This window comes from Polyodon spathula, chromosome 9 (assembly GCF_017654505.1).
Source record: "Polyodon spathula isolate WHYD16114869_AA chromosome 9, ASM1765450v1, whole genome shotgun sequence".
NCBI lineage: Eukaryota > Metazoa > Chordata > Actinopteri > Acipenseriformes > Polyodontidae > Polyodon > Polyodon spathula.
In genome coordinates this window covers 38,219,919-38,341,814 of record NC_054542.1, presented here as the reverse complement: position 1 = coordinate 38,341,814, position 121,896 = coordinate 38,219,919, and the positions used below count along the sequence as shown (strand labels likewise).

The window sequence follows — 121,896 nt, the reverse complement described above, 5'->3', positions numbered from 1 at the left end:
TTTTTTTTTGTATTTATTTATTCATTTGTTTATTTTATAAATCCATTAATTAATCAATACATACATAAATAATTGCCCCCTAAAATGATGACCAACAGGACGCTAGAGCCCAGATACCATATGTGATGAAAATGCTGTGCTCTGTGAAAGGCTGTCTGGCACTTCGCATCACTCTTGTTGACTTAACTGTGGAAAGCGAGCAAGACCGGTAGCCCGGCGGTTACTTCTAGGTGACTGGTTGCAATGGCTCTAAAAATGTTAAGTTTGTTGACTCTATACAGCACACACAGCATGTTCTTCAGCTGCACGAGAACCACTAAATAATGCCTCGACCTTGTTTTGGATGGGCGTGAAGTATGAACCGGAACGGATCAGAACTGGATTTTATTATCGATCTGGAGAGGACCCGGACTAATCATTTATATTTAACACACGTATATGAAATTGCTGAAAACTGGGCACCGCATTACGCCCCCTCCTTTGTCTTGTTTAATTGAAACACTGTTCTAATCGTCTTATTGTATCATTTGTAATTGTATTTCCCGAACAAAAAAAAAAAAATAAACTACTAAACAAGGTCGTTATGTCATATTTTCAAAACAGAATCCAAAAGTCCACCGCAGTGTCAGCTACCACACAAAATAGTTCAAATTTACGTGCCTGAGTTGTTTCCCAATCAGTTTTAATAAAAATGAGAACACCAATACCCATATCCCCTGTTGTAAATATTCTGTCAACGTTTTAAGTACATTTTAACGCGTATCCAAATGTGTGTGTCTGAAGCGAAGCAGCCTCATGTTGAATTTAAGAGATTTGCACCCCTACGTCCTCCCCCCACCTCCTGTTCTGCGTCACAGCAACGGTGCAGCATTGGGAATACAGATAGAGTAGATGGTTGATTTGAAGCAAAGAAGCGAACAACCAACAACCATCAATAGTCTAAGCTATATAGATATATTACCGTTTTTTAAAAAAATATTATTTTAATCATCTAGCAGTGATAATCATGGTCAATGGACCATTGTACAAAAGGAAAGATATATATATATATATATATAGACCTGACATATATAAAACTGCCAAAAATATTTCTCGTCATGTATCTCAACATGTACTAAAAAGCACCGTAGCCTACTTATAAACAGAAAAAAAAAAAAAAAAACAAAAAAAAAAATACATGTACTGCGTACTCAACCATTTCATGTTTGTTAAAACCTATTCTTTCACAAGCGTGGCAAACGTTTGAGGGTAAGTGAATGTTTATAAATGTTTGCAAAATAATTCATTTCATGTCACATAACTTAGACTACAAAATGACATTTGAAGGAACGTATTGTGGTAAACTCTCTATAAAGTAAAAAGTAAACATTTATAAGTAGTGTTTTTTTTTTTTTTTTTTTTTTTTTTGCGCAATTGACTACTCCGATACCTATCCTTTCAGAATAGGCTACCTGTTAGCATTTACCGTAATGTTCAGATGAAATGTGTCTATTGTGAAGGTAAACTCGCGAATATCCTGATTCGTTTATTCATGTGTATCAATATGTGTCATTTGGTTGTAAGCAGACCTGCTACTGCATCAGGATTGAGAGATCTCATTGCTGGAGATGACGCAAATGACCCAGCTCCACCAAAAAGTGCTTTAAGACGAACATGGCGGCAACTAGCACTGGACCAAGATGATTGTGCTTTTCAAAAGGAAAAAGCCACGGCATTCTGCCCAGATACCAAGAAAAAATCGCCAAGTTAAAACAAAAAGATTTTACAAACCTTTACGATCGCTGGTTAGATGAGGGAGGCTGGTGAGAGTTGGGTTACGGAAAGGCAGAAAGCTCAGCACCTTCAGAGGAAAGAGAGAGGCATGTTGTCACAGAGAAGTACGTTTTTCTCAAGAGAGCCATGGATAACTGTGATATGACAATGCCTTGTTTAATCTCTTTGCATGCACCAATTGGGTGGAAATAGCCTATCATCTCTAAGTGAAACAAGGACCACTTTAAATTCAACGTTCAAGAGGAAAAGAAAAAATAAAATCTTCAAGTCAATGAATATTGTGGCAAAGGAGCCCTCACGGTGGAGTCGGCCAGTGCTGCGCTTTCCCAAAATATGAACAGGGGTGCTTGGATGTGTCGGCAGCAAAATGACGGCTTAAAAATCTGGTTTGCACCCCGAGAGAACGAAAAACCTTTTACTGATTCGGAAAGGGCACAGAAATGGCGACTGTCCTTAGCATCTCTCTTATTTTTCACCGTCCTGCTCTCTGATCACCTGTGGTTCTGCGCTGAGGCAAAATTGACAAGGACCAGAGACAAGGAGCTGGACAAGTTAGCATTAACAAACATAGGTGATCACTTCTCATCAGCAAGCAACCTACTTTCTTCAAAACTCCATTCACCACACAGCAGCCTAAGTAAAGACAATAATGCTATTTTTATAGGGAATGCTACCAAACCTTTGTGGCGACTAGAAACGTGCCCACCGCATAGTTTATCAAAAAACTGTTTTACTTTTGAACATGCCGAACCTGTTTGCAGGAACATTGGGGAGGAGACAGGAGAGGAAACCGCACCTTTGAATTTAAGCGATTTTTATCTTTCGTTTTGTAATTCGTATTCTCTTTTGGATTTGTTTATGGGGTTATCCAGTCCGGACAATTTAAACTGTAGCCTGGAAGTGGTTATGGGTGGGAATCTACATGGATGCAGCCAGTGCGTCCAAGCATACCAACGCTATGACCAACACGCTCAGGAGAAATATGAAGAGTTTGAGGTTATGATTCAGAAATACTTGCAATCGGATGGATATTCTGTGAAAACGTGCATGAAGGAGTGCAAGGTAGGGTGTCTTACTTTTTCAAAGCGTTATAACGGGTTGGTATATGGGTTGGGTGTCCATGTAGTCATGTGAACTGATGCTCTGCTTACAGCCTTAGATTAATACATTGCAGAAAACAAAAGTATTTGGAATAAATACTTTTGTTTTCGTCCGTCCGTCCGTCTGTCTGTTTGTCCGCCCTTCTTTTTCTTTAGAATTTCAGAAAATTGCTAGGTGAGATTTAGGATAGCTCAACAGATTGAAGGTTGTGGCACAATAAATTAATGTTGTGACAAGCAATGCCTTTCAGTGTGAGTAGTACATTACGTTGCGACTGTACATTAATAATAGTCGTAAAGGCTATATTGAAAGAGCTTGTCAGCAGAATTGTTTGGGGAGTTAATGAACTACAGCCTTTTCATTTACTATTAATTCCATTACGTGATCAAATTCTGAAGCGAGACGAAGGTTCTGCTTGTTGTTATTGTTGTTGTTGTTGTTGTTGTTGTTGTGTGTGTGTGTGTGTGTGTGTGTGTGTGTGTGTGTGTGTGTGTTTTCTTAAGGCAAACTTAATATGGCGAAGAGGATTTGGAAACGATATATATATGTATTCCGATTGTAATTAATTATTAAAAAAAAAAAAAAAAAAAAAAACGAGTGTTGTTTTAAATCCAAAACATTTGATGTACAGTATTTGCTGGTAAATATACCTGCGGTCAATACCTGACAAGAATCAAACGGATTTCGCAAGTAGTGTTCAATTGCTCCACAGATGCTGGGAAGGATTTGTGTGGCAGTGCATGATTAGACAGTGCATACATTCCCAGCTGTTATTTATTACCTTTTAAAGCAGTCTGAGCATATGTAAAATCCAAATGTATCGTCCAAATGTGTCGTGTGTATATTATATATATATATATATATATATATATATATATATATATATATATAGACACACACACACACACACACAATAATATCCGAATGCCAGTACCGTTAATGTAGTTAATGTTGTTAATTAATTTATTTATTTTTTAACCCGGGGTGTTGTAATGATAAACTCTCAAGGTGAGTGGCGACGGCTGCAGAGAGATAGGCGCTGCAGTAACCCCATTGGTTAAATGGTGATGATAGAATTTCAATAAGGTTCATCATTATTCTCAGAGAATCACTCTTCCCATTCTAAAATTGTCCAGCATTCTATCTAACATGTAGACTCCACAAAATGAACGTCTACCTTCCAGGGCGTTTTGATTGTAAATATAAGTTAGAGCTGGAGTTTACATTATAATGTTATCATTTTAGTGCGCAGTAAGCGTGACAATAACGTTTGGTCATGTAAATGTTTTTTTTTTTTAAATCACCAAACAAACGTGTGACATTAAATGAGACATTTTACTAGACTAGAATGAAAAGAATCTGTAAGATACAGCAGTTCTTCACAATGACAACTAGACTTTTACATTGCCCATATCTTGAAACATCCAACCCGATTATTTTGGGGGAAGATTCAGGTTTTGAAAGGGTAAATATGATAATGTTTCTCATCATTAACAGTGCAAAGCAACTAATTAGCTACTCGATATAGTTTGGAATTATAACAGGAACATGTGAATGGATTCAATTTCAAATGGGTTTCAATGCAATAAAACATGACACCCTATGTTCTTCTATTCGAAAGAACATGTAAGAAAATTGTGACTGCTAATACACACTTTAGCTCTATTTCTTCAAGAGTAACACACATATGGCTTTTTTGGCTTGAAAACCGATATCACAAGATAAATACGGTGAGATAAGGCCTGGGAGAAATAAAGGCTGAGCGTTTCTGTGATCAGTAAAGAGGACTGAGTTGCAGAGGGGAAAGTTATATGTTCTTACTTAAGCTTGTCATAGAAATGGGCAAATATGTACTACTACTAATACTACTGATAATAATAATGGTTATTGTTATTATTATTATTGGTACAGAGCACGCCACCCAGAGCCCACTGGTCAACAGCAGCAGTCATATCGCCAGCGGACTCTGCATGTGGCCGTGCTCTAACCGAACCAGGGCTCTGAAAATGGCTCCGCAATCTAAGAACATGTAGCAGTAGTAGTAGTTTTTTTTTTCAGATCAATATACATTTTATTTTTATTGTTGAAAACCAGGAATGCCACACGTTTTCAGACAGATCAGTTTGATCAGATTGGCCAGGTATGTCACCATTAACAAGTCATTGATATTGCTGTTCAGCATGCTTTCAAAGTCTTACACTGTTATTTTGGGAACCTTATTGATCAAATCCGTCAGGAAACGACCCACCGTGTTGTCAGGCGTGTAGCTCAGTACGCTGAACATCGCACCCACAGTGTTGCGTGCAGATGTTCATTCTGCCGCTCTTTAGGGCCGTGTCCATGGTCAGGTGAATGGGGCTCTGCGCTTCACGGCTGTAATACTCGTGAATCAGAACCGAGAGCTCTGTGATGTCATATCGTTTTGCGTACCAGCCCACAATGACTTCACTGGGAGACACTTTCTTGTGTGGTTCGTGCATGTTCTTTGCAAACTCCATATGAACAGCCACCTCATCTTCCGATTCGTTGTGTGGGACAGAGAAACAGTTGGTAACTTTGACGGTGTGTTTCTCTACGGTGCCCAGTAAAGTACCGGTGACCCTCAGCACTCCTTCCTTCCTCTCATAAGAGTCGGCGATTGAAGCGAGAATAACCAGGTCGATTTTAACAACTAGGTTGTACACCGACATCTTGGAAGGGAAAAATTAGTAGTGGTAGAATAAGAAGTAGTTGTAGTAGTCAATAACAGATTTTGTTCAGCACCCTGACCAGTAACAAGCAGATTACCCTTGTTGCTGTCCATGTTGCTGATTACTTAGTGATGGCTTATTCTATAAAACATTAGAATTTGATTATTTGAACGACCTCTACTTGCTTGTATTATTATTTTTTTCAGCTAATATTGTTTAGTATATAGACTTGTATTATAGTGAAAGAATAACAAAAGGCTACAGGTTATGCAACTTACTTCTTATAAACAGATTGCAGTATGTTTTTAATAGTTTTTTGAAGGTCCACATTGTTGCACCCTTTATGTGTTTGCAGAGCATATGCTATCTGTTTCATGGGACATGTTATATTTAATAACATCACTAAGCTATAAGAACAAATTAGACTGAGCAACACAGGATTTTGCATAATGGGTTCAATATAAAACCAAATGGTTTGTTAATTTGTTATGTGTCATTTACTTATGTCACAGTATCCCTGAATAGACAATAGCTCCATCTTTAAAAATGGCTAAATCATTTTAATCAGTGTTATATTTTTCTACCATTTACTATTAAAGCAGCAAGACTTGGTGGGATGGATGGATGGATGGATGGATGGATAGATAGATAGATAGATAGATAGATAGATAGATAGATAGATAGATAGATAGATAGATAGATAGAACAATTTTAGACTTCTAGAAGCTTTAATTACATACTACAAAAGAACATTATTTATTTGGCAGTTATAAATATGTTCGTCATGTGCCATGGGATTTTACAACTCTATAACACACAAATATTACCTTTACTTCTATAAAGGATGACGAGAAAGCAGCTTCTTCGTCGTTACCCCTGGGTAATGGGATAAAATTAATTTATTTTTACACATACCGTACTTTACCGTCCGTAAATTGAGTACAGTTAACGTTTATTCAAGACTACAAACTGAACAAATTACAGTCAAATTAATTAAGACGTGAAATTATAATTCAGAAAACTATAATAATATAGATATAATATATATATATATAATATATATATATATATATATATATATATATATATATGTGTGTGTGTGTGTGTGTGTGTGTGTATATATATATATATATATATATATATATATATATATATATATATATATATATATATATATATATATATATGATTAGATAGCTTGGTTAAAAGGATAACATTTTGTTGAAGGTGAACATTGGTGAGGAAAATGAATTGAAAAAAGAAAAAGAAACCGAAATGAATATAAGTCTATAGTTACTCGTAGTATCTCTTCCTCTTCTTTCAGGTAAGTGTCAATCTAGCACAACACCATTTTTATGGAACATAATTCATGCTACATTATGCAAGTTTATTAATAAGACCAGGCCATTGGTAAGATACACTCTAATAACATACTCTGGACATTCAGAAGGGGCGCTACTTTATTTGTTTTCTTTGATGGCACTTGGGTGGTATCTCAAAAATAATAGTACTGTAAAGCCTTTTCCAGTCAGTAAAAAAAAATAAAAAAACACATTCACATTTTTTTTGTGTTCCTTTACTAATTTAATTTCCAGAGCTACATTACTGTAAAGATACATTATTGTAAAGAAGTTCTGACTTCTGAATACTGTAGAGAACACAGAAAGGGAAATGATGTAGTAAATGATGTAGTAAATTGTCACTCAGTATCATATTTTAGTTTTAAGTCACCAAATTATCTTGTCTAAATGATATTGTGTTTTATATAAAATCCTCTATAGTGATATTGAAGGATGTTTAATTGTAATCTCAGCCTAATGGTTCAATATTTTGTGTCAGCAAAGTATACATGAATGTAAAGTAGTATTTTCTCTAAGACTAGGATGTCACCAGGTTGACATCATTGTTAAGAATCAAGAATCAATGCTGCTAATACCATATGTATTCTAACAGTTATTTGAGTCAGCTTTCAGGGTTTTGTGATGGCCCTCTGTTCTACAACTGCATGATCTGTTTGATGGTATGTTTTTTTTTAAAGCAAACAGTTAAAAATCTAGGCTACTGGGTTACAACAGTACATTAGCCAGCTGTTTTGTCCAGTTGAATGAGTTCTCCACCTCCACCTCATCAGCAGAGCGAATAAAAAACAGTCCCATCTGTACATAGTGTGCCATTTGGTTGCTGAGATGTTAATTATCCAGTGGGATATAGCTCTTTGGTGGTATGTCATTTGCTGTGGGACCCTGTTCCTGATTCTTGATTCGTACTCACACAACCAGTAATACCAAGATGATTAGGCACATTTTAATTTAGTCTGATATGTTTATCTTATCAACATTTTGTCGACTGCAGACATAAAATTGTTTTGTTGTTTATTAGATCAAATCAAATAAATAAACAGTGGGAATCGTATGCGTCTCTTTGAAGTGCAAATAGAAAGTGATCTGATCCATAGTACTCAGAGTCTTATTACCCGGCAGTTGGGAATAATAGCAGTACTTGAAGTTTTAATTACACACCTGCTAGGCAAATATATTCTGCATTTTATAAAAGTGTAAATTGTTTTTAAGTGGCCAGTGTTTTCTCCACCTGCATTTCCAATGACCTGGAAGATTGTTTCTGAATATTCAGTGAATGGACAGCAGATATTTCCCTTTTGCATGGAATGCTCTTGGTGCCTGTTTTATGTACTTTATTTACATAGCACATTTAAATAGAACATATCTGTTTCTTCACAAGAAAACGTTAAGCCAAAACATTCAAAGCCTGTCAGACTGCTATCAGTACACCCACACATTGACAAAAAAGCAACATTTAAATTCCTTCACCAACATGTTTAAAATTGGATCATACATTTTTGTTCTATAGGTAGTGAGCAAGGCGATGATATCCCTTTGTTCACCCAGTCCAGTCACTTCATTTGAATCTGGTGTCATAAATCACAACCCACATTTAATGAGCTCCTATTCAATTATAAAATAAATATCCTGTTTCAAGAGAAATTTTCATTTTTATCCACATTTTTTTTTCAAAACGTTTAATCATATATAGTATCTTGATGCATTGTAAACCATTGTAATTAAATACTACCTATGTGAACATAGTTAGATTTTTTTTTTTTTAACATAAACATGACTATAAAGTACTGAATCGGGTTGAAAAGTGTGCATGATTAAATGTAGATTTATAACCTTGTTTATGAATGAACTAAATAATGAGGATAATGAATATAACACGGGCTCCTGATAGCAATTTGAATATAATATGGCACACACGGGCTCCTCAATGATTTCCTTGTAGAAGACATAGACTACATACTCTTTACTTTAATACAAAGAGTACTTAAAAAAAAAAAAATGTGCACGACAGCTACTGTTTTCAAATGCAGCTGCCAAGCGTTATATTTCTTGCAATATGTTAGACATATTACAGCAGTAAAGAAGTAATTTTTTGGTCTGCAAATCTGCCTTGTTTGTCTGACCCATTTAATCAAAAACATATTAGAGTTCTTAGAATCAGTTTGCAGTAGGAAAGCAGAAGGCACAGTAACCGGTTTCATAATGTATCATTTTAGTTTTTTGAAAAGGAAAAAAAAAAACTTTCTGTAAGAGCAGTCTCAACATACCTAATACCTAAGTTTTCTTCCAGGACAACCTTGTACTTGGCTTTATTCATACGTCCTTCACAAAGACAAATCTGCCCGATTCCAGCCTTGCTGAGGCACCCCCAGATGAGTCCAATTTTCAGTTTTGCCCAACACCTGGTCGTCTAATGGTTAGACGGAGACCTGTAGAGGCCTACAAGCCACTGTGAAATGTAGTGGAGGATCGGTGATGATCTGGGGGTGCTTCAGCAAGGCTGGAATTGGGCAGCTTTGGCATGAATGAAGCCAAGTACAAGGTTGTCCTGGAAGAAAACTTGCTTCCTTCTGCTCTGACAATGTTCCCCAACTCTGAGGATTGGTTTTTCCAGCAGGACAATGCTCCATGCCAGGTCAAACAAGGTGTGGATGGAGGACCACCAGATCAAAACCCTGTCATGGCCAGCCCAATCTCCAGACCTGAACCCCATTGAAAACCTCTGGAATGTGATCAAGAGGAAGATGGATGGTCACAAGCCATCAAACAAAGCCGAGCTGCTTGAATTTTTGCGCCAGGAGTGGCATAAAGTCACCCAACATCAATGTGAAAGACTGGTGGAGAGCATGCCAAGACGCATGAAAGCTGTGCTTGAAAATCAGGGTTATTCCACCAAATATTGATTTCTGAACTCTTCCTAAGTTAAAACATTAGTATTGTGTTGTTTAAAAATGAATATTAACTTATTTTCTTTGCATTATTCAAGGTCTGACAACACTGCATCTTTTTTGTTATTTTGACCAGTTGCCATTTTCTGCAAATAAATACTCTAAATGACAATATTTGTATTTGGAATTTGGGAGAAATGTTGTCAGTAGTTTATAGAATAAAACAAAAATGTTCATTTTACCCAAACACATACCCATAAATAGTAAAACCAGAGAAACTGATAATTTTGCAGTGGTCTCTTAATTTTTTCCAGAGCTGTATATACTGTGTTACTTGTTATTCGGAGGTTCCAAATCTACAGTTATGGACAAATATTTTGCTTCACCTAGAATTTTAAGATTGAAACATAATTATTTAAAAAAAAAGAATATATGAACTATGAATTTAGATCTTCTGTTTAACATCATGTAATCAAAGAAACTACAAAATTATACGTATATAGAAAACCACAAAGTGGCATGTAATTTAATATGCTAACGTAACATTCAGGAGGTTTCATTCGACTTTATGAAGCAAAATTATTTATTTCTATAGGGTGATGCTAAACCTTTGGCCATAGCTATAAAGTATTGTCTGGGGCCCCCTCTTCTCATTTTTCAATATCTTAAATTATGTTATTTACAGATCTATTTTTTTTCTAATACACAATTAAACTAATTTAATATTATTGACATATACAATAGTCCATCGTGTATCCGACTGAGGTTTTACCAGAGTATACCATTATATGCAGCTGTTCACACGATTCACACGATTATTGTTTTTAGATTCAGCTTTTATTAGGGGGCTCCCCTAAATCCTTTGTTTAGAAAGATACAGGGTGTTAATGCTTGTGATAGGGTAGCTGTCTGCAGTGTGGGTGCGTGCATTCGCTGCTGGGTGACAGGCAGGAGATCGAGACAGAGGTTAAATTGATATGCCCTGCTGGTGAACAGGATTTATTTACAAACCCACACTGAACAGCACACGTAACACTACAAGCAATGCTAGCACACAGAGTACATACAACACTGTACGGAAATTGATGGGATCTACAATCTCTCAACTAATCTTTGTTCAATAATAAACAAACTCTGGCTACATGTCTGGCTGTTGGCAGTTTCAACTTGCACTCATTCATACACACACACACACACACACACACGCACACACACACACACACACACACACACACACACACACACACACACACTGTGCTGAAGAGCGTTGTCAAGGTGGATACGCGGTTAGGGTGGATATGTGATGGGCAGACACACGATGGAGTACTGTATTTAGTTTAGTATTTATTTATAATAAAATAAAATTTTAAAAAGTATGTTTCCATGGCCAGCCGAGCCTGCAAGCAACCTTGTCTTCTACAGTATGTAAAAAGCAGTCCATGTTTCAGCTTTCTTGTTTCATGGTTGTAAACAACATGATAGAGGGTTTAAGCCTAGAGGAAAGAGCATTTGAGGAATGCAGTAACCTCCACTTCATTATTTTGTAATGATAACATATATACAAACATAAGTAAGCTGTTAGTTATTTCATGACACAGCTCTACAAAAACAGTTTTCTATTCAATTCGCTGTTATTCCCCCACATCCACTTTGTCTTTAAGTGTTCTTAATGTTACCATTACGACATTGTTTCATTTGAGCCATGCCTTTTAATACCTAATTTATTTAAAATGCTTAAAAGCTTGAAAGTACATAAAAAGCATTGGGGGGTCTATTTAAATAAATCTGAATGAGAGCAAGGAGCGAGTGACCTCTCGTCATTCCATGTTTATTTGCAACAAATAATGTTGATCACATTTATAAGCATGCATTCACTGTGAGAAGTGTCACTTAATGCTTGAATGCATGTCTTAACCCATGTGATCAATATCATCTGTTTCAAAAGGTACTCGGAACAAATACGGGCAATTAAATCCACATGAATTAATAGGGCTGGCTTCAAAATGAATCACTTCAGGGCTCAGATGAAATGCATTAAGATATATAGGTGTTATTCCTGTAGTATTCCGACGGAATTCATTGTGAATTTGCTGCCATTATTTTAAGGCGTTGCCAGTAACACTTTAAAATAAGTGTTTATGATTATTTCATGTGTATTAGGGGAAATGCGTGTCATGAACTTATGCTTGTGACTTTTGAATTCAATAGGAATTTCATTTGAAACCAGTAGGAAATCGTGTGTTAGTTACATTGGAATTACAGACACATTTTAAAGTGTTACTTTGTTACTAAATTGATATTATGTATCTATATGTATAGCCTGTTGCAGCCTGTTTAAAATGAAACATTCACCTGTGTGTGAAACTTGTTTGAGCCGCTGGACAAAGCATTTAACTTTAGGAACGAATACAATGTGATGACCTGGATTCAACTGCTGTAAGAGATTCAAATGAATTATGAAAATACCGTACAACCTACATCGATGCTGCATCGACTTCACAGTGGCCTATTAGCGTCTACTCTCTAATAGACACCCTTATCCAAATAACTGCCCAGGTAAAGAGAAGATTGAGAAGATAAGTGCCGGCCGCTATTTCGAGCAAATACAGCATTATAAAAAGAAGTGTACAGTGTCATGCTCAGTGGCTTCTTTGATAAATTGCTGCAAGTTACAGGACTTCCTGTCATTGAGCCATTCACCAGGAGAAACCAATGTCATTGCCATATAGTCATTAGCAATAACTGAAAGACAGATATTTTATTGGTCACACTGAACTAAACTCAATTTAAAGGGTAGGATTGTACTTATTCATTTTTTGACACATTAAACATGGAACAGACTGCTTTTTAGACGTTTATATCAGTGCATTCCTGAATTTCTGCATAGTACAATGACAGTATATGTTGAAGAACTAAATCTGTGACTTTCAGTGATTAGAATCTATTCTTGGTCTTAGTCTTCAGCCATAACTTCAAATTCTTTAACATAAATTCTGACATAAAACTATAAGAAGCAAACTGAAGTAGATTTATGTTTTGGCTGATGGTTCCTGGTTACAGGAAGAAGCAAGAACATATTGTAATGGAGTGGTGGCAGCACCATTCTGAGCAGCACAGTCAGAGACAGCAGGTGCAGCAATAGCAGGGGGGGTGTGGCCCTTAGACTGTGGACTCAGTGTCTTTGTTCTTATTGGTTGTGTTATGTCTGTATCTGTTTGGTGTATTTTCTGTGCTCATTTACATACTTTGTTTAGTATTTTATGCCTGGTTGTCCCCAGGTCTGCCTCAGTTGTATATAGAGAGTGGTGGCCTGGTTGGGATTGTCATGTGCCATAGGTTGCTGACCTGTGTGCATTCTGAATAAAGGTGCCTATTCGTTTTTACACACTGACCCCTCATTTTTTCCTCCACTGCTGTAATCTGTTGCAATATTTACAAGTTTTTGTATAAGGATTGCACATTGGTCCAGGTGTGTTAGAACACAGATTTAAATGTTGAGGTATAACAAATTGTGTGGGTTTATATTAACAAATGATTGCGAAGGGAAATGCAAAACTGAATCAAAATCAATTTTTATTGCATTTTATTGCATGCTCTGACACATTAACAGCACTATAGAAAATGTTTCCATTATGGAACACTATTTGTTTCTAATGCCTGTGACCGGCATTTAAAAGGATTATAATCCAAGGCTTTTAGCTAAAACAGGATTAAGTAAACAGCATGCAGTTGGACTGGTTAAATTATGATGTAACAGTAAATTTACAGACAGATGTGAAACAGAAGAGGTAGTCTGGAGGTCACGTAGTTGGTTCGCTCACCCTGAATATGCACAGCCATGAAATATCTCCACAGATTTACAGCAATGAGTGATCTCTACTGATTCACAGCAGTGAGGAATCTATAGATTCACAGCAGTGAGGGATCTCTACAGATTCACAGCAGTGAGGGATCTCTACAGATTCACAGCAGTAAGGGATCTCTACAGATTCAAAGCAGTGAGGGATCTCTACAGGTTCACAGCAGTCAGGGATCTCTACAGATTCACAGCTGTGAGGGATCTCTACAGATTAACAACAGTGTGGGATCTCCACAGCTTCACAGCCATTCACCTCTGACTTGTAGAGAACAAAGAACTTGCATGTGACCAGGGAAAATTGATAATCAATACATCAATTAATGCCTGGCCACATTCCACCCTTGTCCTAATTAAGGATTCTAAGCTCCACCCCTGCCACATTTAACACACACTTACATTTCAATAACTTTATTTACAAAACCCCAAAAAACACAAAAATACACTATTTACATGTACAGGGCCTCAGACCTGGCACAAGGAATTTAATAGAAATGCAATAAAAGTAGCTGTAAATTAGTGTCCACTGTTTACTTCTGTGCTAAAGGCTCTCATGTTCAAGAACACAGATGTACTTAGACATTTGGCAGACTTGCTTTAGATGCCATGGCTACATGCTCAAATGTCTAAGAACCGTTACCTGTAATTTCCCAGGTAACTGGTAAAGGATAGTGTTATGTATATCCTCTGTAGTGCTCTTGTACAAATCACACTTTTTTTGAAGACATGATGCGCAGTTGCATTTCATAGTTGAAACATGCATTCAGTTTTGGACATGTTCAAATGTATACAAAGTAGTTGCATCATGTAATGTAGGGAGATACAGACTTACAAGGCAGAAGATATTTTGGATTTTGAATCCCACTACTTAACAGATCAAAGCAGTTGTAACAACTGCAAATCGCCTTGGATAATGACATCTGCCAAATAAAAATAAATTATTATTATTATTATAAATATTATTATTATTATTATTATTATTATTATTATTATTATTATTATTAATAATAATAATAATAATAATAATAATAATAATAATAATAATAATAATAATAATACAAGAGGTGTGGCCTTGGTGAGGTTCAGGAGGCGGAACAAGACCTTCTTACTCTTCTTACTCTTTGTTTTCCTTCTCCGATTCTCTCTGCCATCTCTGTAATGGTTCCCTCTCTTGGGGGTTCCCCCATCCTTCCCACCTTGAGTTCGAGCCTCACCTCTATCCAAAGGTGATTCCATCACAACAGAGGGGGGTTGTTTGGTAAAGCCAGCAAGCAAAGTATCCCACCCTCATTCATTTATTCTCAGCTGTTGATTGTACCACAATACCTCACTTCCATTGCACTATAGTTTTGTTTCATATGGAGTCTAACAGAGTGTCTCAGCTTGCTAGTGAATCAGGCAGAAGAGACTGCTGCCAAAAATGAACCAACTGAAACTATTTCCATTTGTTTTCCTCCAGGCTCTCACAGAGCAATAATCTTTTAGTTTTGTCTCTAGTACTCCACATCATGAGGTTTTATAAGTCCTAAACACCCACTCCTTAACATGATGAAATAGGAGATGTTATTCAAAGCAGTCAGATACGTTTGATGTGTTAGACTGCAGGGCTGCTCATCTGTTTGTATCAGAACTTTAATAGTAATAGTACAACAAATGAAACCAGGATGTTTCTTGGCAAATGCTGCCTCCAGGACAGTCAGTATTGTATTTTGCCCCAGCATGAAAGGTCGGAAGCAGTCTTTTATAAAATATAGTGGTGCAGACACATACACTACAGTATACACAGCAGGGACTTCACTCAAGTTACAGTAAGCAGTTCAGTTTTGTTGTGAAGAAATTACTGCAAATATACTTAGAGGACTGAACTTCAAGGGAAATCTACGGTATTGCCATGGCTATTCAAACTGGTGTTTGAGCATTGATCTATAACTCTAAAATCACAAAGACATTTATCATCTATACCAACTGTTGAAATATAAGCTGCCAAAGCCAAAAACTTTTTTTTTTTAAAAAAGGTCCACCTATGTTCGCTCGCTTTGGTGCCAGTGTGATCTGTTAGCACTCAGGAGAGACAAATAAAACCCTAACCATGTTAGTAAGAGAAATACAGCCTCTGGGAATCTGTAGCTAGACAGACTGTCCTTCCTCCAGGCAGCTAGCTAATGGTCTTATTGTGGTCACAGAGAGGATTATACAATATTGTTCATGTCAGCATACAGTCTACTCTTGAAGGATCCGAGTCTCTGCTTCAGCAACATTGTCTGGCCAACTGTAGGAACTCATGAGAGAATTCCAGGTCAGCAAGTGGACCATGTTGAAGCCATGCAGTGCCCCCAGTTGAGGAGAGTATGTGCACATAAAGTGGAAGTTGGGTAGGTGGAAGATGAAGTTGCACCTGGGACTGCATCAAATGTTTCCTTTGACATTTAAAAGAAATTAGGGAGGGATAAATAAGAGAAGCAAGCCCTCATGACCTCTCTTCAAATCTTAACCAATGCTTTGAATTTGGCATTAAAAGGCAAGGATTATCCTGCTTTACAACCAGATTTAACTAATAACTCATTGACCAGTTAACACAAAGCATTAACAAATACTGTATCAATAAATGCTTGTATTTTCACTGTTGCAAATAGTAGACATTGAACCAGTAGAAATGCAAAAGTACAGAAGATTTCTAATCAGATTTATATACAAATAACTTTTCACAAGAACATACAATTCTGTTTCATTAAAGGGGCTGTCAGGTTTGCAGCTTTTTGTTCCTTCGGTATGAGGTACAGTACAATATGAAATGGTATCAGTAATTCAAATATCCCTTTTTTTAGTTTCGACATGCAAGATCTTTATCACTTCCCTGAGTGCTTGGTAATATGAATAAATATGCTGGAGAGCTGCCAAAAATAAAAAAAAAATAAATAAATAACAGATTTAAACTACCAAGACTGATGTTGCTCAAATGAATAATAATAAATAAAATAGATGAAGAGAATTGAAAATATCAAAAACATGCACAACTTACCATTAAATACAGCCTCCTGTTCTGCCTTTTTTTAGTAGTATATATATATATATATATATATTATATATATATATATATATATATATATATATATATAATAATAAAACTGATTTTCAGCTGGAAGGTAGTAAATTACAGCAATGTTGTTGTTACAGAAATGTGGGACTATGATATCCTATACTGCCTACCAAATGTAGACATCTCATGCTAAGCTTAACATCTTGTATACTAAAGTGGCATTGGTTGTTTTTTGAATAGGACCGTGATTCCTTTCTGGGGAGCACATGAAAATCTCAAGCATGGTCATCTTACCGTGTGGGATTGTCTAATGATACCATTTGGGAAAATGAAGCAGGTTCAGCAAAACTGTAGAGCATACAGGAGTACAAATTGCAGGTCATTAAATAATCACATCCAACTGTCATATTCTTGCATTCGATATGTCGGCCTCGCAGGTTTGCACAGGTTTACAGACTTGAAAGAAACCCATATTATATCAAACATGCCTTTTCATAGTGAATGAAAACTACTCTAGGAAAATGGCCCCCTTCCTTAAAGCCTTTTCTTCATTATCCAAGATAACTGCTTCCTGTAATGACAAACATGTTTTGTCAAACGGGAGCTTTCTTAATGTAGTAGTTCAAAAGAGCCAACTTCCTAACATTTCGGTATGCTTAACACACCTTTGTCAAAGGAAAGTGTGTTTGAAAACAAACAATGGAGGTACGTATAGGCTTTTCATGCTATGACAACTACGCTCACACAATTCTATTCAAATCCATGAATGTGCTTGTCATGTCATTTGCGACATAGTTAGTGATGTAATAATCTACTATCCTTTAGGCATCATGGCATTGAGTCTATTTATTAATTTATTTTCCTTTATTCTTCTATATTGTACATTATCTAATTTAGGTGATTCTGTATTCTTTGATGTTGTGCCTGTCCTACATTTTTTTTTAAAATGAACACATGCTTGTGAAAAACTGCACACAGTGAATGGAAGTGCACAACAGGTAAGATTAATGCCATTATGCCATTAGCTACAACCACTGGCATTGTTGTTTTTTTTAATAAGAGGGCCATTAGACATGGTTTTCAGTTTATCAGTTTGCAGCATGCAGAGTAGTAGTGGAGGGTGAGATGTAAAATGTGTTTGGCATAGTGATGTCTCCCAGATAATGACATTAAAGCATCGACCGGTGGCTGTTATAAGACTGTCGATTAGTATCAAAATGAAAGCTCTTCAGCATCAACATTTTTCGCTATATTAACCACATGAAAGGTCCTTTTATATTGAAAGCATCACATTTTTTTATGAAAATAAATGTGTATTTATTTTTTTATAATCAGTAACAGTGTGGACACATTAAATTCTACATGCCTTTTTTTAAACTGATTTCATATGCTAAACAAAAAATAGGCACCTGCACTCTTTAATAAGATATTCCTGCTCTCTACAGAGTCTTGTCAACGTTATATTAAATACATAAATAAATAAATAATTTAAACATGAAAATGTACTAAATCTTTGATAACTGATGTATAATTTTACAATAAAGTTAATGTTAATCAATTACATTAAACTGGCTGTTGATAATCCACACAAATGTAAATATAGTATGTTGAAAATGTGTGCTATGCTGCAAGGTTTGGAGAAGGCGTTTCTCTAAAAGCTACATGTGACATCAGAAAGACAGCAGCCAAGAGCAGCCGGCACAGGAAGTTCTCGGTAACAGACCATAGCTTGAAATGTGTATTCTGTGTCGTTGACCGTTTCCTTCAAAACTATTATCAAAATACAGTATCAGTTCACAAAATGATCTTCCTCAGACAACACAGTGATGTGTTGTCCAAATGTTTGCACTGTCTGTAACACAAACACAGCTGCATATAAATTATTCAAACTTTTCAGTTGTGCAGGCCTCAGGGAACTAATGCCAGCAACTGAATGAAGCTAATTGCTTAAATGCATTTCACTATAAAAGCTAGTTAGAATATTGTTTGCATCCAAATAATATTTTAATTTGCTGCTAACCAATGCTTCCAATATTTTTGCCAAAATTGACACAGTCAGCTGTGTCCAAAATGGTTTGTGATGATAACGTTTGATCTATAACAACCAATGCGCTTACATTTCACAATAACTGTTTGGAAGCTGTAAAGTTGCTTGCAGCTCTAGTTCATTTTGTTATTACTTGTTGAAGTTTGGTGAATTTAAACACTGGTGTCCAGGCCACAATCTGTTTATGGGTAAGCAAACAGAGTCAGATTTATCAAGGGCTTTTCTCCAAAATTTAATGTATCCTATTTTGTGAAAGAAAAGTAAAACTCTTGGGGCTGCTTTCACAACCCTGATTAGCACTTTTTTTTGGATTGCGGTGGTGTTAATGCACGTTAGGTAAGACAGTCCACAATTAGTGCTAATTGGGTTCTGTGAAACCAGCAGTTACTGTAAGAAGCAACCGAGAAGGTTAATTGAAAGACTAAAAAGTGTGTCAAAGCCTTTCGTAGTTAAGTTTATTTTGTCTTTCAAAAAAAAATAGCAAATTGAGAGAATAACTCCTGATTTCAAGCGTAGGTTGGTTGACACAGTTATAATATGCATTAAACAAGTTGGAAAGTTCATACATCATGCAGATTCAGCCCTATTATAGTGTTGCCCTTGAGGACCTTAGATAAATAGGTGGCAAAACTGAACTTGAAAAAAAAATAAAAAATCTGCAGCACACAGACAAGAGTTCAATATTGAAGTGACAGACAGACATGCAAATGGAATGTTGAGAGGTAATGAAGTAACATAACTTTGGTGGTTTGTGTGGTTTTGACTATCCCAGAAGAGTCTGTAATGATGATATGTCTCATCTCTCTCTCTCCCCCCCCCCCCCCCCCCCCCCCCTCTCTCTCTCTCTCTCTCTCTCTCTCTCTCTCTCTCTCTCTCTATCTATATATATATATATATATATATATATATATATATATATATATCACACACACACACACACACACACACACACCACACACACACACACACACACACGTAACCCCATCAGTGGTGATTTACAGACTGCAGTATTTGACTTTTCAACCATTACCCTACAACACTTCTTTACAGGACACAAATTGCGGCCCCCTGATTTTTTTCTTTATAAGACATTAATCATGCAAGGTCATGGGTGTAATTTCATTGCAGCAGCAGCTAAGAAGCAGTTAGACGAAGTTTATAATGGTCTATTTCCTTCATTTAGCTTTAATGAAAAAGGGACCCCATTTCATAGAAATGCTTGCAACTCTGATATAATTGCATCCTCTGTTCATAATTGCTTTTCATCTGAAAACTGTGTAGTACATTTTGAAGCAAATTGACATCATTTTACTGCTGTTGTTATTCCTGATGTCAGAAAGACATAACATAGTACTGTAGGTCTTATTATTGGTATCTTTTCAATGTGTACTTGATCGGGGCAAGTTCACTAATTGGGGTATATGTTTTTTTTTTTTTTTCATGCAGTGAAATACAGTGAATCCAGTGGTCTGTTATTATAGTTTAGCTTTCAGTGGCTATTCCTGTCTCATTGCTTTAAGAAAGGAATTTGTGCTCAATCTAAATCAATACTATCTAGTGAACAGTGTGCAATAATAATAATTACAAAGTTAATTATTAGTGAAAATGATAATATCGTTACTATAACTATTCTATATTTTTTAAAAACAATATATACATGCTTTTGACGTTTAGTAATAAGCAGATTCAGAGAAAGGTACTCCTTCTGTCTTGGAGATCTCACCAATGACAGGTGCTGAAAATGCTTGAAACAAATATAAAAGCTTGTTCCCTGGCAGTGACCATAAACACGATGAAACATTTGCCTGTTGACAACATACAAGAGTGTGATATCTACTGTTAAACATAGCTTTTCAACACACAACAAAACATAAAATACATATGTAGTTGGTTAATAAATATCAAGTCATTAGCAGAGAGAGAGAGAGAGAGAGAGAGAGAGAGAGAGAGAGAGAGAGAGAGAGAGAGAGAGAGAGAGAGAGAGGAGAGAGAGAGAGAGAGAGAGAGAGAGAGAGAGAGAGAGAACCCAGTGTCAGTGGTTTTTACCCTATGGAACTGTTGCTGAAGGATCAGTCTCCTTTCAATTTTCTTTGCTTCCTAACATCACTGACAGGTTTCACTGACAGTCTTATATAATGGAACTGCTGTTTCTTTTAGGCTAAAAAAGCACAGCATAAGACAGCAGTGAATGACTGGAAGTTACAGCTGGGGCTATGTACATAAATGCTTGCTTGTTCTGTTTTTATGATGAAGCAATGCACAACATGGGAAGGAAATCAGGTTAAACACACATTTTTTCACTCTATAGAAATTCCTAAAGAGCAGTGAAAAGAGATCTTTGCTAACCCCATCATTCTTTAACTTCATTACATTAAAATGTGCATTGCACAGGGTCTGCATTCGTACACCATATGATGTAAATACAGAATAATGATAAATGTTCATTCTGTTGTGCACACATGCTTAATCTGTTACAGTTCACAGGTAAACGGTGCAACAATACATGTGTGTTTGATTTGGAAGAGAAACAATTTCTCTGGAAGTTGTTTTTGAAAGTACTCAGCATGTGAAAGCCTCTTGATGTAAACTGTAGCAGCAGGACTGCTGGTGTTGTGTTGTAGATTGTATGATAACCTACAGTACAAATGTGATAAAATATACACTACTGTAGGCAAAAAAAAATATGTATACCACACCCACCAAACAAAGTTTTGGGAACACATTTTTTTAAATAGTCGTTTATTTTGTTTTTATCCATGATCTGTGTTGAGTGTAATGGCTCAGAGACAAATTAAGACATCAGATGAGAAAGGAAGACATGAACCAAAATGGGGCAACGCCACATCATGTAGCCTTATTAGTGAAGTGTAGTCTACTGTACGTGGAGTCGATACCAAACAAGTGGCAGCATCAAGAGACAACATGGTGAGGGGTGCAGAAGAGTCACAACCACATCAGCGATGCCAGTTCTCCAGATTCTGTCTTGATTATACTGATAGGCCTGCCAGGGTTTTTTTGGTGCAGTAAATAGCAGAACATAATAATAGATATGGAGGAGGCTCTGTAATGCTGTGGGCTGGAATCCGTACACAGAGAATTATGGACCTCTATGTCATCCAGACCAGAAGCCTCGCGCCTGCCAGGTAGCGAGATAAGACAGTGAGACCTTGTTCTGGTGCAGTCAGGCTAAACCTCATTTTCATTAATGACAAAGCTTGCCCACATCCAGTAGGGATCATCACTACTTATCTTGAACCAGAAGCAATCGAGAGGATGAACTGGCCAGAAAGACAAAAATAACGAAATACTGGTCCTAAATATAGTTTTTAGTTATGGATGTAAAGTAGCACATTTGTAAATGTTTTGTGTTCAGAAGAGGTATAATTTACATGTCTCATGACATCGTATTTTCTGTAGTTATCCGAGAAAGTATGGTTGGCTGGCTAGCTGTGGCTCCGATAGCTCAGCTCCAGCTCCAAGCTGGCGCCAGAGCTGATGGAAACCCCCTGCTCCAGCTCCAGGCTGGCTCCAGCAGCCCCTGCTCCAGCTCCAGGCTGGTTCCAGAGCTGATGGAGTCCCCCTGCTCCAGCTCTAGGCTGGCTCCAGAGCTGATGGAGTCCCCCTGTTCCAGCTCTAGGCTGGCTCCAGAGCTGATGGAGTCCCCCTGTTCCAGCTCTAGGCTGGTTCCAGAGCTGATGGAGTCCCCCTGTTCCAGCTCCAGGCTGGTTCCAGAGCTGATGGAGTCCCCCTGTTCCAGCTCCAGGCTGGCTCCAGAGCTGATGGAGTCCCCCAGTTCCAGCTCTAGGCTGGCTCCAGAGCTGATGGAGTCCCCCTGTTCCAGCTCCAGGCTTGCTCTAGAGCTGATGGAGTCCCCCTGTTCCAGCTCCAGGCTGGCTCTAGAGCTGATGGAGACTCCCTGCTCCAGCTCCAGGCTGGCTCCAGCAGCCCTTACTCTAATCAGTAGTGTATGTTCTGACTATCGTAGTAACATTCTTTTTAAGCTTTTTATTTTTTATTGTTTAATCGGGTCTGCAGCCCACAGAGTTGAGAGTGGATACTAAAATGATGCTTTAACTTTTCACACTCCATAACTCACAAACTAAGTAGGTTTGGCGGTCATTTTCACACAGGTAGATTTAGGCATATACAAAGATTGCAGCAAACCTTTGACTTTTGATCTCTAGCTCGAGGTCATAGAATACCAGGCTCATTCTCTCTTTATGCCTTTTTCACGACAGCAGTAGAACGGATAATCGGATTTGGATACATTTTTGTTTTAAATAGTTTGAAGTAAATCTGTTATTGGCAAATAGGTAAAAATAGCCTCTGTTTTAGCCTCTCTCAAAGTATCATCAACCAAGAACCAAAACCACTAATCCAACAATGACCTGCTAATGATTCACATATATTCGGGCGCATATATATATATATATATATATATATATATATATATATAATATATATATATATATATATATATATATTATAATATTAATGTATATACACCAAATTTACTACCAAAATATAATCACTTTTTGAATATGTAGATTTGTAAGGCAACTAAAATGGCCTCCTGAAGAGCTTTTGTGGTAAATTATTAAATTATTTTCTGCTCTAACTTTTCTGTACATGTTTTCAATATTTGTTTTGCAGGTTTACATATGTTTATAAAATATGCCTAATGTAGGAGGGTTGTAACATTTTGAGACCTTCTTCTTCTTCTTCTTCTTCTTCTTCTTCTTCTTCTTCTTCTTCTTCTTCTAATTATTGTTTGTTTTTTATGATACATTGAGTGCTAGAGCTAATATCCAGAAAATGTTATTTTTTACATGTATTCGAACAGGAAAAAATGTCTGTGTCAGTCAGAAATAACACAGTTGACAGAAATGAGAAATACATATCACAACTTGTTTTGCCTTGCACCGATTTACTACCTTGCCAGAGGTTGTGTGACAGTTTCTAAATTAGCAATAGGAAAAATAGCACTGTGTGGGATATATATATATATATATATATATATATATATATATATATATATATATATATATATATATATATACACACACACACACACACACACACACACACACACACACACACACACACACAGAAGATCAACACAGACACTCTTGGTCCCCTATTTACTTCTAGCTGTCAGAAAACCAAGCCCAGATTAAATTGCACACGCAACACTAGCTGCCAAAGTGATCTCTGTACACACGTGAAGCTGAAATGGCATGGATTAGCAAAACATGTGCATTGTCTACTTTATGTTTATACTTGAAATGTACACAACGTTATTTTTGACATCCTTTGTTTTGTAATTAATTCACAAAGGTAAAGTCAGGCCTGCCTTTCTTCTGGGATATTTTTCAACTTTAACATTGTTAAGGATAATGACTTTGATAACATTTGCAAATTGACAAATATGCAAATACATGTCCGAATCCTGAACAGATATCTGAAATATGAAAATACCATGTTGGTTCCAGCAGTAGAATTAATATATGTTACATGGGTAGAATCAGTGTTCTATGAGGTACAGTAATATGATAGCCTTATGATACGTATTACTAAAATATGCATTATACATATCATTTAGTAGTCTGTCTTGTCACACACTACATAAAAGGAATACATGATTCTAATTGATAATTTTGGGCGACTCCTTATATCAACAAAAATAGTATGTACATTAAAGTACTTCTGTATTTACATTTAGACCCAGTCTACACTATGCCTTTAAACTTTATTAGTTGCCTTTAAACCGGCTTAAAAGTGCCAAATACGGTTTGCATCCACACTACGCAGCCTTTAATACCGTACTCAAGAACAGGGGTCTAATTAGATTGCATCAGGCAGTGTGGTTTATCAGAAGTGTGGACGCTGTAATAATACCGAACTACATTTTTCATGTATCTTCCAATATCCCAAAATGCTTTGTGGAATGTTTGGCGTCCGGAGGACTTGCTATCAGTGTACACTCCGCACTAGGTATTCATTTTTGTGCTTAAAAAAAAAACCTTTCAGTATATCGCTGTTAAACTAGTGGGGAAAATAACAAAAGCACAACATTAAATTAGGCAACTGCAAAAATGAAATGCGAGTTCAAAGTAGGATCGGGGATGAACAATTCACAGTTTGTCAGCTCTGTTTGAAATAAAATTAAGGGGACCAGAATTAGGCTCAGTCTAGATATGAAGGTAAAAACAAAGATTGTTTTGTAATTAACAGCTTTTTATGAGTTTAATTATGAAACAGAATCAGCTCAATGTATTTAAAGGGACTTCGTCGGATTAAAAATAAAACCTGAAAACTTCAAGCCCTACTTGTGTGTGTGTGTGTGTGTGTGTGTGTGTGTGTGTGTGTGTGTGTGTGTGTGTGTGTGTGTGTGTGTGTGTGTGTGTGTGTGTGTGTGTGTGTGTGTGTGTGTGTGTGTGTGTGTGTGTATGTGTGTGTGTGTGTGTGTGTGTGTGTGTGTGTGTGTGTGTGTGTGTGTGTGTGTGTGTGTGTGTGTGTGTGTGTGTGTGTGTGTGTGTGTGTGTTCGCATTTACTTTTTCCAAAATACTTGTTTTATTTATTTTTAGCAGTATGGACCGCTGTTAATATGGGACATAACACATTATTTATACACAAAATACAGTGCATGGTGGGATACTATCATATTAACTATTCTAACAGTGCGTGTGACACATTAAACCTGACTAAACGTGAAACGGTACTTCAGTGTGGAGGCTTTGCGCTGGATTAATTAGAACTGTTTCGAGTAGGGTTCTCGAGATCATGTATATAGTGTGGACAGAGCCTTAGTTATTTTATATACAGTGTTTGAACTGAGTAATTCAGAAGTATTGTGCAACCTCAGCTCTGGCTCCATGCTCCCCCACTCCAGCTCCGCTCCACAGCTCAGCTCAGAAAACTAAGCTCAACTCTGGCTCAAAAGCTCCAGAGCCAGAACATGGCCAGCCCGACTAGAATGTAACCCTACAATCTACTCACAAGTTCCAAAGCTTGTTGTTGAATTGAATTCATTGTTTAACATGCTTCTGTAAAATGGAGAAACAACGGGAAATTGAAGTGCAAGGTGCCTAATCTAATGTTCAGCCGAATCTGTTGTGTGCTTGCGAGTGTGTGTTACTTTCTTTTTACCCATTCCCATAAAATTGAATTATCTAGCAGACAGGAAATGCAACCAGTCATCAGCACTACAAATCAATGGTCTGCCACATGTAGGATTTAGGCTGGCTTGTGGAGGTGTAAATACAAGCAGCCTTTCATTTATTGTAATGTAAAAGGTAATCATCTGAATTATGTTTTTATTTGCCAAATCCAGAAATTGTTTAGGTTCTGTTTTCCTTTTAACGAATTTGCATTTCTGTAACGTTATGTATTTATTTTTGTTTTTGTTTTTGTTTGGTCTACTTCTCTAAAAGACATGGTTTGTTTCCCCCTTGCTGTTCTGTTTCTGTTTGTTTGGATTTGTTTGTTATCCAGCATGTAAGCAAGCTTGGTCAATGCCACGCCTTCAGACTTTTACTAGAGAATGTGTGTATGATCAAACTCTTGTTGCAGAGTAGGCACAACTTGTCAGAAGGCTTTTGTAGATCAGAGGCATATGTTATACTGTAATGAAATTAGAGATAAATATAGTATGTAGAATTTTGACAGAAAAAATAACATATCTAAAGAGAATAAGATGCATGGATAAAAATGTGTACACTAATATGTACTCTATATAATATGTACTCTAGAGGCAGTCCAAATTTGCGGATAACAGAATTCCTCTGAAAAAGTGGAATTTGCAGCTCAAGGGAATTCAGTTTTCCACAGATTCTTCTGCACCTAGTCATCACAATTATCAGAAACCTACTGTTAAAGTGACCTGGACTATAGAACTTAATTGTTCGGTTCTAGTTTAGTTAAATTAACAGATTTATGTCTTCTTCTTCAAAAAGTAGGCGTTAACTAAAAACTGGAATTAATCACAAAAAGAAGTCTCGTGTGATGTGATGTACTGGCTTTTGTTTTTGAGTGTTGCTAAATATTTTGCTGACAGAATGATTGATATATTAATTTGGAAGTAATTAACCCATATAATTTTGTATATGATTATGTTTACCCATTTTACATTTTTATAAGCCATTAATAATCCAAATACTAAACACACAAGATGTTCAGCAGATATTGTATCTACGTAAAAGTCCACAGCGTTTTGGATATTTTCACGCAGAGTTGGACTGCCTCTACACATGGATAGTTATAACTGTACATTTTCCTCTTTCTACAAGCATTCCATTTAATGCAGAAGGCCAACAGGTAACATACTACAGTGTCTATTGAAAAGACAGAAGTAGAATTTAGAGGCTTTAGGCTTCTGAACTACTGTGCTCAGAGTCAGGTCTGAATCAGAGCGGTGGACTTTTCCATTCCATAAAAAGTAAAAGTTATGCTAATTTTCCCACTAGCCTGCAAGTCCATTTTTCTTAATATAACTACTATCCAGGACACTTCTAGGTCATACAGCTGTGTATTTAGATGCATGCATGTCTCCTGAGATATGTGTTGCCATGGTGACCCTCATCAAGTTGGAAAGTGTCATGCAGTGTAGTTTTAATCATCTATTGGAACTGTACTTGCAACTGTGTTCAAACATTTTGCATTACCTAGAATTTTAGGATTGACACATAATTTTAAAAATAAAATAACTATAAGAACATAATTTAGATATGTTATTTAACATCATGTAATCAAAGAAACAGCTAAATAATATTGCAAATGTCTACCGGAAACCATAATAATTGTACAGTATTTTATGTTAGATTTTGAAATGTTTTATTTTTCAATTTGTTTTTGTTAAGTATATGGGAAACTACAAAGCGGTATGTAGTTCAATATGTTTACGTAACGTTATTCAGCAGGTGTCGACTTTATGCAGCAAAAGGAATTAATTCTATAGGGTGATGCAAAACATTTGGCTATAGCTGTAGTAGACATTGCCAGCAAGGACTGAGACTGAGTTTTTGTACAGGATGGGCAGGTTGGATTCAGAGCTCCTTCGTCTCTCATTTTCTTTTTTTTAGGATACTTTTGGAAATGTGTAGAAAAAGACAGATGTGCAATGGATTATTTGGAGAATAACACAGTATTAAAAATGTGTAATGTTAGTATCAAGGGACAGCACAAGCAGAGCAATCTGTCAGGCATGATAAGTGCAGGGTAGCTTGCATTTAGTAACTACGATTCATTTAGGGTTAATTACCAAGACGTGACAGTCTGTACATTATTGAGAATAAAGGTTGATTTCAGCTTTAATTAAACAAAGTGCAGCACATGAAATTATGTCATTAATACAAAAACTAGGTGGATCAGGGTCACCATAATTCATTTTTAGCTACTTTCTAGAGATCATTGTTCCCTTTTAATCTCTGACAGAAAAGGAGAACCAAAACAAATTGGCCTTCAGCTAGATGATGGCGCAGTGAATGCTTTTATGTTTCGCCCACCCTTAAGTGTCAAATGTTGTATATTTTAACAAAGTAGTAAAGTTGGAAGGGGAGTCCATCTCACTTTCGATACATAATATGTACGCAACTGTGATACACTTTTAAATACTATTTAATAGGTATCATTATCACACTGAGGGTTGACTGAGGGGTTAGTGAACCCATGTCTGTTTTAGTCCAGTCCTCAGTCTCATTTAGCAATGTTTTCCAGCTCTGTTCTTGGCAGCAAACCATGTCTGCATGTTTTCGTTCCAACGCAGCACTCAGTTGATGAATTGAACCCTTCATTGAACTAATAAAGTGATTAACTGGGCATTTTCCCGTTACTTTCAAGCTCTTCATTTGTTGATACGGTTCAATTAAGCAATTGAGCGCTGCGTTGGAACAAAAACCAGCAGTGTGACGCCAGAAAAAGGGTTGGGTAACACTGTCATAGAGAATTACATTTTTCATTTTTCTGGTATTATGTGTTATGGTATTATGCATCAACCCCAAATTCCTTTTATTGGATGGAAAATTACATGAAATGACTGCAGTCTAAATGCATTCTCGAATAAGAACTGCTAATCTATCACATTACTTAACTGTACTTCTCATTTAGCCACAAGTAACAAAATAATTCAGGTAAGAACTGTCGTGTCAGGGACAGGGTTAATGTCCTTGCCCTCAACCACAGGTGTGGCCACTCTCTAGTTAGTGCAGATTGGTGCTAACTGGGGAGTGGTCACCTGCATAAAGGCAGGCTGAAAGGCTGTAGATTTGAAAGAGGAGTTTGGTGATTGAATGTTTTTAAATAGTAGATGTTGTTCACTGAAGGCGAATGACCAGCCTGACATTTTGTTGGTGTTTGTAAAACCTCTATTTTGGCCTGTGTGCCTTTTTGTGTTATTTAGTGTGTTAAAAGTGCTTTAGCACTTAAACTGCAGCCTTCCTTGCCTCTGAGTCTCTGGTTTGCCACTACCCTGCAACATGTCATATTATCAAAGGCAAAGACGCGGTACAAAGAATGGTACTGATAACAGGATTCTGTTGTTTGCTGAGCTGGTTTTACTGTTTCACCTGAAATGTATATTGTTTTTATATCATTATACATGTGCATTAGTGATATAGACTTTATAAAATACTAGTTTGTAATTTTTAAAGGTGTATGTGAAGCTTGAACAAAACAATTTCAAATCCATCATGAGGAAAATATTTCAACATCACTTTGTTTGTATTTCAGTAAAACTGTTAATGATGTCTTGAATAAAATAAAGAAAATAAGTAAATAAAAGCAAGTTTAAACATTTTAGAGGGTAATACAATGTTCAGTTATGATAAAACATAAATAAAAATGAACAGTAAGACTCTTGACTTTGATGTGAAAGTATCAGCTTTTATTTGGACTCAATCTCAGATGTCCGAAAGTAAAATGTTAAACTCATTGTCATTTCTTGAGGCTTTTGAAAAATACTTCAAAGCTCAGTTATGATAAAACATAAATAAAAATGAACAGTAAGACTCTTGACTTTGATGTGAAAGTATCAGCTTTTATTTGGACTCAATCTCAGATGTCCGAAAGTAAAATGTTAAACTCATTGTCATTTCTTGAGGCTTTTGAAAAATACTTCAAAGCTTTTTACAATCAGCTGTCCCTTTGATTTCAGATGTACATGGAAGTATTGTGTTCTATCAAAAGATTCAAACACTGTTTGATGGAGAGGGAGAGGTATTGTGTACACATGTCATCTGTGCTATTTGATCGAATATACTGTAAATAAAAAATGAGTATGTTGGATGGGCTGATACTAGATCCTCAAATCTCACTTAATATTTCAGTATCAGACTAGTTCTCCCTGATTAATGAAAATCTGATAAAGGAATTACAGTAGGTCAGGTGCTCATAGTACAGCAGGTTGATAGATGAGCGTGTGGTGCTTTAACAAAGTCCAATGACAAATATTAAGTATGTGTTACAAAGTAACCAATTAATCAGTGCAATTAAAAAAAAAAAAAAAAAAAAAAAAAAAGACGCGTCATATGTAGGAGGTTTGGATTTCGGTTTCTGGCTGAGTTACCTAAAGGACTTGTTAGGACCTTTAGTTTATATATTGAACTTCAAAGAATGTATTAACTTACATGGTTCATGAAGATAGCACATAAAAGCTTTTTCTATAAATATAGTGTATATATAGATTTATTTATTTTGTAGGTAGTAGGTACCCTTAATAAAATCATCACGCCATGTATAACAGAACATTTACATGGACTCAACCAGCTGTGTAATATGGTGTGGTATTAATTACAATGTAGTGAAAAAAAGAAAATCGCTAAACGATTTTTCATTTTCTGAGGTTATGTGTAGACAGTATCAATAAAAGTAATACTGTCAGTCAAAAACATGCACACTAAGGTTATACTAGTTAGCTGTTGTTTTGTGATTGGTAGGAAAGAGTGAACATTAAATTGAACTAAATGGATTTAGTACAACACGCTTTATGTACTTTCTTTAGTTGTAATGCGCCAAAATCATGTTTGTATGCTACATTCTTTCACCACTGACCCTTTGATTACTTTCTTAAAGCAGATGTAATATGTAAGTTGTTACATTCATAGTAGGTATTTTTAGTTGTAGGGACACATTTTGTCCACCCTTGAAACCCACTTCACAGTTCCACAGTTCCACAGTGAGACAAGTGGGCATGCTCCTGGCAGAACCTGCAGCATTATAACTGTATAAATTACATTTTTTAAGTTCGGTCACATAACACAATTACAACAGTGAATTTTAAACATTCAGCAAACGAGACACCAGCTTAGATACAAAGTAGATGTAGTCATACATTACAACATTGTGACCCAGGATATCACCTCATGGCCAGCGGGAGCCACTTTCGACAGGGGTCAGAGTTCATCCAAGGCTGGGTGATGGGACCCACAGACCCCCCTAAAGTGAGACACAGCTGGTGGGGTGGAGGAGGGGAATGAAATTCCAGACATTTTGGAAAAGGTAGGCACTAAATTTAAAACGATCCAACAAGTGATAGGATAGGGAGGTACCGTCGGGTCGCCCTTAGAATCACAGCAAGCCTCACATTTTAAAATGAAACCCCTATACAGAAAACCTGTTCAAAATGGGCTTAAAAGGAATCGTGAGAAAAATAGGGTTAAGCATGGAAGCACAATATTTCATAAACTGTATGTACTGAGCAAAAAGTAACCATACCTGCTGGCTTGTTAAGCATGTCTGTCATCACTGTCACATTGAAATTCTGTCTTAGCTAACAGCAGATGCATCATGAAAACCATCTAATTCATAATATGGATGCAGGTTCACTGGCAATTTTACACTCTTTTGATTCCTGCTCATTTTGCATTTGTCAAGTCTGCCTGTGAAATTGTTATCTACTGTCAAACAGTATGGCTGTTTGTCTGCATTTGGGCTCTCTCTCTCTCTCTCTCTCTCTCTCTCTCTCTCTCTCTCTCTCTCTCTCTCTCTCTCTCTCTCTATTAGGCTGTCAAGCAATTAAAAAAACAAAAAATGTTTGGGTGCATTCACACTGGGTCCATTGAGAGGGTTTGGTCCACACTTGGTACGGTTCGGTACATTTGATGTGAAGCGTGAACAACAAAGTCTGCTTGAGGAACAAACCATACAAAGTCTACCTAAAGGGGTGGTCTTGGTCGCTTGCTAAATGTCAATGTGAACAGCTGCTGAACTTGTTTGCACACAGGAAACGAACTATGCAAGGTGACCTGACTCGGAAGAAAACATTTCATGCATAGTTTAGACCATATTCTGACGAAACAAGTAGAGCAAACTTGGTCAGACACCAAAATCCAAGCTGAACTGGACAAAACTTACATAAATAGTGAAATTTATTCTTAAATTACTTTGTTTAATGCCCAAAGCAGGATAACCGGGCAGAATTGCGTAAACTGCTATATTGTCCTACTGTAGGATTTCAATACCTATATTAATTAAATTAGCAAAGTGCTCCATTTGCTTTCTTCCACAGCAATATGTAAGAATCTAAAACATGTTATATTAAAAACTGGAGCAATGCATCAATAGCTGTCATCTTTCAATGTGCCTTGCAGGATATTGGAAACTGACCAAAGAAACCTAACTTTAGTTCACAGTGTAGGTTTACTTGGAACCGGGGAAACGAACAAAAGTTCACTTTACTTGGTCTGAAACTTTTCCTGTGTCACACTCACGTCGGAATCAATTAGAACCAAGATTAGTGGTATCAATTAACTATGTTAATGTTCTAATCAGGTATTTAAGAGTAATCAATCTCATCCAAAATAATTACTGACGACGAATAATAATAATTATTATTATTAATAATATTATATTAATAATTAAAAAACAATAGGTCATTTTTTTTTGGACAACAAAATAAAAAACCAACCGTTGTTTCTATTCTGGAAATACTGTTGGAAAAAATTTTAAGTTTTCTTTTTCCCATAGGAATTCCTTAAAAAGGGTAAAATCCTTACTGATGTTTTTCAAAATTTTATTAATAACTTAAGTGTTTTAACAAAACAAGCATTCACTGAGTAACTGTTATATTTTTACTTAACTGTAAAACAGTTTTATATATATATATATATAATATAATATATATATATATATATATATATATATATATATTATATATATATAATATATATATAAAAAAATTTTTAAAATTGTCAAAATATAACATTTTAACAGTTGTTTTACATTAGATTTTAGGCTAATATAAGGCTTTATCTGAAGAATAGTGTTAAGTCAGCAGATCTATGGGTAAACATACCACACTGCGCTTGTTTATATGGCTTTGATAGACCAGACACAAGTTCAGGTTGATACCCATTCGTCTACACGCACACAAACCAAAACATCTACAGTACCCTGTCAATTCCAGGCCAGTAGTTCAATGGCTGCAAGGAAGACTAGTATTTCCCTGCCCAGGTTTATATATTAGTTGCGGTCTGTTCTATTTTGCATTTTTGTTGGCAGTAACAAAATCTGAAAGGGTTTCCACTTCATTGAGAGGCATCTTTGCTGTCATCAGGACAAATGGAAATCGTACCCAACAGAGCTTTTTTTTGGTTGACTGTTCATAGAAATATCATGTAATTAATTCTGGCTTGAACAACATTCGTTTGGAATATACATTCCTGCAAGTAGTGGACCTTGGAACTCACATTGGTGTGTGAAGCATCTCCATCACTAAGGGACTGCTGAAAGTCATGTATTGGTGTCCTTGCCTTACCTGACCTTTAAAACCCATCAAACAAGTATAACACTATTTGAAAAAGGATACACAGAAGACATCAATGTATTTGACAGGTTTTGTTTTTGGTCATCTGATACAGAAAAAATGGGCTTTCTTGTACTATGATGAAATAGGACTGCACATGGAGGATTGCACATGACATGAGATATAGACACAGTATTAATATTAGTGAGTTAGGGATTGTAGTCAAATTAGTAGCTTGTTGTGTTGGGTAATAAAAAAATTAATGAAGCCTCAGGTTATTTTTGGTTTTCCTATGTGAATTGTTTTTAACTGTGTGCGACTGCTGATAGGTATTCGTGGTCTTTGTTTTGTGTATATTCAGCCTCTTGAAACCTGAATCAGCTTTTCTGAAAGGTCGGATGCTGCACAGTATATGATATGTCAAAGTTCACCAGCTGGAAGTAATCAAGCTTCATACTGCTAAATTACAACACAGATACCAACCAGTAAGGTAGAAACCTGTGTTTGTAGACTATTGTAATCCTGTATCCTAGTGACATTGCTTATCTGATACAATAAAAATGTTTAAGCCTTATCAGTGATGGTTAGATAATGCTTTGTGTTCTACTGGGAACATTACTTTAGCGTTCTAATAATAAAATGAACTGTGAGGATGGGCCCTCACTTGGACTGTCATCCTGTGGGCTTCTTTGTGTAACAGGCTGTTTTCCCTGAAAAGAACAATGTAAAGAACTCAAATGAACTATTGTACTTACCTGTATCACAATGTTCCACAGCCAAGAGTTGACATTGAATTGGCAGGTGCAGGTGATCAAATATGAGGTGCCAAGTGGAAAAAAAGCACAAATATTTTAACTTTAATCACGTAACTTTTCCTAGATTTAACCAAAAAAAAAAAAAATGTTCCCCCAGATAATACATCGATGTTAACAAAAACATACTATAAAGTTTTGAAATGTGTACTTTCATTTATAAATACTGAAAACGCTTATCACAAATTCAACATTTTGAATCAATAGGACAATTAAATCTGGAAAAAATGCTTTCTGAAATCATTCCAATAAGTACAAATACCCATATAATTAAGCATGCTTCTGTAGGGGAGAAATGTGTATTTAGTATGTATTAAATATTATGTATAATTTCTAAAGTTGTTCTTATAGAGCTAACTGTTTAGAAAGAATATTTTAATAAATATATTTAAGGTATACATCTTTAAGGCTAATAGGCTCACCTGTAAAAAGGCAGTGCTTAGAGAATAGAAAGTAGTCAGTCGGGTGTAGGGACTCTAACAGCAGATGGAGAGGCAGCAAGCGTGGTTGCAGAGATGGAGCTGAGAGTGCTAAGTCTAGTGTAAGCGTTAATATACTTCTGGGAAAATGAGGAACTGCAGGGGTTACCCCATTCTACTGGAAGTTTAGGAAATATGCCGTTGTTTAGTGTTTATTTTGGGTGCTGATCACTGTGTATAATTGCACTGCTTGAGTTCCAGTGGACCTGTTATGTGAATACAGACTGCACACTGCTTTTAAATTCGCCTGCTGTCTGTAACTCAGTTTTTCTTAAAGGCAACGTTGTGTCAGGGTCACGACCGCTCAGAAGGGCCCGATTGACAGTAAGTTTCAGCTTTTGTCTTCCAATCGGCTTTCATCATTTTAATTTTATTGAACAGCCAGTTATCCAAGTTTGATAAAATACACAAACACATTATAAAGAAACACCAGTTCAATAGATTGTTTAAGTTTTTACCCCTTTCAAGCATCTTTGACTCATTTAGGAATGATGAAGATGATGGCCAAAAATATAACTTGAATCACTCAATCACAAGTAGGACACACCACTGCACAGAGCGAACACTACGTGTTCTCCCCAGACTGCATATTGTTTTAAAAAGAGACTCCACAGGGGCTCGTTCATGGACTGCAGTACAGATCCCTTAGGAGTATTGGTAAATAAAAGACTACGCTTTTTATTCAGGCTGACCTTTATAACATTGCTAAGGTGTTGAACCATGCTTGTCAGTGCTTTGCCATGCATTTACTTTGATTTACTAGGCTAGGGTATGCTTGTTGCACAATAAACATTTAAAATGCAGGTGGTGGGGTTCATGTACCAGTTATAATACCTATAATTCACCTTCTTCGTGCTTCCATTAAAGGACATAGCCCGCATCTTTATAAAATTCAGATTTTCAAACAAACGAGAGAACATAAGTTTTAAGTTTAAGTCATGTTAAATATTTGAGTCCTCGTGTGCACTAGATTTGAAGAATATACTTAACATTTGAATCAGCTCTGCTCAACAGGCTCAAATTCCCTGAAGTGTGCACTGCTTATTACGCCAGGCACAGTCGGGAGCTAAAAAGCGAGAACGATAAGAAGCTTGTATTTTGTTTGATTTGCGCTAATGAAAAGTACTGCACTGTGTGCAAGTTATTAAGAAGTGTCTGAAGGTAAGTAACCTATGTTCTTCTTAGATACTCATACTCAAGCTGTGTAAAGCTGTGTCAATAAGAATAATCTTTCCCCTGTGGATTATAATGGCGTCAACGTTCTTCCTCTTAACAACAGTAAAAAAAAAAAAAAAAAAAAAAAAAGAAAGATAGATAGATAGATAGATAGATAGATAGATAGATACTGATGTAAGCATGCATTTCATAGACAAAATAACAAAACTGTGGTATTGTGCAGTTATAACAATGAAGTGTATGACAGCAGCTGAACTGAGCAAAAGAACAGGTACAGATTTCCCACAAAATTATAAAAAAAGTAATATTTTCAAAGCAATGGAAACCTGCAATAGGTTTTGTCTTGCTTTTGTTTTCTCCGGTTTAAAGACAAATATTCTTGTTCCCCAGCAAAGGGGAACACTTTCCCAAATGTGTAAGTCTTTTGCAACTGAAGTTTATTTTAGTATTACTATATATTTTTATAGTTATGGTTGCATAACATTTATATTGTTTGGTTTGTGTGTTGTTTTATACAACATGTATTATTTACAATTGTCTTCATGTTATGTGTGCAGTTGCTGTTATACAGGATGCTGATGGCCTAGACAGGGTTGTGCTGAAACCTGTATATTCCCAATGGTGTTAATGAGTGTTTATGATTTGTAGTGTTGACTCCTGACAGGGTTATTCCTTATGAATGTAATTTATCCCTCTGCTACTTATTTTAAAAACAATATTAATCTTAATTACGGCTTCTGTTTTTCTGTTTTTATTCATTTCATTTTTTGGTACTTATTTTTTTTAGCTATTTTTGAGTTTTACAGGACATTAGCTTTTTGTATACTTTATGAAATTGTTGTTTTCAGTTAGTTTTCAAAATGCTTGTCCATTTTTTTTCCCTGTCAAAATATGTACAGTAGTAACTCGACAGTATTTGCACACAAGTTTTACCTTCTTTCCTTTGCTGTCTTCCACAATGAAATCTTTATGGCCATGGGCCCATTCTTCAGTGGTTTTTGTGTGTAGCCATTTTTTTTTACATTTAGCCACAATTTGCAATTCTGTTTGAAATCCTCAGTGTCTTAACTGTAATATAGCTTTAAATCTTTTGAAGCCTACATTCCTGATTGTAATCTCGTTTTAACTCTCGCAAGCGGTCTCCAATAGAAATGTAGGAATGTGCTGCCACTCAGTAGTTGGGGTGGGTTTAAAGTATTCAGAACGAATCAATGATAGATACAAGTCAGGAAGGAGGGACATTGTTTTTTTTTTTTTTTTTTTTTTTTTTTTTTTTTTTTTATAATGGGAAAGGTGTGGTTAACATGAATTGAGTATCAATTTCTACTGTTTTTCCAGTGTTTTCTGGTGTTTGTTGGCTATACACCGATTTGATTTTATATATATATATATATATATATATATATATATATATATATATATATATATATATATATATATATATATATATATCCACCAGGTGTATTATCATTTTTTAACAGTTAAAACTGAAAATCAGAAGCTCTAATCTTAATTATGATTTGCTTGTTTATTAGAAGTTACAAGGAAAATGACTTCAGTCACATCATTTTTCATTCCCCAATATTTATATCATAGTAAATAAAATGCATACTTTTCACACATGAAACACTGCTGCAGTTGTATTCAGGAAATCAATCTGGGAGCCTTGTCCTCTTTTACAATTTTAACAATCAGCAGTGACGGGATTAAAATCTCTGCTAAATAGAATAATTTCAGTCCTCTATGATCCCAAACTGGGACATCTCATGTCTTCACATGGAACGTTAGGTACTGTAAAAGTGTGCAAAAATATCTCTACAGTAAATATGACTGTACTGGGGTCAGTATTAGTGGGTCGATACGTACAAGTAACAGTCTTACACAAATCAATTAAACATGTATTGAACTACAGCCAGCATGCAAAAAGTCAGCTTTTCATTTGGGAAACATTGTCCAAACACGCTGAAGGCTACACATCCTTTGCACTCCAGCTTGCAAGAGGTCGTTAAAGTTGATGACTGCCAGTAGGGCTGTCACATTAGAACAAGAGATCTGAATCAGCCCTGTACTATTAGTGACTCAAATCCCCTTAATCGACTCTACAGGTCTTCATGGGCTGCTGGCTGAATGCTGGGAGTTCTTCTGCCGCATGGAGCCTTCCTGCTTAGCCAAACCTGTTGGAAACTAGCACTCATATAGAGCAGGGTATATTTCTTAAGCCACCAGAAGGCTTAATTTTTCTGTTTTGTGGCATTTGGGTATTGTTTTACTGACAATTTCTGCCATAGCCTGTCAATATTCTTAAATATATTGAGCCTAGCAGTTGTCATTTCCTTATCATCCTGGGGGCTTTAGCAGCAGTTGGTTATCTACAAATGCAACCTGAATGTCTAGCGTAATACTGTTACTGAATGTCTGTTTGTAAGAATGCCTTGGATTCATTAAACCTGTATACAGTACGTTTAACATAATCAGAGCTTCTATATTTCTAAAGATGCCCATTTATTAATAATGTGTAGTGGAGTCACTCAATATGAAAAAAAAGTTATTTGATGATAGATCCCTTAATGCTTGTTACATAGATATGTAATGCAATAATATTGTTTTTCCTGTTTAAGTAAACCTACCTATTTACAGGAATTGGCAAACAACTAAAATAATTTGATGTAAATTGTAGTATGACAGTGTACTACTGTAATAGGTTTAGTTTTTCCTACAACCACATCAGAAGAAGGAAGAAAGATAGAGCCTGGAGTGAATTCCCAGGACCGAATATGGGTTTGCTTGGAGTGGAGTAATACATCCTGAATAACATGATTGTGTTTCTAACCATACTGAATCGCACACAGTCAGTACTCATTTGGCAGTAATACTTTATCCGAGTCAACCTTAGCCATACATTTAAAGCAGTGTTATTTCGAGTCATGCGGTAACTTGCTTTAATCTAAGCCTTTTGATTAGTACTGCCTGGTATTGTTGATAAAGTACAGCTAACCTGTAATACCATAGGCCAAACACACCAAGTGTAATTCTAAAATGAACAAAAAACTATTTAAAAATACCTACAAGCCCATAAATAAAATGTCTGAGTTGTTTATTACTGACTTGTTAACTTTATTGGGTGGTTGTTTCCTTTCTGAAAAAAAAAAAAAAAAAGTGTGCTAATGATGATTTTAATCCATATGTTGTATGTTTGCTATTCCAGTTGAAAATATAATGGCGGTATTAGCACGGTACAATAAAGTATAATGCAGTATTTTAGGTATAATAAATGTGTAATGCATACCACCGAAGAAATATGGGTTTCTGTTATTGGCACAGAGCATTGTTGTCCAGAATACTGTAGGTTTAATGCAGTTATTCATTCACATTCATGAACATATGTTACATTCAACTTTGGATGTGGTCTATTCTGTGTATCTTAACATTTATAATTAAAAATATTTATCTATAATATGAAGTGTCACAAAAGATTACCTTTAAAATAGATAAAGCACTTCCTGAGACAAAAAGAGACCGAAGCAGCTTTTTAAACCTTGTGAATTATTCATCCAGTCTATGATAGCCAGTTTAATACTGCTGAACCAACAAATAGTTGGAAGCCTTAAGCCATGTGTTTTTTTTTTGTAGCTGACCATGTAAAAAAAGGTAACAGCAGTAAAGTGAATAGTTATTTAAATAATTAAAACATTTAAATGTCAAACATTTGGTTTCACTGATTTACCAAAGTTAACATTAGATAATCCACAATGTGTGCTAATGAGGATATGTGAAACCAAATGTAGGCCAAACAGGTGATTCAGTGTTTTACAAAACAGTGTTACTGAATCTTTACAGACATTTGTGATTTTTTTTTTTTTAAATCAATGCATGTTAATGAATGAGGGGTTTAGAATAGTTTGCATAATGTGTTCAAGGTCTTATACAGTAGTTAAGCTATAACAACAGGGTTTTTTTCTTAACGTGATATATATATATATATATATATATATATATATATATATATATATATATATATATATATATATATATATATATATATATATAAATTAAAACAGTATTATCTGTAGCTTTTGGCTTGAATTATATATTTAATAGAATAATTACATGAAAAGAACCAAGTCTGACTTACATTTAATAGCTGGAAATATATTTCAATGCAATTGCTTTTCTATACACATTAACATGGAAGATTGCAGAATTAATATTTTTGTGATGTTAAGTGATCACTTTATAGAAACAGAATTACACAGCACTCTATTAATTGGCAGGAAAAAGGGGAAAGGTAAAGAAGCTCTTAACCACTTTATATCAGCTCAAATATAATAGATTCAAATACTTACCTTCCTTGGACCACAGAGAGCACAGCACTTCAAAGTGCCCAAGCTTGTGCTACACTTCCTCCTTCCTGACACATTAATAATGTTTGAGACTTCAGAAATCCTGTTGTCTCCTGGGCAACAAATGTTAAAAAGCACTTCTTCACTGAAGATCTTTAGAGAACTGGCTTCCTGTTGGAACATGCTGATTTTTTGATAGATTTCTGTTGCTGATGTGCAATAGCTTAATTTAGACTACTTAAATACAATCTTTTGATTGACCCACCAAATAAGTCACATATTATTTACATATTGTTAATAATAATAATAATAATAGTAATAATAATAATAATAATAATAATAATAATAATAATAATAATAATAATAATAATAATAATAAATGATATATAATAAAGATTAAGAAATGATAGAGACATTATTTTAGATAACCTGATTATCTATAGTCTAGTTTGGAAATGATCACATGGTGGTGATAATGTAAAAGTAGGCCATATACAGTACACACATGCAAGAAATAAAGTAAAACCTACAACAATACCTTTTCATTTGTCTGCATTAACAGACAGTCAGTTGTCATTTCAGCCTAAATGTCGTAAGCAGCACTGATGTAATTGAGTCTATCTTAATTAATCAAACTGCAGTGCCAGAAAGCAAAGTTGCAAACATTTTCTACTCCACTATTCAAGAAAACCAAAATAAACAAACAATTTATTGAGTTGGTGACAGAAGGTACCTAACATGATGTACAGGACTTGTACAGAATTGTAAACTTGGTTGCTTTAATGGAAGGAGAATCTGCCCATAACCAATACTTCATCAACAAGTGTATCAAAGCGCTGTGTACAATTCATTCTTGTCGCTTCTTTTTGTTTCGGCTGCTCAGCCAAGCGCTGGGAGGTCGAAACGTGAGCTGACCTCTTAGAGCCTGGAGGAAGGGCTGCCCTCAGCCATGGATTTCCTGAGATTTCCCCCTAAAAAAAAAAAGTAAAATATGTGAGTAGGGGGTTTATTCATTCATGGTTTGGCAGCCTCATCATTTCGGGTAGAGGTGGCTACAGCCACTTCTTATCTGCGGCACTGGGATGCATGTATCTGTTTGTGTATTTCCAGCCGGCCTCACGCAGGTAGCCGTCAGGCACCCATGGACGAGGCCTCTGGCCAAAAATATATTTCACTCGGGCCCTGAATGCCCTTCACAGTCATAAATCATCTGCAATTTCTATCACTATCATCATCATTCATTCACTGCCATTCATTTAAGCGGATTCTCCATGCTGAATACACTTCTTCGTTTTTAAAATACTTTCTTTCATTGTTTTATTGTTTGTTGATTTATTTTTAACTTAATTCTTTTTATATTATTTATTATATATATATATATATATATATATATATATATATATATATATATATATATATATATATTTTCTTCACTTTTTTTTTCAATCTTTTCCTGGGGTATTACTCAATGAAAAAAACGTATACCTATACTTTATAGTATTTAGTCTTGTCTCTTGAAACAATCCGGTTACCATGGCAACACCGCACAGCTCAAACTTATTGAATGCAGACGAGCTGGAGATGCAGGAAATGAGCTGTGCGGTTTATAGACTTCAGCTTCAATTTGGAATTTGAGATGGAAGCTGCATATAAGCCTTTTTTTGTTAATGAACATTGCCAAAATTTCAGAAACTTTGTACAAGCTCCAAAGGGCTTGTTGAGGCCATCCGAATCCCAGACAACTGCTTCAGCTCAACTGTGGAGTAATCTTTCAAAAGTTATTCACAGAAGATGAATACCACTGTCTTTTTCTTCCCACGATTATTTGACTGTCTGTTGAGTCTCTGTCGTTCAATATGGTGAGTGATACCCTCAGAGATTTTAGTAACAGAAACTAATTGGCCACTGAAAACCCCAAAATGTGTCCTGTTACAAATTGTTCAGGAGAATGTTCTTAATTAATCCAGTGTCTTATGTGTTTATTCAGCTAGTAAAAAAAAGTATATGTGTATATGTGCATTCAAGCTTCAAAGTAGATGTGCATTTTTTGTGGGACTTTATTGACTGTATTCAACTGCCATTTTGGGGTTAAAATATATTCTTTGAAGCTAATTTCTGCCGCCATGCATGGTCATAGTCACCGAAAATACTTCTAAATTGGTGTCATGTAAATATGAAAATTAAAAATGCTAACAAAACCCTGCTAAATTGTGGTTATTAACATTAAGCAACATCCCAATTTCATCTTAAGAGTCTGACTTTTGGGGTCAGCTGGAGTCTGTTTCAGTCCAGTAGTCCTAATTGCTGATATATAGGGCTGGATTTTGTTCGTGGTAAACATCGGCTTAATTAATGGTAAAAAAATAGGTATTTAAAAATATTTCACAATTAAACAGAATGTATCAAAGCAGTAAAAAATAGTGTTGTCACATTCAAAATGGATCATTTTCTAATCTAATTTCTAAATATTTAAATGCTTATCTGAAAAACAGTAAATGCCAAATTTTCGAATCAAATAAAAACATAACTGAATGCTAAAATAACAACAGACATGTGAAATGTTCTCTTCTTGTACCGTTCAAAGCTTTGGCAGAAATGTTTCCGATCTTTGATGCAGTTGGTGTAATTTTTGCTGAAGACATTTTAAAGAAATCTTGCAGCTTTGTCCAGTGTGTTTGATCATGTACCAGTTTTATGCCAAATAATGTCTTTGGAAGAAAAGTGCCTCATTAGTAGTCAGCATGCATGCAAATTAATTTGTGCAATCCCAGTTTATTTTTCTTCTGCCATCTTTGAATCGCATTTCAATGGTTTTGCTCCAAACGTATACAGTATGTCTTTAATTCTTATAGAACAAACCTGTTGCTTGTATCTCAACCTTGATAATCTTAACTTTAGGTCCATTATAGAATTTTTTTTTTTTTTTTCTTTTATGAAAAAAAAAAAAATTCTAAAGATGTGTCAATGAGACCTATTTTTGCATCCTGATTACACACATTAAAAGGTGACTGGACACAGTATTTTTCTCTGCTACAGTAGTAAATGCACTATTTAACTGTACAGTATTCTTTGCTCTTCAAAAACAAAGAATGTAAAAAAATGTAAATATCCAATCAATATGGTTATACAATGTATTGCCCAGTATTACTTTATTATAATTCTGCTGGAGACAGTATTTGGCATCAAGTGCCAAATATTGCTAGGAGACACTATTTGGCAGAGACACTATTTGGCATAACACCTGAGGCAAAACTGGTTGCCAATTTCCTAAGTGCTGTGTAACAGGCAGTGCGTTAATAAGGCAAACGTTTGCTGTATTTATTTTATTGATAAAAATAAGTGTATTTACACTATTCTTTCAGAAATTGATATTTCTATTTGGAACTGCATTTTACAGAGCAAAAGTTAAATTTCACAGAAATCGTGAAATCCATGATAAACTTGAAATAAATAGTCTTACTGACAGATCGGAGGTGTAGTTGATAAATATTTGAAAATATTTGTAAAAAAACTGCAGTTTCGGAGGGGACAGGAACAGCTGCAACTAAATGAAACTAAAACTAATGCCGTTTAGGTATGTGTAATAGAGCATTTAAAAAGCAAGTACAATACTTATTTTTTAATTCCATGGTTACAGAAAACAAACTGCCTTGCTACATAAGTTCATGCATACTTTTGTTGAAAGCATGTGGCATCTTCTCTAAGTAGAACAGAAGTACGCTTTAATTTGCTCCTCGGGGAATTGTTCTCTCTGGTTTGTTTAAAGGTGGTTGCGTTTGTTGCTTTATACAGCATGTTGTGCAGCTGCCTCTCGTGAAATAGTGTATTGTCATGGTCTTCTTATATACTGACCTCTCATTGTTTTTAAATGCTCTCCACAAACAAGTGTAGTAAGTTTAATATGGTAAACACCAGCAAGAATACTATAGTTACAGAGAGGCAATACAGACAAAAAGATTTCACTGCCTGTTTGTATATCCTGGGAGAACCCACCCTTCTGATAATAACTCAGCAGACTTATCTACAGGCCTTTTAAGCAAGGTCTGTACTGGTGTTTTTTGTTTTTTTGTTTTGTTACGGTAAAAATAAATTAATTATATTAAATCCCTTCTGAGACACTGATTTTGTCATAACTAAACAATGTTTTTCATCTCTCAGATCTTTTAAACATGTATATATATATATATTATATATATTATATTCTTATATATATATTATATATATATATATACTCTATATTACCTAAACCTTCAAGGGGTTCAGAATGAATTCTTCTTTTTGAATTCCCGAAGTCCTTGTGGGTAAATGATCTCTGGGAAAACTGCCACAGCTATGCAGTCTGGGGAAAAAAGAAGTGATGAAAGAAGAAGCAGTTTGGAGGGAAGGGAAAATAAGCCCTTTATGAAAGCCATCTTAATGCTTTTATCATGTCTGATCATTTGTAGGAATCTTATCTTTCAAATTAATGCATACACAGACTTAAAAACTAAAGGATTACTAAAGTCCATTATGTTTGTGTATTGTGTATTCAAACATGGCTATGTATGCACTTTCTGTGCTCCATGGTATAAAACAGGGATTACCATTTACTACAAATGCACTATTTATATCACTGCAGATCAAGAAAAGATGCTTAGTTTTAAACACTTCCAATGTGTGATTGTTTTGCATACACTTGTCTTATTGATCTCTGCATTGTAGCAGGTTCTTATTGGTATGTGCACTGTAACAGAACATTATGGCTTATATTACCGCATGTATTATTTAACATGACACAACCCTTTAACACTAACCTGCTTTGCATATGTCAGAAACAGACAGGCAACATTTCCATAATCCTTTCTGAACTGCATGCTTATACATAAATTAAAGAAAACAGGAGAAAACAGATGTGCTCAACTGAACTGGCTACCTCAGCCTGGCGAAGGAGCATACCATGGTGCATCTTGGTGATTGTTAAAGATTTACTCCATGTTCAAAGAGGGTGTATGTGTCTGACCCCTAACTTACCACTTCAAGCCTGTAATATTAGAATATATATATTAAAAAAAATGCATTTCTCTTCCTCGCTCTCTATTCTTTTCTGTTTCACTTTTACTTTTTAAATATGATTTTATTCATTATTCTACTTTTTTTTTAGTGTGTCCAATTAATTTTCCCACCAATTTTCTCCCAATTTGGAATGCCACATCGCTTTTCTCCTCACAACAGAAATTCTCACATGGCTCAGATTCAGTGGGCGTCAGAGCAATGCGGAGAAACAGACCCTGATGGTTTAACCTCCCTAACATATGGGATGCAAACCTACACTGTATGAACCACACGGCTGCGCCTCTACCAGAGGAGCCACTTGAGGACATCCCAAAAATATACTTCATTAATTAGGAGTAGGGGAAATTGTTTTAAATCTATACGCTTAGGGCTTCATTTACAAAAGGGCACCAAGTAACATTCACAACACTTGAACTACCGGAGTGGTCTTTTTGGCGCGTCATGTTTTTTAAATGCATTTTTCTCCATTGATTTGTTAGCTAGGCACCTGTGCTTTTTTGACTTTTGCTAACAAAGATATAATACGTTATACCTAGAACTATCGCCGCTGTCATTTTGACTGTCATAGTAAACACAGTGGGTTTAGCCTAGTGCTGCTAAACTTGAGAGCTTCATGCTTGTTTTGAATAGCTACAGGAGACATTTTCAGACGTGATTTATATATAAACAGTTGTAAAAATACTTGTTTTCTATTTAAAAATACTTATTTTTGAGTTAAAATGAATAGCCCAGTACAACACACGACTGCACAGCAAGTGATTATATTGAAAAAATAAATTTAAAAATTACTGAATAATAGTGTACCAAAACAGCTATTGCAAGACTGGAGAGGGAAATTACTGTTGAATAGCCAACACAGTCGAACTTGGGCAGAAAATAAAAGAGTAAACAGAAAACAGTTGTATAAAACAGTCAAACAATATTTTCTATTGCTTCACAGAATGTCGTAAGCTCCCGCTGCATGTCAAAAGTCGTCTCTGAGCTGCTAAAACGTTAGATTATTACCATAACCCTGGTTCCCTGAAAGAGAATGACAACCATTACCGAATGGGAAAGAGCCTCTCTGACCGTCAATCTCTGAGCAAATATACAAAAGCTGCCCTATCAGGGCCCTGCTGTGAGGGGAAGGCCCCCCCACCTCCTGCTAAAGAGGGACGTCCCCACAGTAGCCCATCGCCATTTTCTTTCAAAATCAGAGGTCAGCTGGGAACACGACCTCGAAGGGTAATGGTTGTCATTCTCTTTCAGCGAACCAGGGTTATGGTAATAACCTAACGTTCCCTTTCAATTCGAATGACAACCATTACCGAATTGGAAAGCTGTACCAAAGCTGTCGTGGTTCCAGATTACCGACATTACAGCCCCACGGCGATAAAAACAGAGCCCACATGATGCCTAAGGGTATGCCGTCTGCAAAACTCTAGAGTCCAGAGAGGGTCTCGTTCGGTTTGTCACATCAAGGCAGTAAAAACGAACAAATGTCCGACTACCTGTCTATGTAGCAGCATTTCATAACTCATCTAAGGAGGCGCCATGAAGGAAAGCCCACGAAGTTGCCTGGCCCCTGGTAGAATGGGCCGTAATGTCCCCCGGTAATGGGGAGTCCATCTGTTCATACGCCAAGCGTATCGCATCTGTCACCCAGTGCGCTAGACGTTGCTTTGATAGGGCCTGACCTATAGAGCGGGACCCATAGCAGACAAACAGCTGGTTGGACTGTCTCCAGGACGCCATCCTATCCAAATGACAGTGCAGAGCTCGAATTGGGCATTGTGTGTGTTGTCTACGGTCCTCCTCTGACTTGTGCGGGGGAAGTCTGAAAGTTTCCAAAACCACTGATTGATTAATATGGAATGAGGATACCACCTTTGGCAAAAAGGATGGATTTGTTCTTAATGTTACCCGCAAATCACTTCCAGTGAAAGCCATACATGTGTCATCGATGGACAGCGCATGAAGCTCACTTACTCGTCTGGCAGATGTAATGGCTATTAAAAATGCCACTTTTAATGAAAAAGGGCGCAGTTCTGCTGACGCCATGGGCTCAAATGGGGGACCCATAAGGGCCCGCAGTACCAGTTTTAGATCCCACTTAGGAACCATACTTTTCATCCGAGGACGAAGCCTCCGAGCCCCTTTTAGAAACTGCACTGCCTGGAAATGATATTGCTGATATTGCTGCCAGGTATACCTTCAAAGTGGATGCTGATTTTCCTGCGTCAAACAGGTGTTGTAAGAAGGTTAATATTGTCTTAATCGGGCAAGTCACCAGATCGTGACCTTTGGCAAGGCTCCCCTGTGTCTGCCTCCATGGCTCTGTCCTGCAGCCTCTCCGCCAACTGGCTCTGGTAGAGCACCAGTATGGCCATGGCATTTACTGCTCGCACGGACAGCGCTGCCGACGTGTATGCCTTTTTTAGCATCGCGTCCATTGTTCTGCAGGACTTTGATGGGCATGTTGGGTCCTTATCCCCCTTGGTAAAGGTGGAACCTTGTACCAGCACCGTGACCATGTCCCTGATGTTGCAGAATGCGCCTAGGCCTCCTTCTTGAGCTCCTGCGGTGTGCAGCAGAGACTCCGCTGTTCTGGAGGCTGAGGGAGCAGATGCTGGGTTGCCCTAGGAGGTGTGCACCAAATCCAGGAAGTCCTGGCATAAGAGGAGGGCGTGCTGTGGATGTCCTCTCTGCTGGAGGAAGCGGTTCCCCTTTCCCTCCTGTTCCGCCGGCCATGGGATGTCCGTGGCTGCAGCTGTCCTCTGCATTAGTGCCCTGAACTCCTCCCTCTGGGACACATGTGGCAAGGGCAGTAGGGTGCTCCCCACTGTGGCCTGCCCGACGGAGGTGGCTGGGTTCGACATGTCCGACCAGGACGCCATGAAGGACAGCTCACCTGGGCTAGGTGGTCTTGGCAGAGGGGACGGGGAACGAGACTGTGGGGGCTGGGGCTGCCCGGTGGTAGGGGGCAGCCTGCCCTGGGATTTTAATAGGGTCTCCAGTATAGTTTGCTGAGCCCTCACAGTCTCCGACAGCTCGGTGAAGCACCGCTCGGCCGAGCTTGAGCACCTCCGAGGTGACAGTGATGGAGAACGTCTGCGCCTGCGTGGGGAAGGGGAGCGGCGCCTGCGTGGCGACCTCATGTCCCCTGGGGAAGGGGAGCGGTACCTGCGCAGCGACCATCAGTCCCCTGGTGAGCATCCCCTTGAGTGGTACTGCCTCGGCGGTGACTATCTCACCTCCTCTGAGAGGTGCCTGCGCCTCTGTACCGGTGCTGGGGAAGGGGAGAGTGAGCTGGTTGTGTGGGAGAGTTCCCTGGTCACTGTAGCGGGGGGGGACACACCTGGAAGACCTCATTCTCCCCTGGCTGGAGGAGAGAGACTGCTGGGGATAGTGCTGCTCTCCGTCACTTCGTTCTCCTTGAGAACTTCCTACAGGAAGAGCAGTCCAGCTCACCTGCCAGTGCCTTGGTCACATGTTCTGGTCCGAGGCACCTGGCGCAGGATCTGTGTTCATTCTGCCTGGGCAGCTTGGCTGAGCACTGGTCACACTGGTGGAAGCCTGCTAATCCAGTTGACTGCACCGACATGTTTGCAGTTGTTATTGTTCCAAACTACTATGCTCAACGAGAAGCCTGCAGACGCATTTTTTTTTTATTTTTTAAATGATTCACTGGTACTGAATCAGTCGGTGCCAGGATCGGCGTCGAGGCGAGCGCTGTCGGCGTCGAGATGAGCGCGGAAACAGCACGGGCCGGATGGGCGCTGTTTGCGGAAACCACTGTTGGTGCCGAGGTAAGCAGCCGATTCAATCTGCGTGGTCGTCGAGGGCAAGCACAGCTGCACTAGGATAGCCCGAGGCTTGAGAGGGGTGCTAGACCTGAGCTGTTTTTTTTTTTTTTTCTCGGTTTGCTGACCGATTAAATCGGCGCAGAGGACGACACTGCGAGCCCGCGGAATCTCCTACAGCACCACAACAGCTCTCACACTGTGTATCAGCTACACAGAGCCTCGTGTAGTGAGAGTAATGGCCACTCGCTAATCCCTGAGGAGGGGTCAAAACCAGCTCTAGCCAGAAAACTGACGGGGGACTATAGCGAGAGCAGTGTTACTAACGCTCAAAAGCGTGATACCGTGGTTTAGAATTTATTTGGAGCACCAAATAAACCAGCCAAATTCGGACGCAAACTCCAAAGCAATTCACAACCTGTCTCAGAGATATGAGAGAGAAAATGACGATGAGCTACTGTGAGGACGTCCCTCTTCAGCAGGAGGTGGGCGGGACTTCCGCCTCACAGCAGGGTCCTGATAGGGCAGCTTTTGTATATTTGCTCAGAGATTGACAGTCAGAGAGGCTCTTTCACATTCGGTAATGGTTGTCATTCGAATTGAAAGGGAACAGTTTCATAGCGTACGACGCTGCACTAGTTTTTATGCATTTTAATAGAACGTAGAAAAAATCGGCTAAGTATTTATGTACACCCGGTAGAGTTCTAGTGTTAAGTAGTGAGCCTAACATGCACTATAAATCTTAAAATCTACATTTACTACCCCATTTACTAAGAGAGAACGCATCATTTACGTGTATACTATTTGGCTAATTTACATACCATAGCGTGCACAATTACCCGTGACCACAGTGATATAAAAAGCCTCAACAGTCCAGGTGTATCTTTTGGTCAGTGGCATATTGTGAAAGGTGGAGGCGGCTTACATTGACCGAAAATGAGTGATCAACAGACACAGCCCTCCAGTGACAGGCAGATGCAATACAAACTAAAACTGCACGCAGAGGAGTTAGAAATACTAGTGGAGGAGGGTGTTTTAAATTATAATACTTTGTTTGGTTCAGTGTTTTATTTAACCATTCTACACTATTATTTGTACCATTATAATGAACTGTAAAATAAAATCTAAAAATGATGACATTCATTCACATTTGTTCACGTTTAATATAACTGGCTATTTACAGGAAATTTTCACTGCTGTATATAAAAAATTAACTTTAATGCAAGTATGCCTCCATGATGTCAGAAAATTTCAGCCCAGAAAAACAGGTTTAAATAGTGCACTTATCAGTGGTTAAAGCCTGGTTTCCAAACAAACAAATTATCACTCACTTCAAGGTGCACACTACGATTATCACCCTTTAGTAAATACGGTGTGTATAAAGCTCATCTCAGTATTCAGAGCGGGGTGCTTTATTTAAATAGATTATCATGCATTACCATAAAAATCACATATTCATTCTGATTACCATAGTGTGGCAAAATAAAATCAATGTGCGTCATAATATGCCCACTATTTCATGCAATAATGAATAAAATTGCAATAGTAAATACAGAAATCATGAAAGTGCACACTAATTGCAATTATGGTGCCCCATACTGTAATGCCCTTTCTTAAATGAGGCCCTTAAAGCAGAAGGAATTTATTAAAAAAAAAAAAAAAAAAAAAATTAAAAAAACTTTATTAGCTGGATACTGCAGACATTTCCGTGCAACTTATTAGAGACGACATTATCAGATGCACTCTAGACTGCTACAAAAGCCCAGAGCAGACTGCAACTAATCTTTTTTTTTTGGTAGGGAAATAATGGAAAATTAAAAAAAAAAATGTAAAGTTGTATTTTTAATAATCTTTTTTAATATCCTGCTGTAGGGAGCTGAAGCCATTATGTGAATTAATTCAGCTGTATTCACAAAGGTTTAGACAGCTTACCTATTTCTCATTGAGGGCCATCTGCAACCCTTTGAAAATAAAGGTGATCTAAGGTTTCAGAATGAAATGTGACACTGCTGTGGGGTAGTCTAAAGCATGAGTGAAGCATGTTACCACAGAAACAAACAATTTAGAAGATGAAGAATATTTAATAAACTCACTATTTACACACTGTAATCAGCTGCAATGTTTCGCCGCCTGTCTTAGGTAGCATGGTTGAATTAAGTTTACAGTAGCTAAACAATCTGATGTTGTTCTTTCAGTTAGAAAGCTGCACAGTTAGTTAATCAGCTTCCAGCTCAAGATGGCTTCTGTCAGACTGTAGAAGCCTGCTGTGATGTCACCGCATCAGTTGTGATTCAAATCCATTTGCAAAATGTTTTTCATGTCCAGCTTCGTAAGCCTGCCAGTGTCCACCGTCAAGTTGACTTACTTGTACTGCAGATCAGAATAGGTTAGCACCTGATTTTCTGCTGCTGGTTTCAACAACAAGAAGCAGCTCAGACTCCAGAAACTGATGGTTGTGCAAGCCACTTGACTCCACTGACAATGCCCAGATACATTAAAATCAACTATGACAGCAATAACGTTTTATTTGTATGGACGTTTCCCAGCGGGGAGGGACTGCCTGACAAATCAGAGAACAATGCAGTAATTCCAGGTTTGAAATGCCATTGTTTTATTTATTTATTTATTTTTATAAAACGAAAACAAAATATATTCTTATAGTGATAGTGCACTAGTGATGGTGGTTCAACTATCTGCCTGACTGAGGCTGATTCAGCTGCATTTCACTTAGCACTCACTCACTTGGCTCCTTGCTGACTGAAACACAGAGGCAGGAGCCTTAATGGGGGAGACTCAACAGCAGGTAGATGGGTGAGGAGGAGCTAGAAAACAAGGGGGAAAGCCCTTTCTTTACAATTTCAATGTATTATATATGGAGGGACAATATTCTTCTTTTAGAAAGCGGTGAATAAATCATGCTCACAAAAAATCAGGTCAGAAGCAGGAAATATAAATCCTGTTTTTTCCTTGAAAGACCTGTGGATGTGTCCACTATTTAATTTGTACAATATTGCCAGACGCCTTTGTTTTTGTTTTTTTTTTATTTAGAGTGCCCAATTATTTGATCTCAAGTTAAGACCTTTTTTGTGGATCATGTATTTTAAAAATGTTTGAAAAATTGCTTTTATAGAGATTAGAGATATAGAGATGGTGGTGCACTAGACTTGATAAAGACACTGGCTGATCATCTCCTTAACTGCTTGTCAAATAAAAAAAAATACTAATAATACTAATAACCACCACTTAGAATGATTGAAAACATTATACAAAAGTAAAAAGACTAAAAAACAATATGAAGCTACTTACTCTTTAAGAGTCTGATTTTGTGGGATAATAGACTTAGCCATGCATCTAAATAATTATATATTAGCAAGGAAAACAAAAAAAATGTTTTTGGCAGAAACCCATATGGGTACACCAATTTGTTTCAGTTGTGCGGCTTGACTAGGTTACCACAGAAGCAAACCTGAAGCAGAACCCCTTTCAACAACCCATTTGTTAATGCTGACTGGCAGTGCCTGAATGCATTACCTGGGATTTAATACAGGACAGGATGTCAAACTAAACCTCAGCGGTATTTACTTAAAAGCGCAAGGATGCATTAGGCTTCATAAATCAAGCCCTCAGTCTTTAACACTGTATGTAGTACAGGGAGTTAAGTTTATGTGTATGTGTATATGTGTTGGATATCAGGTGCACTTTTTAAGATGGAAAAGAAGAAACTACCAGTTGACATAATTGGGTTATTAAAGGTTTTCAAGACTTTGCTGGGTTTGTAGACTAATACTACAAAGGATGTATATTGGTTGAAGGCTTACTGTATATCCAGGATTACATAGTGCAGAAAGAGAGGTTTCTGTGAGCATGTAGTTGGTTCAATCACAGGGCAGACTAACATAAAGGTAATTACAGTAAATAACAGCCAGACACCTGAACGCTATTTTTAATGTGGCATTTTCAAACTGAGTCAAAACCTGCAGCTATTATCATTTCTTTAATAAATGTGCCTACAAAGGAGCTAATCATGGTTTACAAGATTAAATATCAGAGCTATTGCCATGGAGTCTGCCAAAAGTTATTTCCAATGCCAAAATTGTATTAAATAAAAATAAACTGATGTGTTGTTTAATGGTAATGGATATTGGATAGTATTTCCTTAAACTGATACATTGCCTGTCCAAACTATTTAAGCTGCTCACAAAATGAGTGCTGCAATAACAATAAAAAAGGAACACAACCATTTTTGTTTTTTCTTTTACTTTTAAACTAATTGAGTAAGTTATTCCCTTGGTTTTCAACATTGCATTTCAGGTTGAGGTATGGAATTCATCAACTTTAGCCTATGTTTCATCTCATCAGCTGACATTGTGCCTTCCTTTGCCTATAAAAACACTCCCATTCAAGTTCTGTTTGGATGATTGCCCCATTGAATGTATTTCTGTTTGCTTCTTTTCAGGAGTTTATTACTGTGCGTGTACCGTTCCAGATAACTTACACATATGTGCATGTATATAACAAATTATATTGACAGAAAACTGATTGTGTGTTTTATAAATGTATACTTTATATTAATGCTAGGACAAATATCTGAATATTCAAATAAATATTTTTGATACATATTCAAATATAAGAAAAAGAGATGTTCGTATTCGCTACAAATGACAAAAATATCTTGCACTTATTTACCGTCTCACCAGAATTTGCGCGACAGTTTCAAAAAATGGCAAATGAAAAAGAGCTCCTTGTGATATGTGAGACGCTAATTATAATAATATATCGTGAATATAAATATAGATATATATATATATATATATATATTATAGATATATATATATTGTTGTGTATAACAACAATGTTAAACATTTGTAGACAGCAAAACTTTGTTTGGTAGTCTAGTACGTGCGCGTGGGAAGACAAATGTTAACCTTTCAGTAGGAGCATCTGTCATGGGTTAAAACTAAACAAACCAGATCATGCACGCGCACCCTTAGTAATCTCTTTGGAAAGTCATCCTCGCTTAATCAGTACCCAACTTGCAGAAAATGTTGTGTAGTGATTTTTATACAGACTGTGTAAAAAAAAATAAAAAAAATAAAATACTGTTTATTTTGGGAATAAACAAAACAACATTTAACTTGAACTGCTATTTGGCATCTTTTCTTTTGTAGTTAATTCAATGGGGTAAAGTAAGTCCTACACAACGTATTCTTTACTCCTGGGATATTTTTCTATTTTAACGTGTTACATATTGTAAGGTCTTGCTGTAAAATAAAGGCACACATAAGTATGTTTTTTTTTTTTTTTTTTTTTTTTTTAATGTATATGGTATTTTTTTAATGTAATCCACTGTGACAGAGCAGGGGCACTGCACATGCATAAATAAGTCAATGCAGTTGCCCTATCTTGCAGATTTTTAACCCCTTCCTGTTGGCTGTATCTCACAGGATTTCAGCCTCCCAACAAGATACAAATTGGACCACATGTGGCCAGATTGCACACTGTTACAACATTTATGTTTAACATTCGTTTTTGTGAATAGACCTATTGCTGAAGGAGCCAAAACAAAAAAAAAATCTGGTCAATCAATACTGAGCATTTCAATATCATTAAAAAAAAAAAAAAAAAAAGATACAGCGCCAGCCCTGTCCTGCACAGAACTGATTGCGTTCTTGCCACCACCACGTTAAAACAACGTGGTGGTGGCAGTAGAGGCACTGTCAAAATACTATTCACTTATTTGAAATTTAATATTTGAAATATATAGTGCGACTCATTGGATGTGTGTTATTTACTTTCAACTCTTACTCTATGAATAAATTTCAGTAGTTTATTTTGAAGTGGGGATATGTTGAATAAGCTCCTTTGTCAGTTTTTATGTTAATTCTCCGTTCTGTACTGTAGCAAAGCTTGGACCTTCACCGTTTGATGCTCGGCGCATGTGCCTCAGTGCTCGGTGCATATGCACTGCGCTTGACACTCGGTGCACGTGCCTCGGCTCAGTGCATGTGCTCGGCGTTTCAACATGCGGCACTCGGTACACGCGCCTCAGTGCTCAGTGTGCGCGCTCGCCGCCCAACACTCGGTGCATGCACGTCGGTGCTCTACGCGGCGCTTCAATGCTCGACGCTCGGTGCATGCGCCTCGGTGCGCGACACCCAGTGCACACGCATCGGTGCATGCCGCGTCGACACTCGGTGCATACACTCGGCGCTTCAGCGCTCGACGCTTGTAGCACACACCTCGGTGCTTGGTACACACGCTTGACGCTCGGTGCACGCACCTCAACGCACACGCCTTAGTTCGCCGTGGTGCTTTACGTTCAGTGCACGTGCTCTGCGCTTTGATGCTCGGTGCTCGGTCCACGTGTTTCAATGCTCGGTACAGGTATATTGGTGCTGCAACGTACCCGGTGCTCGCACTCATCGCATAATGTCCGGCTTCCATAGATGCCTGACTTGCAACTCTAAGTTGCCAGCGTCGGACCCACATGAGAACTGTATGGCTTGCCTGGGACCAGAGCATGCTGCGTCTGCTTTGGCAGACAAAACATACTGCCAGCTGTGTGCTAAATTTCAACCGTGCACTCTCCGCCACAGGACGAAGAAGGCAGTTGGGCGTCATTCTCCCTCATCGCAGGCTTCTCATTCCGAGTCCGCTCCGCCTTCAGGGTCAGCAACGCCTCCTCTTAAATTGCAGCTGTCACGCAGCTAAATACTAGCCGGAGATCTTCAGACACCAGGCGTGCTCGGGAACGTTTCCCCAGCCCATCTTCACAGCTACAGGGCTACTGTCCCTCTAGCAGGGAACGCCCACACTATCATTCACCTTGTAAGGAATCGGATCGCCCTAGATCTCACTCCGGGTTACCTAATCGAAGGGATTGATTTCGATCTCCTCGTAGGGACAGGCACCATAGGGACAGGCCAGGCATGTCGGAGCTCACGTCCAAGATGTCTAAATTCATGGACGTCATGATTGGCCAATAGTCTCTGCTCCTGTCTTTGGTGCCAAATATCACACCTCGACCCAGGGATTAACCAGTTGCGTCACTTGTCGCCTAGCCGGCGGTTCCTCCACAGACTCTGTCAGCTCCACCTGTACAACAGCAAGACCTAACCTTAGCGTCTTGAGATTTGGATGCTATCTCTAGGGATGCATCAGATGTGGAACCTCTCCTTTATGAAGAGGAGTTGGACACAGAGTCAATCTCGCAGCACTCTGAGAAGGAGCCTGCATTGGAGGTGTTGGAGACAGACGATCCTTTGTGGTCGGTAATCGAGCGAGCAGCTCGTCACCTAGGAGTTGAGTTCGAACTGTGGAAGAACCTAGATGGTCGCTTTTTGACTCACCATCTGTACAGGTACATCTTACCAGGATGCTTCCAGCATTCCCAGACTTTATCAAGGAGGTACAGTCCACTTGGGGGGCTCTGGCCTCTTCTGCCACATCGCGAAAAGCTTGTGCTTTTTTGGCAATGAAAGGGGTGGACGCAGTTGGGTTGCCATCTTTTCCAGGAGTAGATGTTGCTTTCTTGTGCTGGAAGCCTTTACCAAGACCCCATTTCAGCTTCTCCACAATGGGGAGTTGAAGCTCCTATCTGTAAAAAACACATTTTTACTAGCTGTGGTTTCAGCTAAGGGGTGAGTGAGTTACACGCACTATCAGTGCATCCCTCTTGTACTCGCTTTGCAGGAGACGGGTCTAGGGTCTCCATGCAACCTAATTTCTTACTGAAGATTATATCCCTGGCCCATGTGAACCAGTTGGTGGAGTTGATGGTGTTTCATCCTCCATCTTTTTCTTCCCTAGAGGAAGAATGGTTGCACACGCTCTGTCCAGTGCGGGCATTACGCTGTTATATTGATCATACACGAGGCGTGAGGCAGACACAGCAGGTGCATTCCTCTTCAGGGGAGTGCATCCGCAACCTATCGATATTTTTGGTGTTCCAGCTTTAAAAGATTAGTCAACAGTAAGTACATGCTTTTTGTTTGCCTTTTCAAATGGCGTACTTACACTAATGATGCCATAAGCGCATTATATTTTTGAGGTTAGGTTGGTGTCTGCAAAATTAACTCTGAACCATACTTTATCTTGGGATATGGACCCAGATTACTTTAGTATCTGATGAACAGACCAATGACTCAGAAAATGGTATTGGGGCAGGGTGTTAATACGTTGCAAAATATATATATATATATATATATATATATAATGGGATATATTATATATATAATATATATATATATATATGTCGAGCTCTGGAAGCCATGTACAAGGTTGTCCTGGAAGAAAACTTGTTTCCTTCTCCTCTGACAATGTTCTCCAACTCTGAGGATTGGTTTTTCCAGCAGGACAATGCTCCATGCCACACAGCCAGGTCAATCAAGGTGTGGATGGAGGACCACCAGATGAAGACCCTGTCATGGCCAGCCCAATCTCCAGACCTGAACCCCATTGAAAACCTCTGGAATGTGATCAAGAGGAAGATGGATGGTCAACTTGAATTTTTGCGCCAGGAGTGGCATAACGTCACCCAACATCAATGTGAAAAACTGGTGGAGAGCATGTCAAGATGCATGAAAGCTGTGATTGAAAATCAGGGTTATTCCACCAAATATTGATTTCTGAACTCTTCCTAAATTAAAACATTAGTATTGTGTTGTTTAAAAATGAATATGAACTTATTTTCTTTGCATTATTCGAGGTCTGACAACACTGCATCTTTTTTGTTATTTTGACCAGTTGTCATTTTCTGCAAATAAATGCTCTAAATGACAATATTTGTATTTGGAATTTGGGAGAAATGTTGTCAGTAGTTTATAGAATAAAACAAAAATGTTCATTTTACCCAAACACATACCTATAAATAGTAAAACCAGAGAAACTGATAATTTTGCAGTGATTTCTTAATTGTTTCCAGAGCTGTATATATATATTAACTGTATTTTCACACTGGATTTATGTTGGCATGAAAAATGCAATCAGAATTAGATTCAAAGACCGTTGGTTCAGAAAATGATTTTGGGGGCTTCAGGGTATATGATTGTTGTATTTCATATGTTAGTTTATTCACACCTGCCAGCTCTGTTTGGGTGCCAACTGCTGACTAATGGTGTTTATGCATCAATGGCAGAGTTCATGAATGATTTACTTTAATACAAAACTGGAAGTTCATTTTAATTATGTTCCAGCTCAAAGGCCAGACAGAGTTCTACTTGGTTAAGTGATTCTTCTAACACAAGCAGCTGGACATTGATTTCTTGGATTATTGAAGCTTTTGGAGAGCAGTTTCCTGTAAAAACTTATTTCTACGGTACAGCCAATGCTCCACTTCTGAAATGTTAAATATTTGCGTATTTTAAATAAAAATGGCACTACAAAATACACACTGCAATGTGTTTGTGTTGTCATTCAGCAGAATTATTACTGTAGGCATTAAAATAAAATAACAGAAGAATCTCACTACAAGTTTCCATTCATTTGCTTTTAAATAAATGCCTAGACTGTAGCAGCCATTGCACAAAATATGTGAAATAATAACCTAGACTGGCTAAGATTACTTCAAAATGTGTGCATTTGTTTTTATAGAATATGTTGTCCTTACAGTTTATTAAGTCACACTATCTCAATGACAGCCTTGTCTTGCTTGTTCCACATTGTGATGATAAAACAACAGGGTTAAAAAATGTAAACTCTCTTTTCAGTAGAGTTTGTCAAGATTTTTTAAGATAACCCAATCCTAATGACACATCTGCAAAAGTGGAAACGGGATACAGTGTGAGAAACAATGTGTACCGTTCGTATGTGTGTATGTATATAAAAATGTATTTTTCTTCTGTACCTTTGCTGTGTTAATCTACTTATTTAGTCTGGATTTTTATTTAATGGATGACCAGTTGGTGCTCCTGGTATTTTGGTATTTTCAGTACTACAGCTATGGCCAAATGTTTTGCATCCCCCCTAGAATTGAGGATTAGACATAATTTTGAAAAAAAAACAAAACAAACAAAAACACAACATAATTTAGATATTTTATTTGACACCATGTAATCAAAGAAGCTACAAAATTATATTACAAAAGTCTACTAGAAGTCATAATAGTAGTGCTTAGTATTTGCAGTGCATTCCATTGTGTTTTAGACTTTCTCATCCTCTCAGGCATGGACTCAGTGAGGCACTGAATGGTCGAGTTAGTCTTTAAAGACCTCCATGCAGCCTCCAGACTTCATTCCAGTTCGTTTCGGTTGCGTGGTTGACTTTTGCAGATTTCCTGTCCAATCAGACCCCAAATTTCCAGGCTAGAATTGAAGTGGTGTGATACTGTTGTCTTCTAAATGTTCTTCACTTGTTTGGGTTCCGTTATCTTGGAACTAGAAATTACCGCTGGGAAAATGTTCTGAGCTGCAGGGAGGAGGTGGTCTTGGAGTGTTTTTGGGTACCAGTTCTTGTTTTTTTTTTTTCCATTGTGAAATAAATCATTTTTAGCCTAAGTTTTTTTTTTTTCTTTTTACGAGCTATATTGTAAAAGGCAGTTTGATTGTGAAATTGATTTTTGCATTACAGTCACCAAAGATAAAGATTCAACTGTAATTACTAATCATAATATTTAATGGAGATGGAGTGGGGCTTGGCAGATTTTATTGGCTTGTTTCCACTCCCATATGCAGTTTCAATATGTTCAGTTCTGTTGGTTTCGGCTAATTTAGGTGACTTTGCTAATTGAGATATTGTTGTAGGAATCCTGCTGACTGTTGATATAAGCACACTGGATATGTCACTGTGGTTTTAACAGCTGATGCAAATTGGTAATTAGGTTGAGATTAAATTAAAATAATTGGGACTTGCCATCATTAGTACAAAAAAATATAGCTAGTCATGATTCTCGGTGCCAAGAATGTAATACTTTATAATAAAATGTGTCTCAAAAGGTCAGCTCTGATGCTGAATTGTACTCACCAGCAGCTGAGAACCTACAGGCAAATAAAGTATAGACTGTAGAATTGTAACCAAAGTATGGGGGTTGTTAAAGCCTGGATTTGACCCTGAAAATATTGATAACAATTATAATGTCAAACTAGTCAATGTAGAGATAACAAACCAAAAAAAATCTCAATTAGGTACTGTAGAGCTGTGAAAAAAGCATTACATGTGGGTACAGATGGTTTACAAGGTAGAAAAAGAAGTAGGGATCAAAAATACACTATCCTTAATCTTTATCAGCTGTACGCCTCAAGGGTTACTCTCACATTTAAACAGCATGTAAGTGCATTCTTTCATATGACATGTTCTAATGGGCATAATAATCTCATATTGAAACCTTGGTATGTTGCTGGTATGGTGTATGTGAACCTTTTCAAATATATACTCTTCAGGAATAGAGAAAGCCTATATGATCAATTTGTTATACTCTAGATAATGGGCTCAAAGAAAACACTGAAAACCGCTTTAGCTGTGTAGCTGTACAGTATATCTTTAAGTGAAGGGCAAAAAATGCTTTTCACCAAGATGTAACCATTTGCTTACTTTCGCATTCATCATATTATGAACATTGATTTAGGCTTTCTGGAATGCACTCTATGAGTGAGAGAGAGAGAGAGAGAGAGAGAGAGAGAGAGAGAGAGAGAGAGAGAGAGAGAGAGAGAGAGAGAGAGAGAGAGAGAGAGAGAGAGAGAGAGAGAGAGAGAGAGAGAGAGAGAGAGAGAGAGAGAGAGAGAGAGAGAGAGAGAGAGAGAGAGAGAGATGTTTATAGGGCCTGGGGATTAATTTCTTCTAGAGATAAAGATAATACATAGTGTGAAGTACCAGTATGTGAACATTGCAGTCACCGCATTCTGTATTTATGGTTTAATGTTGCTGTAGCAGCATTTAAAAAACAAAAACGTTGATGTATTATAATTAAGAAGTTCATACCGTTTAACAGATTAACTGTTCCCCTGAAATGTATGATCAGATCCATATTTAAAATTCTGGTTCAGTACAAGTTGATGTTGTTTGTATTGAAAATGACAGTAAATGGAGTCATTATTTGTACAGAATCTGTGTTCAGTGAAGGTTATAACTGTAGGGGTGCTGCTGCTGGCCTGAAGGACAGAGTATGATATAATGAAAAGGTGAAGGCATTTCCAATAGTCCAGTTGAAAAGAGAAGTAGCCTGTCATTTGTTACTGATAAAAGCCAGTCTCATGTTTAATACCACAAAAACAGCACTGTAGCTGAAACAGAATGATAGCAATTTCAAATGATAGATACTTTTGAGTTCTGGGTGTGCACACCGCAATATATCTCAGTATTATGTACTAAAACATTTTCTATCTTAGCATAACAAGGTTCTTGCAAATCTCTTACCATTCTTCTGTAGATCGTTTAGTCACCAGACTTTATTTTCATTTTTAACCAATGGGGTTTCGTTTAACCTGCCAGCACAGGGTAGATAAGCTGCTATTAGAAAACAATTCTGTACTGTCAGCCAATCAGCTTCCAGCTCTAGCTGGCTTCTAGCAGATTGTAGACAGCCACTGGGAAATCACAGCAGCAACTGTGACTCAAACTTAAAATTAATCCATGCTAGTGCTGGCTTTTTCATTTTCACTTACCATAAAGAAAGCAAAGTTCACATATATTGGACACAAGTACTAAACAAAGACACAATTGCTCCAAATGTATTTTATTGTCCACCAAAACCAGCCAACTAATACTTTGCAAAGTAACCAGTTTTGTACCTGCAACTGCAGAGTCAGCCAAGCACAGCCTGTCAGCTCGACTGGAGCTCAGACAGCATCTTTCAACAGCAACAAGCAGAGACAAGGACAGTTCACTAATATTGCTCCATTCAGATATCTGGCAACTCTGACAGGTAAAATGTTATTTGTTTAATGCATTTTCTTCTCTAATTATGTATGAAATCCTTTCTGAACATTTTTGGAATTATTTTCCTGAAACTTATCTCAGCGGAAGGGTACCCAACAAGTCAGTCCAAGTTCAAGGTAAATCTAATAACGACAGCGCCCTATCAGTGATGGCTGTAGTTGACCTTAAATTTTGTTAGTGCCATCGTTTTCGGCTCGGGATCGATCTACATAATAATGATAAGAGTGAGTTGGTTTTTACCCCTTTAAAATCAGAATGTATGTAATGGGTTTACCACTTACCTTATATCCTTAGTACTTATCATGTTATTTTAGATTTAAGTCTTAAGCTGTGACGGTTTTTTTTCTGGTTCAGGAAATCAATCTCTTGAGCGACATTTATACAGTTTTTCAGTCAATTTTTCAGTCTTATCATTCAGCCAACAACCTGTACGTTTATGATTTGTCAAACATCTACCAAATCTTATTAAACACGGTGGTATTTGTTTTGATATTGTTATCCACATGACCTAGCACAGTGTCATTAGGCATCCGTGTGAGAGGAGCTTATATGTTTTTCTAAATCGGTCACTGCCTCTATTTGGACTGTTAATTTTTTCAATGCTATGGAAAGCCCTTGATCAAAGTTTAAAGTTACTTTTCACTTTGACCTGTGACCTAATAGGGCTATCGTATTGTGATAATGTAACCAGAGTGAGTTCCGCTGCTAGGAGTCCTGTTAATTAAATCCACCACGACAACAATAATAAACAATGTGAATCAAGTGACATCTGTTGCAGATAAAACAATAATACAAAATCAGTTAAAACCAAGGTTATGAAACATCAAACAGGACATCTGAATCACTTTAGTTAATTTATTTAAGTTAAATATTCCAGAGAGGGTCCTATTTAGTGAAATAAAAGACTGTGGTATTTGCATCTCTCATAGTTTAGATCATCCGAATAAACAGTTGGGCAGTATCGAAACTACATGTATTTAAAATAGGTATTTTCATTACATTTGTATTTTGTAATTTGTAATGCAAATGCCAATTTAGTATTTTGTATTTTGTATCGAAAATAAATTTCCTGAGTATTTTGTAATTTCAAAATACTCCAAAAAACATTGTCAGTAATAGTTTCAATATTAGCCTGCAGCTGTATGAAATTTAATTATAGTGATCGCGTATTCGATTGGGAGTAACTTTAAATCAACAAGACAGTCTAGTGAAATCGCAGATGTTGGCAAAAGTTTGAGAGAGATGGGTTATTATTAGATAGATAGATTAGACATAGATTAGATATAGATTAGATATAGTATAGACAGATAGAGTCTCCAACATTGTCCCATCTCAGTAATTCAGTCTTGTATCAGAATCTTCTAGTGGGAGACCCCTTGAAGAGGTAGAAGATGACTTCTTTGTTTTTATGGATAGCAAAGATGTTTCCCAGATAAGTACTCCCTCAACAACAAGCAACAAAGCTGAGTTGGATATCCTTCATTTTCTTGAAGACATCAGGAAGGATGTGGCATCTTTAGATCAATACCCTTTCCTAAAGAAGATGTTTATATGATTTAATACCATTCTTCCTTCCTCTGCTCCTGTTGAGCGTCTCTTCTCTCGCTGGCTTGATTTTCAGCCCCCAAAGAAATCAACTGTTGGATGACCTCTTCCAGAAACTTGTTTTACTGAAGGAGAACTGATAGAGAACTATACAATGTCACACATCAGTCTAGTACATCAGTGTGTACTGAAAACTACACTAATGTTAGACATTAAATATATACTGTTTGAATATTCAAAGATTTTTGCTTGCTATAGAATTACACAGTGATTCTAAAGTAATTAGTATCTTGTATTTTGATTCATTGTTTTCTGAGTATTTTGTATTTTGTATTGAAAATACATTTTCTGAGTATTTTGCCCAACCCTGCAAATGAACCCCTGAATGTTTTAACTTTAGATTTCCCTACTGCATTGTATATACTTTCCCTGAATTTAAAAAGGTTAGACGGTTAGAACAGTATTAAAATAGTTAATTGTTTCAACAGAAAGTGCTGTTGTTTTAAGAAATATACATAGTAATCAAATGCTGGAAAACAATATACTAGTTTTAAGCAGCAGTTAACTAAAAGCACTTAATATTAAGATAACATTAATAAAAGAGACCCTTTGCTGGTTTAGAAGTTACATTGTCCTTGACTGTTGCCTAGGAACAGATGGCAGGGTCTGTCAGATAGGCTATTAGTGACTTGCAACCATGGATTAGATGTTGATAAATGATTGTTAGTTTTCCATTGTGAAAAGGAAAAGGTCCGTACATGGGACACTAACCTGGACCGATCATTTCTGGTAAATTACACAAATTATTTTGTGGTGAAAGAACATTTTTAATGTGCAACATAATTCATTAATGATTTGATTTTTGATTTATTTATTTTTTTTACAAATGTGCTAGTAATGACAATCTGTTTATTACAGTTGTCAGCCATGCTTTCTGTATTCAGTAGTTTATTTCAGGACTGGATCTCTCTTCCTTTGTTATGAACTAAGGGATAACAGACTTATTTCTGTCTTTTTTTGTCATTCATGTTTTGTTTTTCAGCTACTTGTGTAATTGATATTTAGTGGGGGTTTTTTGTGTAGTTTAGTTTAGGGAGTTGTTGCTTTTTGTTATACTAAATTTTGTTCTCAAAATGTTTTTTTTTTTTTTTTTTTTTTTTTAAACTAATGAAACAACCAGCTTTTGGACTATATAATACCACAGACACCCTTGAAAATTAGACGCAATGCTTGTCTGCCAAGGTCAATACCTTTTTTTTAATAGAAAAAAGTAAATAACCCCTACTCCTTTTGTTTGTGATGATAGTGTAAGGCTAGCTAGCTCACCGTGCAAAATGGAAAATGGCAATCTCACGCTGCTCCTGTGCCTCTGAACTGTCGCTCTTACTCTAGAGCTGCCTACAGGGACAGCATACCTGTGTTCTCTAGTTTATTTAGTTTCAACTTTTGAAACACCTGTAACAATTATATTACAGAAAAGTTGCCAGGTACCGGTGGTGCTGGAACCATTTTTATAGTGGAGATGCTGAAAGCAATTGAACAAAACTGTAACCCCTGTGTATGATGGAAGCCATGCAATCAGTTGCTATTCAAAGGTATGGACTGAGTCCCAGTAACACAAACTTTTATTGTCATTACGAGTGTGAAGTAGTTGCCAGCAGGTATTAAATAAATCAAAACACACCTATGTCTTAATGTGTTGATTTCAAAACAAGAAGATCTGCCCTTCCCTCGCCTCTACAATTGAGTGTTTTAAACGCCGATTGGAAGCGAGTTTTCCTGTCATCCAGGGCGCTGATATTTTTACTGCCCTACTCCTGTTCAGAGGCTGTAAACTGAGAATAAAACTGTGTTGCAAAAGCCGCAAGCGCAACTGATTTGTTACATAAATGTGACTCAAGTTACTACTGTGGAAACTGGGATATGTATCAGAGATAACACCTTGCCCAGGGCTGTAATCCCACAATTCACTATAGAGATGACAGTACAGAGATGACAGATGACTAAGGAAACACGAAACTGAAAAAAAAAAAAAAAAATCATAACCAAATAATAAGAGGAAGGTAAGACATAAAATATAAATGAGTTTTAGTTAGTTTGATGACAACAATTTCTATATTTAATAACACTGTCACATGTGTTATTGATTGCTACTCAATAATCGTATACACATTGTTTTGTCTTGAGTAATTAACATGTTTTATTCCTTTAATTAATAACTTAACAACTTCAAATGTCTTAATGGTAATTACTCAGAAATACGAGTTTCGACACATCCCTAATTGCCATCTGTACATAAACTATTGTTGGTCAAGAGTGCAGACTACTAAATAAGCCTTATAAAATACATACCTCTCTCTTAGGGCTTTATGAAGGATGCTTATGAATGACAGTTTTTGTTGTTGTGTTCTAGTAGTGCAACTAATGGAATAGTTTTAGTTGTAGCTTCTGCTTGATTGTACAGTAATGCACAATTGTATTTTAGGGAAAAGTGAATCCCATATATACCTGTATTTTTTGTTGTGATAAACTCAACATGGCTAAGTATGCTGGTTGAAAGGTTGAGAAGTGAAAACTTTATTAATGCTTTGTCTTCATTGCTCCTTTTTTTCATTATAATAACATTTGATTTGTAGTGTATACATTATTGAACAAATGGTGAGTTAATGCCTATTGCGGGAAAATAACCTAATCTGTTCATACAGAGTTATGTTAACATACTAAATTAAAATTGCACAATACATTTGTATTTGTATGCACACTGAAACATAGCTTTCATTTGGTGACTCCTAATGTTTAAGCATTATTAATCCAATGGGAAATGTATTTCATTCATTCCCGGAAAGGTTAACGTTTTATATTTTATAATAATATTTGATTTCTGCTGTTATTTGAAATATAGATAAGTAAATTAAATTAAAGCAGGAAAACATGGTTTAAAATAAAATTATGCAGCAGCTGTTGTTGATAGTAGTGAGTGATGGCACACCGTTGTTAGTGGTGGATGGCACAACTATATATAATATTAGCCAGGGTTTTTTCTTATTTTTTGTGTATTGTGAGGTCGTTGACTGTGTGGCTGAGCTCTCTGGGTTAATGTTTTCCCCTATGTATAAGTAGCATATGTCAGGATGAAAGGAAGGGACCCAAAAGCAGCATTCACAGTCTAGCCCTGAGCATATTTCTCCAGACACTTGGACTGTGAGCACAGATAGCTGACCGGAGGAAAATCAGTCCCATGACATACAGTATGCCTTGGTCTGGTTGTAATGTATTAATATAACATGAATAGCAGGCATTGAAACCCATATAAAAAGCAAAAGCCCCGAAAAAAAAACAATTGACTTAAAACTCGAGAATATCTAAAAAAAAAAAAAAAAAGTACTGAAAAAGGAAAATAATAAAAACCGAGAAACAGAAGCCCTAGTTATTGCCAATGCCAATTCATTGCCATTTTTCTGCGTTGTAAAATTATGACCAGGGATATTACTGGATCAGAATGGGTCGAAGGACGTTGAAGTTTAATTAGGTACATGCACTTAAAAAGAAAGTGGGGCAGTTTGGCTGCAAGCTTTTTGACCAGATTGTTATACTACAGGTTAGTGTTAACTGAGCCTTTTCTAAAATTGCTGTTCACAGACATTTGCATCACACTGTCTACATGTTTCAAGGTTGAGGCTTGGCATGCTTTCTTTCTTACTTACTCTCCTGTTTAAGTATTCCATTCGACACTCTCGAAGCACATTGAAATTCTAGCCTTGTACCAGCCTGATTGTGCATTCTGCTGGAGAGAGGACCTTCCCTCCACTTCACCAACAGTAACATGTTTTATTATCCCCTAGCAGAGTATGCAGAAGAAGAGAGGAGAACCGCACAAGCAGCCTATAAAACATTAGATAGCATATATGTATTCGGCAACCCTCAAAGACTGAAGAGATGCAAAATCAGTTTTAGATGTCAGAATGAAATCTTGAGTATTTCACATGTTTATAGTAAGCAAGGCTTTGTCAACTGTGAAACTACTGACGTTCCTTATGCATATCTGTATTCTCAGTACAGTGATATTGAGATGATATTTGAACCATTTGTTTCCTTGTTATAACAGTGCTCCTGATTTTTAGTTGTAGCCAGTAAAAGCTGAAAAACACCATTAAATTAAGAAATAAAAAAATAAAAAAACTGCAAAATGCTTGAGTTGTCATTACCATACTGTATGTAAGGAAGTCAAACCAAGATGTTTAAAATAAACACTGAAATGACAAACATAAATCAATAGAGAAAACCAGGAATCCTGATTATATGTTACGGTAAAGATCTGAATATTGGCAAATCTCAAAATAAACATGATAGCGCTTTACTTTGGACATTGACCAGCAAATCTCAAGAATAACCAAGTGCCTTTACCACTAAGCTTTTGGCAAATGTTTGAAAAGCAATTTATTTCTTCATAATATTGGTCATTTACCAATACGCTTCGGCAAATCATAAGATTGACTGGTAAATGTCAGAGAAGCACCTTACAAGGTAAATGTGGACAGTTAAGATTAAGGCTGACCTCATTCTGACTTGTACAGTAACACACACACACACACACACACACACACACACACACACACACACACACACACAAACATATATATCGTAAACTTTATAGTTATACATAATTACTGACTACCTGGTAAGTACTAAGGGTACAGTATACTGTATTGCAACCAACAGTGAGAAATTAGTGTGAAGGTGACATACATGACTTCAGTCTTGTAGGCTATGTTAATCTATTTCATTTTGATTGAGCATGTGATCAACAATACAGCTCTGGTATTATAAATGGATAATTGACAGCAAATAAATTCATTCAACATTTACAGTACGAGTGGTTTTTAGTCAAGTGATGCAGGTGTTGACAGAATAAAGATGAGTCATACATACTGTATATTTTTTTCTAGTTTGAATTCCTATATCAGTCAATGTTGTCCCCGAATCAGTTCTGCCTCCAAGACAGTTTTGTGTTTTTTGAACTGATCAACACCAATGTGTTGTTTGCCAATTCAAAATGAATCTCGATAATTGTGTAAACAAGGGAAACCGAGCAGCCGCATTGTTTATTGTTGAGTAACTAACACATTTTATTCATTTAATTAATACTTAACAGCTTCAAATTTCTTGAGTGTAATTACTCAGACAATACAAGTTTCGACACACCTCGATTAAACAGGTCTCACCCCTGTGTGTTGTTTTTAGTCTGTGTTCACTTTTATCAGATTTGCTAAACGTCAGTTGCCCGTAAAGGGGGAGCTTCTATTTCAGACATATGTTTTTGACCATAACATCTGACAAAATTGGGTGGTTTTAATCGTTTTAGACCCCAAAACTCTGAGATACCACGTGTATTTCGAAAACCCATACCTAGCACAAAGGTGATGTTGTGCAGGGACAAACCATAGTAAAAATATACCACCAATACTTCGTGGACCTATAGCAGTTTTATTTTCTGTTAAGACATTGTCTCATATATGTATATATATATATATATATATATATATATATATATATATATATATATATATATATATATATATATATATATTCTAATTAGGATTGTGTTAAAGCCATAAGGAATAGCAGCATTGACTGCTTTCTTGTGTATATTTAGTTAAACAGTGCAACCATAGTTGATCCAAAGTTCACACACCTTAGTCTCGTATCTTGTAAAGTGCTTTGTGATGGTGGTCCATTATGAAAGGCGCTATATAAAAATATGGATTATTATTGTTTGACCAGTTAACCAGTACTACTAAACACAGATTTGCCTCATCTAGCTATTTCCAACTCGAAGATAACATTTGTATACAAAAGCTGGTATTTTGAAACTGTTTTAATACCAAAATTAGCATCTGGGGAGTTTTGAACTCTATGGTGCACATAGGCTTTTGGGTAATGTCTTTTACAACACGTCCCTGTTTGGTGTTTTTTATTATGGTGGTAATGAAATATTTCAAAATTAAAGACAATGGAAAAGCTTTCTTGTGTATGTTTAGTTAAACAGTGCAACCATAGTTATAAAACAATCTGAATTCCTCAGTGCCATAATTTAATAAGAAATTCATAAAGCTGGGCTAGATGTAAATTATTTCTGCATACAGCAAGCAAAAAGACCACGGGGTAGTGAAAGGTATTGAACTAACATTGAAGCTGTAAAACAAATCATTCGTTGTGTGATTACCCGAGACCTTAAACATACTGGATAGACCTCAAAATATATTGGTACATTAGCTACATTCAGATACATTGTATTTACAATGTACTAATGTATCATGCAATTACTACTAGAAGAAATTCTCTCTCAGACTGTCTGGTTCAGTATGAACTAATAATTGTTGGAGGGTATTAGCATAGATATATTTGTACAGTGTTGTTTTATCAAAATCTGTATTTATTTGTTTGTTTAATGAAAGAAAACAAAACAACATGCATATTTATTTATTTACCTGCATTCCCAGAACTTGAACATCATAAAAATCCCTGTTGGGTGGTAATTATGCAAATAAAGACATGTCAAAACGTATGTTAAGTTTGAATGCACTAGCCCCAAATTATGTACTTGTTTCATAAATTATAACCCTGTGAATATAGTCGGCTGTAATACTATGTACAGACTGCACTCACACAGGGCTGCTTGGAACACTTTGGGGAAAATCAGCTCATGACAGTGTTCTGTATCTCTACTGATCTCTGCCTTTATCTTCGTCGTTGAATCACTTCTGATGTAACTTATACTTTTACAGATCCAAGGATTAAACTATATGGGAGCCAGAAGGTTAGGAAATAGATATAATATGGTTTAGCTCTGTACAATTTTGACAGTTGCATTTTGTAAAAAGGGGACTTAAATACTTCAGTTGGTAAAGAAATGGTATTGTAACCAGGAAATCCCAGCTCAACCACTAACTCATTCTGTAACCCTGAGCAAGTCACTTAACCTCCTTGTGCTCCGTCTTTCGGGTGAGATGTTGTTGTAAGTGACTCTGCATCTGATCCATAGTTCACACACCCTAGTCTCGTATCTTGTAAAGCGCTTTGTGATGGTGGTCTATTATGAAAGGCGCTATATAAAAATATGGATTATTATTGTATGACCAGTTAACCAGTACTACTAAACACTTGGTAAGTTTAAACATATCTGTAATCACAGTATTAATTATTTATGTGGGCAACAAACGAGATTTTCCAGGAACCAAGACATTATTTTTTCAGATGCAGTGTATTGCATTATATATCATCTTTTTGCCTGCAGTTCAGACAGACCTAAACTCCCAAGTAAAACTAATGGTCAAATTATTTTTATGAATCTGTGCATTTTGTTTTGCATGAATGCATGAATACAAAAGTAGAAAACATTATCACTTAAATGGCTACCAACAGGGCACATTTCTTTCTCAAGGCTGTATATTTCTTTCTCAAGGCTATATAATTAAGTGTCATTTAAAGAGACTGTTGGTATGGATAAGTAATCAGAGTTAATGTACGCTGCTTCTTGTTGTTTACATTCAAATTCATGTCATAGTCAGGTTACTTTTTAAAACTTAGAAATGTACAGCACCCCTGTACCTCAATCTAGTTCTCAGAATCATGTCTACTCTCTAAGGCCCTATCCACACTACATAACCGATCTCGAGAACCATACTCAAAAACATTTTAAATAAACCAGCTCAAAGCGTCCACACTGAAGTACCATTTTATATAGTCGGGCTTAATGCGTCCACACACTATAAGACTAGTTCGGTTACAATTCCTAGCAGCACAATGAAGAGTGGAAATGAATATGATAGTATCCCACTATGCACTGTATTTTATTTTAAAATAATGTGTTATGCTTCATAGTAATAGAGGTGCTAAAAAGAAGTAATAAGTATTTGGGAAAAAGTAAATGTGAACACACACAAGTAGAGCTTGAGGAATTCAGGTTTTATTTTTAATTAGGTGATGTCCCTTTAAAGAAATTGAGCTGATTCTGTTTTCATAATTAAACTCTGTAAATAAAAGCTGTTAATTACAAAACAATCTCTGATTTTACCTTCATATCTTGCCTGTGCCTAATTCTGGTCCCTTTAATTTTATCTCAAACAGAGCTGACAAATTACATGAATTGCTCATCCCGATAGTACTTTTAACTTGCAATTCATTTTTGCAGTCGCTAATTTAACGTTGTTTTTGTTATTTTCCGCACTAGTTTAACAGAGATGTCCTCAATACTCATTACGGAGAGTACACTGATAGCAAGTCCTTCACGCACCAATATTTTGGCCAACATACAACAAAGCATTCTGGGATATTGGAGGATACAAAAACAATGTAGTTTGGTATTACTGTGTCCACACTTCTGATAAACCACACTGCCTGATGCAATCTAATTAAAACCTGACTCGAGACTGCCCCCTGAGGTGATCTGGAGTACAGTATTAAAGGTTGCGTAGTGTGGACGCAAACCGTATTTAGCACTTTTAAGCCAGTTTAAAGGAATAGTGTGGACAGGGCCTAACTGTATCTGGTACACCAGAGTATAACAATTACCAGCATTAGCCTGTCACTCTCCCCCCTACTGGATGTAAGAAATAGGCTACCCCTTTTGTCATGTGGTATTTGTTACTGGCATATTTCTTACATTCACTAGATGAAAAGTATTCTAGGAGGTCATGCTTATGGTTGTTCTCTGGTAGGGGTGTGCAGATACTCAGAGTTGTCAACTAATTCCCTTTAGCTTATTTTAAATCTTAAGTTTGAAGCCAAATTAAATATTTTAAAGTGTGTTAATTAAACATCACAAAACAAAACTTTCCCTCATTTACTCTCATCTGCACAATTATCAGTTTTGTTACATTTAATTTAACATCCACTGATAAAAAATAAAAAAAGTACATCCGTGATATTAATTCATTTAAACACTCAGTCAATGACAAAAAAAAAAAAAAAAAAAAAAAAAAAAAAAAAAACGTACGTGGAATTTTAACAACCTTTGAAATATATGCCTTGGGAAGAAGTTGTGCCTGCGATTTAAAACAATTATGGGGTAGAAAAAAAAAAAGAAAAACAAAATTCCTAACCTTTCCTTATGCATGTCCACCTAGAAGTGTGAAATTCACATATACAATGTCTATGTGCAGTATGTATTTATGCATTGCACTGTATGTACATATTTGGCCCTTCATATTTTGATCCTATTAACGATAGAACACATGCTTGGATGGAGAGCTGTGATTTCTCAACCCTTTCTGTCACAAAAAATTTTCATGAAAAATAGGATTCAGTGATATTTTTTTCATATTTCGGTGTGTTGCCTGAGGTCTGAATGGTTCTTATCAACACTATAGGTGCTCTTAGTTTTGTCGCATCGCTGCACAGATTCACTTGTCACATTGCATCTGGTGTGTGGTGGCCTTTACAGAGTGACATTCAAATAGGGCATTTCAAATTGGGGCCCTCGAAATCTCCTATTATGGGTTAACTGTGTCATTCATGTTTGGCCGATCTATAAGTACAATATATATATATATATATATATATATATATATATATATATATATATATATATATATATATATATATATATATATATAAAGATAATACATAAGACAGTTCTGCCCAGTGATACAGACTGATCTTCATCTTTGTCACAAATGTCATCAAAAGCGGTAGCACTGGGTGAAAGTTATTTCTGAAGCTTGACATCAGTCCGTTGCAGGCTTACAGCAAGTGGGACACGTGTTACTCCAGTTACAAATCCAATAACACTTGGTGTTGGAAGTGAACAGTTTTGTTGGTCTCGACACTGAAACTCATTTATGTATACAGTTGTCTCACACTAATACCGACAACATCATGCCGTACATTCGGATATGATGAACACAACAGAACTGGAGGTTACAAATTACAGTATGGCAGGAAACTAGGCACTCACAGGAGAGAGAGAAGTCATATAGTTGAGTATTTCATTCCTGTTGTCAGTTTCAAAGGACTGCTGTGTTACTAAGGAGATCAGATTAATAGAATTGGTTCCTTGTTAACAATATCAGCAACAACAGTTCCTCAGTGACAATGAAATGATCTTCTGCTTTTATATACCACTTGAGACTATCTCTAGTTTTATTTTATTTTATATACATCTGTATATAGACTTAACCTGTGTATAAACCATAAATGAAAAGGCAAACCTTTTTAGAATTCACAGGAATTAATTTTGCTAGTCTTAAAGCTGAGCTAAATTACTTACTGGGTATTCAGATATAAATACATGCCTTTATTCCTAACAAAATCCTGAAAAATGTTCAAAGATTTTGTTTTAAAAATATATATTTCCTTTTTAGTGTTTTTTGCTGAAGCTGTGGATTAAGCAGACCATCAGAGGTGATTTACAGTTAGTGTGCTGGCTCTCAATGCTACAGAAAGGTCAAATGCATCTTACAGGTATTGCTGAACTTACAGTATATGGACGTGGCGCTAGCTCTTTAAGGCTGTGTTGATACACTTATGCAGATTCACAAGAAACGGGTTAAGACATTCAGACAGTAGATCAGCATGATTAATAATCACTGTAGTGTGAGATTGAAACTAGGGTGAAAAGCCAGTGTATTATTGATCCCCTGCACAGCCTACCACTCATTACTCTTTCCTCCTTAAAACATTGGTAAAAAGGTACTGTATATTCCCTACAGGTTGCTCAGTTGTTCTGCATTGATTTGGACCCCAAGGCTGCCAGTCCCTTGATTAATAAGTAATAAAAAGAAGAAATAAAGCACTAGGGACCTATTTTCATTGCAGTCGCATTATAAAATCGAAATATTATTTGTGCAGATAGAAAAAGAAATTGAGATGCACTGTTTAATGATCACGGAAACAGATATAAGCAAGTGGTGACAGTTCTAGCATCAAATAATATTCAGTGCTGCAGACTGATTTTTTTTTTTTTTTTTTTTAAACGGTTCTCATTTTAGAATCTTATCTTGCATTCAGTTAAGTCCAGCAGCTGAATTACTACACTACGTTTCTAAGCAGATGCAGAGCTTGATCGAAGGAAAGTAATTCTCTTAATTCAGCTTTAATAAAAGGGTTAAACACATTTTCTTTTCCATAACTTACACTTGTTATATGAAACAGTATACTCCATTAATATTCACTGGGTGTTAATTCACTCAACCTCACTTGTGGAGTAACTGCAGTACAATACTCTATTAATGTGCATCCTCTATAAATCGCTACACATATCAATGCAAACCTGTTAGAACTTTCAGCAATGCAAGTGGTTTTCCAGGCCAGACCTGGCAGTATTGCTAGTTGATTTAACCCTCTATCAAACAGCTGGATTCTTGTCATTGCTTTCCTTAGATCAATCTCTGTATCTGCTTGGCGTAATTTTCAGGAGGTCAGTTTACCCAGTCATTCTGTTGATGAATGCAAGATAGATTCTACATTGAGGTCCAGTAAAAAGAAATTAGCTCAAGAGCATTGGATACGAAAAGGCATTTGTATAACGCATGCTCATTTTATTAACAAATTATCCTTACCAGAGTATTATGCAGTCCTTTATGTTTCAATCTGTACATATACATAGAAATCTCCTTTGCATCTCCAAGTTTGACAGTGTTAATTGTATGAATAGCTTTTGTCCGTATTCCCCAGTAGCTTGAATGAATGTCAGTGGAACTGTAAATAATAGTAAGGGTTATTGCTGAGGTGACCCATGCTGACACCTCTCTCTGCCTTTCTTTTAATAATTGAAAAGCTTGTATTTCGGTTCTAACCTTTGGCAGTCTCTTGGGAGGGACATACTACTACATAGACAGAAATCCTGAATAAAGGATACAGTTCTTCCATGCATTCCAAGGTTATCTAAGATTAGGCAAATTGCCTTTTCTATAAGGTTCTCCTTGAAAGTCTGTTTCACCTCTTCTTAGAAGGCAGATTTGATTATTATTAAAATATATATTTTAAATGAAAGCTTGTTTTAGCAACACAATTGTTGTGCTGTATATAGTTTTTATGCTTTGCGTTTTTTTTCTTTTTTTTATTAGAGCTAGTTATTCTGTTTGAAAGTTCTATGGTCAACAACCATATGGTACACTGCAATGCAGCATCCTGATTGGTGGATAAAAGTTCTGAAGTTTATAATAATAACATTTGGTTTATCATATATAATTACACTACTGAAAGGATTAATGTTCCAAAAAAAAAAAAAAGTGCAATTGGCATACAATGAGGTAAATGCAATATTTATTTGGATTCAGTAAGGACTGTCAGTTTTATTTGTTAGCATATCTATGAGATGTGATGTGGCGGCTCTCTTTTTTTAATAAATGTATTTAGAGCTGTGTTTGTAATAGTGCCCTCCAGGATTCCCAAATGGAATTCAAGTAAATACATTTAAAATTGTGCCATTAAATTACAGTGGTGGTGGAAAGACCCAGGCATTCGATAGGAGCTCCATGGCTCAGAATGATTACAAACTTTTCAGACATTTCAGAATCTGGATTTTCTTAGTTGGATTTTCAACTGCGGAGATTATTATTATTATTATTATTATTATTATTATTATTATTATTATTATTATTATTATTATTTTTTTTTTTATTTTATTATTATTATATTATTATTATTATTATTATTATTATTATTATTATGTGTAAATATGAAGGTGTAGCCGTGTTATTGTTTATTTGTATTTATTAAAAAAAAATGTGATGGTGTAGCGGTATGTTTTGTTTTTGTTTTGTGTTGCAGCATGGATGGGAAGCCCCATCAACATTAATAAACTTGTGCAGATTGTGGCAGAGGGGCAATAGAATAATTACTAGCTAGTTAAACCCCTCGGCTACCATATATAAGCCAGCAGCTCTCTGCACTCAGGGTGGGTGTTCGGAGGAGCGAGTGAGAGAGGCGTGTAAGAATACAAAAAAATAAAATAATAATTACGATCAGTGAAGACTACTGCCCAGCCTGATCACAGTATTTTGTGTTCGTGATTTTGTTTTTGTATACATGTTTTATTTGGTGTGATCACAGATCACAGTGTTTTTGTTTAAATATTTGTTTTATTTTTTTTATTTAAATAAACGGCGCACGCAGTGTCATTTGCCCTGCAGTACTGCCTGTGTGTTTTCTTCCTGCTTCTGGTCCGATGTCATCACACTGCTACCCTGTCACACGTGGTGTTAGATTTGGGATCACCAGCACCTTCTGGAACAGGTACTGCTGGTTTTTGTTTTTTACTTTTTGTTTGTGAAAAAAAAAAAAAGAAATGTGAAGCAGCAGCAGTGCAGGGCTGGTTGCAAGCCTGGAAATTCAGATGTGACTTGGACCTTCCAGTCTGCAAAAGCTCTTGAGACACAGCTACATTAGTTCTGTTTACAGATCCAGACAGAAGACACAAATAATCTGTGGCAGAGCAAGTCCTGACTGTGTTTTGCATTACAAGTATCTCTAAAAAAAATGTATTAAACCCCCGTAAAGATTTATCAAATATTACAATTCTTGACCAAAGGGAATGAAAATAGAAACAGTTACTTGAAAAAGTTATATATCAGACTAGCCAGAGACGTGTCATTGGCAATTACTGGACATTTTCCCCTTGCATGGCTATTCATTTTAACAGCAGTCACTCGAGACAGCTCTGCTGCAAGCCTAAGTGTAATATATCGGTCATTGTTCTCTAATACAGCAGTGGCTATTTGAGATGCACGCACACACGCACGTACACACACATTCACTCAAAGACATCGACTGCAGAAGTATGCAGTGACAAGGAAGGAGTTAATATTCTTTCAGCTTTTTAATTTAAATGCTAATGATTAAGAATCAAAGCTTTTGGTGGACCTTCCATGACACAGCATCAAAAACCAACAATCACGACTTACTATCTTCAAGAACATCACTTTAGTTATTAAAAGCACTGGTCTTCATAGATCTTTTTGCAGCTTGCTATCCACCTGCATGTGTGAAGTAGAACCTAACTCATATAGAAACACATTACTCAATGTACCTTCCATCAGCAAAAATGTTCTTTCTCACCTATAAACCTATAAACTGCATGGGGCAATCTTGTATAGTTTAATGGTTTGCTGGTCTCTCCTCTTGGAAATTTCTGCAGAAAGGATTGCATACAGTACCTGTGTCTTTTTACTGTGATTACGAAAAGCAGTGTGTGCAATAGGTGAACACACAGGAGAGAATTAAACTAAATGACACAGTATAATGAGCAAAAAAACACACACAAAAAAAAACACATTAATCACAGAATTTATATGATAGAACTGGTTAGCTAACATGATTTATCCAACAAACAACAAAATACAAACTGATTGCAAATACTGTAGGCTTATCATTAAAACTATAACTAAGTGTTTGGCCGGAAGGCAAAAATGGCATGCCTTTCTTTTGAGTTCTGTCCATATTTTGAATAATTCATTTAAATAGTTAAAACATTCTTATTAGCTACACAGATGAAATCTGAGGAAATACCTACTTTGTTTTTGATGACATTGTATAATATAATGTCATTCATTGAAGCCTGCATACACACTTTCTAGTTTATTTCCTTGAGGGTAACTACCCAACTGTGACCCTTTTTAATTTCCCTGTCACAATGCACATAACTGCATAAATACCATGCATATAAATGGGAAATTTACTGTAGCATATTTTTACTGTTACTTTTATTTAACTAAAACTGGTTCTTATTCAAGGATGCTGTAGTCTCTTTGAACAGTAAAAAAAAAAAAAAAAAAAAAAAAAGACAAGTGTAAAATGTGATCCGATTATTATATCAAGCATTATATTGTATTTTAATTAAAACTTGATAGAAACTGTGTTGGAGATCTGAAAAGACATTAAAACATATTTTACTGCAAATTGTCATTTCCACAATTTCATTAAAAAAAAAAAATAATGTTTTCAGACCAGAAATTAAATGTAATAATTTAAGTTTCATTTTAAGTATTATTATTATTTTTTTCATTTTGGAATTGTGATTGGTGTTTTTTCTTTTCAAGAACAATTTGAATTAAAAAGCTTTGACAATTAGCAGTGGAGTTCAGTAGCAACCCCCCAGGTAGACTAGTATTGTCTTTGGTTGTATTACTACAATTTTCATTCACACATTGACCAGCTAAGTTTGATAGGATTCCACTTGTTTTGTTCGCCATGATTTTTGGTTTTCTTCTATAAATACCGATAAATAAGGTAATGTTAATGTAATAGAACAAATTGCTTCAGGATTTCTGTAGCAAAAACTGTTCTTTGCTGTAATTAGCATAGTGAACCTTCAGGGGTAATTAACAACTGTCTTAGCACACATTTTAATAGAGTCAAATAACTTTGGATGTGTCACATGGGTCATTAGTGTCAAAATGGTCAGTACAGAAGGAAGATGTTCCCCGTGGGAATATCATCAATTCATTCCCTTAACCTTGCTTGAGCAACGGCTGTTTTAATTACTAGCATGATTGTGAAATATTAGTAGAAGGCAGTGTTGCATCGACCATCTTACAATTATAGAAATATTTAACATGTTTCATTTGGAAGCTTCATAGGGTGACTGCTAGTTGAAAGCATTAATATAAAAGGCAATTATGTGAAGAAACTCTTGTCAAAAGAAAACACTAACAAATAAGCAGAGAGAGAGAGAAAGTGAGAGAATGTGAGAATATGGTAAGCAGAATGAATGCTATTTCAGATTCCAGACCTTTTAGTGAAATACATGAATGATGTGGTTAAACAATGAGGGTACAGAGCAGAGAACAGTGAGAATGAATAATGTATTTTCATATTGCCATACCCGCTTCCAAAGCTACAAACTTCAAGACCTGTGAAAACTTTTTGCAGATATCTAATCCTCAGACGGTTCGGCCAACCCATGATGCAGTGGGTGTGATTTTCAACTTGCGTCCAACATATACAGGATTAAAAACATGTTGTATTGGTCTTCATGATGCATTGGTAACATGAGCGGATGTCAAAATAACATTTTGATTTAATCAATCTTCTTTTCAAAGACTAACAGGCTTTTGGAGTCAAATTTAAGCCAAATGAAGAATCATTAAGTTAACTTATTTCACCCTTTTACCATTCTGCACCAGTATTAGTAGCAGCTATCCACTCGCTGGTGTGTTTTTGGGCTTGAGAGTTACAATTGATTACTTGTATGGTGAAAGAGACCTTGCATTTTTTATGTTGAAACTATGACACACTTTGTTGTGCTTGTCACTCAGTGGGCAAAGCAGATCTAGATTTCACATTTCCATATCTCTTTCCCTTTTTCCAAATCCCTTCAGTATTTATCAGGCACAGATTCAGTTGGGATTGCACTGGCAGTGTTTCATATCTTACCTGATTGAAATCCCAGCCTTGATATAATATTGTCATGATCCCAGGCATAGCGGATAATTAAATTATGACACAATCAGTTTTGGGTTATATTTCTGTATTTATATATTATAGTAACACACACACACACACACACACACACACACACACACACACACTGTACGCATAAAGTGTATCACACCAAGAGCTCAGTATTTAATGTTATAGCATAAACCCTAAATGATATGGCCAAATTAATACGTTGCCCTACTGTCTGTATTCATTTAGATGAGCATCAAGAAAAAATGTGGTAACACAAGCAACAGAGATTGTAAAAGGATTTGATTTTCAAAAGGTTGAGTTGCATTTCCATTTTAGAAGTTGCGTTTTCAAGTTCAGGCAAATATTACCAGAAAAAATGTTTTGCCTGCATTTGTTTTGTCTTTTTGAATGGGCCTGACCCGGCATAGTTCCATTCTGCCTCAACATGTAATGTGTATCTCAGAGGGAGAAGGGCAGCATTTGCTGTTCACCCTATACAGTTCTTTCAGTTCTGTCTTTGGCCCTACACTTATCAGTGTTGACACAAATGTAATTGTCTTTTGTTTTCTTTTGCTTTTAGTTGCAAGCAGTTTCTAAGTGCTCAAAAGTAAACACTACATAACAATATTTGTAGCTGTCAACTTAAAATCAATTTGCTCCCCTATGCCCACGGTGAAACTGATTACATCTTATTTAAATTCAAGCCTTATCATGAAGGAACAAGAGAACCAAAGCAGCATACGAATACATTCATTAGGTGTAATTTAGTCAATTATAATCTGTGGTTTCTGAATGGTTTGCTCTTACCAGTGTTGCTTTATAACACACATGTACATTCATACTCTCCTCCCTGCAGAAGCACAAGCCCCGCAAGTCCTAGAGTGCTATGTGGCCCACGTCATGGTTAGAATGTTTCAGAAGAAAGGGCTCTGTGCATTTTTGTTTTGCTGATCCACAGCGGTTTGTGGCGAGCAAGCGTTGGTGATGGCTAGCATCAATATGGGTTATGTTATGTTCCCATCCTGCAATATATTGCCACTCACTTAATCCAACATGCAAGAATCGCAAACTGAGTTTTTATTCCAAAGCAACCCGACATGAAAAATTGTGTTTTTTTTTGTTGTTGTTGTTTCTTTAATTAATTTTGCTTTGCCACATGGTTGCTGAAAAAGCCAAAAAACAGAGATATGCCTGCGTTACTGCTTTTTTCAAATGATCAATAGTTTCCATTTGTTGCAACATAAAACGATTTTCATTATAGAGGCATAGTTACACAGCAGGCACTTTTTATTAATACAAAATCAGGATGTTCACAGTGTGTGTTTATATATTTATATTATATTATATTTTAATATATTTATATTAAAAAATGTATTTTGGGTCCAGGGGCCAGGTTCATTATAATGAAGGGCATTATAGCGAGGGTGTACTGTATATGAATATAAATACAGAAACAGAACATATATTTGAACAGAACATTTCCCTTTTTTGAATACTTCTTGTCTATATATGCTTAATCTTTTTTCTGCCTCAGCTTGTATGGCTGACAAAGCCTGCCAGGAAGCCTTTTCTTCTTCGATTGCCACAATTTCACTGCCGCATTAGGGTCAAACTCCTGGATGCTTGGCCTTAGCATGACTATTTTCATCAAGTTGTCAATGCTTTCAATTTTGAGAGAGCACCTGAATTTGTTCTTCACTCTGTTTTGGACACTGAATGCCCTTGTTACAAACAGACACAAAGCAATGTTACATAGTTTGGCAACATTATGCATCAGACTAGCATGTAGAATAAGAACACGCTTGCAAACGTTTGTCGTGGTACATTGCTTATATCTTCTATTAATCAGGCCCTTTAACAGCAGCCATTTTTTAAAGAGCTTCTCCATCCAACAAAGGAGCCACTTCATTCTCATCAACATGCAGTCCCGACTGTCATACTGTACTTTAACTTTCTTAGTTTTTCCAAAAAATCCAGAAATGCCTTCCAGTGTCTCTCTAATTTCAACATCACTACTTTCCACAACAGTGGATAGCTCTAACAAATTACTCAGATAAGTTAGAATAGCATTGTTCTCCTTAAATCTGCTTTTAATGTTATATTTTAGACTGGTAACATACACTGCTGTGCACAAGTCTTAGACATGTTGCATTTTTCTACTCTGATGCAGTATGAGCATCAACAATTTACTCAAAGCTTCCACTTGTGTTGTCTACTATTTCAACAACCTTGAGTTGCATAAAGAAGGAAAAACATTGAGCAAAATAGCTCGCATCACTCGATTTTCAAGGTGTGGTATCCGAAGCATAATCAACAAGTACAGAGAAACATCATCTGTAATTGACAAACCCAGGACTGGGAGACCCAAAAAGCTCTCTAACAAGGATGAGCAATACTTGAAGATAATATCCTTAAGGAATAGAAAGAAAACAAGCATTGATTTGACAACAGAACTGGCAGAAGGCACAGGTGTCGTTGTCTATCCATCAACTGTCCAAAGCATCTTTGACAATTGTTCCACAGTCCAATTTCTGTGTTCTTGTATATATTGAGCCTTTTAGTCTTGTTCCACTTTCTTAACAGGTATTCTTACTGCAACACATCCTTTAAGTCCTGATTTCAAGAGTGATGTTTGTACTGTTGATTTGATGGACTGCACTGGCGATCTGTAAAGTTGAGGATTACTTTCAAAATTCTCCTGCTTACCTACAAGCAAACTATAAACATGTTATGAATGATTAATTATGTTATTAACAATCATAGAATATGATTTGAAATAAGACTATTTACTATTTTGCTATTGTTTAAAATATTATGGATATAGTCTGCTAGTCTTTTTTGAACAGGCAAAATGCTATCTGTTCAAAGCAAAATATTTAAAAGAAAACTTCAATAGTGAATGGGAGATCTGCCTCAGAGACAAAAATGGTATGTGCTAAATATACAGCAGGCCAGCATACAATACACACATCACTCCATTCAACTGAATTGTTTTTCAGTCAGCACTCACATATCCGACACTATAACATTTTGACTTCAGTGACGGTTAAATGTGTATGACGCTTATCTGTTTATTTCGTTGTGGCCCGCTCCAACTCTTGTTTTCGTGTTTTAAAATAAGCAGGCTTCCATTTAGATGTACTGTATTGGTTTTGTTGGTACAGTACTATGTTTTCAACAGAATAAGTATTTTAATTCAGAATGATATGACTCTGAAAATATCCCTTGCCAAAAGAGAGGACATGTTAACTGCAATACAGTACATACTTTTAAATCTGGTACATATTATAGCAATAAGTACAATTTCCCATTAACGATCCAACAGCAAAATTCAATCTAAATGTTATCCATGCACAGAACTGCATAAAATGCAAAAGGAAATGCAATTTAGCAATCTTTTGGATTAAAAAAAAAAAAAAACAGTTTCAGAATTAAAACAGTATCCAAAGTCAGTATTCAAAATTGCAGAATATAGTGCTCGATAAGGCCCTAATGTGATAGTTCGCTTACATGTGAAGATGCTCAAAAACAACTAAAGATCACAGATTTGAAAACAAAACAAAAAAACAAAAAAAAAAAACATCACAATATCTAGAACTGTTTAATGATTAATTTGTCTTGTTTTGTCTCATCTATTTTGGCTGCATTTTAGTCAGGTGAAACTGGAGGAACCGCTGTGTAACTGCACAATATAAGACAGACTGATTTGGTATTAGAGAGATTTTATTTATTTATTTATTTTTAAATGTGGGCTGTGACAGATATTCAGATAAATTGTAACATTGAAGAGGTGGGTTTTGTAGCAGAAAACTGGTGACAGAGTCAGAAATCGCATGTGATGAGTAAGTGAATTCATTTGTTTTATATATACTACCGTTCAAAAGTTTGGGGTCACTTAGAAATTTCCTTGTTTTCCATGAAAACATACATGAAATGAGTTTGAATAGGAAATATAGCAAAATTAGTAGGAAATATAGTCATTGACAAGGTTAGAAATAATGATTTTTAATTGAAATAATAATTGTGTCCTTCAAATTTTGCTTTCGTCAAAGAATCCTCCATTTGCAGCAATTACAGCCTTTCAGACCTTTGGCATTCTAGTTGTCAGTTTGTTTAGGTAATCTGAAAAGATTTCACCCCATGCTTCCTGAAGCACCTCCCACAAGTTGGATTAGCTTGATGGGCACTTCTTATGTACCATACAGTCAAGCTGCTCCCACAACAGCTCAATAGGGTTGAGATCCAGTGACTGTGCTGGCCACTCCATTATAGACAGAATACCAGCTGACTGCTTCTTCCCTAAATAGTTCTTGCATAGTTTAGAGCTGTGCTTTGGGTCATTGTCCTGTTGTAGGAGGAAATTGGCTCCAATCAAATGCCGTTCACAAGGTATGGCATGGAGTTGCAAAATGGAGTGATAGCCTTCCTTCTTCAAGATCCCTTTTACCCTGTACAAATCTCCCACTTTACCACCACCAAAGCACCCCAGACCATCACATTGCCTCCACCATGCTTGACAGATGGCATCAAGCATTCCTCCAGCATCTTTTCATTTGGTCTGCATCTCACGAATGTTCTTCTTTGTGATCTGTGAAGGGAGTAGTACTCAGCGTTGTACGAGATCTTCAGTTCCTTGACAATTTCTCGCATGGAATAGCCTTAATTTCTCAGAACAAAAATAGACTAATGAGTTTCAGAAGAAAGTTCTTTGTTTCTGGCCATTTTGAGTCTATAATTGAACCCACAATTGCTGATGCTGCAGATACTCAACTAATGTAAAGAAGGCCAGTTTTATTGCTTCTTTAATCAGCACAACAGTTTTCAGCTGTGCTAACATAATTGCAAAAGGGTTTTCTAATGATCAATTAGCCTTTTAAAATGATAAACTTGGATTAGCAAATACAACGTGCCATTGGAACACAGGACTGATGGCTGCTGATAATGGGCCTCTGTACGCCTATGTACATATTCCATTACAAATCAGCCGTTTCCAGCTACAATAGTCAATGTCTACACTGTATTTCTGATCAATTTGATGTTATTTTAATGGACAAAAAACTTGCTTTTCTTTCGAAAACAAGGACATTTCTAAGTGACCCCAAACTTTTGAACGATAGTGTGTGTGTGTGTGTGTGTGTGTGTGTGTGTGTGTTTTTTATATATATATATATATATATATATATATATATATATATATATATATATATACATACAGCTCTGGAAAAAATTAAGAGACCACTGCAAAATTATCAGTTTCTCTGGTTTTACTATTTATACGTATGTGTTTGAGTAAAATGAATCATTTTACCCAAACACATACCTATAAATAGTAAAACCAGAGAAACTGATAATTTTATATATAATAGGGATTGATTTTATTCTTAATACAAGGGTGATAAAACACGACCGACGTGTATCTGATTAACGGATAACCAAGTGTTGACTGTAATAGGATACCTGTGTTTTTTTTGTTTCATTTTGTAAGAGACCATGCTGTACCACATGGTTAACAGTAAGCTTATTTTATATTTATTTTACTGTTCCATATTTTACAAATGTATTTAAATTTTTACTTTCAGTAAACTTTTTTTAGCATAGCCCCAACACAATTAAAATACAATGACGCTACAAACAGGTTTGTTGTAAACCTTCCAAAAAATGCAGGTAAGTCTGAAATTGTATCATATTAAAAAGGTAGGTCAAGAGCTTACCAGTCCTCTTTCTTACATTGCAAGCATAACCTGTTGCAAAAAATCTGAAAATGCCTGTCATGCTTGGCAAATCTGTTTAAAAAACAAAAGTGCATTATTTATAATACCCATCATTTATTTGAAAAAACTATAATGTTAACGAAACTGTGGCTGGTAAACACACTTTTGGGAATTTACTGGAGATAATATAAAACTATAATAATAATGTGCCAATTAATTAATGTTTCTAAGTTTTGGATCCATTTTTAACCTCCAGTGAATTTGAAAAGCAACTCATTTGCTTACATTTGCTGTAAATGCAAGGAACTAGGAATGTGTTATTTCTGGTTAAGTTAATTAATGTGCATCAGGCTGGAATGACATGCTTGTATGTATATCTTTATACATAATGTTTATTTAAACAGAAAGCCCGGTATTGCACTATGTACCACTTACATAGTCTTCTGTATTGCAAAATACAAAATGGTGGCAAAAATACTATTATAGTAAATGAATGCACTCGCTTTATTAAAACAAAAAGCCGTAAATATCTGGACATGGTATTGTAATATGTAGTGTTCTCACGACACATTTATTATAATCCTTCTCATAGGAACAAAGAAAAATGAACAAGTTATGACTGGGTTTAAGGAAGTATTAAATGATTTGTGTATTGTAGTAGAAAACCACTTAAATTCCTTTAAATTAACAATAACCAAGATTGTATTTTTATAAGAAGATTAAAATTTTCAATAACAATAACCTTGTTTACTGTAGTGGTAACAAACTTGCATCCCCAAAGCAATCCAGAACATATATTCTTTGTGTGTTCCGATCTATACATTATTACACTTATACATAAAATACAAGGAATATAGTGACCAAAGATTCCAGCACCTTCTATTAATAATGTGCACTGGCTGTAGACACAGACTGTTTTGGTTGTTTTATTTGGATTTTTGTTTGCCTTGATGGATTTATTTAAAAATATATATAAACTAGGCATAGCAGGAGACTTGTGAGATACACTTAAACACACAGGCACAGTAAGCTGTTCCTCAACAGGCTATAGCATTTACAACAGAGCACATTACTAAGCTATGCTGCTTGCTGAGGTGTGCATTATATTTTGTAATCACAATTGACTTGATATTTGCATACCTATATAACTATCTGTTTTTTGTTTGGCATGAGAACATAATGTATCTTCACATGAGCACTTACTTTCACGATCGTAGCCTCCAGGTTTTTAACCCAGAAAAAGATCCATGTTTAGATCCACAGCTGTTTAAAATGAATAGCTCCTGTTTGTCAACAAAATGTGCATAAGACTTCTCACAGGAAGCCTAACATAAACGCAGCTGTGGAACCTCTGTGGGCAAGTTTCAGAAAAATGTCCATCATCCCTTTTTAAAGCCAGTGAAGGAGTGTTAAACTTGTCCATTTGGATATCTTTAAACAATTGATCTAACTTGGCTGTTTTTGTGCATGTGAAATGGTCAGATCAGACTTACAGTAGCAGATTGGCAATGCCAGTTTGGGTCTCTGGCAATGTGCAGTATTAGAAGAAACTTGTTCAAGGCTTACTTTGCGACGTCCTCTTCATACTGTGGTTTGTGCAGATGGAGAAGAGACACATGCAGAACAGTGGAAGGTCAAAAGGATGATACTGCGGTTCACAGGATTAGGAATTTGGAGATGTGAGAGCTGCTTATGTCAATGGCAGCCAGGGCATTTTCTGTTAAAGGAAGCAAATTAATAACAAGAGCTTTGATTGTGATAATTTCAAACAGCATCTAGACTTTGCTTAATAAGAGATGTACATGTGTATCTGACCTCCAAGTTGGGTTACGGTTCAGATTTTATTTAAAGAGGTCTGAGTCTAGTTTCTTTTATTATTGCTTTTAAAATATTATGTTATAGTTATTCAATATAGTAATCAAATTGCTTCTAACCATTAGGTATTCAAGCTTGCTGGTGGCATTATTTAAGCTAATGTTTTATTTTAAATGCTTCTTAATTAAACCTGTTCATTTCCATTTCACATATTTTATGAAGATATGCTTAAAAATCTATTTAGTGTTAAATAATACATTTACTTCTGTAACTCCTAATGGGCCTTAGTATGTAATGGAACTATGTAAAAGGCACCTCTTTCTGCCAGTAGAAGGATGATTTTATTGGATCAGAACTAGAGGAATAAAAATAACTTTATAAATATGATACATTCTTGGCAATTAGCAGCCACCAGTCTAGGAGGATCCGTCAAGTCAGGAATGTAACCAGACAGACCGAGCATCCAAAAACATATATAATATTGTAAAATGATGATTTTTAAAGATTTTCATGCGGTCTCAACTGTAATGGGGGGATTGTGGGGGTGTCCACATAACCTTCCTGCTTCCACTGTTGATAAGCTTATCAGTCTGTCTTTGTTAAAAGGTTTTACAGTGTCTCAACATTATAATAAAATCTGCATTGTACCTTCAGTTTCATAAACAGCACTCTCAGTGTACAAATACGTATATTACAAATAATGTAAGAATGATACTTTATAACATGTGTTATGTACTCAGAAGGGGTTTTCCTACTGTCATCAGTGTTTTCAAAAGAGTGCTAATTTAAAGGGGGTGAATATAGGCATTCATATGTTTGTCTAGGTTCTATTATTCAGATGTGACCCTTATTTATTTTAGTCTTTTGCCTTGAACTCTACTCAAATAGTTTTCCTCTAGCCATGTCCTAAAAATGTCTTCTTGCAGTAAGCACAAATCTAACTAGAAGAGGTATAACAAGAGGTCATATTACTTTCATGGCAATTACCAATTTCGTCTAATGATTTCACACTAATTAGGTCATTAATATATATTTATTAAATAATGATTTCCGTTTGGAATGTCTGTATGTCACATCTAATATATTATTAGGCAAGAAGAAAAATTGGCGTACTGCCACAATAAAAACGTTGTACTGTAAATACATTTTCAAGAAGACAGGAAGCATAGAATTTGGAAAGATGATTCTCAGGACAGTAATTCTGTAACCTTCTCTACACTGTGATTTATCTTATTTTATTTCACTTTTCCATTGGTTTCTGAATAAATACACGCTCTTACATGCACACATTCATAATGTGCAGATGCTACCATGTATTCCAAGTTTAGCTGGGAACAACATTTCAATTGTCTGCCTTGAATTTGAACAACTTTTTACAGTCAAGTCGCTTTGACTGACAGCATCAATATTAGAATTCTGGCAAGAGCTTGATGCCCTACAGCGATAAAATGGCCTTTTCATTTATATTTAAGGAGTACCATCTGCCACAGCAGGGGAATATATGGCCTCTGGACATATTTTTTTTCCCTCTTGTTATTATTTGGTTTTATTCAAAGTTATATTTTCACCGTGGGGCTAATTTGGATGCTATTATCCTCACTACAGATTTCATGACTCTTTACATTGGCATTTGATACAAATTCTACCCCCTACTGTGAGTCTAGGTCACTGTGACCAACTTTTTCATGGTACTAGTGGTCCTCGGTTACAATGTCTGCATCTAGAAGTTTTCATGTAACATGTATAATCAATTCAGTTTTGCTAAACACACCTGTAGTCCGAAATGCATGCGTCCAGAGAAACCGAACTTCAATATCAATGGTTTGTGATAATTATGTCATACATTAACTGCAACATCCGTATTTATTAATCAAAGTGTGATTACTGATGTCTGATGAAATGCAAGACTAGAGAAGACATATACATGGACGAGCAACATATAGAAACCAAGTAACTTATTGAATTTTTACTTTTAAATACAGTAGATGCTGGTTATTAACAACAATGATAAAGACAACTTTCGGTTATTAACAACATTTTCCCAGGAACCAATCCCGTCCCATAAACTTTAATGTAGTGGAATTCTTGTATTAGCAACTGCACACCACTTATTGACAACTGTATTACTAGTTGCCAGTGCCACAGAGTGCACTTGCATGATTTATGTGCATACTTCATGCAGCTTTTATAAAACACTGGCTTCACAACTGCGTATTTCTGGCAGACTGAGGCAGAATAATAGCTTTGAAACCGGCTACAAAGCTGCACACAAAATTGAGGTGGATTTACAGCAGCAGGTGGTACATTGTAAAAAGCAGACCACGTTGGACAATTTCTTATTCTAAAATTGTGTTCTTTAGAATTGATTGTAATTACGACACAATTTTATATTAGCTTTACTCATTGTAAGGACAGTTGTAGTACATTATTGTGTAGTACAATTTAAGCCTACTCTACTTTTACTTTTTTTTTTTTTGGTTTTACCCACGTGTGAAGTAAAAGTTTCTATGTTTGGGTATTTCATGTTTCTCATGTTAATTTTTTAACAATGTAACATTTAAAACGCATGTATTTCAGTGTTATATTTGTACAACTACAGTTTGTTGTTCCATATAAATACACTTGAAAACGGGCTTTTCACATATTGGCAACTTTCGGTTAATGACAACTTTTTGCTTAATAAGAGGCAGAGGTATAGGCCATTCCTGAAGTAGTTGACAACCTGTAATATGCTGACCAAATATAAAACTAAAACCAAACAAATACCAACATTTCCAGACAATTGAAATGTGTTGCAAATAGAAGCACTTTCTGGAAGGTTACAGTTTTATGACAAAGTTACGCATAGTGGTTTGTAACAGAATGCTGAGATACTAACTGAAAGACAACACTGATAAACATAAAGAAAAATGACACATTACTTCATGACTTCACTACAGTATGGTAAGCACATACAAATATGGTAAAACAGTTTTAAAAAACTAAAATGATCTGCATAGCATAGGCAATTGCAAAACAACCTTTGAAACATACCATGCGGAACATTAAAAAGATAATTGTCATTTCCTGGGACCAAAACCTTGCATTTTGCATTCCATTTCTGGTACTACAGTATAGTGTGATATATTTACAGCTGTGTATTTCAAAGATAGTTCAGAATTGATTACAAACTACCTCATGGATGAAGTCAGCAACCCAGCCATTAGTGAAGCAAAGCTGATGATCTTATAATCAAGTAAATTAGTTGTGATACTTCTACTGAACTTAAATTTGATCTAATTTCTGTTTTGATAATCTTCATTAAATTGTAATGTTCCTAATGCAATGAAACAAATCCAATCACATGTCTTATGTCAGGACCTGTTAGCAGAACCACATTATAGCCATGAGAGTCTTTTTTTTTTCCTTCTTGAGTAACATAACATATAAAGAGAATATACTTTTTATGAAGCAACCCAGTAAGGGATATTTTTTTGCTTTTTATGGGGTCTAGAAAGCTATATTTATTGATGCTCTGAAAGTGAGAATTTGTGGCAGTTACTCATTTTTATAAGTAAACGTTCAATACCACAAGGTGTTTGTTTGATACCCACACTGCATGATAAGGCTGGAGGGGGCTGATTCATCTCACTACATGTCCTCTCTCTAAAAAAGAAAGGATTGTTCAGTAACAGCACCAATAAAAAAACAAGGTCAACCGAATGTTCTAGTACAAGTTTGTGATATTTGAACACCAGAACAACAGACCTTGCAGCCGTAATTGTAAAAGTGGTTAACATGTAGAAAACAGAAAGTACTGATTAGAGGAAAAACCTCAGAATGGAGTGTGGTAACCAGCGGTGTACCACAGGGATCAGTATTAGGTCCTCTGCTATTCCTAATCTACATTAATGATTTAGATTCTGGTATAGTAAGCAAACTTGTTAAATTTGCAGACGACACAAAAGTAGGAGGAGTGGCAAACACTGTTGCAGCAGCAAAGGTCATTCAAAATGATCTAGACAAGATTCAGAACTGGGCAGATACATGGCAAATGACATTTAATAGAGAAAAGTGTAAGGTACTGCACGCAGGAAATAAAAATGTACATTATAAATATCATATGGGAGATATTGAAATTGGAGAAGGAATCTATGAAAAAGACCTAGGAGTTTTTGTTGACTTTTGTTGACTCAGAAATGTCTTCATCTAGGCAATGTGGGGAAGCTATAAAAAAGGCTAACAAGATACTCGGATACATTGTGAAAAGTGTTGAATTTAAATCAAGGGAAGTAATGTTAAAACTGTACAATGCACTTGTAAGACCTCATCTTGAATATTGTGTGCAGTTCTGGTCACCTCGCTATAAAAAAGATATTGCTGCTCTAGAAAGAGTGCAAAGAAGAGCGACCAGAATTATTCCGGGCTTAAAAGGCATGTCATATGCAGACAGGCTAAAAGAATTGAATCTGTTCAGTTTTGAACAAAGAAGACTACGTGGCGACCTAATTCAAGCATTCAAAATTCTAAAAGGTATTGACAGTGTCGACGCAAGGGACTTTTTCAGCCTGAAAAAAGAAACAAGGACCAGGGGTCACAAATGGAGTTTAGAAAAAGGGGCATTCAGAACAGAAAATAGGAGACACTTTTTTACACAGAGAATTGTGAGGGTCTGGAATCAACTCCCCAGTAATGTTGTTGAAGCTGACACCCTGGGATCCTTCAAGAAGCTGCTTGATGAGATTTTGGGATCAATAAGCTACTAACAACCAAACGAGCAAGATGGGCCGAATGGCCTCCTCTCGTTTGTAAACTTTCTTATGTTCTTATGTTCTTATGTTCTTATTAAAAGTTTTGAATTCATGCCTGTATTTGTTTTTCCTTCAAGATGTTTGTGACTGCACATTTCTCTGTTTAATGGCTGAATGACTACACTTGACATTCAGTGATTTCATTACATGACAAAGTGTTGGAACGGAGTGTCACGCAACCCATATAAAGGCACTGAATGCAAAGTTAGTGTGAAGGTAGTAGATACTTAATTAGATTTCTAGATAGCTCTTCAACAGAAATTAAATAGAAGATGTGGGTCAGACGCAAAAAAACTTAAATTACAGAGTTAGCCATTGAGTTATAACAAACAGATACATCTATCAGTATGTGTTTGCAGGAAAGGCATGTGTATAGCATGCAGCTGTATGAAGCCTATAATTTTGACAACCCATGGTGTCAGCTACTCAATCAATCATTTAGCTGTCTGAATGTACTTTTACTAGTTCATTAAATACTTAATTGACTTTAAATAACAATGGACATGTGTATATTGTCTTACTATAATAAAACAATTACACAATAATATGCATAGTAAAGAAAAGCCTTCATATATGTCCCGATTGTCATTTGTGTTTATTAAAATATGGTATGACCGTGTTTGAATTTATCACAGCTTCTAGATCTCTTTGTTTAATTAATGCTACTGTAGTATGTAATATAGCTTTTTCATTTTAATATTTGCCTATGGTTTTCCAGGACATTCAAATATTAGTCTACACACAGAGTTCACAGGTTGATGTAGAACTAACATCATAAAAATAATAAAATGGAAAGACCATGAAATAATGACATTAGTAGAAAGCGTGACAAAATAAAACTAGCTGTCATAGCAGGCAATACTGCAATTACAGCACATAATTCAGTTGTCTGCATATGCCACTGAAAAATATTAAAGGCTAAATATTTAAAGCTGTAAAAAGCTAAACTACCATTCCATAATTTTACTGATGCACTCTTTGCTGAATCACCCAAATAGGAACCTATTGTCTAAGAAAAGTTTCAGCCTACAAGAACAAATAATAAGTGATCACTGGTGGTCTATTTCAAACTTTGTTCTTTGTTCCTGTGAAGATATTGCCTTGATGTTTCATGCTCTGCACCATCCTATAATTGAACGACGGAGATACAAAATCTACTGTATTAGATATAGTTTTATACCTGTAGAAATTACACCAAGTTATTTTGGTACAGATACTGTAAAACAGCCTGTAGATTTGTTAATGTAATTTTCTTTTGTTTCCCTATAAATAGTGACTGTCAGAGATGACATTATGAGTAGTAAAGGTGACGAAAATTGGACAAAAATGCAGAACAGCATGGTAAAAAGTTGAACATGGTAAATAATAAAGCCTATTAAAAGCATAGGTAAGCACTGTACAGCCAGAGGTATGGTAAAGCATAGTAAAAAACATGGCAAACCATGCTGAGTTGTGATAAATGCATACTATAGTACAACTGCTGAAAAAGCATAGGAAAACTCTGAAAGTACAATTAAATCTGCATTTCTCTGTAAATCAAAGGAAAAAAAAATCCCATTTAAATGCATCAAGATTTCAGGTTGTAACACAAACGCACCCCAAAAGATACGATTTAGAGTTGATATAAGACAGACCCCTGCAGAGGAAAGAGTGAGGTGTTGCGCAGCACTAGGTAGTAGTAAAGTAGCAGTAAAGTCTGTACAACTGGCTGCCTCTTCCTTGACCCCAGATCTGTGGATGAAGTGGCACTATCCAGATCACTTTAGTATGTTAACTATACATTTACATTTGTGTATATTGCTGAGATTCATATCCTAACAAATAATCTATATTTAACACATAATATAGTTGTACCTTTTGCCAACTTAGCAAAACATTTTCGGTTCTGACACAAAAAACATTAGACATTTCATGTGATTTCCTTTTTCTCATTACTGGATTTGAACAGATATTTCCTTTGTTTTGCATTATTTATACTTTTTTATTTATTTATTTTTTAATTGTCCTGCACACCTATGTTCTGCTGTGAATTCCTTGTTTTCCACAGTGCTATTATTAGACCTGAACCTAGCCCTGTCTGATTGTATACAATTTGTCTCTTTCAAAACTGGAGGCAGCTAACAACGTTGTCCTGAAATCTCAAACTACTTTTTCAGAGCTGTTTGAGCACCCAAATAGCAAGTTTACTTTAGAAGCTCTTCATGTGCATACGTGAGGTAATCTAACATCATCATGGTTCATTAAAAGTTACTTTTCACAACTGACGAAATTCTAACTAATTATTCAATTACCTTTCAATGAAAATATATTTAATGTAATTAGGGTTTCGTGTGGAAAATGCAACATAGTTTATATTCAACAGTCCTAGGGCAACATTGACTCAACAGTCATCTGGCTCTAGAACTCAATGAGCTGAATTGTACTGTGAAGTCTGGTTCACAATGATTCTTCAGTCCCTAACAGGATCAACAACACAGTCCTCATGCACTGTCCCCTTTATTCATTCGTCAACCACAAATGTGTCCTAACACATTCTTTTGGATCTTTTGTAGTCCAGTAGCCTTAGACATGTCAGTCTGAACAGTCTCTTTTAATACATGGCAGGGTATCTCTTTCACCCAAGAATGCAGCCTCTCGACTTCTCCTCTCCAAGGTCCTTAGTCTTCCATGCTGTGAGCACTTTTTTCTCATATAGCCTTTTTTCTGCAGAGGTTGGCTTTGTGATGTTATGTGTTGCACTTTCCATATTCAGTAACAATTCCAGTCACGAGAGCCCTAGCTTTTGCAATGATAACGGCTTTTCCTAAATATTACTTGTTCAGGTCCTTAGCTGCATTACCAGAAAGGAGCAGTAATAAGTTTTGTCGTTAGCAAAGTTGCCAGATGCTTCCTGATCATTAAATGGCATTTCCTGAGGGCTCCTTTTGCTTGAAGCACTTAACCCTTTACTATCAACACATGTGTTTCAGTGTAGTCAATTTTGCCTTTAATGTCATTTATATCAATGAATTATTTAGGTTGTCAATGATTAATCATCTCCTACAATACTGATATGTCATTGTTGTTGACATTGCAGCAGCCAGCATATTCCCCGTTTATAAAAGTGAAATATTCCTTTTCATCTTCAGTGTTCTGTGAGAAATTCCCTAATGTTTTACGGTACTGACAACTGGAAACGGAAAACAAAACAAAACAAAAAAAATTACAGAAAAAGAACTCTATTCAAAGGACAAATACAGTGCTGATTGCAGCAGAGAGAAAGATGTACTGCATTCAAAGTGATTACATAGAAAATAAAAATAAAAAGCTGAATCAGCAACCAAGGGAGAATAGCAGATAACATATCAAAGAACAATCTGCAGTGAAACACTTATGGCTTGTTAAGCTAAGACTGTGAGAGAAGTATTAAGTCTTATCTTTTGGGAATATTAACAAAAGATTGTTTTCATCTGATAGGACAGTGCGATCTAATCGAAGAGTTATACTGAAGGGGAGTAAACTGATGGTTCTCAGAAAAGTAAAATGCAGCATTGCATGAAATGCATGAAAATACATTTATCTGGCATGTGCATGTATAAACAATAGTCAAGCAAGGAACACTTGTAGACATGTATTGATGTTGTCTGTTTACGAAGTACAGATATGGAAATATGGAAAACAACAAGCTACCGGTATGTGGCAGCCATATTCCTCTCAAACATATTATCATGATATCAAGCCTGTATGGTGAACTGTGATGGAATGAAAGATGAAAACTTTCATCAGTCTCCCAAGAGGCAGGTGATCAGAGACTAATGCTGGGAGTCTCCAGGTCATATCAGGTGATCTGGCACATCTGATCACTGTAAATGCCATCCTTCCTAGCTATGGTCCAATTACTGGCCTGCAACATGTGATATATTTAAAGATTTTAGACAGCTCAGATCTAAATAACTCATAAGCCTGCTATAATACACAATTTTTTTATTGCATTTTTTCTTGTATTTAGTGATTATTTGGGGCTTGATCAAAGACCATGAGAATTACCGTATTCCTTTGAATTTAAGATGCACTTTTTAAGCCATTTTTTCTTCTCAAAAATAGCGTACATCTTAAATTTGAGTACAGTATAGTGATTATTAAAATCAAAACAAAAGCTGTGACTACCCGAGTACACAAACACCAATCTGACTGACTGCTGAGGAAAGACAAAGACGTCACTGCCCGAATACATAAGCAGCAACGTGACTGACTGCTGAGAAAAGATGAACAAAGACGTCCCTGCCCGAATACACAAGCAGCAACATGACTGACTGCTGAGAAAAGATGAGCAAAGACGTCCCTGCCCGAATACACAAGCAGCAACATGACTGACTGCCGAGAAAAGACGAACCAAAACATTATTGCCCAATCTTGAATCATCCATGAGATACAGGCAGCCATTTAGAAAAAAAAAAAAAAAACACCATTGGCTTCCTAAGGAGTTTGAAGAGAAGCTTTTAGAATTTCAGCGTTTTTAATACACAGCACCAGCTTGGACAGATCGGAAATACTGATCAGACACCTGTATTTTTTTGACATGCCAAGCAATCACGATTGGAAATGAGAAGCAGCACATAACTGTAATGCTCTGTGTGGCAGCAGATGGATGCAAACTGCCTCCATATGCATAACTGAGATTGTATCTTTGTAAATGTAGTCTTAAATTCGAAGGAATACCTGCCAGATTATACACTTTGCAGGTTTACAGAGGTACTATAAAACTAATACTGTACACCGAAAATATTAAGGTATAAATGACATATTATATGAATACTTTAAAAACTACATACAGTACAAGTAATACCCTGTAACTCTAGTATTGTATTCATTTAAATGTTTTCCATTGAAACTGATTTTAGACAGTCAAGATTTACAAATCATGCCAGATTCCAGAATAGACAGGTTCCGGGCTGTAGAGAGTATCACACAGTTCATTTCAACAGGGATTTAGCAGGACCGACAATTCTACTGAATACCGGTTTGTAGAGGGGCTGGATTAGACAGGTTTTACAGTGTCCAGGTGCATATGACCTTGTTTACTAATCTGTTTATTTTTTCTGTAGTCCATTTTCCTTAGAATATTTGAGCTAAGAATGTGTGGTGTAAGATGGCTTTTTACAAAAGGAGGTATAACCTGTCTGAAATGTTAGAGAAATAAGGGTCTGTATGTGTATTTAGTAGAGCCGAGGATATGCTGTTTTTAAATGTGACAAATAAAATGTAGATTTGCAGTCAAGGAGAATATGTGCAGGAAAGGTCAAGATGAGCCTCTTGAAACCTTAGTTGTGCCTGACGAGAGCCGATTCAATGCGAGAGAGTCATTAGTAGAAAAAGGGCTGAAATCAGATGTGCTTGGCTTATCACACTCTGTGCATCTGTGATCCATATAAAAAGCAATATATTTAGTCCTAATGCTTTTTTTTTTTTTTAAAGAATTTAGTTGTTGCCAGTTATTTTGTCCCAATTTGAAATGATCAATTATTACTTGGGCTCAGCTCACTGCTACCACCCCTGTGCTGACTCAGGAGGGCGAAGACAAACACACACGTTGTCCTCCGAATTGTGTACCGTCAGCCAACCGCTTCTTTACATGCTGCGGAGTCACCATCCAACTACCCAGGAGCTACAGCACCAGAGGACAACGCAGCTCCCGGGCAGCTAACAGGCAAGCCTGCAGACACCCGGCCAGACTACAGTGGTCGCTGGTGTATGGTGAGCCAAAGACACCCTTGCCGACCTAGGCCCCCCCTGACGACGCTCAGCCAATTGAGCACCACATCCTGGGAACTCCCGTCCATGGTCGGCTGTGGAACCGGTGACGTCCAGGCTATAGGGCGCATCCTGCACTCATGCAGAGCGCTTTTACTGGATGCACCACTCGGAAGCCCGCAGCCCTAATGCATTTTAATAGTTTCCTTTTCATATATCATTTTTATAAGGAAAGGTTGATGAAAGACTACTAAAATGGTATCTGTACAGTATCTCTCAAAATTACTAAATACATGGTGGAAGTGATGGAAAAAGCTCTATATATCAAGGTTAGATGTTTTAGGGCAGCTGTATTTAGATCTGGTATGTTCTGTATGTGGAATAACAATATCTAACTATAATAAGAGAAATATTAAAGTATTTGATATATTGCATTGCTTGAGGTATGTTATACAGTAGTTTAGAAACAGAATGGGTCTGTATGTAGGACTAAGGGTGTCTGTTCCTCTCGTATGCAGCACATCATCTGAATATAAATATTTAAAGTAAACCATGTTTAACTGAACAATACATTGTCTTGGAGAAAGGGATTTTTTTTCACATTACCTGCTGAACTTAGTCTGCTCACAGAGAACAGGCTTGTTGGAACCACCTGGGTGCTGCAACAAAGGTCGCATCTCAGGGAAAATACATTGGAAAGTAGAACAAACAGTATTCCAGTTTGAGGTGCTATGGTGTCTGTTGTCTCTGTTGCCTTTTGTGCTGTAGCAATTAATCATCAGTATTGCAAACTGGCAAAACCCATTGGTTATGCTTTTACACTGTCCTTGAGGATGTGGGATCTGGTAAATTGGGAGACGAGTTGAAACAAATAATTATATTCTAGCTTTTTACCATCTGTAGAATTATTTCCTTTCAGATGCGTATGGATGTCAAGTCTCAAGGTTTACCCATGAAACTTATGGTTTTTCACAATTTTGGATTCTCACGTTTGTGCATAAGTTTGTTATTGTTTGGGAGGCTGCAAAGTCCTTTATACATGATACAGCAGTAAATCCAATACAACTGTCCACGCGTATTATTTCATTTTGGGTGAGTGGGGGTCACCATGAAGAGGTGTACATTACCATTCTATATTCCTGTATCTGCTATGCAAACTCCCCCCTTACTGCAAAGATAGAATTAAATCAGTAATTAAATCTAAATCAGTGGCGTAGCTGTGTCAGCCATGTGCAAAAATGTTGATCCGTAAGCGGCACCCATCCCCCCCCCCCAAGAAAAAAAAAATCTAGTGGTCTAGGTTATGGTTTTTCATCACTCCCAAGGTTTTTCAGCATGGGTCTCACTGGTATGAACACTTAGGGGTTAACATGTCTGGATGCACAACACTGCTTTCTTTACAAAAGAGAAAACATAACTATTTAAAAGATGTGTTGCAGTACAACAAGAAACTGGTATGTCTTCATGAATGAAATGCTTGTCAAAGATTGGAATAATTATGTAAACTGCATTTAAATTCAATTCTAAAAGGCCACCTTTACATGTTAATTGGAATGTCAACTATTGTGCTCAGTCCTGTTTCATATGATTTTTTTTATTGTCAGGATGTGAGTGGTGCGGGTGAATAATATAATATCCAGACCAAATGTCCCAGTGCAAAACGATCACTTCTATTCTGTAAACATACTAAAACAATCCGCCTCTTTACCAACAATGCTCGGGGGGGGGGGTGGGGGGGTGTAAACAGTGAGATTGAAGTCTTCAATTATTAATATACACAATAATTAGCAATCCACGTCCACACACAGAGATGTGCTCAGGCCCTTTTCCAGTGCTTGCCGCAGTGTTGTGCATTCCCGTGAAGTTGGTGCTGGGGTTTTTGGTGGTAGCTCGCTGGCCGCAGCTCCCTGGCTCTGTACTCTGTTAGCAAAACACAGAACAAAACAAACAGACAGTGCTCCAGTTTATTAGTTACTCAGCGTAAGGGGCCATACTGAAGAAGCTGCTTCCCCTTTGTATCATGAAACTTCTCCCTGCAATCAACCCAGCGTCATAATTTCTCTAATTGCTGCCTGCCCCATGAATGATTGCAATGGAGTCCTTCCTTGTACATGCAGCTACGCGTTCCATCTAATATGGTCACCTTCCGGTTTCTGCCTACAGTCGAGGTTGCTCATCTAGGAGGAAGCATTCCACCAATCTTATACAGCGCCCTTTATGGTCGGGAGGGAGGTTTACAGCTCGAATTCCTTCGCTGTCTGTCAAAATCCACATTAAGTTTTATATGGAATGGCCCATAATTCACAATTAAATATTATTATATCTGCACAATACCTATCTTGACCTGCACAAAAAAATCACTGTATGTTTTGATCTATGGTTAAGATCTGTTTTGCGGCATCTCGTGAAACTGCCATCATCTACTGTAATGTAAAATAGCCTCCAGTATTTGAATTTTGGATCAGATCCAAGTCTGAATTGTTCTGTCTAGTTCTGAACTACAGCCCTATGAAAGGGAATATGTATGCTTGATTTTACAGAACATTCATAGATCACTACTGAAATGTACAGACACAGAAACAAAACAGAGGGAAAAAAGTCATGTTTAAAAAGTCTCTGCTTAGTCATGGCCCTGATGAATTTAGAATGTTTCCCAACATAATGAGTGCTATTAGAGATGGCTGAAGTAACACAGGTATATGTTTTATGTCCTTGATCATATTGCATGCACTGAAAAATTGAGGATTGGACACATAATGGGATGAAAGGAGGATGGTATACTTTAAAAAATACATTTACATTCAACTGTTTGTTACTTGGATATAATGTGAGGCATATTTATTAATTATGTTTTATGTCTCTGGTTTAATTAGTCCACCACAGATACACGTATTCAAAGTTCTTATTCAACTGAGATCAAAGGTTCCTTAAGTAATTGTGAACATTCATTTTTACTTAAAACACATGAGATAAGGCTCAATTTAATAATTTTATGCCTTATGCATGATAGTGTTTTAATGAACAGACAACGAAATAGAACATGTAAAATTTATTTATTCAGAAGTTACAAAAATGAATAATCAAGATATGAGCAAAATATAATTTAAACAATATTATTATCCTAATGTATGCAGCTTGAATTCAATTAATCGCATAGTTACCTTTCTTTATAAATTGGGCGGTTGTGCAAGCGTCCCTTGATCGGTTCTGTGATCTGGCCTTGGTTGTGTTGAAGAAAGTTCATTCAAGGAACTGAAGAAAAAAATTTGTCTTTGTTGTTGCATTGTCCTTCCTCAGCGAGATGTCTCCAGTAGTAGTCTTTCAGTTTTCTGCAGTCACAAAAACAGCTTTTTCAGAAAGCAGATTTGAAAGCAAGTAGAATTTAAAAGGTTAGTTACCTCCTTCAGCAAGATCAGTCTGTTGTTAATTGCTTTGTTAGTTAAGCTTCAGTAATTTAACAACAAGACAAGAAGCAGATCACCTTGCGGCACTGTGAAAGTCTTTTTCTCCTTGTTCCAGCTAAAAAGCCTTCAAAGATGTTCAGCAGAGTTCTGGGTAGTTCAAAATGGCTTCTTCAGTTGCTGTGGAAACATAAACAGGAAAAGAAAACTGACAAACTTCCATGTCCCAAAGGGAGTTTCAAATGCATCCCATTGTAGTTTTTCCAAGTTATGCACATCGCAGTCTGTGGTAGATTCACAATTCTATGCTTAGCAAAATGTGGGAGGACACATGACTCCAGTCAATCAGGCAAGCAAAACCACTTCCAATGAACAGCACTTCCAGTGAACAGCAGCACTCTCTGCCCACATACTACTAAGATTGGTTCTTTTGAAATATAAGGCTATTTTATTAGTCATTTTAAATAGTTTCTGTCTTATCTAGGGAATCTGCTGACGTTGATTGTGGCAGGGCAATAGCCCCTGTGTGTGTCGGGGAATGTAAGGCTGGCAGGGATGGGGTTAAATCTGCCCCTTCCAGCAATTGCAGACCATTCCCCAATTAGGTAATTGTTGCTAATTAGGGACTGAACACATATATAAAAGCAGGGAGCAATCCTTTGTTTGGAGTTGGGAGTTTGAGAGAAGGGAGTTTGGTGAGTTTGACCTGTAGGTTTTGTACTGTGTTTTGGAGTCTGTTCAGTGAAGGGGAATGCCCAGCCTGGCAGCAGTTTTTTGTGTACATTTCTGTACCTTTTTATTTTGTACGTTTTTATTTGTTCATGTTTCGGTAAATGAAGTGTGTGCAACAGCGCTTCACTGCAGCTTCTGTCTCTGAGTATCTAATTCCTACTAGTAACACCTTGGGCCGTCAAGCTATCCTGTCACAGTCTGCATTTGTCGAGGATATGAGAGTAAAATTGTAATGATTTTAAATTGAGATAATGTAAAAGTCTTAACTTTTAGTCCATTGGATGTTGATTTGCCTTTGTTTGTCTGGCAAGGAAATGCCATCTGTTCCAGTGGAGGTGTTACAGTGAGATACGCATTACCAGTTAAGACGTTTATTGCCAAATTAATGTTTTTGGTCTGTCATAGCTGGACAGTGTAAAACAACATCTGCTATAAGTTAAGAATCTTGTCATGTCTCTTTTATAAGTGAGGCTGTCCTTTTTTTTTTTTTTTTTAAAGTGTCTGTTTTGTTTGAAGCTTTGATGTTGCGACTGGAACGTTTTGTTTAAGACTGTTTCAAAGAAACACAGACTTGCAAAAAAAAAAAAACTCTACTGTTTGTCAAATAATATCTTTTAATTAAAAAAAAAAAAGGCTTGTTAGGATTGGATTTTTGAACTTCAAATGCATTATAAATTGTTTCTCCATCACAATAACTTATATCTCATAACTAGAAGAGAATTTTCTTTAAATATCTCTCAGTTGTATTTCCTCTCCTGTTATGAATCTTAAGAAACATCACTGTCTAGAAACGACACCTGCTGTGAAGGCAGTCCGTAACATATCCATCTAAAGCTCATGCTGTTATCATCGTCTTATTTTCAATTCCCTAAGGCAAGTTTCCTAAATAATATTTCTATAAAATAACAAAACATCACTGCGACAGGACAGCATCACTGCCAAGCTGTTTCCACGAGGAAGGAGACAGAGACAAGGAAGCTTAAGGTGACCAGATGTTCTGTTTTTGATGGGACAGTTCCACTTTTGGAACACTGATCCCAGTCTCCCCAGAACCTTTCTTGGGATGCTCATTTCATCTCGTTTTTTTTTTTTTTTTTTTTTTTTTTTTCCCCAGAGCATCGTTGTGCCGGTAACAGAATATTGTATTTTCCTGCAGGCTGCTGTGTTACCATATCTAACTTATTACAGTACAATGACACTTGTTGTTACTAAAGGGAAGGTTGAACGACCAGTACCATTAAAAAGCGGCTCTACAGCGCCGTGCAAACCTGGAGAATTACTGAACAGTCAATGGTCATATTTTCAACCAATCATGGACAGGTTTATCCATGTTGCTAAAACAAACTGGTGGCTATCCTTGTCTGACTCATCACTCTCGCTGCCCGAAGAGTCATCAATAACAGCTCATACAGGTACAATTTGTGTTGGAACTATTCTCTTCATCCATGATATTTGTATATCTGCATGTAAATGGGTTTGCTTCATATGTATCTGTATCAACACCTTCGTGTCACATCACCGTGTCATGTTTACAATGCAAGTGCACTGAAGCTTTTTGTGGTTTGAACAATGCATCAAAATAGCCCATCACAACAATAGGAGGGGTTGTAAAATGTTCCAAATGTATTTGGAAACATATTTTCTATTGAAATAAATGTATTTTGAGAAATAGATTCTATGAAGTAATCATTTATAAATATAATTATTGAGATATATAATGGTTTGATACAGGAAGGGCCTGGTTTGCAGATTGGGCACTGTAGGTTAACATACAAATGGAGGTGGAACAAGATGGCAAGCGGAAATCTAAGAGAGAAAATGTTTCTTTGGCAGAAAAGGGACTAAATTTGTTTCAGTAATCAGCAATACAATAGAATCTTGAACTTTGATATTATTGAATTGCTGCTGTGTAATGTAATAACAATATTTGTTGTGTAGAAATGGAATTACACAGATAATAAGATCATTTATTAACATTTTTTTTTTTTAAGTAAAAGATTGAACTCTTAATATCACCACGAGTCTCTGCATTCACTTTCAATATGATGTTAGATCAAACATTGTCAAAGTAAAATAAAAACCCTAGGGCTTCCCTGTAGCTTGGCAGTTATTCACAATATTGCCATACTGTCCCAGTTTAAGTGACTAATCTGGTCACCAAAAAACAACACATGGGCCAAAACAAAAGGTTCTACAAAAACTCACGAAATGTAAATAAACATAGACAGAGATGTAAATACTGTACACAGACCTTCACCTTCACCAACATTTACCTTAACCATTCTATCTAACTAACACCTGTGATCACCCTATGGATACACCCATGGCTGGAGCCTTAATTAATCATTTATCACTTGACAGATCCAGCCACATTCCCACATGTTTTGACAGGGAGCAATTTAACCCCTTCCCTGCCAACCCATTATTCCCCACACCAACACATACACATGTGCACTGCCACAATCACCATTTAAAATACTTTTTCAAACAACAAATATATAGTCTTACATATATGCCAACCATAACACATGACAGGAAATATCTTACTACACACCGGGGTCTGGTTTGAGATGCAATTCTGTAGGCCAAGTGCCTTCAAACATCAGGAAGTGTGTTACTGTGGTTACAAAAAGTCTCGGTGTTGTCAAATAATAATAAAATAATAATAAGACAAATATATAATGGTATTGTCATAAGCTTTGTTAGCATTTGTTCAACAAAATTAAACAAAAACGTAACAAAACATAATTTGCAGTGCCTAAGTCCTGAATTAATAAGTTGTGAGAGATTTATTATGGTATTTTGTGAACACTGAAAACAAAGCCCTATAGAACAGATAACACCTGGCAAAATACTTTTCTACACTAATTGTTATTTGGGCATGCAATATATTCATCTCAGTAATCGATTGACATAGTAATCAATTATGATCTGCTTTTAAAAAAATAAATTTCCAAATAACATAAAGTTCACATTTTTGACAAGATGGCTTCTACCAATTACACTAGTACTGGTTTGTTCTCTATTTTGTGCATTTTGTCTATAAAATCATGGATATTAAGAATAAAGGTTTTGGAACAGTTTATTTATTGTATTAAACAGTATTAGGTCAATGTTACTTAAGTTACATATTACATTGGGAACTAATTACAAATCAAATTGATTACCATACATATTAAGCCAAATATAAATGTGCTTTGAAAGATTGTTTGCCTAATGTTACATAAATATTTCAGTGAAAGTAGAATATGACATGATCTATGATTACAGGCTTTGTAGTTTAGTTGAATAGTGGCTTGAGGCAGTCATCTGTGACTGACAAATTATTCAATACACTTATAATTATTTTACTCCTTTAGGACACAATTATATCAGGAAATGGTAGTTCTTTGATTTCCTCAGCGTTTTCCTAGGTATGAATAATTAGGTTTGAACTTAGCTGGTAAACTTGGTTTGCCTTTATTTTCAGATGTACTTGCAAAATTCTATTGTCTATAGGGTGCTGTAATACAAGGCTCATAATGGAATGTGAAACAAGCAATGTGATTGGTCAATCAAGGTTCCAGCTGTCCATATATTGGATGAATATGGACAGTTGGAGCCTTGCAACACATTCTAAATCACTGCGCTGCTTCACAGAATTTTGGGTAGCCTTCTTGCTTACACTAATTTATAGATGCACAGCTGTAACTATAAAACTGATTGACCAATTACCTTCAAAAAATTCCTAAAGTAGTAAGGAGACATGGTGATTTGGATGAAGATCAATTAAGTGAACTGGAAGATGGCAAAACAAAAATAAGAAACCAAAAAAAATAAAGCGCTGTCTTTATGCTCACATTTCCTGACTTTGTCACTTCAAATTATGTATTTTTAGTGGTTTGTAAATACTAAAGAAAAACAGAAAAAGACACTTGTGCACATTATCCACCCCTCTCTGACACAGACCATGAACTAATTATTGAAATCCAAGACGTCATTGAATTTATTTGTATTCCTCACATCTGTTCTTCTCAGTGTGTCTGCACTGACAGGAAGAAAAAAATAACTCAGTGCTGTCCCAACTCCACCCCCTGGTGTATTTTTTCAACGGCAATGTGCACAATATCAATCAAATGATTTAGTTTCTTTCACGTGTTTTATTTAAAGAGACTACTTTATTTGGCGTAAGAATATTTAATTTTTTTTTTTTCCTTCAAATCCACTGTTATATCTGGATTATAACTGCTATAAGGCTCTTTGGGGCTTCTGTATACATTGAATATACAGACTTCTCAGGGGTTGAAGGCACAAGACGAATCACAATGCCCCAAGATGTGCATATATTCAATATATACGGACGGCCAGCCGGGCCTTATTGCATACTTAAACAACATTATCTGTCTGCATGTTGGGAAATAGTAGGCATAATTTATTTTGTGCTTTTACAACATCTTCTAGTTGTAGAATGTTATAACACTGGGAATAGATTTTATAAATAGGAGACCAGTGATATTTTAGCAACTAGCTGAATTTGTTCATGGTACCACTTTTCAACACTTACATGGTCCCAAAATGAATCAAATCCATCACTGTCAATTTATCAGCACATGGAAGTTCCAGCCTGTAGGAAAACAGCAGAGCATCCTTGAAACCAAGATGTGCTGTGCTGTGCTGTTCTTTTGCATCCTTTAGCGCCTCATCTAGAAATATGGTAATAAAAATCAAAATGAAGAAAGCATATTTAAAACTAGAGCTTCCCTGATTGTACATTTCCTAGCGTTAATGTTTCAAATTAAAGTTGAATTTCTTTTTGATAGATTGTGGGACAACATATTCCAAAATTTGCATTTGATTATACTAAATATTTGTAGTAATAAAGGGCCAATTTTACACAAGCTGAAATGATTTTACTTGGTTAGCTTTATAGTGACACCAAAAAGGTTGTAAGCTTCTTGTTGGCAGTGTGTGATTTATGAGTTAATATTTAAAGTTGCGGATTAAGTATGGCATACAAGATCCTTATAAAACATATCAATGTCTTTGAAGCAGAGTACATTATAACCCAAGTTCCCTCAAGGTATTATGATTAATTTAATTCCCATTCATTTTGCACAATACTTGTATACTTAAGTTTTGCATCTATTAGGCAGTGTATTTCTTAACATTTAGTTTGCCACAATTCCATATCCCTTTGGATTATTAGAGTTGCATTTATTTTGTAGTCACTTTGGAGTTCATGCAGAAAGGCAATTGCAAGCAGATTTTATAACAGGGGTTACATTTGCTATCCATTTTTTAATGGAGGCTTGATGCTCTCAGGTAAATCAGGTTAAAGAAAAAAGAAAACGACTAGTATTTCACATCTATGATTTTCTTGTCAGTTATAAAATGTTAATCAGTCAAACTCAAACACAACAAATCCGTCCCTGGTTTATCAGTGGGAGAGAATTGTTATCTCACAGTTGCCTGGGTTATTCAGAATCAATCACATCCTTCAACTCTTAATCAAGTACATTATCATGTTCAATTCACAAAACAGGAACATGCCTTTCAACCTGACTGTGTTGATAGATATAAACTGCTTCCCATTAAGAGACAGTTTTAAGTTATTTAATCAATCTTCCAGGCTGTGGGATGTGCAGATTACTTGGATAACCCTAGTATTCGTAACAATTATGGCAATTATCAATGCACAAGTACTAAGTATAGATCAGCTGTATTTTAGTTTATTTGTAGCTTGTTTTAAGGAATGCAGGTATATCACTAACATATTATTTGTAACCTCACACAGCCACAGCATTGTTTAGATCGAAAGCCTCAGGCGTCAGTCCTCCACTGCAAAGGCACATTTAAAACCTAGAATTTTCTATGAAATAATGTTTTGTATTCCTTGTAAAAAAAAAAAAAAAAAAAAATCTTCATAAAGAACTTCTGGTTTGCAGGGGATATGCCTATTTAGTTACTGGAGGTATGTTGGATCTCTGATAAACCTTTAATGAGCTGCAGTAGCATTATGAATTATCACAGTTTGGAATAAACAAGTAAGTGCTAAATGTAATAGTAGAACTATTTTCCTGTTTTTTTTTTTTGTTTTTTTTTAATATTCTCATAAAATAAGTAATTTCTGATCAAACCCAGGTCCTGTCTTGTGAAACCAGGCAGACATATTGCTTTTCACTTGTTGAGGAGTGCACACAGTGCCATAATACACTCTACACAACTTGTTAATTGAATTGTTTGCCACTTAATGCTGAGTTATCCAGGTACAATAGGAAAGCAGATGAGATGGATGGAAAATATCTTCAGCTTCCGAACTAAACACATGTGTATCATTATCTCATGTTTCTGTAACAGCATTATCAATCAATCCCAAATTTTGAGCAACTTTGACCAAAACAAGTGAGACTGACATAAATACTGAACCTTTTCCAGTTATTCAGTTGGCTCCTCTGGAAGAGCCAGTCTGTTCCCTTGAGGCTTCTACCTTGGCTTACACTACTGACTTTATTTAGGCAATAGGTGCTTGCTCAGTCAAATGCTTGATCAGCGCTGCTGGTATGTGTATGTGTTAAAATGTAAATGGTTTGGTGATCCAACTGTCGGTTATTAATAGTCTTGAAAACACACTGTAGTGCTGTTGTTGGGTTATACCCGAGAGAGACAGCAGACACCACTGTCGGCTTAAAAGCTCTTTGTTACAAGCAGGTTTCAGTACCACTCGCACCCTGTCAGCACAGTCACAGGCAGCCCCTCCCTACCCCTCAGCGCTGCACTGGCTCCCAGGGTGACACACACCCAAAACACAACAACAGCAGTACTATATTATCAATCACTTGAACTAAACATTGGAGAGAACAGAACAATTAAATACAGAAATAATGAACAACTACCAACAAAAATACACTAGAACCACACAATTTTCTCCAAAACCCCATAGTCCTTGCGTCCTTTGTGTTTATTTACATACCCCACTCCCCTGCCGCTCGGCTCTCCACAAGCAGGGCTCTGTCAGCTGCAGCGTCTGAAGCCTCTGGCAGTGGGAGGCAGGTCCAGGCCGTCTGTGCCCGTTACAATACTATTACCTCTTAATTGCTATTGGACATACCTGACATGTCCTCAAAAACCAGATATATCATACCAGGTACGTCCTTGTTAATTATTCTTGCTGTTATTTCACTCCAGATCGCTCAACAAGAAGCTCTTAGAGATAATAAGGGGTCATGGTTTCAATTTCATTATGTTCTTCTGTGTTTGTCCCGTTGACATACCTGCCTGCTAATCACAGGCAGGTGACAATGATTGTCTGTTCCTGGCTCAGTCCTGTGGCATTCTGGGGGGTGTAGTCCTTTTTCCCTGCCTGGACTACATATTTTCCTAGTCTTCCCCATAATCTGCCACTATATATATATATATATATATATATATATATATATATATATATATGTTCCATTTTGGCAGCAGTGATCTTTCTACATCAAATTTCTGAAATGGATTCCTAACAGCCAATACCATTGCATGCTATATGACACTTCATGTTCTGGATAAATGGGTTCAAACTTATGAACAAAAGTATTTTGTTCCCAGTGACCTTATAGCTTTACTAACGTAAATACAATCTGGACAGAGCTCTAGCTGTGTACCATTTCAGTGGATTGTTTTATGAACTCATCGTTTTTTCACCATTACCACTTGTAGAATTGCCTGCTATACAGTTGAAGTACAGAACAGAGAAGATGGCTTTCAATATAGTGAAAGTTAGTTCTTCGGCACTTAGTACTAGTAGAATACTGTCACGTTCAAGCACTTTTTAAATTCTCTAACAGAATAAAGGGAGGCAAACAGGAGAACAACTCGAGTGAATAAACTCCTATAATGTGTTCTTCATATAGTGGCATATAGATTTTCACATACCCAGACAAAAGTTAATCAAGAATAATTTCGCAGACATTTAAAGTTTAACGAATCACAGTGTAAATTCATGCCTTTGGTTTATTAGCGCTTAAATGGATCGAGTGATCACAGACCAAGGCAGTCTGATGTCTTTGCAAACTAACAGCATTAATACTATAAAGCAATATGGTTACATAACTCAGGCAGTCTAAGGCATCCATTTACACTAATACATACAATATAACAACATCTCTAAAGCTAATGATAATAACACTGTGTAACACAATTTTTGTTCCTGGGTAGTAAGTGTTATTTCCTAATTGCTTATGCCTCAGAAGTATAGAAATGGCTATGATTCCCCACAAACTTTGCTTTTGTGACCAGGACAGTGATATTTTGAAATTTACCTATTTCCAATGAGAAAACGAGCGAATTTGTGTCTTTTCGTTCACATAAAGTCAGAAAAAAACAACATATGAATCCAAATTAACATGTATTTATACTAAAGTAATACAAAAATGACTACAAAAGATTTAGAAGTGAGTAGTTTTTCGAGATTTACGATTATACTGTAAATCACTTTCATGAATCAGCCCCCAAATGTAGTCTCCCATCATGTTCTCGTTATACTGTCCTTGGTAGTGGCGTTCAAAGTCCAGTATATCCTGGTGGAAGCGCTCACCTTTCTCCTCCGAGTACGCTCCCATGTTCTCCTTGAATTTATCAAGATGAGCATCAAGGATATGGACTTTGAGGGACATCCTACAGCCCATTGTGCTGTAGTTCTTCACTAGAGCCTCAACCAGCTCCACATAGTTTTCAGCCTTGTGATTGCCCAGGAAGCACTGAACCACTGCGACAAAGCTATTCCAAGCCGCTTTCTCCTTACTAGTGAGCTTCTTGGGGAATTCACTGCACTCCAGGATCTTCTTTATCTGTGGTCCGACGAAGACACCAGCTTTGACCTTTGCCTCAGACAGCTTAGGGAAGAAGTCTTGAAGGTACTTGAAGGCTGCCGACTCCTTATCTAGAGCTCTGACAAATTGTTTCATAAGGCCCAATTTGATGTGCAGTGGTGGCATCAGCACCTTCCGGGGGTCCATCAGTGGCTCCCACTTGACGCTGTTCCTCCCCACAGAGAACTCGGTCCGCTGTGGCTAGTCCCGCCTGTGGTAGTGTACCTTGGTGTCCCTGCTGTCCCAAAGGCAAAGATAGCAGGGAAACTTGGTAAAACCGCCTTGGAGACCCATCAGGAATGCCACCATTTTGAAGTCTCCTATGACCTCCCAGCCGTACTCTTCATACTTCAAGGCGTCCAGCAAGGTCTTGATGCTGTTGTAATCCTCTTTGAGGTGCACCGAGTGAGCCAGGGGAAGAGATGCATACTTATTACCATTATGGAGCAGCACGGCTTTGAGGCTCCTGGATAAGCTGTCAATGAAGAGGCGCCACTCATTCTGGTTACAGGCGATTCCGATTGCCTCGAACAGACTGGTCACATTGTGGCAGAAGCAGAGCCCATCTTGACAGGTGAAGAAGCTGGAAAAAGGTTGGTGACGCTTCCTCTGATCTGCGACTTGCACACTTTCATCCAACAAGTTCCACTGCTTGAGCCTAGACGTCAAAAGCTCGGCATTGGACTTGGTGAGACCAAGATCTCTAATCAAGTTGTTGAGGTCTTTTTGGTTGGGGTAGTATGGGTTTCTCTCCTCAGCTCCACCTCTGAAATTGTCATCTGGATCTACAACGTCTTCCTCGCTCTCTGACTTGCTGCTCTCTTCTAAAGACGGCTGCTCTCTCTCCGGAGGAGTGGGTACGGGGAGCTCATGGCAGTGTGGCACCGGGGCGATGGATGAAGGAAGGTCCGGATACGTGATAGCAGGTGCATTCTTGCCAGTCCGACGTTTGGAAGAGTCCACCATGCAGAAGTAGCAGTTGCTTGAGTGGTCAGTGGGTTCCCGCAAAATTCTTGGGATAGCGAACTTCTTGGCTCTCTTTTCCCCTCTGTACCATCCTACAAAAATACATTTATTTCACCCATAACTAATGTGTAAGAGATTCTCGCAACATTTTTCATATATGATATATATTTTCAATAACATTGAAAATTGTAAAACATTTAAAAATTAAAAACTTTTACAATTTTAAAAATTTTAACAAATTTTATAACATAAAATTCCGAGCAACAATTGTCCATCTTACCTTCCAGCGTTTTTTTGCAGTGCTCGCAGGTGAAATGAGGTGCCCAGGGTTTGTCTTGATCCCCGACAGGCATGCCGAAATATGCCTTGTAGGCCTCATACATCTTAACAGATGCTTCCACGGAGTACTTTTTCGCTCTTGTCTTGATAAATTGGCCGCAGACATAGCAAAATGTGTCTGCCGGATGCTTGCAACCCCTTGATGCCATCTCAGAAAAATGCAGATATGTATCCACTTAGGCAGCTGGAAATAAACTGAACTGGTGGGCTTAAGGCCCCTGTATTTATACTACTATTTATATTACTGGAAAGTTCTAGAAAGTTCTAGAAGTTACTCCAAGTTTACTCAGCACTGAATCTATCTGTAATGTTCTGGAAAATAGGTAAATTTAAAAATATCACTGTCTTGGTCACAAAAGCAAAGTTTGTGGGGAATAATAACCATTTTCTATACTTTTGAGGCATAAGCAATTAGGAAATAACACTTACTACCCAGGAACAAAAAAAAAAAAAAAAAAAATTGTTAAAAATTTCTGCAGAGAAATATGTCAAAATATAAAACAGAACAAAGAAAAGACAGTCATCAAACAAGAGACTCTGAATACAACACCAGCAGTCAGCTTCGCAAAGAGGTCTTCAAAAGGTGGACCACAGGCTTGTGTTATTAGGCTTGGCTGATAACTAATTGTAATTTTGCTCCAATATGTGTAGGATTTTTTTCTCTCCCTTCATGCGTCAGAAGGCTTAATTTAACCTAAATATCTAGTTTGTTATCTCTAAAATTAATGATATACTTTTTGGTACCAGGCATTCTACCACTTTTCTAAGATAAGACTATGTGAGGTTTTCTCTAAAACGAATAATATATGTTCTTGTACCATAGAGTTCTTCTTGCTTATTAAGATAAGAAAATATAAAAGCGAGGGGCCCTTGAGTTAAAAAACTTGGTCTGCAAGTGAGTTTCGCCTTGGTTGTTAAAACATATTTTTCTGGTACCATGAAAATCCTAGTACTTTTACAGATAAGAATAAAAAGCGAGGGGCTCCTTGTCCTAAGTTGCAACTTAGCTACATGTTCCAAGAGGCCCCATCAAGGTTATTGAATTATGTTAGTGTTTATATTTAGGCTAGTAAAGATTTCTGCAATAATATTTCTGCTTGTAGCTTTTTAACATTTTCTAAACCAGTACAGAACTATACAATAATATTATTGCCCTTAAAGGTTCGTTTTCTTCCAAAGGTCTCTTGGACACAGTTTGCGTCCAAGATATCGGAGCATTTCTAGCAGGATTGGAAATCCTTTTCTGGTTCTGTTCTCAAAGGTTCCTTAAAAGCCACCACATGGTCAGGAATCCAGTGCTGCGCATCACAAGTGTGTCTTACTAAATCAGTTACCTGGTATCTACAAGATATCTGAACCCTTGTTGCAATTATCCCCTCTTTACATTCTAACTTTCACAGATGACCCCATCTCACCTGGTGAGTCTCATCACATCCCCAACATTCAATTCTTACATTGTCTATTTTAACATTTAACCCTTGCAGTCCATTTATTCATCGCTTGTCAGGCGCGTCAGGTCCAATTTATTTTCATACACACTGTTTATTTTACATGCACTGTTTAAAATATATATTTTTTCAGAGTAAAACAGGTTTAAAATGCATTGAATTGCAAAAGGACACTCAGTACTGTATCTACAGCCAAGCCCCATCCTTTGTTCGCTGAATTTTTCACATATCTCTTTATAGACGTGCATACTGATAAATCCTCTCCTCACTCAATTTATCACCAAACTCCTCAATAATGTGATCCAAGTCATTATTCTATCACTATAACATCTCCAGAAAGCTCTGCAAATCTGTGTGATATTCTTTGAGTGCTGGATGAAGAAGCAGCTACCTCCTTTGTTATGTCCGTGTTATCTCTGTAGTGGATGGGGCTATGAGATATGCCCTTTTTTTTGGTTTCATTCGGCTCCTATTGGTCTCACTCGGCCATTGAAAGGTTTTCTCTGCTTTTTCAGGAGAAAAAACGACTAGAGATCTGTGCTTTGTCTTTTTGATAATGTCGGACAGGGTTCAACATTAGACTGGAAGGAGAAAATTGTAATGTTGGACCTGGTCCAACATAGGACTGCAAAGGGTTAAATGGGTAAAGGATAATACATGTGGATCATCAGGGGCATACAAAAACATTATTCTACAATGCTTTACCATATGGGTACATACACGGTTTTGGTTCTGCTGGTGACAACCCACTTTGGCATCTTTGCATATTAGTCTGGACACATGCCTGTCTGTCCCCCTTTTCAAAGAGAGTTACCCACAGGGAGTAATGGTTCTGGACTGATAACTATTTCATTTTTACATTTCAATTTGATCAGAGGGCTATTTTGTTAGATATTCCTTCTATCCAAAATGTCTGAGTTGGCCAGAATTCATTATTTTTCGTATCAAAGGGTTCCCAAGCCTCATTACTATGCCCATTATCAGTAGGGAACCCCCACCCGCCCAAGAAATGAAGTTGGTTCCAGAATAAAGGACCAGTTACTTTGGCTGCATAGGCCTTCCATTCAGAAGGTACCAATATCTTATAAAAGAGAGAAAGGGGTTTGAGGGTCACATGTGACAATACTTAATATATAATGTCAGTTCAAAAAAGGTAAATGTACTCATTTGAATTCCTACCAGTGATTGTACAATTGTATTGTTATGCATTGCTTGCTTAGAGAAGATATGACAAGGTTAGACATGAAAGTCCTCAGTTCTGGACAACCTGGGCCTTTATTTAGTAAAAATTATCACAAACGGAAGCACAAGAGCAAGAATAATGGTGCTTGCCCACTGTTACCTTTACATTGACTTGTAATGTATGTACCCTTCAATAACACAAATATATAAATCAATCAATAATACAAATATTTATCACCTGTAACCATCATTCTGTAAATGCTGATCTAATTTTATAATGATTGTAATTATTTAGAGCACCTAGTCTGAACATGTCTAAAATATAAGAGGCTGTCCATCTTGCTAAATCACTCACGTTTTTGTATTAATGAGGCTATGTCTCTGTACTTCTGCTAACACCCCAAGAAAAGGGTGAAGCGTGTTTTTCAAATCAATAGAGGAACTTGGTATGATTGTAGCCATTTGCAAAGAAGGCGTAAACAGACAGTGCATGTGAATTAGAAACTAAAAAGTGCCCCAAAAGTCAGATTATTTCTGATGCGTAAGGTTATCATGTATAGGTGTCACAAAACTTTGTCTACTAGAAAAAATAAGCTATAGTTTCTGATAGGCATATTTTTCAGCATTAACCAAAAAAGTATACATCACTGGCAAATAATAATAATAATAATAATAATAATAATAATAATAATAATAATAATAATAATAATAATAATAATAATCAGTTTTGAGGCAGTCTGTAAATCATCATGGATTGTAAAGAGAAATAACCTCTTCATTGCCTTTTGTGTCCTATGCAGTCCTTGTTAATTTTTTCTTGTCAACAATTTTTGATAAAAAATGTGTTGCCTTAGACTTACTTTTATGCATGACACAAGGATGCGGTTGAAATACATTTTTAAACTATTTTATGCATTTGTTCTCTAGTTTCTTCTTCTTTACTGATTTGTACATCATATTGCACCCTTGCCCAGACTTGTTGTTCCTGATATAAGCCTACGAAAAACAATTGAAAACAATTTAATCAATACAATCAAAAACAATTTCAGTGTCTACCACAAAGGAAACATAATTAACATAATTCCAAGGACTTTTCTGAAACAGAAGTGAATAACAGTACAGTGTTTGGAATTCCAACCCATGTGTAACATAATACTAGAAAACCAGGTCAGGTAAAACCTGGACTTGCACGTTAGCAGTTCTTTGCAGAGATTTAAAGATGCAGTGTGGTTTCCTTGTCTAAAATAAGCAGGAATGTCATACTCTTTTAAAATGAAACACATTTTAATAATGTACTGTGCTAACGCATGTGCAGATAGAAATGGCCACAAGTGAGAAATTTGCAGGACTCCCATTTAGGCGATGGGGTAGTGTAAAGATTAGACAAAAGCAATCAGGCAAAAAAGTAGGAAATCAAGCATTTGTTGAAACAGTGATGCTATTAAGTACTTTTAATTAACAAAAATAAAGCAAAACACAGTAGCTTTAGCAAACAATGACAATTTTTAACTTTTGGCTGCTATCGGCAGCAACACAATAGCACTCCTACCAAGCCCCATCCTCCACAAGGCTGAACATGCAGCCTATGGTTCCTTATATACAGGTCTGACTGTGTAGTGGAAGTGTGATTAGTACTATTTAATGCCAAGTTGTAATTTATTATATAAATGGTACATCTTCTTACAAATTAGTAATAATAGTTTACAGGTTATATTTTTGTTTCACAAAAAAATATTTGTTTTCTAAATATTTGTTATCTTATCTACTGAGTCATCAATAAAAAAAAAAAATGTAAAAAATTGAAAGACATTCAAGTTTAATTTGCACAAAGGAAATTAAGAAGCCTTTTCTTCTGACCCGAATGCTAGCAACATCAATACCATATTGCGACCCTGCATACAGTATACTGTATAATACAAAATGCATTATGCAGCCACCTTGGGCGGAAAAAGGATGTGAACCTTAATATCAAACTACAAATCAATCACAATCACCACATCACAATAAAACCTTTTCTCAGAATATGTAAGAAGTTATCTCCTTTATGTTTTCTGTGTCTGTGGTCAATACTTTATGAGATAACTTAGCTTGTTGGTTTTCCAGTTACATGTTCACATTTCCTATACAGTAGCTTCAGCTGCAGACATACAAGCTTCCTCCCTCCATCTAGGCAGTTGACATTGAACTAAACAATCAGTCCTGTTCTGCCCCCTGCAGCTGCATGAGTTTAAGTATGTGAGCTACAAGCTCTTCTGTAGTTCAGTTAAGCAAAATTAACAAATTAGATTTATACCAATAATAAATAGTCACTATAACCATGATTAGCTAAACTCATGTCTTAACTTCCATTTAATTGTACATTTTTCTGTAGTTCTTTCACTGTTTTTCCTTTTTTCCTATGTGCTTTTTGGTTGTTGACTTCTAAAATGTAAGCCATACCATGTTCTCTCTGACAACAGAGGGTGATTTTCCAATGCGCAATTACATTCATAAATAAATTAACATATATTTTTTTACCACCCCACCCTCCACAGCATCTATTTGTGCACAAACCGGTTGTCTACCGGATGGGAGACAAACAAGATATCTCATTAGCAGTGACGCTGATCCTTTTTACCTTTAGATGACCTTCAGAAGCATAAAAGACCAAACAAATGAACAATAATATCACGATAATTGATTATTGTTCCAACCCTACAACCTATAAATCTCAGAATTGCATAGTATATCCATAAAGCACTATATTTTTTGTATATATAATGTATAGTGTATATGATTTCTGAAGTTTGGTTTGACTTTTTTTTTTTTTTTTTTTATAGGTACAGATAGCTTTCATTTTAAACAAACTATGGTTGCACTTTAGATTAGGGCCATGCATAACCTTGTAGTACTACTGCTCCTACATGGCACCTACTGGTGAAAAATGTGTGTAATTACAAAAATTATTAGCATAATTGTATTGTAGTTACTATTGAAGAGAAGGAACTGGACATATATATATATATATATAGGAACTATACATATATATATATAGTTTTGAAGGCATTCATTGCCCTTGATTTGGGTCTACTGTTTTATATCTGTGTTATTGTATAGGCACCTCTTACCCTTCTCTTCAGTGCTGGAGTAAGATTCTGTCTCTAACAGCAAATAAAGAGCCTCCTTATTCTACATGGAGTGTACAAATTATTTAATTGAAGGATCTGTTCTAATTAGGGCTGGATTACGTTGGTATTTATTTCTCTCCAGTCTTTAATAATAAAATTATATATATATAGTGTAATTGTTATCCCTTTTTTAATTGTCATTACCTTTAAAAAGATGTTTACAGATGCATAATAATAATGGATTCTAAACAAATATATGCTAGCATTTATTTCTGGAAATAGTGTAGTGTTTTGCATTGTATGAAAGTTATTACATATTAAATACATGTTTTTTTATGTTTTGTTTTTTTTACAGTAAGTGGATTCTTCTGACACTGAGGAGAATCAATATCCTGATCCCCATGATCCTGGGGCAGGGATAAACTTGTCCAGTACAATAATCTTCAATTAATGAGTATGAACCTAATTTACACCCACTCAATTCCTGTCTTTCCAGACTGTCTACAAACCGTGGCTGTGTTACCAGTATTTTGAAACCACGCAATTTCACTGCAGTAAGAAAATACCTTGCAAGCAATACTGTGAGGAAGTGCAGAGGAGGTGTCCGTTTATATTGCCAGACAATGACGATCTTATCTATGGAGGGAGTCCAAGTTTTATTTGTACAGGTAACCCATCCAAGCACTGTTTGCAACACTGCTTCAGGTACACTGTATTCATCAAACATTGGTTTAATGTACACTATACTCCCACAAGTACCCTTCAGTTCTCAAAGGGGAGTGTGCTAAACACTGTATATCCTTTTATAATCACAGACTTTTGTTTGCAATTTTCAAGAAAATCTAGACAAAGTCATTCCTCGAAAGGATAGCATGTTAACTGTTGCAAAAATGTACAGTATATATCAGCAGCAATTTAAGTTTTGCGATTAAAAAAAGGGCAAATTAGTTCACATTAATAGCAAGTAAATTAGAGGGGACTTACAGTTTAAATTTATTTTAACTGTTGTTAAAAATTACAGACAACTGGAAAAAAAAAATATATACAGTATATTGTCAGATACTGCTGGCATGGCTGTAGATAAATAGAGAATTTGAAGCCGATATACAATTCATAGCTACTACATACAGAAAAAAAAAAAAACAAAAAAAAAAAAAACAAATATGTCAAGCTGTTAGAAACAGTGGAAATATATATACACACACACATACACACACCTTGTAGACTTATAATAGAGAATTTATCTACAAATTTTAAATATTGCAAGTATTTTGTGGGTTGGATATGGATGGGTTAAAAAACCTACCCTTGAAGATAAAATGCTTTTTACTTCCCCTCCAACGGGGCAGGTCAACCACACATATGAAAAACGACTGCAATACAATTAGTTTACAAAACTAGCTGCAACCTGTTCTGTTAATCAATCAGGTTATAAATATATCCAAGATTGGACATCATTACCATCACTGGTACCTCTGAAACATTTATGAGGGTCAATAAAATTCACAACATATGAAAATGTGTTGGTTTGAATGGGAGGCCTGCCATTAGAGGGAAAGATGAAATGCAGAATAAAAAGGATAAAATGGTTAATTGATTGCTATTATAACTAGGTAGGAGAGTATAGCTCGTTAGATGCTCTCCATGCTTTGCAGGAGAGAAGGCTTTGTTGAGGAAAGTTTTAGTTTTGTTTTAGACATAGTCCCCCCCTTCCCAGAGTAGTTAGGGGATACTAGTGTTAAAGGGTGGGTTGAGCAGGAAGCTGTGACTGGAATTGAAGTTAGGCACTAGCTTGCCTACCTTTTTCTTTACAAACAGGAACAACCAGCTGAACTCTCCGGCCTTATCAGAAACACTGACGAAATGCTACAAAGATTCTAACATTCTGAGTTAGATGTTGAATTTTAAAACTTTGGTTCACACATTCTAGTTAAGTCAGTGGCAGTATGTAGACTTCGTGATGAATTACCAAAGTTTTTTTGAATCATTCAGATATTAGATATTGCTAAGGTCATTACTATTTAGGTTCTTGAAATATTATGAAACTTAAAGGTGCTGTGGATTCATTTTATTTTTCTTTACCTCACAGGGATTTTAGAAAACCATCCCACCGATGCAGAACCAGAGTGCTGTGATGTCAGATGGGACTTTAGACCAGATAACCAATCCAAAGGGACAATAAAGACAAGTGACTCAATGGTGTGTCATCATAGGACATCGCTTGCAACTTCTGCAGCATCCAGACTGTGCAACAGCAGGCTTAAACTGTGCTTTCTAGTCTTAATTCTCTTACACACAGTAGTGACAGTGACTGCAGCACAGAACTCTACAGGACTAGCTTTTGAAGGGATTTCTACTCTGGAGGATAACATGACCAATGAAGAGCAACAGAGACATGCATAAAATCCCTAGATTGGCACTTTGGCAGCCCACTGCTACCAGCAACAATGGCTTAGCCTTGTGGATACATTTCAGAGTGGAGTGGGCCCAAATCAACACAAAAAGGACTCTCTCTCACACACACACAAACACACACACACAAATACCACTGGTTTTTAGTTGACTAAAAGGCAGTGTTTCAACTGAGTTTTCTTGCACCATTTTATACACTATTTTAATGTTTGTTTGTTTTTTTTTTTTTTGTGGGGGGCGGGGGGGGGGCAGTTTGCACTAGGTTAATACAGGATTTTTCTTTAAGAGAGGGGGGGCTCCAAAGCCAAATCGAGTCTTGAACACACGGTCTGTATTTCTATTCATTTTGTGTGTGTGTGTGTGTATATCCAGTATTTATTTTTTCTTTTGAAGTTGATTTTCGATTTGCAAAACACAAAACAGCTGCTAAGTCTCAATTGTGTGACAGAATCCTTACCACACACGCACTCGCATGTACAAAAAGGAGCGTGTGCAAAGCCAAGGAGGCACGAGACTCCTTCTGCTTGAAGTTAAATACAAATCAACAAATACATCAATCAATAAATGCATACAAGTGCTGTCCTTTGCCTCAGATGGTGGATTTGGACAGTTGGTTTGTTTGATAATGTTTACGAAAGTATGGTACCCAGGTTTTCATTGTGAATAAATCCAGTCCTTTTATCTGTGGTCTGTTGGACAGCTAAACCGCCTTGCCTAAGATTAAATCCTCTGTTGTATCCCTCTCGTTATACAAGTGGTAGCAAAAGTTTACAGTTTGCTTTCCCTGCTTATATATTGATGTTTAAAGTGTGCAGTATTCCAACATAAGCAATCTGAAAAAATATATATAATATATATATATATATATATATATATATATATATATATATATATATATATATATATATATATATATATATATGTGTGTATTCTACAGATGACAGATACTGAAATGCATTAAAGCTAGACATTCATTTTTTTAAAGTTAGAATGATCTTAAACAGTGCAGGTTGAATTTTTGACAAGGACACTGGCATTTCATTTCATTTCAAGGACCCAGGTTGGCATGTTGCCCAGTTCCTAGTACATGAAAACAAATACCCTTGTGATAGCTGTCATCTCAGCCCTGTGTTTTAAAGGGTTGAAAACAACCTCATCAGAACCACCAACATAACTCATTAGTTAGAAATACATGGGTATGCAAAGAAGTGTTTTATTTATTCAGGGAGAGGCCTTTCCTCCCTTCTTCCAGGTGTCCCAGCATACCTGGTAATGTATTACAATTGAATTAGTAAGAAGTAAACATACATTAATGATACATTCTGGATCAAACCGAAATTCAGCCTGTTTAACGACACTTCATTCTATGGTATGGAGCACACTCACCCAAGTAGCTATCATTGGTACTGCAAGCTGTAAATGAAAAGTATTATGCAGAGGAGCCCAACTTTTTATTAAAATAAATATTCAAATAAATATCTGGTAGATATTGGATAATG

The 121,896-nt window shown here is 36.5% G+C and overlaps 1 protein-coding gene and 1 long non-coding RNA gene across 2 annotated transcripts; one reads left to right on the top strand and one right to left on the bottom strand.

The window, feature by feature from the left end:
• The first annotated feature begins 1,122 nt into the window (after window positions 1-1,122).
• LOC121320800 (transmembrane protein FAM155A) lies at window positions 1,123-120,582 on the top strand. The gene is made up of 4 exons (XM_041259450.1): window positions 1,123-1,248; window positions 1,567-2,835; window positions 118,482-118,653; window positions 120,075-120,582. Exons 2-4 carry the CDS (start codon window positions 2,107-2,109, stop codon window positions 120,386-120,388), a joined length of 1,215 nt encoding a protein of 404 aa, XP_041115384.1. The 5' UTR covers window positions 1,123-1,248; window positions 1,567-2,106; the 3' UTR covers window positions 120,389-120,582.
• On the bottom strand, window positions 99,590-101,552 carry LOC121320801. The gene is made up of 3 exons (XR_005950881.1): window positions 101,464-101,552; window positions 101,144-101,311; window positions 99,590-99,902 (listed from the first exon to the last, which is right to left on the bottom strand). It is a non-coding gene; the product is annotated as an uncharacterized LOC121320801 (long non-coding RNA).
• Window positions 120,583-121,896: the final 1,314 nt, after the last annotated feature.

Excerpts from the sequence above, each read along its gene's own strand:
- LOC121320800 (XM_041259450.1), top strand. The coding sequence starts at position 2,107 with ATGAACAGGGGTGCTTGGATGTGTCGGCAGCAAAATGACGGCTTAAAA. Across the intron at positions 2,836-118,481 it reads CGTGCATGAAGGAGTGCAAG|ACTGTCTACAAACCGTGGCT; the intron begins GTAGGGTGTCTT and ends CTGTCTTTCCAG. Across the intron at positions 118,654-120,074 it reads TCCAAGTTTTATTTGTACAG|GGATTTTAGAAAACCATCCC; the intron begins GTAACCCATCCA and ends TTTACCTCACAG.